The sequence below is a fragment of the Geotrypetes seraphini genome, chromosome 11, assembly GCF_902459505.1.
Source record: "Geotrypetes seraphini chromosome 11, aGeoSer1.1, whole genome shotgun sequence".
NCBI classification, from domain to species: domain Eukaryota; kingdom Metazoa; phylum Chordata; class Amphibia; order Gymnophiona; family Dermophiidae; genus Geotrypetes; species Geotrypetes seraphini.
In genome coordinates, this window is record NC_047094.1 from 97,148,974 (window position 1) to 97,270,869 (window position 121,896).

At 43.0% G+C, this 121,896-nt stretch overlaps 1 protein-coding gene across 1 annotated transcript; it reads right to left on the reverse strand.

Moving 5' to 3' along the window:
• Nucleotides 1-30,527: 30,527 nt before the first annotated feature.
• CDH26 (cadherin 26) lies at nt 30,528-115,901 on the reverse strand. The gene is made up of 16 exons (XM_033962608.1): nt 115,807-115,901; nt 93,258-93,380; nt 84,158-84,316; nt 81,280-81,427; nt 71,302-71,468; nt 69,697-69,825; nt 58,708-58,893; nt 55,085-55,353; nt 53,781-53,923; nt 53,471-53,692; nt 48,567-48,788; nt 45,799-45,929; nt 45,224-45,289; nt 39,542-39,595; nt 37,201-37,284; nt 30,528-30,719 (listed from the first exon to the last, which is right to left on the reverse strand). Exons 1-16 carry the CDS (start codon nt 115,852-115,854, stop codon nt 30,528-30,530), a joined length of 2,343 nt encoding a protein of 780 aa, XP_033818499.1. The 5' UTR covers nt 115,855-115,901.
• Between the last annotated feature and the right edge of the window lie 5,995 nt (nt 115,902-121,896).

Below are 121,896 nucleotides of genomic sequence, written 5' to 3' on the forward strand. Positions count from 1 at the left end.
TATTTGGTCAACCCGATGGTTAAGCCTCCGCCAGTGAGCTACTAAAGGCGCTTGAACTACATTGTTAACAATGCGCGATTTATGTTCAGTGAGTCTGGTTCTGATCTTACGGTTAGTTCTGCCTATATATACCAGTTCACATGGGCATATAATCGCATAAATCACATCCTGAGAAGCACAGTCTGTGATCGCATTTGAATCCAGACTCACTGATCTTGCCGGAACCTTCCATGATTCACCACTAATGGTGGAGGGACACCACTGGCATCTACCACATGGACTATGGCAACCTTTCCCCCTCACCTCCCTCTTACCATATTTTAAAGGGTCGCATCTCTGTCCCACCGTCTTACCCCTAGAGTATGCTATCCGGGGGAAATCCTCAAAAATAGAGTGAAGTTGTACTATGTGCCAGTTGTCTCTTAAAAAACCTACCATTAGCTTAGTTGCCATTGAATACGGAAGCACACATGTCAGTATATCAGTACCATCCTTTTTAGAATTTCCTGGTGATTCTAAGAGTAGATCCCTCTGAGCGAACTTGGCTCTCAAATATGCCTGACGAATAGGTTTTTCCGGATACCCTCTCTTCCGGAATCTGTCGGCCAATAGGCCTGACTGTTTCTTATATTCGCTCAACGTAGAACAGAGCCTGCGAATTCGCAGAAACTGAGCCACCGGTAGATTAAATTTAAGTTTAAACGGATGAAAACTATCAAAATGTAAAATAGTATTACGTGTGACCGGTTTACGATATACCGAAGTGTGCAGTTCGCCTTCCTGAACCTGAATGTTTATGTCCAAGAACACCATTTGGGTACGGTGACATGCCATGGTGAAACTGATATTTGTATCCACCGTATTCAAATGGTGTACAAATCTATCAAGCTGTTCATTTGTGCCTTGCCAAATAAAAAAGACATCATCGAGGAACCGGCACCAGAATATCACCTGCGGAGACCATTGGGACGTGTATACATGATCCTCTTCAAACTTGGCCATGAAAAGGGCCGCCACCGAAGGGGCCAGAGTGGCCCCCATGGCAACCCCTTGGATCTGCTGATAAAAAATCCCTTTATACTGGAAATAGTTGTTCTGAATAACCCATTTAGCAAGTTGGAAAAGAAAATCAGTTTCTATACGCTGGGGGGAATCACGGTGGTTCAAGGACTCCAATATGATGTTAAGTGCCTCGGTCTGGGGGATCTGAGTATAGAGAGAAGTGACATCCAGGGTCACCATCAGCTTGCCCTCCATAGAAATACCCTGTGTAGTAAGTTTTTGGAGAAAATCAGAAGAGTCACGGATGTATGAACGTATCTTAGGGACCTCATTTCTTAAAAAATGGTCAGTAAACTTAGAAAGGGGTTCTAGGATGGAGCCACGAGTGTTCACTATAGGTCGACCTGGTGGATTGTGTAAAGATTTATGTATCTTGGGTACAAAAGATATTCTAGGAATTGATGGAAATTTCTCATAAAGAAATCTATATTCCCTATGTGTAATCATACCCTTCTCCAAGTGTACATTAAGAAAATCTAATATATCCCTTCCCAAACCCTCTGTGGGGTCGGTATCCAATTTCATGTATGCTTGGGTGTTAGCCAGATGGCGATAAGCCTTTACCTCATAATCATCTCTATTCAATACCACTGTGGCCCCCCCCCCTTATCAGCCTTAATTATTATAATTTCATCCTCATTAAGCAACTCTTGTAATCCTTGTCGCTGAAGATAAGTGATGTTATAAGGGCCTTTATCAACCCACTCTTGTTGTACTAGATATAACGCTTTACTGATCAGATCTCGAAATGTCTGGATTGGAGGGTCCATAGGCCCCGGAGGGGTCCAATTAGATTTTATTTTACAAATCTCAATTGTATCCTCATTGTTAATAACACTCTGATCCAAATTATGTGTACTCGATTGAATATCTATCTCCCCTTGGTTATCAGGATCCACAGTTAACTTATGGAAAAACAACTTTAACTGCATTTTTCGAATAAATGTATGTAAGGCCACATGGAGCCGGAAAAAATCCGGGGAATGTGTGGGGACAAATCCCAATCCCAACTCCAGTACTTGCTGTTGGCTTCGAGACAACGGAAGAGTAGATAAATTTATCACTGACGACTCGTAACATGGATCTTGGGAACCGGCTGCGTGACATTGCCCCTGCCCCGTGGTTGACGAGTTCTTCCTCTCCCACGTGTTTCTTTTTTGGTCATCTCCCCTGGTTTCTCACTGTTCGCATCCACAGACCCTTCACTTGTCTTCTCCGAGTCACCAGACGAACTGTCAAAAGACACCTTCTGACGTACAGGAATAACAGGGTTCCTGCGCTGCCAGGAATATACGCGATCATTAGTATAGTCCCTCTCGTCCCTCTTCCATTTTTTAATCTTTGTCATTTTTATTTCATCCCGGAATTGTTGGATAGATGACTTCAATTCAGCAAGTTTTTTGTCAAATTCATCCTTATTAATCCCTTGTTGTAGCTCATTCTCCAATGTGGTAGCTTTCATACATAATTCTTTTTCAGTGCCCTCCGTCGTCTCAACAAGTAGGATCATAAGATCCCTGGAGCATCTATTTAGAATTGCAGTCCATTTATCAGTAAAAGTCTTATCCGAAGAGACCATTTTTGGCTCTTTTAGGATCCTGAGGCCCCTCGGGATCATCGCTCTCTTCAAGTATTGTACGAGAGTGCTACTATGTAGCTCAGCTCTCACCGCTCTCCTCATAAGATTCTCCAGTTCCGACCATGTGGTCTCCGTCGGGTCTGGCTCCCAGGTCCAGCTGTGTGGGTTAAAAGCTAAGTATACCCATTACTATGGTATAACTTTTTATATAAAAAAGATAGATATATATGAAAAAAATATCAAAAGGATAAAAAATGATAAGAATTGTCTAAAACTGTCACAGCATTTAGTTAGGTAAAATACCGATGATGAGTTACCACGCAAATCTCCCGCTGTTTTGAATCAAACATAGCGGTGGAGTGGTGGGGCTGAGGTATTTTAGAGGAATTATTTACTCTCTGGATATCCAACCATGTTTATTTCTACCATTTTCTAGATATTCAGCACTAGCCACTGTTTGGATAGTAGCATTGAATATTTGGGTGATTGTTGATCACTTCAGCCAGCAGTTTAAAAAATACTGACTGTGATTGTTGAATAGATTTCCGTACACAGCCCAGCGTCAATTCTGTCTTGCTCCTCCACCCATGTTGCAAGATTTAAATCAGATTAGCAGAATTATGAGATACATGGTACAATTCCAGTCATTAACCTAGAAACATGATGGCCCATCTCTAAAGGCTATGCAGGAGATGTATTTGCAGGCCCTGAATTCATTGTATGCAATACTGTATGTCTCATGCATATTCATTGTGGAAATCCTGCAAAACCCAATCCTGCTCTATGAGTACTCTTTACAGTACAGGTTAGTGGGGAAATCCAGCATTGATTGCACTGTACCAGACTAGCATGGGTCAGCTTGTTTAAAATCCACACACAATTAGCAAGAGGATGCCAGATATTTAGGAAAATGGTTTCCCAAGTTTTGGTTGCTATGTGGATTAGTTGGAAATTTGGTAATTAGACATGAAAGAGGATAGAGTGTTGGATTAAGGGTGAAGTAATCAACTTGCTACCATTAAGACAGGGGTCTCAAAATCCCTCCTCGAGGGCCGCAATCCAGTCAAGTTTTCAGGATTTCCCCAATGAATATGCATGAGATCTATGGAGAAATTCTGAGAACCCGACTGGATTGCGGCCCTCAAGGAGGGACTTTGAGATCCCTGCGTTAAGACATGATTTTTTTTTTTTAACTTTTAACTCCAGTTCTTAGTAACTGGGTTTCATTGTGTAAAATGGGACCTCTGCTGAAATAGCATGACATGTGAAAAATAGCACAGTACCCCAAATTGATAACTATGCCTTTTAATGTTGATCTTGTAAGAATTATAGAGGAAGACCCCCCAAGGACTGAAATGGTCTATTGGTTGAGTCACTGGACGTGAGTACTTTAACATATTTTGGGCATGCTGGGGACTGGCATGATTGGTAGTAGTAGTTGAAGACATAGGATAGAGAATGACACGGGGACCGTTTACCATGGTAAACCGTGGTCACTGCAGTAAATCTGCAGTAATGGGGACATGTGCAACTGGTTTACCACAGGAATGCAGACAAGACCTTTCACCGCCCCGTGGAAGCAGTGAAAAGTCTTGCTCTTGTGGTAAAAGAAATTATGCCCGTGTCAGACTCGGCATCTCCTCCCCAGCTCCTCTTGGGCCTAGTTTACCTTCAGGAGCAAGCCATGCCATGATGAAGACAGAAGGAACCCAAAATCAAAGCCTGAGACCAATGTGATTTGAAGAATAAATTCCCAGACAAGGTAGAAAAAAAAAATTATTTTATATTTTGTGATTAGAATATTTCAGATTTGTTTTTTTAATTCTTTATTTGGTTATTTGTTACAATACATTAATAACAAATATTCATGAATGACCACAACAAACTCAATAGAGAACATAAAAAACTTATTGAGTTTGTTGTGGTCATTCATGAATATTTGTTATTAATGTATTGTAACAAATAACCAAATAAAGAATTAAAAAAACAAAAGAATATTTCAGATTTGAAATATGTATCCTGCTAGAGCTGGTATTAGACATAACTGAGGACCGTAAAGCCCAGACTGTGCTTCTTTAGCTTCCAGCTAACTTAGGGCTCTTGCTCTCTCTGACCAGGGGACAGTTGCCCCAGTTGAACTCCCCTAACACTATTCCTGCCATGTGTGACTGAAGTATTCTGTTAGCTTGATTTTTCTATGTAGCATTCTGTAGTAATTTGGTTTGTTCAGTTTTCATAATAGTGGAGGGATATTTGTGAAAGGGAGGGGGAGACAGGGGTTTTGTTGATCCTTGCTCTGTATTATTTGTGTTTATAAAATGATAATTGTACAGAATAGTCTCTTTTTATACTTTAATAAAATAAATTCAGTATAAAATCATAACTATTCGAGGCTTGTGCGGATGGGATCTGACAACTTGCGGGGCGGGGACAGGGACTGAGCTCATGGGGACGGGGACTAAGCTCATGGGGAAGGGGACGGTGATAAATTTTTTTCCCCGTGTTATTCTCTAACATGGGGGAAAGTGAGCTGGTATCAGGAATTTATATTCTCAGCCTAGGCAGACTGGATGGGCCAACATGGTCCAAGTTTCCAAGTTTATTTATTTGATATACTGTCTATCAAGTATTAGCTAAATGGTTTACAATAGTAAAAGACAAATAAGGTAAATCCAAGGGAAAATGCAAAGTAAAACCAATATCATGTATGATAAACTAAAATAAGAGTAAAATACAGACAGAATCGGGATGGAAAAAACATTAGAGTATATAAGTACATCAAGATTCAAATAAAACAAAAGAAAGAAGGGGGAGGGTTGCTAGAATTTACGTCCATGTTTGGAGAGGAAGTGAGATCGCAGGTTCTGTAGGCATCACTGAAGAGAAATGTTTTAACTTTGGAGAGAGGGTTCCAGTTTAATATCTAGTGGGAGCGCGTTCCAAAACCATTTTCTGCCAATGTGTAGAAAGCAACGGCAATGCCAAGAAATCATCATGTGAGTGGCAGCCACGTGTCCATTTACAACTTGGTACTTGCATGCAGGAGACAGCCTTCATCTACCAACTGTTTCAGAGATATCCTTTTGCCAGAAACAACATTTTTAAAATTGTGACACAATTTCCTGTTTTGTTTCCTTGTAAGCAGCTGGTTTGGGAATGTTCGGGAGAGGCACTTGGGTGAAGCATGGAGTGTCGTGATTTAAGTTGGTCCTGATTCTATCGATGGCGCCTAAATAGGTAAATGCCGTCGGAAGCAGCGCCTACTGCATGTCAATCAAACCCTGTCTTTTACGAACGCATAGCGCCGGTTTTAGCGCCGGCAGCAGCGGTAACTGCTCCAACGCTGATAGGAATTCTGTGAGCATCGCGGCAGTTGCCACCACTGCCGGCAGTAAAACCCACGCTATGTGTTCGTAAAAGAGGGGGAAGGGTAGGCACCGTTTATAGGATGGCACTTAGCATCACCTAACTTGACTTAGGCTTTGTTAGGCATCATGATGGTAGGCACTGCTTTGTTAGGCCAAGGTGTTCCAGGCCTAATTTACTAGTGCCTAACACAGATGGCTAACGATGCTTAAATCATACCACGCCTAGTCTCCACCCCTAACCATGCCTACTTTGTGGGTAGGTGTGGGTAGGCACTGGCAAGCACCTCAACTTCCAGGGGTGTCCAACCTGCGGCCCCGTGAAGTATTTTGTGCGGCCCCGGTCGAGGGCGATGCAGTGTTTTCCTCTGCTGCGCCCGGATGTTTACCATCTTGCCGGCTCCCTCCTCTGTCTTGCTGCAGCGTTTGCGCATTTGTGCGGCCCCAGAAACATTTTTTTCAGCCAATGCGGCCCAGGGAAGCCAAAAGGTTGGACACCCCTGACTTAGGCGTTGGTAGGTGCCGAGCTGAAATCCATGCACAACTATGTTTTTAAATCATTTTTAATTAGCTTTTAATTGCATTTTCAATTAAAACGCCAATTAAGCTAATAAAATTTTTTTTTAATTGTGTGTGAAATTTGGCTGAGCGCCACTGAGCGCTGCTGATCTAGATGCCATTTATAGAATCAGGACCTCTAGGTGCTAACATTTATGCCCACTCTCAAGCAGGCATAATGTTCACAGTTTCAACAGAGGCACCATTTTGCTGAACTTGTGTTAGCATTTTATAAAGGCATTTTTTTGCCCTTACATAACACCCCCTCCTCCTCTCCGCATCCCCGGCTCCTCTCCTTGCTGCACGTGCATGCTGCTTGCCTTCCCCCATACCTTTTATACTTCCCCAGCGTGAGGTTGCTGCCCGCGTTGGCATTGGCGCTCTCTCTGATGTCAGTTCTGGGACCTGCGCCTAGAAAGTAACACCGACATGGGCATGCTGCTCACGCTGAAGAACTTAAAAAGGTACGGGGAAAGGGAACGGGGCCTGCACCCGGCAGAGGACAGGGAAGAGAGGGGAGGGACACCACCACCACCCCGGACTCTTACTATGCCACTGGATTAACAGTCATAAAGGATATGCATCCCTACCAGTCTCTATGTCTCCCTAGGCTGCATCAGGCTTGACAAATTCAGTCCTTACAGGCTGCAAACTGGTCAACTTTCAGAATATCCTTAGTACATATGCATGAGAGAGGTTTACATGCAATAGAGGTAGTGGGCATGCTAATTTCTCTCATGCATTTTCATTCAGGATATCCTGAAAATCTGGCAGGTTTGTGGCTCTTGAAGACTGAACTTGGACAACCCTGGTCTATCATATACAATACGCTTCTCCCTCTATATTCGCGGTTTCAGCAATCGTGGTTTCGATTATTCATGGTTTTTAGCATGCTGGCTCCCCCCCCCCCCCCCATATTACATCAGCTTGCATAGAGAAATCGCGGATTCCAAGCGTTTACAGAGAAAGTTGCCGATTCCCAGCACTTTCTTCACCATGTTTTGCCTCTCCTTCAGGAACAGGCCAGGTCTCCCACCATGTTATTTGCGGTTTCACCATATTCACGATGGTTTGTAATAGAAAACAGTGAATAACATATGAAAAAGTTTATTTGCGGTTTTTCTGTATTCGCGGGTCTGTTAATCCCCTATCACAGCAAATACGGAAGGAGAAGTGTACATAGGGGTCAGCTTACATCACGCTCACTCACGTATGAGGGGTTGCTGAACAGTTCTGAGAATGATGTGGATATGGTTCAATGATCTCTAACAATGTCAAAACATTAAATTTCGTTTCTGCAAATTGGCACTAAACTAAACTAAACTAAATCTTAGGTTTGTATACTGCATCTTCTCCGCAATCGTAGATCTCGGCACGGTTTACAGGGCTAAGATAGAAAGGAACTCCAAAGGAGGTTTATAGGATTAAGTGTAAAGAAGATATAGAGGGTTTTAGGTATAGAGGGGGGAAGTGTTACATTTTTGAGAAAAATAAGATAAAATAAGATAACACTCTTTTCAGCTACAGTGCCAAAATAATGCTCAGAATTTAAGAAGTTGGTTGGTTGGGCTGAGCACTTTTCAGCACCCCCTCATAAAAGTACATTTATCAATCTAGCTGGTAAATCCATCACTTAATTTGACTGAAGAAGCCTTTTCAGCTGTGTTAAACATCTCTGTCAAAAATGATGCATTCCAATCCTGACAGTTTGAGTTTTGTCAGTAGACATGGGAATTTACCTACTCATCATTTTGGGGTCTTCCAAAATGATTCTTGAATGATACTACTAGAGGTCTGCACGAGAACGGGGATCGCGGGAATCCCGCGGGTCCCACAGAAATCCCCCCCCCCAACCCACAGGACTCCCACGGGGACCCCCCTCTGGCCCACGGGACTCCCATGGAGATGGAAGGCTTTGGAAGCAGGGTTCATCCATATAATATAATGGACATGTCAGCCTTAGTAAAAGAGGGGGTTTATAAGTTAATTACCTGAACAGAAAACAAAAAAGGGTTCCACCAAAGAGATTCCACAAGGAAAACAGCAGCGGAAACACAAAAGAAACTGTGGAATTGATGATCCTGTCAGAAGTAATTGCTGCTTTTTATGGGGACGGGCAGGGATGGAGGTAATTCCTTGCGGGGATGAGTGGGGACGGAGAGGATCCTGACGGGGACGGGTGGGGATGGAGAGGATCCTGGCGGGAACGGGTGGGGATGGAGAGGATCTTGACGGGGGCGGGTGGGGATGGAGAGGATCCTGGCAGAGACTGGTGGGGACGGAGAGGATACGGGCGGGGATGGGTAGGATTTCTGTCCTCGCGCAACTCTCTAGATACTACAAGGCTTATATATAGTACTAGTTGTTTAGCCCATTACATTAACGGGTGCTAGCAGCCCTTCTCCCTTACTTTTACCTCCTCCCTGTCCAGCAGTAGCTCTTCTCCTTTACCTCCTGCTCCCCCCTGTCCAGCAGTAGCCCTTCTCCCTTACTTGTATGTTCCCCACTGTCCATTAGGAACCCTACTTCCTTATCTGTAAACCATGCAGCCTTACATTTTAGAAGTCCCCCACCCCATTCTGGCCAGCTCCCTTGCCAAATTTCAAAGCCGCAGGCAGCGGCAGCTCCTCATCCGATCCCCGCTTTCAGCGACCCCGTACATAGAAACATAGAAAGATGACGGCAGAAAAGGGCTATAGCCCAACAAGTCTGCCCACTCTACTGACCCACCCCATTAAGTCTGAGTACTAATGACCTAGTTCCTTAACTCGACCCTCGTAAGGATCCTACTAGGGCATCCCATTTATTCTTAAAGTCAATAACGCTGGTGGCCTTGATCACCTGCTCTGGAAGCTTGTTCCAGTGATCTACAACCCTTTCTGTGAAGAAATACTTCCTTATGTCAGTATCGAATTTCCCTCCTCTGAGTTTGAATGGATGCCCCCTTGTGACCGAGGGTCCCCTGAGAAAGAAGATGTCTTCTTCCACCTCGACATGTCCCGTGATGTATTTAAATGTCTCAATCATGTCCCCCCTCTCCCTGCGCTCCTCTAGAGTGTAGAGCTGCAATTTGTTTAGTCTGGTTGGCGCGGTCTGGTTGGCGCGGTCTGGTTGGCTCCCTTGCTGGAGCTTTTTGCGGTGTTGTCTCCTCTTGGGCTTCTCTGAGGGCTGGCTCCCGTGAAAATGTGTTGCTGTTTGGGGCCGCGGCGGCGGCTTCTCTCCAGAGGTGCACCGGCGTCAGAAGCCTTGTCTCTGACGTGACGTCGGAGGGGTTTCCGACGCTGGTGCAGCTCTTGGGGGGGCTGCCGCCGCGGCTTTGAACAGAAGGGTAGCATTTTCATGGGAGCCAGCCTTCGGGGAGGCTTTGGATGCAGGGCCGGATGCGGGAGGAGCAGCCACCGTGGGGGGGCTTTTGTGGGAGAGCCAGCCGGATGCATGGACCGAGCAGCCCGGGCCCCGACCACCCTCAGAGGCGTCCTCCGAGCCCCGGGAAGAGACGCAGCGGGGCGACTTGCCGGTCGGTAAAAGGGGTGGATTTTAACCCTCCATTTGCCGCTCCCCCTTCCTCGCTCGCTCCACCATTTGCAAGGAAGGACTAAAGATCCTTGTAAGCACGCATGCGCACTCTTGTGGCCACATCCCGATAGATCAGGACTCAGGGAACACGGGATAAGAGTACGCATGCGCGCTTAGCATTATATTATTATAGATTCTCTCAATTACCTCATCCATCCACTTTCTCTTTCCCGCAGCTGCTGAAGTGCTAATTGATAACACAGTCACATTTTAGAGCAAGGAATCCTGTCTAAGGGAAGCTGACCTTTAGACCCAAAATTCAGGGTACCTTAGCTCTTGGGCTGTCAGACACTAGTGAAGTTGGGTCTCTGTAATCGCAGGTCAGACTCAAATTGCTTGTTTGATCTACAGGAGAATGTATCTGCATTTCTTCACCAATGATCTGGGCCAACAAAACCTATTAGGATTATTTCAAAACAATATATTTCTCAAGACCATTCTACAAATGGCTAATAACAGTTCTTTGTGAAAGAAAACCAAAGACACTTGCTGTCTAAAGGGTTAAAGAGTTCTACTTAGAAAAAAAGCTTGGAATTTGAACAGAACTGCTTAGCATTTCTGCCTGAAGCTCTAAACAAAAGGTTATATTTTTCCGGCTGCAGTAATATTTCGTTTACCCCCCTGAAGCTGGTTAAGAGTTAAGAAACTGAAACAGAGGCTGGACTTCCCTTCTTATCTCACAGTAAATTGCCAGCTTTTGTGACACAGTGTTGAGGATTTGTTAGCGCGTGGCAGAAGTTCAAATACTGGAGGGGAGATGTTGGATTTCATCGTACTATCTTTAATTGGAAATATTCTGCTTGGCACAATGAATACTATTTTGGGCATTGAGGCTCTTTACGTAGTTGTATCTCATGTCATCTTAGCAAATCTGACCTGATAGACTTTTGGGCCACTGACAAGCGAAAACTTGTATAAATCTTGCGTGAACAGCAATGATTATATTTCCAAAGTTCCAAATGTTATTGAACACTTCTGAAAATCCTAAGAAAGGTCTGCTGGATATAAAAGAAGTTGTTCAAGTCTTTAATGTAGCTGGGTTTAAAAAAGGTTTGGTCAAGTTCCTGGAGGAAAATTCCATAGTCTGCTATTGAGACAGACATGGGGGAAGCCAGTGCTTGCACTGGGATCAGTAGCAATGAATGTTGCTATTTGTGTTTTTGCCAGATACTTGTGGCCTGGATTGGCTACTGTTGAAACAGGTTAATGGGCTAGAAGTCAGGGGTCTCAAAGTCCCTCCTTGAGGGCCACAATCCAGTCAGGTTTTCAGGATTTCCTCAATGAATATGCATGATATCTATGTGCATGCACTGCTTTCAATGCATATTCATTGGGGAAATCCTGAAAACCCGACTGGATTGCGGCCCTCAAGGAGGGACTTTGAGATCCCTAGGCTAGATGGACCATTGGTCCGACCCAGTATGGCTATTTTTATTTACTTAGAAACATAGAAACATGATGGCAGATAAAAGCCAAATGCCATTGTCGCCGTCCCTGCCCCATTCGTGTAAGCTGTGCCTTAACCGCACAAGCCTCAAACACTTATGACATCACAATCTGAGCTCTAGAATGTTGCTACTTATGATTTTAAAGTGTTTGAGGCTTGTACAGATGAGGACGGAGCTTGCAGCAATGAGGCAGGGACAGGAAAAGAACTTGCAGGGACGGGACAGAAAAATGAGTTCCTGCGGGGATGGAGAAAAATTTGTCCCTGCGTCGTTCTCTTGGGGGGTTTTTTTTGTTGGTTTGTTTGTTTTATTGCTATACACAGAAAATGCATTGCTAACCCTGGGATCAAAAATTGTTGGTTTTTAGAAAAATGTTCACGCGCCTGGCCACTCCTTAGAGAGAGTATTGGTGGTTGCTGAGTCTCTTCTAAGGGGTACAGAGGCATCTCTCTGCCAACCAGACATCATGTCCCATGACGTATACTTGCTGACGTCAGACGTATTACAAAGAGTTTGCTAAGATTCTTAAAGCTTACTGACCGTTAATGATGCTGGTTATCAATGTTGACACAAAGGTTATTGCTAGGTATCACTGGGATTTCATGGCTGTGAGAGGGTGAAGCAAATAATATTAATAATAATAATAATTTTTCTTCTTATATACCGCCAGACCAAGATGGTTCTAGGTGGTTCACAACAAATGAATAAAATAATAATAATAACTTTATTTTTGTATACCGCCATACCCAGAAGAGTTCTAGGCGGTTCACATCAATTAAACAGAGTTACAAGCGGTTCAATACCAAATTGTTCAAAGTTGCGAACTACGAAGTAGAAGTAGGAGAGAGTAGGTCGGGGGGGGTAGTTCGGTAGGGGGGGGAGAGGTGTTGGTAGATGAAGAAGGGGCAATTAAGGGTCCTGGTCTTGGAAGAGGTGGGCTTTGAGTGATTTTCTAAAGCCGAGGTAGTTGGGGGCCTTGAGGACCATTTAGGCTAGCCATGGGTTTAGCTTGGCGGCCTGGAAAGCGAAGGTTTTGTCAAGGAATTTTTTTGAGTGACATAGTTTTAGGGAGGGGAAGGCAAAAAGTTGAATTCTGCGGACGTTCTTGATGCTGTGATTCGGGGTGATGTAGCTTGGGGATAAACCAAATACTGTTTTGTATCAAAAGCAGGCGAATTTGAATAGGATTCTGGATTCGAATGGTAGCCAGTGGAGTTTGTGGTAGAAAGGGGTGATGTGTTCCCATTTTTTCAGGCTGACTATAAGGCGGACAGCGGTGTTCTGGATCATTCTGAGTCTCCTGATGGTTTTCTTTGTGGAGCTCAAGTAAATGATATTGCAGTAGTCCAGTATGCTGCGGATGGAGGATTGTACTAGCAGGCGGAATGAAGTGTCGTCAAAATATTTTTTTATAGTGCAGAGTTTCCAGAGCACCAAGATACTTTTTCTGACTGTGCATACAATACAGATAAAATACATCAAATTAAGGTTATAAAAGAACTCATTAAAGAATTGAAATGCGGTGCATTAGGCTACAAACCTTTCAAATAGTTGTGTCTTTAATAATTTTCTAAAATCAAGGTAAGAAGAAACCTCTAACATAATTTGTCCAAACCATACATTCAATTTAGCGGCCTGCAACGAGAGGGTGTAGACAAGGGGCCTGTTTTACAAAGCTGCGCTAGCGGCTGCAGCGCGGTAACAGCCCCGAAGCCCATAGAGATTTAAAGCCCAAGGTGTTCTTGTCAATCCTTCCTGTTGAGAGCAATGACCAATGCCCAAATATTTAGCTCTAGTCCATATCCAGAAGCCTTCACTAAATATCCATATATAAGGCGCCAAGATAACTAACTGGATCAATTAAAACAGCTATTTGTTTTGTCTTCCCACTATCCAGAAACAGCCAGAGTGATCAGTACAGATTTCCAGATAATGACACTGAAAATCAGTAGCTGGCCCTGATGAGCTGCACTCATCCAGCAAGACGCAACTCCTGCCCAATAACTATCCACTGAAGATCAACTCCGGAGTCTTCTCGACACTGTATCCCGCCCTCTCTGTCATAACTACCTTCTTCCTCAGGGGTGGGACGCAGTGCTGAGAAGACTCCGGGGCCGGCGGCAGGGCAGGGTTTGTATACCGCTGCTGTCACCGGCCACACTTAGAAGACTCCATTATTCCCTGTCTGTCCCTGTGGGAAAATGCTCGAGTACCTGAATAAAAATTCATGCAAACTGTTTTGAGCTCCCTGGGGAGAACAGTGTAGAAAATTGAATGAATCCTAACTTCGTGATCCCTGCCGCTGTGATTTCTGATCTATGGCCGCGTTCCATTTTAGAACGCGGAGGCAGGGATCACTCTAGCCACTCCCCTCCTCCTGCCCTCACTCACCAACCGCTGGAGGAAGCGCAGGCAAGCTCTCTCCCTGCTTGCGTCCTCGCCACCCCGATTGGTGCTGGCGGCGGCTACCGGGAGGAGGGCTTCATGGAGCGCCACCACATGCCAACACCTTCACAGTCTCCTGAACCGCGTTCTCGCCACCCCAATTGCCGGCGTTCAGTCTTCACGCTTCCGCGACACAGGCAGGGATCGGAAAAGGTAAGGGAGTCGAGTCAGCGGGGTTGGGCTGGGAAGGAAGAGAAGCGGTCTGCCTCGGGTTTTTCAAGGCCTGGCTTCTTCAGGCAGCAACAGCGTTTACAATTCGCTGCTGTTGCCGGCTTCAGGCCTTTCTCTCTGGCCAGTCCTGCCTACTTTCTGTTTCAGGAAGATGACCCGACAGAGAGGAAGACCTGAAGCCGGCAACAGCAATGAATTGTGAATGCTGCTGCTGCCCGATGAAGTTCAAGGAGGAAATGGAGCAGAGGGGGAGAGAATGGCTTGGAGGGAAGAAGAGATGGCAGGGCATGGAGGGAAGGAGGAATGTATGCCAGACCAAGGGAAAAGGAAGGGGGAAAGGAAGGAGGAGATACCATATGGAACAGAAAGAGAGAGGGCGGACACTGGATGGAAAGAGAAGAGAGGGCAGTGAATGGAAGGGGCAAGACAGAGGGTGAATAGTAGATAGAAGGGGTAGAGAGAGGGAGACAGACACTGAATGGAAGTGTGGGAGAGAGGAGGGACAGCCACTGAATGGAAGTCTGAGGGACAGGGGGAGCAGACGTTGGAAGGAAGTGGGGAGGAGAAAGAAAAAAGGGCACATGCAGTATTGAGGGAAGAGGATAGAGTTAGAAATAAAGATAGACAGACAGGGGGTCAGGGAGAGACAGACAGAAAGAATGACAGACAGACAGCATCCAAGGACAGAGAGAGAGACAAATAAAAAAAAAACCAGACAGACATGTACTCTAGCACCCATTAATGTTAACAGGCTTAAACACTAGTGAATAAATAAATAACTTGGACAGACAGACATGGCATACAGCAGGGGTGTTAAACTCAGGCCCAGTGTAATTATACTTGTCCTATGAGAAAATACCAAATGTCTACTAGAGCTGGCCCGCCGGTAGACAGTTTTTTGACCCAATCGGCTCATGTCCCCATTAGATACGTCATCACGTTTGATGTTTTTATAAGTTCTGGCAGCATTCTCAGGCTCTTTTCACAGTCTCACACTGCGTCGCAGTAGCACTGGACTCTTCTGCAATTGCTTTTATGGTTATTGATTTTTTTTCATCATTTTTTAATTCTTTTTAATCCTTTGTTGTATATAGTCTTTTGATCACATTCTAATTTTGGCGTTTTGTTTACTGGTACTCATTCTTTTCCGGTGCTACTGTTTTTCCATATTTCTATTCGTTTTCTCTGCTTCACGTAATAGTTTTTATTATGATTATATTTTTACGCTTTTTCAAACATATGTTGCAAATTCACATGGCATTTTATTTTGTCCCTTTTTGGTTTTAATGCCTTTATAGTTTATCCGTTTTAACTTTGACTCAGCTTTTTTTGTCCCTTACCTCTTTTTCCTTCTCACCGTGTTGAGCATGGCCTACATTCATCGCCTGTGCCCTATTCATCATTATATCTGATAAGAAGGAAAAACTTCCTCAATTGTAGACATTTTTCCAATAAATATCAAGGTTGGCCTGCAACTTTGTCCAAGTTTTTAAATTTGGCCCACTGTGTATTTGAGTTTGACACCCCTGGCATAGAGGGTTGGGGATGCAGAACCCAAAGAGGAGAGTTAGGAGTTAGATTATAAGCTCTTCCGAGCAGGGTCTGTCTATTTAATGTCAAAATGTACGGTGCTGGGTAAACCCTTCTGTGCTATAGAAGTGTTAGATAGTAGCAATAGGGTGCTTAAGCGCTATTCTGCAAATAACTGCTTAACTTTCATAGCACATATTTCCAAGGGCAGAGCATGGGTGGGATTTAAGCAGCGCTTCCACTTATGCATGCAATTTCTTAATACTGTAAATTATGTGTGTCGCTGTTGCATTTAGAACATAAGAATTGCCGCTGCTGGGTCAGACCAGTGGTCCATGGCGCCCAACAGTCCGCTCAAGTGGCGGCCCCCAGGTCAAAAACCTGTGCCCTAACCGAGACCAGCCCTACCTGCGTTCGTTGTGGTTCAGCAGGAACTTGTCCAACCTTGTCTTGAATCCCTGGAGGGTGTTTTCCCTTATAACAGACTCCAGAAGAGCATTCCAGTTCTCTACCACTCTCTGGGTGAAGAAGACCTTCCTTACGTTTGTACGGAATCTATCCCCTTTTAACTTCAGAGAGTGCCCTCTCATTCTCTCTACCTTGGAGAGAGTGAATAACCTGTCTTTATCTACTAATGTTTTCATCATGTCTCCTCTCAGTCTCCTCTTTTCAAGGGAGAAGAGGCCCAGTTTCTCTAATCTCTCACTGTACGGCAACTCCTCCAGCCCCTTAACCATTTTAGTCGCTCTTCTCTGGACTCTGTAGAGTAGTACCATGTCCTTCTTCATGTACGGCAACCAGTACTGAACGCAATATTCCAGGTGAAGGCGTACCATGGCCCGGTACAGCGGCATGATAACCTTCTCCGGTCTGTTCGTGATCCCCTTCTTAATCATTCCTAGCATTCTGTTCACCCTTTTTGCCGCCACCACACATTGCGCAAGCGGCTTCACTGATGAAGATGAAGTGCAAGGCTCAGATAAAGAATATGAACAAGACTGATTAGAAGAAAATTTGAGGTAGGTCAAGTGACCTCAAGCAGGTTATTAAGGGGATAAATTTATAAGAAGCCATCAAAATGCTGATATTTTAGTCATTTATTTATGTAAGTAGTCACTTTTGCAGATAAATTGCCTTTTTATAGAATACCAGCTAGCATTAGAGTAATTGTATAAGTTTCATGGCGCATACATGTACTTTCCCTGCAAACACGCTTAGGGGGTGGAATTTGAGCAGAGCACAGGATAAGCATGCATTTACACACATGAGATCTATAAACCGAGACGAGAGCTTAGAGATGTAAATGGGATGAAATTAAATTTGGAGGGTAGAATGTCAATTATGCGCGCAAGGATTGGAGCATCAATGATATCTGTGGCTGGCGTAGAATTATGAAATGCTTTGCCTGGTATCTCGCAGTTCTGTATGGGGAGGATGAATTTTAAGAAAATGCTGAAAACTCAGTTATTTGCCAATGCCTTCCTATGCTAAGGCTTATTCCTGCTGATAATCTCCTTTTTAGATTTTTTTTTTACAGTAATCTATGGTTTAAAGCCTGCTTGTATTTCTGAATTGAATGAATTTGCATTTTATCCCTGTTCATAACAGGGAGGATTATGATGTTTGTTTAGATAGGTCTATGTTATATGTGGTAATCGTAGGGAAACAAGATTTTATGTATGTGATACGGAAAACTCATAGTTTTACGCGGTATATAAATTTTTTAACTGAGCTAGGGCACAGTTGCAATATGCTTACAATATTCTATAATTTGGCACCTAAATTTAGGTGAAAATAGCGTGTCTAGTTTACGAAGGGTCGCTGAAAAGTTCTCAGCCCAGCCAACAAAGTTGGGGCAGTCTCCACTGAGGGCTTTACACTCAGGGCTCCTTTTAAGAAGGTGCGCTTTGTTTTTTAGCGCGTGCTAAATATTAGCACGCGCTAAACACTAATGCATGCATGCTAGTCTATGAATGCATTTAGCATCACGAAGATTTAGCACGCACTAAACACGCTAAAATGCTTAGCGCATCTTAGTAAAACAGGGGGCTAGTCTGGTGATTTTCCGCTTTTTTCTTTCCTTCGGAAAAACATGGAATGAAAAAAGTGGAAAACCGCTGAACTAAGTGGCTCTTGATAGAAACCGCACCAACTTTGTTGGTTGGGCTGAGAATTTTCCCGTGGCCGCCTTGTACAGAATAATAGTGCTGAAGAGCGTGAATAGCACCAATGATTGGCAGTTACGTGCGTAAGAAACATAGAAACATGATGGCCTGATTTGTATAGCGTTGCATATGCAAATCTGTGCACCTTACCAATGTGCATGCACAACTTAATTAAAGATGAAAATGTTATAATGCCTTTGTATCGCTTTACAGTATGTTACGGCTGCACCTCAAATACTGTCTCCATATCTCAAAAAAGATATATTCTGGTCTCCATATATATTGGAATTAGAAAAGGTACAGAGAAGGGTGATGAAAATGATTAAAAGGATCAGAAGACTTCCCTATGAGGAACGACTAAAATGGCTAGGACTCTTCAGCTTGGAGAAGAGATGGTTCAGAGAGATATGACTGAGGTCTATAAAATACATTATATTACTGATTTCTATTCCGCCATTACCTTGCAGTTCAAGACAGATTACATTATTACAATTTACAGTATTACATATTACATATGCGGTATTAGGTCAATTGGAGATACTAAGAAGTAGTCTGGAAATTTACTAAGATGGAAGGATCAGGGAGTGTTGCAGGTGGTGCGCATTTGGTTGTGTTAGTTTAGTTTAATGTATTTAATAGTAGGGTTTTTGTTTCTTTTTTGAAGTTTGTGGTTATGATTAGTAGGTTGGAGAGTTGGTGGTCCAGTTTTGCAGCTCTAGTAGCTAGGAGGTTGTCATATAGTTTCTTTCGTTTGACGTTTTTTGTCGGCGGGTACGTGAATGGTGTGTGGGTTCTCCTGTGTCTGGTTGAGGAGGATTGATTTAGTCGATTATTCCAGTATTCTGGGCTGTCTCCATTTATGGCTTTAAATAGTAGGCAATAGAATTTGAAGAGAGTACTCTCGCTTGAACTGGGAGCCAGTGTGTTTCAAGGTAAGCCTCTGTGATATGGTCGTATTTCTTCAGCGAGTAGATAAGTCTTAGGGCTGTGTTTTGTATTGTTTGAAGTTGTTTTATCATGTTTGCTGGGCATGGGAGATACAGTATGTTGCAGTAGTCTATTAGTCCTAGGACTAGGGATTGTACCACGAGTGGAGTGGAATGAGTAGATGTGAATCGCTTGTTTACTTTCTCCAAAAATACTAGGACTAGGGAGAATGTGATGAAGCTACTAAGTAATAGATTTAAAACAAAGTGGAGAAAATATTTCTTCACTCAATCTGTAATTAAACTCTGGAATTCATTGCCATAGAATATGGTGAAAAGCATCTAGCTTAGCTCATTTTGGGGTTCTTTTACTATGGCACGCTGATCGATTTAGGGCTCCTTTTACTAAGGTGAGCTAGCGTTTTTAGCATGCACTGCATTGCCGCGCACGCTAACCCCACGCTATGCACCAAGAACTAAAGCCAGCTCAATGCAGTGCACGCTAAGCGTGCGCTAAAAACGCTAGCGCAGCTTAGTAAAAGGAGCCCTTAGTGTGCACTAAAGATTAGCGCATGCTAAATGCTAAGGCATCCATTTGCTTTCTATGAGCGCCTTAGCATTCAGTGCGTACTAAATCGATTAGCACACCTTAGTAAAAGGACCCCTATATTTTTCTAATCTGGTTGGTCTTGATCTCTTTTCTCAACTTTCCCCTTTTCAAATGTGTTTTCCAATTTGTTTTTCTTCTCTCTCCCTATCTTCTTCCGTTCCTTTTTTATTATCTGTCTTTGATTATGATCTTTCTCTTTCATCTCTTTTTCCCATTTCTCCTCTGCATCTTTATCCACCCATAATTACACTTTACTTCTCCTCCTCTGCCTCTCTCACCTTCCAGTCTTCAATCTCCTTCTTTTCACTTCCTACGTATCATCTTTTCATTTGCCACTTTGAATTCCCCCATTCTCCCATACATCATCCTTCACCCTTTCCTTCATCCTTCTACACCCCTTGTTTTAACAATTCTCGATCTCCATTTCCAGCCATTATACTTTTTCCCTCCCTCATACTCATCTATCTTCCTCTGCCTCTTATCTCTTCACTGGCTCCAGCTCCAGCCCATCCTTGTTAGTTATCTCTTCCCCTATTTCTTTCTTCTACTGTTTACCCCTTTCCTAGTCTCCCATGCTCTCTTTTTACCTCCTCTATTCTTATCCTCTTGTTCAAAAACCCATTCCCTTCTCCAATATCTAACACTTGCCTTCTATCTTAATGAACTGCCTCATCTTCTCTGCTTTCTTCCTTATTATCATGCCATAGGTCCAGGCCAAAAACGAGGCTTTCTGAGTCCAAAACTACAGAATACATAGCTGACTAAAACACTGCCTTACAGAATTTCAGCTGCACCACTCCACGTTCAAACTTTATCACCATGTTAAGCTTTTAGTGCACATCAAGCTTAACGTGGTGATAAAGTTTGAACGTGGAGTGGTGCATCTGAGGATCATCATAGTATTCTTATAAGGTGGATTCGTAGATTGGAACCTATCATTGTTATATTGGATTTGAATATTATAATAATATAGAGTGCCTTTCACTGATTACAGAATTTTAGAACAGATGGCAGTTATCTACACAGCTGCCACAACCTATGGTCATAATTTATGGCTTTGCACTTACTCTGTCTCACGGCTTGTTGAGCATGCTATATGCTGTCTTTATGTCAGAAAATGCAAACAGACCTCTCTTCCTGACAAGCTGATATGTCCCCCTGCTGATACTTAAGGCTATCACACAGTCATTTTTCATAGTATGGGAAGTTTATTTTAAAATGGGAATTGTCTTAGTTTAATTCCAAACAACATGAAACTGTAAGGATGAATATTTAAGAGCGGTGGTGCACAATGTAAGATATCCAGTGGGCCCAGTGAAGCGCCAGTGGTATTCATGGACTCACATTAGTAATAAGGCAGATACTGAGGTTCTTTTGCATTATGATGTAAGTTTTGGCTATTGTTTTTACCTCTCAAGGCTCATCATTCACCAAAATAATTACATTACATTAATGTATTCTATCCTGCCAATGCCAGAGGCAAAAAAAAAAAAAAAATGCAAACACTGGAGTGCAGTGCCATGCGAGAGTACTATGTATGTTGTTTTCATTTTTACCTTAACTTAAGCTGGCCAATAAGGCTAAATGCATAAGTTGTTTTATTCAGGGAGGTTATAAAACCATCAAGGCCCAGCTAACTGCTACATTTTGGACAGACACTTAAGACCAGATTCTGAATAGGACGCCCTGTCTCAGCAGCCGCCTAAAGCGGCTTTTGAGAATCGCACATGGGGGGTGGGGGTCCTATATAGAATTGTGTCTTTCCTGATGGTCAGATGCCTAATCCCGCCTAACTACCCCAATTCTCTAACCGTCATCCATGCCACAGGTGCCGGTTAGAGAATTGCGTTGCCGCTGAGCTGATCGCGGCAAGGGAATCTCCCTGCCGCAATGAGTTCTGATATTCCTCTGAGACTTCCTCTGAGTTCTAAGAGAGCAAATCTGATCTAGGCTCATCAGATGATGTCCAGGTGTGGCTGACTTATCCTGCTGTCAATGGAGAACCCCTGTTACAGGTCAGTAATTTCACTTTTCCATTGTATAACTCATTCTGCTGCTGCTTCATTTTACTCTAGAGTATTTAAAAAAACATTATTTTGACAGGCATAACTATTTCTGCTTCATCTTATATTGAGCCTGCTCTAATTAATCCAGACCTACAGGGAATCTTTAGTAGGATGTCTTTTTTTAACAATTTGAAAAGACTCATGTGTAATAAATGAGAAAGGAGGACCTGCTCACAGTTTCCTGTTCTTCTAGGTCAACCTTTTACTTTCAGCATCACTTGAGACAAAATCCTTTTGAATAAATCATGGAACCCATCAGAATAGCAAGTTATGGAGACCCCTGGTGGCAGAACTCAGAGTACACTTCAAAATTCCCTAAACAGTTCACAGAAAGACAATCAAACAATGATGAGAGAAGAGTAAAAACAGGGAAGTTATGATAATTGGAGATTATACTAAAACAGGAAGCCAGCATGAAGCATTGGAAATCCTGTCAAATTCCCAGCTCCTAGAAAGTTAATGCTGAACTCCATGTTTGGAATCTACCGCTGGAGGATTTTTATGAACCCCAACAGTAGATTAGGCAGCCATATACACTGGTCCACTCTGTATCAGGAAATAGGAAGCTTGGAAGTGGACATAGAAGATAGATTGTTTGCACTATCCCCCAATCAAAAAATGTTCCATTACCCATAGGTGCACCAATAGTGAAAAGGAAAGAGATCTTAAAGCAACTTTTATTACATTACATTAGTGATTTCTATTCCGCCAATGCCTTGCGGTTCAAGGCATATTACATCAAAGTTATCAAGAATTACATAAAAGTTTACATAACTCTGTATGATCTGATCTCTCCCTAGACATATTTCAAATGCTCAGCATAGAAGTTGAGAATGGCTGCAACTCATTGTTTCCCATAGAAAAGCAAGATATCTAGCTATTGGGCATGTCAGTAAAGTCAGACTAATTTTGGAACCACCATTCCTACGTTGTCCAAACTTATTGAAAATCAAGAAACAAAAGGCATCAGTGAACAATGCAGCAAGATGGCCATGTTTCTTTCTTATATATCTTCATCACCTGTGTTGTCAACAATGCAGTCAGATTGTTGAGCTGTGGTCTCCTAACTATTATGAGTAAGTGTGGAAAACCAGATTTCATTGCAGCCATGGCTGCGGGCATTAATCAAGCAAAATCCATCTCTTCCTTATCTTGTAAATCATCTAAACCTAAAGATGACAAATTCTTCCCACGGTCATTAATGCAGAAGCTGCTGCAAGTTAAAGATCTATTCAAGAATACAGTAGCAAGACTGATTTCTGGGTGATCTAAATTTCAACATTACACCTTTGTCGAAGAGCTTACATTGGCTCCCCATTATATCGTGTTCAGTTTAAAATGGCATATTTAGTTCATAAATCTCTGTATGGCCTAAATTCAGAAGACCTTTCAAATGTTTTGGTAATACCATCCTAACGTTTCAAATTCTAGATTTTCTGAAAAATTAAATTTTGGCTTTCTATCAGTTAAAACTCTAAAATTCTATTTCATATCTAGGAGCCAAGATTTAGAATAATCTCCCAGTTGAGATTAGAGTAGCTCAGCATAATTTTAAGTTTAGGAAACTATTTGTTTTCTCTAAATGAGAACATAAGAATTGCCGCTACTGGGTCAGACCAGTGGTCCATCGTGCCCAGCAGTCCGCTCCCGTGGCGGCCCTTAGGTCAAAGACCAGAGCCCTAACTGAGTCTAGCCTTACCTGTGTATGTTCTGGTTCAGCAGGAACTTGTCTAACTTTATCTTGAATCCCTGGAGGGTGTTTTCCCCTATAACAGCCTCCGGAAGAGCGATCCAGATTTCTACCACTCTCTGTGCGAAGAAGAACTTCCTTACATTTGTACGGAATCTATCCCCTTTCAACTTTAGAGAGTGCCCTCTCGTTCTCTCTACCTTGGAGAGGGTGAACAACCTGAAACTTCATTAGTACTTATATTAGGGGGAAAAGGAAAGATTGGGACTTGTATACTGTCTTTTTGTAGTTTTACAACCGCATTCAAAGTGGTTTACATTGTGACCGGGCCAGTTCCTAAGTAGGTGGGAAACCAGGCTCGGACCACAGGCAGATTTATTGTAGCGCCTTTTATATGGCTGGATGAATAAAAAACCCGGATAACGGATTTTCTAGGAACTGGAGGCAGTTTTATTAAAGTTTTCAAAAGCAAAGCATGTTGGAACATATAATTAGTTCTTCACATTTTCTCCCAAAGCATAACAGGTGCTCCAGTCCTTGTGCCCGCCTGGAGCTTCCAGGTCCAGTAAACAGAGCAAGTTAATACACAAACCCCAAAACAAAAACAAAAAAAAGGTTTGTAGTCCAAATTCCCCTATACAGGATGTGTCCTTAGTAGCTGGCCGTAGCCAGGCACCACCTGGGCTAACTTCCAGGGGTTTCTTACACCAGTTCTCCAGAGATAAGGCAATGTAAAACCTCAGGCAATGACTTTTCTCAATTGGGCAGGCCGGCCCCGGCCTTGCTCACAGCTCTGCTTGTGTCCAGGGTTTCAATTAACCTGGACTGGATTTCTGGGAGGATTGGCAAGACCTCTCATACCTCACTCTCCCCTATCTCCATGTCTTCCCCGGGCTCACTCTCCCCAGGAAGGCTGTGCTTCTCCCAGTCATTGGACTCATAGCCAAGGCTGCTTCTCCACCCGGTGACCTCCGGTGGCTCTTCCCAGCCCCCTCCTTGCCTGCGGGTAAGCTCCTTGCTAACCTGTCTTCTCCATGGCCCGTCTTCTGTTTCACCCTCCCAGGGTTTGTCTCCCAGGGCACGGTATCGACCAGGGATTTCAATTTCCCTCCGGCTGGACTGCCTCCTCAGTAGCGTACGGGGCTGGGGCACAGGAGCTCTTTGGAAGCTGCATTCCCTGCTGGTGGCTGGCTGATTGTGATTAGCACCAGCTGAGCTCCCCTGCTGACTATCCCTGTTTCGTATTTGAGGCTGTGGGAGCTGCACACCCTGAGGGCTAACTCCACCCCCTCCTAGGTGGGTTTTAGATTTTGGAGCTTGAGGAAAGGAGTAATAGGGTGAAGAATTAGGTACTAGAGCCCTCCCCTCTGGCTCTTGGGCTGGGCTATGACCTGCTTTTTCCCTTCCCTTCCTGGCTGTGCCGGCTGCCAGGCCTCCTTGCCAGGTTTTCCAGGGACCTGGGCTGGGTGCATGCAGGGTTTCGTAGTTCTCTTGGCTGGGACAGGGACTTCCCTGTCACAACATATAGGTACTACTACTATGCATAACGTGACCATTTATTTTTTTCATCAAAAGGGGACATCTATTAATTGTCAGTCCCGCTCCCAATCCCGCCCTAGCCCCACCCCAACCCTGCCCTAGCCCCGCCCCCAATTTTTTCCATTCATTTTTCATGTACACATAATATCTTCATATTAATTCATAATGGTAACCTTAAAATTAAAAAAAACTACAAAGCACACTATATGCAGAGAAAATGTTAATTATCATTTATATTTGGGGGGTTTTCAAAGATGTCAAGGCAAATGACTTTAAAATATACAATGCCACCTCAGTAACTATAGAAAAATAGACAAATATAGTGCAAAATATAGACAGCAGATATAAATTCTTAAAACTGACACGTTTTGATCACTAAATTGAAAATAAAATCATTTTTCCTACCTTTGCTGTCTGGTGATTTCATGAGTGTCTGGTTGTGTTTCCTTCTGACTTTGTATCCTTCCTTTCATTTCTTTCTTTCTGCACTCATGCCCAACAATTGTCCCTTTCTATTCCCTCCCTCCTTCCTTCCTATGTCCTTAGTGCCCCAGTGCCTCCTTCCCATAGTGCCTCCCCCAGTGCCTCTGTCCTGTGTCCCTAGTGCCCACAGTGCTTCCTTCCCATGTCCCTAGTGCCCCCAGTGCCTGTCCTGTGTCCTTAGTGCCCCCAGTGCCTCCTTCCCGTGTCCCTAGTGCCCCCAGTGCATCTGTCCTGTGTCCTTAGTGCCCCCAATGCCTCCTTCCCATGTCCCTAGTGCCCCCAGTGCCTGTCCTGTGTCCTTAGTGCCCACAGTGCCTCCTTCCCATGCCCCTAGTGCCCCCAGTTCCTGTCCTGTGTCCTTAATGCCCCCAGTGCCTCCTTCCCTTGTCCATAGTGCCCCAGTGCCTCTGTCCTTTGTCCTTAATGTCTCCTTCCCATGTCCTTAGTGCCCCCAATGCCTCCTTCCCATGTCCATAGTAGGCTCAAAATCTATCTAATGTACCTGGAGCAATGGAGGATTAAGTGACTTGTCCAGGGTCACAAGAAGCAGCATAGGGTTTGAACCCACAGCTCTAACCACTACCCCACACTCTCCTCTCTATTACTCCTCCTCTCTTACTGGATTTCTTGTTACTATAGAGCTGGAGGTTTCCTTTTGTTGTAATTTGCTTTGAATCATTATAGTAGACAAAGCAGAAAATAAATACCAGAACAGAATAGAATAAATAGAAACATGACGGCAGATAAAGGCCAAATGGCCCATCTAGTTGGCCCATCCACAGTAACCATTATCTCTTTCTCTCTCTGAGAGATCCCACTGCCCATATTTAGAAGTTTCCACATACATGTTTATATTATATTATGAAATAGCAACATGAAGAGATTCACCCAAAGCAGTTGGTGCGCTGAATGCGAAGAAGCCCATTCTATTCCCATGGGCTTCACATTCTGCGCACGCTAACTGGCAATGCAGCTTTGCAAAAGGAGCCTTAAATGTTTGTCAGCCACGTTAGAAACAAAGACATTTGTTTTTCCCAAAGCTGTCACAGAGCCCCAGTACCCTTTGTCAGTTTCACTTTTCAGATATCAACCTCTGGGGGATTAAGGGGGGAGGGGGACATCTCTCCCAATCCTTCTAGTAGAAGTACTTTTACCTACAGTATATTTATTTATTTAAGCATTTATATACCACGTATAGTCTAAGTGGTTTACATTCAGGTACGCAAGCATTTTTCCCTGTCTGTCCCAGCGGGCTCACACTCTATGTAATGTACCTGGGGCAGTGGGGGATTAAGTGACTTGCCCAGGGTCACAAGGAGCAGTGTGGGATTTGAACCCACAACCTCAGGGTGCTGTGGCTCTAACCACTGCACCACACACTTTGGTAGCAAGTATAAATCTCAAAATCGATCTTTTTGGACACAGATATGCTTTCCTTTTCGGAAATAGGAAATATATGTTTATTTTTTAAGCCTGCGTTGGTCCCACCCAGAACATGTCCCCTTGCCACATGCATGCATGTTTTAGACTTGTATATCCCAGCTTTGTAATGTTGGGATTTAGATTTTTTTTTTCTATTAAAAAAAACACTACAAATTGTTCTTACAAATTTGGGTGTGTTCCCAATTTGCACACACAACTTTTCTTTAAGTTCAATAAGTTGTATTTATTTTTTTCAAACAGTTACAATATAAAACAATAATATAACTAGAGTAATATAATGATCAAAAATAAGCACAAACAGTAAGTTGCTAATATAACATCAGTATACAAAGTACAATGGAAAAGTATATATAAATGTATATAAACGCATCAGTCATGAAATAAACCAGTATAATAATAATAATAACTTTATTTTTCTATACCGCCACAATCTTGCAACTTCTAGGCGGTTTACATTCAAGAGAGCTGGATATTTCAGCGAGTTACAATATGCAGATAGTCAGAGGAAATATAGAGTACAGAAACTTTGAGAAAGCGGAAATGTAAGCTGTACAGTTAACAAAAATCAAAGACGGAGACTGCAACTCACCCCCTGTTTTACTAAGGTTTTACTAACCGCTAACGCGTCCATAGACTGACATGCACGTGGTAGTGTTTAGCACCTGGTTAGTGAACATAAGAACATAAGAAGTTGCCTCTGCTGAGGCAGACCAGAGGTCCATCTCGCCCAGCGGTCCGCTCCCGCGGCGGCCCATCAGGCCCATTGCCTGAGCAATGGTCCCAGACTATCCCTATAACCTACCGCTACTTCTATCTGTACCCCTCAATTCCTTTATCCTCTAGGAACCTATCCAAACCTTCTTTGAAGCCTTGCAACGTGCTCCGGCCTATCACAGCCTCCGGAAGCGCGTTCCATGTGTCCACCACCCTTTGGGTGAAAAAGAACTTTCTGGCATTTGTTTTAAACCTGTCCCCTTTTAATTTCTCTGAGTGCCCTCTTGTATTTGTGGTTCCCCATAATCTGAAAAATCTGTCCCTGTCTACATTTTCTATACCCTTCAGGATCTTGAAGGTTTCTATCATGTCTCCTCTAAGTCTCCGCTTTTCCAGGGAGAACAGCCCCAGCTTTTTCAGTCTGTCAGTATATGAGAGGTTTTCCATACCCCTTATCAGTTTAGTTGTTCTTCTCTGGACTCCCTCAAGTACCGCCATGTCTTTCTTGAGGTACGGCGACCAGTACTGGACACAGTACTCCAGATGCGGTCGCACCATTGCATGATACAGTGGCAGGATGACCTCCTTTGTCCTGGTCGTGATACCCTTCTTAATGATACCCAACATTTTGTTTGCTTTTCTTGAGGCTGTGGCGCACTGTGCCGACGCCTTCAAAGATGTGTCTACCATCACTCCCAGGTCTCTTTCAAGGTTACTTACCCCTAGCAGTGATCCTCCCATTTTGTAGCTGAACATTGGGTTCTTTTTCCCTACATGCATGACCTTGCATTTCCCTACGTTAAAGTTCATTTGCCATTTTTTGGCCCATTCTTCTAGCGTCGTTAGGTCCCTTTGGAGATCTTCGCAGTCTTCCATGTTTTCAACCCTGCGGTAGAGTTTGGTGTCATCCGCAAATTTAATAACTTCGCAATTTGTTCCCGCCTCCAGGTCATTAATAAATATATTGAACAGGAGCGGTCCCAGCACCGACCCCTGCGAAACTCCGCTCGTGACCCAATGCCAGTCTGAGTAATGGCCCTTTACTCCAACCCTCTGTTTCCTGTCTGTCAGCCAGTTTTTGATCCATCGGTGGACCTCCCCTTGCACCCCGTGTTTCCACAGCACGCTAAAATGCTTAGCGCACCTTACTAAAAGGAGCCCTTGGTCTTTTATTTTTATTATACTGATTTATTTTATGGGATTTAGATTTTTATGTCATAATGCCAATTTATGGGCATATAAAACTCAAATAACACTTTTAAAATAAAGCACCATTAGGATATTTAAAAGATCTGGGGCCTAAGATATTGCAAATAAAACCCCAAACTCTACAAATATTTTCTGAAAAATAATCTCTCCCTAACGTACTCATATTTAATTAAAGAAAACATAAAGCAAAAAACAAACTCCAGGTTTTGTGCAAAAATGCATGCAGTGCTGTTTATCAAAATTATTTTGGCATAGACAAAGCAAGAACAGAAGGCCTTGAAAAATAAGAGATTGAAAACCTGCAGAAAGAACTGTTGCCCTTCTATCCCTTCAAGTTAAAATGAGGTGCCTTCTTCTATGGTGGGTAGCACTAACATATAATGCAAAAATATTTTCTAGAGGAGTAACTGGCCTTCATGCCTTTGACAAATCTCTAGAAAAGAAGGCTCTAGCAATCCACTAAAGAGCCTCACTAAAGTAGGGTTACCAGACATCTGGGAAAACTCAGACATGTCCTCTTTTTCGAGGACTGCCCGGGTTCCTGGACGGACTTTCCCAAAAGCCAACAGTTTGTCTGGGTTTTGGAAAGCCTCGACAAGCTCCAGCCACATCTGGAGGGCCTCTGAACATGCGCGGATGGCATCGCACACATCCGCACATGCTCGAAGATCTTCAGACGGGGCCAGGGCTCTTTGGGGAAGAAGGCGAGGCTTTGAGGAGGCAGGGCTGGGGCGGGACTTAAGGCAGAACTGGAGGAGGCTGGAGGCAGAACAAGACAGGGATGGATTAGTCCGGGTTTGTGAGTCTCCAAATGTGGTAACCCTACACTAAAGGCACAATGGACACTGAGGCCCTAATTCTATAAAGCCCGCCAAAAGTTAAGAGCTATTATAGGCAGTGATAGCCATATTCTGTAAATGATGCCGTAAGTTAGGTGCCTAGATCATGCCTACCAGTGCCTAACTTAATTGCTTTAATTGGCTTTAATCAGCACAGTAATTGACCGAGCCATTTAAAACTGATTAAAGATCCAATTTATAAAAGTAGGCACCACTATGTACCTACTGGGATAGGCACTGGAATCGAACCTACAACATGGTGGCCAGTGGAGCCTAAGGTAGGTGTGGTTAGGGACAGAGAAGACCTTAGGTGTCAGTAGGCACCACTATGTGTGATTCTCCAAAAACATAGGCACCGGAAAGTAGGCTTTTATAATCCCGGCCTACATTACTTGCGCCTAAGTTTTTTTTCTTAGGTGCCAATAGCTGTAATTCTGTTAATGGTGCCTAAATGTGATTGACATGCAGCTGGTGCCATCTTTCTAGATGCTGCCCAATTTAGGCGCTGTTTACAAAACGCAGGCCCAATTCTATAAAACTTAGGCACCCATTATAGAATCATGCTTAGCATCACCTAAGCGTGTTTAGGCGACATTCAGTATCCTAATGTAAGCATCCTCAATTTATGCTAGGGTTTTCTATACCTAAAGTTGGGCACCGATATCAGAGCCTAAGGGTACCTGATTCACAGAGAGGTGCCTAACTCCAGAACATGCCCATGATCTGCTCCTAACCGCGTCTACTTTTAGGGTAGGTGCTTTTGGGCTAGGCATCTACTTTTTATAGAATTGCGTTTTCAAGTTAGGCACTTAACTTTCAATTAAGTCCAATTAAAGTTGACTGTGAGGTGTTGAGTGCCAATATAGATACTGATTAAGCCTAGGTGGTCTTTATAGAATCATGTTCTGAATTTATTACAGTAATCTGTACCATGTCCATCACATGGTGAATAGAAGTGCTTTGCATGTTCATAACACAGTTATGAAGCTTTTCTCTTCTTTTCTGAATGTGCTACAAGTACTGTATTGTTTACTTGTATAAGGGATTCCTTCGGCTGCAACTTCTTTGCACTGAAAGGAGGTGAGCACAAAAACCACCAAGGAATCAATTCATTTCTGACAGATCTCTTCAAGATTGAAAAACTTTGAGTCCAATTCAGCAACAAAATCCAAGTCAGTGTCACTGTTGGTAAAGGACAGGGTGTCCAAGGACCCCACCTTTTTAAGATTCCCCTCATAGCAGTAGATCTGTATTGTATCAGTGTCTACGTTGTGTTCCAGCATATTGAAGCTGTGGACTTTCTGGAAGAAATGAGAATCATTAGCTCAGAGTTCAGGTATCAATATGAAATTTCATGAGCTCAGCTCTAGTCTGGTGGACTCAAAGGTTCATCACATACAACAAGAAAGCAAGGAGAAATACATTGATCAATGGAATAGCCTGAATCATAACATTTAATTGATGGGGTCAGACTTTGCCAGAAAATACATTCTCAAGTCTGAGCTGGAGCCTAGTTGGTTTGGCAGTTTTTAGTGTTCACGGTTCTAGTTTGTGATTTTTTATAAAATGTAATGCTAATCTACTGTGAATTCATGAAGAATCCATGGGAAGCAATTTATGATTTATGAATTTACATGTCACCAAACTTTTTATTTAAAAATATTTTCTTCACATTTCCATCACTTACCTATATATTGTGTTGAATAATGATTGCTTCCGGGTTGGCAGCCATTTTGTCAGGGTGGCTGAGATTTGAAACCTTTTATAATAATAACAGTCACAAACTAACTTCTAATACCAATGTTAGTAAGTGTAGAAGGGAGTGTAACAGTTCTGTGGAAGAGTAGCCTTAAAGCTGTAGCCTCAGAGTCTGGGACTCTGGGTTTAATTCCCAGCACGGTTTACCTAACCCACTATTACCCCAGGTATAAAATAGGTACCCATATATAATATGCAAGCCACTTTGATTGTAGCCACAGAAAGGTGGTATATAAAATCCTCCCCCCACCACCCTTTCTACTGTAATTAAATATGAATCACAGTAATTATGCTGGTCTTTTTCCATTGAATCATTTTAGTTTGTATTTTTGTAATTTTTGACAGAGTGAAAAATTGATCCACCTGTACCCGTTCTACTCCACTCAGGATTATGTAGACTTCAATCATATCTCCCCTCGGGTGTCTCTTTTCCAAGCTGAAGAGCCCTAATCGTTTTATTCTTTCCTCATCCGAGAGGAATTCCATCCCCTTTACCATCTTGGTTGCTCTTCCTTGAACCTTTTCTAACACCACTGAATGGAGAATGGGAGTTTATTCTACCAGTATTAAATGTATTTGTCATTAAAATCAGCTAAGGGAACGAAGCTTCTTTTGCTCACTGCACTATTTTTAAATTTTCTGAAATTCCCAGAGGCTAATTTATTTAGTAAATGGGATTTTACTCAAAATCCACACGGGTTTTCACATATTTCGACGTATAAAACATGTCCAAAAGTCATTCTAAGTTTGCCACATCGCAATAAAAACATTATCTCTGTAATCTGCTACACTTGGAAATTGTATTTACATTTGAAAATGAAGGAGTTACAATGCAAATGCAAAGCAACTTGTTAATTCTGAAGTTTTCAATACCTGATATATAAAAAAGACCCTCATCTCAAGGACCCCCCAATCAAGGCACCCCTGAACAGTGAATGAGTTATAATAATGCTATCATAAATTTGAAGGAATTTAAAAGGAGAAACACAGGTTTGTGGAATGTATGAGGACTAGACCGACCAGATTTATGAATGGTACACAGATCTTAGCAGATTTGACTAAAGGTTAAGAGAGGGGACAAAGCTGGAATACCATGGTAACAGGGTAACAAATAGCCAGGGTTGACACCCTAAAAGTAAACAGATAAGTTCATTGAATGGAAGCAATGTGAAGAAAAAGGGCTATTTAAGGGGAAGAAATTTTTTTTTCCTTTGGCCAGAGTAAAGAGAGCATGATAGGCTGCATTAAGCCTACATGTTCTATGCTGTTCCATGTAGTCTTGCTGTCTGGATCTCAGGAGTAATTTTTTCTCTCATATCACTATTGTTCTAAGAAGCTCACGTGCATGCTTATATTAGTTTGTATTCACTCTAAATTTTTGATTTACTAAAGAAAAAGTAAAAAGTATATATTATTCATAAATACAGTAGCGTACCAAGGGGGGAGCGGGGGGGCAGTCCATCCTGGATGCAAGCCTGAGGGGGTGTTCCCGGCCTGGGCGTTCAGTCCCCCCCCCAAAGGACCGCTCACCCCCCTGGCCTCTCCGCACCACCTATGAAGCAGCCTGCAGCGGGATCGCGATGCCAGCGATCCCTGCGCTGCTTCGGCACTGCTTCCTCCGCTGCGGTCCCGCCCCTCCTCTGACGTCAGAGCTGGTGTTAGACCGCAAACGTGAGCTAGGATTTAACAGAGAGAGGAAAAGTCCTTTTTGTTTCTTTATTTTACTTACAACACAGCGCCAGTGTGGTTAGGAGAAGCCAAAGGGGGGTGAAAAAGCTATAAAATAAACCCACCAGGATGTTTGAAAAAAAAAAAAACAACAAAATACCCAATTGGGCAGGAAAGTTGAATCAAAAAACCAATTCAATAGGCTGAATCGAATCAAAATTTTTTTTTTTCTCTTGAATCGGGCAGCACTAGTTTGCGCTACTGTCTTAGACTTTAGAACCTGGGATTGGGGAGAGATGGCATCCTCAGTACTTTATAATGCAAGTGAAACAAGGATTTGGTCAGACTTTTGAAGGGTCTGCAGAAGAAAAATATTGTATAGGCCGGGGACATGAGACAGCAGGAAACGGGAACTTTTCTTCCTTCTATTTTTGTGAATGGCAAGGCTGAGGATGTCAGAGAGTTCAGTTAAAATATGTGCTTTATAAGAAAATATAATAATGTGTTTTATAAAGTTTATAAGCATTGCTGGCCTACCCGGTTAGGTGTTCCTAATGGTGGTGGTGGTGGCAGCGTGTCAATGTGTTGAGAGGAAGAGGTGATTTGGAAAATTCTGCTGAGCAAACTCCAGGCCCATTTCCACCCCCCAGTTAGTCCACTCCACTCAACTGGTTCACACACTGAGTGGGTCTTTGGGTGTTGTGCCTGGGTAGTTGTTTTGGGATCTCTTCCAGTGGTTTGTCAGTATCTCCTTCTGGTCCAAGGAAGGAAACTTTGTTAACCTTACCATTGACCTTCAGAATATGTTTGTAACAGCGCTGCTTGTGTGGCATTAGGCTATGTAGTGATCGAAAGAAAAAACCAGACCTTTGCACATTTTTGCACTATATGGTGGGTGTATGAGGAGATTCACATTTCCTGCACAGCTAAGTCCTTGTGAAGTTACCTTGTTCTTTCTGTATTTGACATCTAGCAAGTCTCTGTTTGGAAGGAAAGATCTAAGCTTAAAAATGAAGTGACCAGAAGTTATGGTAAAAGCAGATAGCGTTGCTGATTTTAAGAAAGGTTTGGACAAATTCCTGGAGGAAAAGTCCATAGTCTGTTATTAAGACATGGGGGAAGTGTCTGCTTGCCCTGGATCGGTAGCATGGAATGTTGCTACTCTTTGGGTTTTGACCAGGTTCTAGTGACCTGGATTGGTTACCATGAGAATAGGCTACTGGGCATGATGGACCATTGGTCTGACCCAGTTAGGCTATTCTTATATTATGTTCTCATCTGTAGGGGCCTTTGTTTTCACTTCTTATTTTAATGTATTTTTTTTCTGGGAACTTATCAGTGTTTTTTAGAATGGGAACAAAAATGGAAGAGAATTTATGTGTGTGGAATGGGGGGTGTAACTAATTTCTTCAGCTAAATAATTAAATCCACCTCAACTAGACATAGGAGAACTCACGCACCATTTACACACCCTCCAACCAAAATCGTCAAAAGAAAAAAACTGTTTGACAACCTCCTAACACTTGACCCCCCAACTCTACAACCTATTGACCTCGACCACAAACTACAAAACCTTCAAAAAAGAAATAAAAACCCTTCTATTCAAAAAACACATAAAACTGAACTAACACAATCAGAACTGTCCCAAGCATCACTTGCAACTACTCCATATGTACTTCTGATGTCATGACAATTCAGACATAATTTATGTTATGCTTGGAATAATGGTTACATATATGAGGTTCAATAAAAGAAAATTTTCAGTGCCTGTTTCTATTATGACCATTTATTTTTCATAGTTATTACAAAAAATATTTTTTTACATGGGGGGTGTTAAAAAATGATGGGCCCCGGGTGCCACATACCCTAGGTACGCCACTGCATAAATAGACTATGAGTTTTAATAATTCTATATAATAAAACCCTAGCTGCGCATGTGCACTCCTACCTGCGTGTTCTATTTTCCCTGTTCTGTGAGATGTAGGTCCGTGGTAGCAGGAGTGCACATGCGTGGGTCCCCAACCTTACAGCACCTAACTACACTCGCCGGCAGAACTGGCCGCCAGCGCTGGACTCCCTGCTCTGGTAAAAGTAAGTTCTTCGCCTTGCCCCCCCCCCCTTCCCTTCCCGCGGTCCCGACTCCAAACCTGCCGACTCCAGCAGCATCTGCATCACTCTGTACATGCTGCTTCGGGGCCGTAGAAAGCCCCGAAGCAGCATGTGTACAGTGCTGCAGATGCAGCTCGAGTCAGCAGGTTTGGAGTCGGGACCGCGGAAAGGGAAGGGGGGGGCGCCGGCAAGGAACTACGAGAGCTGACCAGACTTCTAGCACCAATTAATGTAACGGGCTAAAATACTAGTAATAATAATAATCCGTTTATATACTGCAAGGCCTTAAAGTTTTATGCGGTTTACAATAGTTAAAAAAAACAATAAAAGAAGTTGAATAGAACTGAAAAAGTTAAAAGCCAATAATTAGAGACACTAAAATGATCAAAATAGTGCATAATAAAATTTTTAAGAATTAGCTGCCTAAATACTTTGAACCGATATAAGAACAAGAAAAACTAACCCTCAGGACTTGACAGTTGCCAATAAGTCCAAAATATATATAAGTCAATAATTGGCTTAACTGAATAGATTCCCTAGGGAGAGTGTTAGAACTTGAAAAAATAAAACAATAATACAATCTATAAAGAACGTGGAATTAATAAATTTATTTGTGTAGGCCTCAGTATGAGCTCTTGAAATGCCAACAGAGAATGTTGAGCTCAGGCCGTGACTCATGGATGACCAGCATCAGGCCCTTAATGTGAAAACCACGCTAGAAATAAAGTGCAAGACAAAAATCAACTTAGACAGTCATCCCTGGGGAATAAACTTTAACTTAAACTATGTAAAGACTCCCAAGTTAAAGTTTATTCCCCAGGGATGACTGTCTAACTTGATTTTTGTCTTGCACTTTATTTCTAGCGTGGTTTTCACATTAAGGGCCTGATGCTGGTCATCCATGAGTCACGGCCTGAGCTCAACATTCTCTGTTGGCATTTCAAGAGCTCATACTGAGGCCTACATAAATAAATTTATTAATTCCACGTTCTTTATAGATTGTATTATTGTTTTATTTTTTCAAGTTCTAACACTCTCCCTAGGGAATCTATTCAGTTAAGCCAATTATTGACTTATATAAATACTTTGAAAACAGATATGTTTTTAGATGTCTCCTAAATTCCCCATAAGTGTCAGTAAGCAAAAGCAATTGTTCTAAATCTTTACCCCATAACGCTGCTTGATATGAAAAAAGATTTTGAGGATGTTTATTAAGTTTACATCCTCTAATAGGCGGAAAAACAAAATTCAGATGTGAGTTTCTCTTATGTCTGTTGGTTGCAAAAGAGAAAAGCTCAATTATATATGTGGGAGCTAAAACAAACAAGGGTTTTTTTTGGGGTGGGGGGGATAAGCACTTTGTAGGAAATTTTGTAAATAGTGTCTAAAAAGACACACTTAGGTGCCTATTACAGAATCATGCCTGAATCTTTTAAAGCAGTGGTTCCCAACCCTGCCCTGGAGGACTACCAGCCAGTAAGGTTTTCAGGTAAGCCCTAATAAATATGCATGGAGCAGATTTGCATGCCTGTCACCTCCATTATATGCAAATCTCTTTCATGCATATTCATTAGGGTTATCCCTAAAACCCGACTGGCTGATTGTCCTCCAGGACAGGTTTGGGAAACACTGCTTTAGAGAATCAGGTCTAGTGGCATCTAAGTCCTTCTCCACCCCTAAAAATGCCTACTTTGGAGTTAGGCGCCTACATTTTGTAGAATGGCGCTTAAGAGAGGCGCCTATCACCCAATTTTACTTTATTTTTTCAATTATGAACTTGTTAAAGCTCATAATTGAAGCCAATTTGTAAATTAACCCCCCCCTTTTTTTTTTTTTTTTAACAAAAGTACGGTAGCAGCTGCCACACCCACTGAATCCCTATGGGCGTTGGAGTGATTACTACGGCCCACTGTGATAATTGCTTGTGTTAAAAGAGGGCCTAAGTTAGGCACCTAATTTTAGGCATCTATTTAGCTACCTATCTTTAAGCACCTTTTATAGAATTTTCTCCTTTGTGACCATCCCCCTTAATCAGGCTCCCCCAAAGAACTCCCACCAATGGGACCTTCAGCATTTCAATTGTATTTGCATTTAAATTCCTCATTAGTTTAGGAAAAAACATCAAATCAGTGCAACGAGAAATTGGTCGAGTCTCCTGGCCCACCAGAAACACTTAGGCAATGTTTAGAATCTGCATAAAAAATACTTAATAAACAGATTTATTTATTTTATGTTTTTTTAACTTACTTGATCTATCGACTCTCCAACTCTTTCTAGAAATATATCTAATGATTTTTTTCTGAATTGGCTATTTCGGGAATATATTGAAATCTGATAAGTTAGAAAAAAGACATATTTAGGGCAAATGACCTGAACTGCATGGTCATTAAAGGCATGCAGAGGCATTTCTTAAAATGTCACCATATTTTGTCTTTCTTTTATTTCTTACATCCATTAAAAAATAAGAAATAATAAAACAAATGCCATTCGTAAAAAAAGAAACACAAAATCCAAATTTTAGAACTGTCAGGTCCATCTCACCACAGTAAATGAAAATAAAAGGCACCTGAGCCCTCACCAGAACACCAAAGTCAACAGTACAGCTAATTTCTTCCATCAGAGTAGAGCAGTGGTCTCAAACTCACAGCCTGAGATTGTCTTCTGCACTCCACCTCACAATCGTGTGCAGACGCAGGAAATCGCTTGCGTGAGGTTACAGCAGTGAGGCGGGCAACGTTCCAGAATGTAAGGTGACCCTTGGAGGCAGTGCAGCTTATGCGTGTGTACGTCATCTCATGCTGGAGGTGAGAGCTGAAGGCAGTTGTGGACATGACTACCAGACACTTAAGGCATAAGTTTTCCATAAATAATCATTCTTTATAGTACCTTGTGTCTTGCAGTTGATAGTTTTTCACTTTCTGCATGTTGCACTGCTTTCAGTTTTACCTCATGCAAAGTTGTCATTTCTTTAATAAGACATTAACTATTTTTTCTGCGGCCCTCCAAGTACCTACAAATCCAAAATGTGGCCCTGCAAAAGGTTTGAGTTTGAGACTGCTGGAGTAGAGGAATAGTCTAGTGATTAAAATAGTGGGCTGAGAGCCTGGGGAACTGGGTTCAATTTCCACTGGAACTCCTTAACCCTTCATTGCTCCAGGAACAAAGCTTAGACAGTGAACCCACTAGGGTTACAGAAAAAGTACCTGCATATGTAAACCCCAGAAAGGCAGCACATCAAGAATATAATAAACATGCATGAAGATAGCATTGATTTGGGCCACAGTGACAGTTGGAAGAGGCACAAAATTTGCTCCCAGCCCACTATCTCCTCTCCTTAATGGAGCATGAGGGCCAGGGGCACCAATGGGTGAGTTGTACAGGGTGCAACCATAGCTCAGAAGAGCTCTGGGACCTGGAGCATCAGTCCAGTTCCTTGAAGACTATGCAATAGATTAAGAAAAGCCAGGGAAGCAAAGGAAAAGATGACATTTGGAGTGCTTTTGTGGTGTGATGGCAACCTAGTATTTCTTAAAAAATGAAATCAATGGAAACAAAATGTTGTTTGGCTTTCTTTCATTTCATTAAAACAATACATTGGAAAAAAACTGTAAATTTCATTGAGATTTCATTTCATTACAACTGAAAGCACGCCCTTAATGGTTATTACCAGGCAATAATTGTAGGTCTTTATTATAAATTCTGCGAAAACTTAACTGTAGAATTATTTTTAAAATGTCAAAAATCAGAGATAAGACAGTAAAAGTATCCTGTTCAGCCGTGCGTGTATTTAACATTATTAAAAAGCTTTTTGATTGCTATACACACAGAACATTGTATGAAGGCATCTGAAACTGGAACTTCTAGAAAAGAAGTGTCTTTTGAAACTTTGGTTTATTATTCAATGCTCAAAATCACAGCAAAGAAAAAGCAAAGGCTTCTGCATTCAAAACATAACTTCAGATAATTCTAGGCTCTAACATCTAGGTCATAGCTAATGGCAAAGTATAGATATTGCATTAAATATAGAACTAAGGAGTCAAACAGTCAAGCTTCTGTATCTTCCACTTGGGATTTATCCTTAGAAGGTAGGCTAGACTAGTGGCTTCCAACCCTGTCCTGGTGGACCACCAGCTAGTCAGGTTTTCAGGATACGCACGGGGCAGATTTGCATGCCTGTCACTTCCATTATATGCAAATCTCTCTCATGCATATTCATTAGGGTTATCCCAAAAACCCGACTAGCTGGTGGTCCTCCAGGACAGGGTCGGGAACCACTGGGCTAGACTAACTTGGCAGAATGGAGAGTTTAACAATTAAGTAACTTGGCAGCGTGGAGAAACCAAATGGTATTTATCTGCCATCTATTATATTGCTAAATAACTTCTTTAGCTGCGTCAATATTTCAACTTCTTACTATACCTTGATATTTTTCTGTTGCACTATCAGATCTGTTCTACAGTTTGCATAAGATTAACAAGCTTAGCTTTCTCCTTTCTACAAAAAAAGGTTGATTTCATCTACAACATAATTGCTAACCCTTAGCCCTCCTTTAACAGAGAAAGACTTTTGGGAGCAAAAAGAGACTTACAGGATGACCATTCTCTTTAACATAATATCCAGGAGGGGGTGCTCTAACTCCACCCTGTAAAATAAACCACAGTTTACATAAGCAGTAACTCTTAGCTAATAACTTCTTAGCAGTAACTCTTCTTAGCTAATATCTGACTAAGAAAAGCACCATATGGGTACACTAAGATACCAAACACTTGCTAATCCCACTGGGCATATATTTAGAATAAATATTATGATACTATTTGCTAATGAGAGAAAGAGGGTGATATCATATTTATGTGCTGTAGGACATGAAATGACAGTGTAGAAAATCAGAACCAGTTGGTACATCCATGGAGAATTCAATATTTTATCACATGCAGGCAAAAAGCCATTTCTTCTTATCTCAGTTATGTTCATGGGATATTTAGCCTAGAGAATGATATGGTGACAGAATTTATCACCGTCCCATGTCATTCCATAGTGTCTCTCTCATCCTCAGTCCTTCTACACCAGCTTTCTTCAATGCAAAGCTTGAGGGGCAGTGGTTGTGCCCATTCATGCTCTGATTCTTATTTAAGCCAAGTGAAGGATAATGAAGCCATTTTGACATCATTGATAAGGCTGGCTCTTAGGCATTGGTGGAATGAGGCATTATGACATCACAATCTAGGCTCTGGAATGTTGCTACTCTTTGAGTTTCTGCCAAGTACTTGTGACCTTGGTTAGCCACTGCTGGAAACAGGATACTGGGCTTGGTGTACCTTTAGTCTGTCCCAGTATGGCAACGCTTATGGTCTTATATTCTAACCATCCGGTGCCATTCTTTAGTGTCTATCTCATCCTCAGTCCTTCTACACCAGCATTCTTCAATGCAAAGCTTGAGGGTCAGTGGTTATGCCCAGTCATATTCTGATTCTTCCCTCTCTCCTTAAAGAATGACATGGGGATGGTTTCCCACGGTTATCTGCAGAGATGGGAACGATGATGATTTCCGTCACCATGTCATTCTCTAATGTAGCCAAAGGGCCTGATTCTATAAAAGACACCTACAGTTAGGCACCTAAATTGGTGTGCCTAGTCGATCTAGGTGTCTAATTTTTTTAATTGGTCCAATCGGTGCTGTTAATTGAACAATAAAGAAAAATGGGGAGACCCAATGATCCACAGTGAAAACAATCCACTGATAAAAACAAAAACAAAAAACTGTGGATACAGATGTTCTGGAGATAATTTATTATACACCGACATATAAAAATTCAATTAAAAAAAGTACAATGATAAAAAATACAGTGGGTCTGGTTGGATTTTTACCACTGTATTTTTTATCATTGTACTTTTTTAATTGAATTTTCATGTTTTTATATGTCAGTGCATAATAAATTATCTCCAGAACATCTGTATCCAGTTTCTTGTTTTTGTTAATTGAACGATACCATAAAAACCCCCAATAATAAAACAATTAAAATGTTAATTATCGGGTAGACGCCTATCTCAGTAAATGTGATGTAGGCACCGAGGGACCTACCTGTGCCTACCCAAATATTGTGCATTGCTTAGGGTGGAGATTGGGCATGGAATGAGTTAAGCATCAGTATTATAGGCCAAGAAAACCCTGGCCTAATATACCGTCACCTAAGTTGCAGGCACCTAGGGATGCCTAACGATTTAGGAACCACCAGGTGTGATTCTATAAATGGCGCCAGCTATGAATGACAGGCAGTAGGTGACGTTTTCCTAGGCACCTACCAATTTAGGCGCCATTTATAGAATCAGGCCCTAAATGTGCAACTTGTCTCCCCGTTACAAAGTTAGTATCTGAAAATGTTCATGCTGTTCAGAATGAGCAAGAGAAACCAAAAAACACTGTGGAGTGACGATGTTCCTGAAATGGACTTTAGTGAGAATTTCCAAAGTTCCAAAAGTACAATTAAGTAATCGAGCGACTAGGTCCTTTATGTTTTTATGTAGATGGCTTCATTTTTATGTGGATTACTTAGGGCTCTTTTTACAAAGCCGCACTAGCGGGTTTAACGCACGTGACTTTTCATCGTGCGCTAACCCCCACGCTGGCCGAAAAACTACCTCCTTCTCAAGAGGAGGTGGTAGCGGCTAGTGCGTCCGGCGGTTTAGCGCGCGCTATTACGTGCATTAAACTGCTAACGCGCCTTCGTAAAAGGAACCCTTAATTGTACTTTTGGAACTTTGAAATTCTCACTAAAGACCATTTCAGGAACATCGTCACTCCACAGTGTTTTTTGGTTTCTCTGTGGATTTCCTTTTTTTTTTTTTTTTCTTTTTTTTAATTTATTTGTCTTTATTGAACATCAAAGAAAATACCTTTAATAAGGAAAATAACAATATCCCATTAGGAAATAACACCCATAATATAACATAAATTTGTACTACGATAATAGTCCACAATTGAGGAGAGAGAATCAAGCACAATCAAGGGTAATTGAATTACAAGGAAAGAGGAAACATATCAATATACTCATTAATACAGAGCAAATTAGTTGTATTATACTAAACAGTCAGGGCGGAGGTATCAGTTGGCATCTGTGAGGTCTGTGGATTTCCTAGGGTCAATTTTTTTTGCTTTTGTTATGCTGTTCAGAATACCATTCAAGTATGGAGCATGGAACCCTCCCACCTCAGTGTGTGCATGGTACTTACGTAAGCCCATGTTTCACCCTGTATGAGACATGCTGTAGTACATGTGGACACTCCAAGAAGACCCTTAAAATGTCAACATATTCAGCATGGTTAACATTTACTTATTCAGAGAGCCAATCATTAAAATGCAATAATCCCCGCTAATGATAAAACGCCTTTCACCAAGAGTTGCCACATGTGAATCAGGTAGAGTGTGAGCCCACCAGGACAGATAAGGAAAAATGCTTGAGTACCTGAATGTAAACCACTTAGGTTATAAGTGGTTTATAAATACTTAAAATACATAAATAAATGAGCTCAAGGAGACATGATAGAAACCTTCAAGATCATGAAGGGCATAGAAAAAGTAGACAGGGACAGATTTTTCAAATTAAGGGGAACAATAAGTACAAGGGGGCACTCAAAGAAATTGAAAGGGGAGAGGTTTAGAACAAACGCCAGGAAGTTCTTTTTCACACAGAGGGTGGTGGATACATGGAATGTGCTACCAGAGGATGTGATAAACAGGAGCACGCTACAGGGGTTCAAAGAAGCTTTGGATAGGTACTTGGAAGACAAAGGGATTGAGGGGTACAGATAAGAGTAAAGGTAGATTATAGGGATGGGATTAGAGGTAAGTTACAAAATTAATCAGGGACCACTGTTCAGGCACTAGGCCTGATGGGCCGCCGCGGGAGCGGACGCTGAGCAGGATGGACCTCTGGTCTGACTCAGCGGGGGCAACTTATTACTTCTTAAATATAAGCCCTACGTACTAAGGGGTCCTTTTACAAAGGCACAGTAGCGGTTTAACATGCGGAATACCGCGCGTTAAACCGCCTGACACGCTAGTACCTAACGCCTCAAGGCATTAGGATTTTAGGCTGCCGTGGGGGTTAGCGCGTGCCTTGATAAAAGGAGTCCTAAGTGTGGTAAGGTTTCATATTAATTGCACATTTAGAACATAAGAACATAAAAAGTGCCTCCGCTGGGTCAGACCAGAGGTCCATCGTGCCCAGTAGTCCGCCCGCGTGGCGGCCCAACAGGTCCAGGACCTGTGTAGTAGTCCTCTATCTATACCCCTCTATCCCCTTTTCCTTCAGAAAATTATCCAATCCCTTCTTGATCCCTAATACCGTACTCTGTCCTATCACGCCCTCTGGTAGTGCATTCCAGGTGTCCACCACCCATTGGGTGAAGAAAAACTTCCTAGCATTGGTTTTGAATCTGTCCCCTTTCAACTTTTCCGAATGCCCTCTCATTCTTGTAGTTTTCAAAAGTTTGAAGAATCTGTCCCTCTCTACTCTCTCTATGCCCGTCATGATCTTGTAAGTCTCTATCATATCCCCTCTAATTATCCTCTTCTCCAGGGAAAAGAGCCCAAGTTTCTCCAGTCTCTCAGTGTATGAAAGGTTTTCCATACCTTTTATCAAACGTGTCGCTCTCCTCTGAACCCTTTCGAGTATCGCCATATCCTTCTTAAGCTACGGCGATCAATATTGGACGCAGTATTCCAGATGCGGACACACCATCGCCCGATACAACGGCAGGATAACTTCTTTCGTTCTGGTTGTAATACCCTTTTTGATTATACCTAGCATTCTATTCACTCTCTAGGCGGCCACTGCGCACTGTGCCGACGGCTTCATTGTCTTGTTCACTATTACCCCCAAGTCCCTTTCTTGTGTACTCTCACTCAATAACATCCCTCCCATCATACCTCGGGTTTTTGCTTCCTACCTGCAATACTTTACATTTCTCTACATTGAACTTCATCTGCCATCTTGTTGCCCACTCCCCTAGCTCGTTCAGGTCCCTTTGTAATTCTTTGCAGTCCTCTTTAGTCCGAGCACCACTAAATAGTTTGGCGTTGTCTGCAAATTTTATTATTTCACACTTTGTCCCTGTTTCTATATAATTTATAAATATTTACCCCCTTAATTCTATAATCTTGCACACTCATTTTCACACTTAGGGCCATATTCTATTTATGACTAGGATTGCTAGATTTTACATTCATAAAATCCGGACCCCCTAGACCCACCTTACCAGAAAGTAGACATGGTTAGGAGTGGATTTGGGGCAGATTTTGGATGTGGTTTGACTTAGGCACCTACCTTAGACATACTCATTTAGGCCATGAAAACTCTGGTCTCAACGGCAGTGCACTTAAGGATTCAACGCCTACAGACATCTAAGAACGCTTAGGCACCACTAGGTGTGATTCTATAAATGGTACCTAGTGGATGATTGACAACGCTCCAAATATAAATGGTATATAAATGCTAAAAATAAATAAATAAATAGGTTTATTTTTGTATTTATATACCTAAGTGGTTGACATTCAGGTACTCAAGTATTTTTCCCTGGCTGTCCCGGTGGGACCTGGGGCAATGGAGGATTAGGTGACTTGCCCAGGGTCACAAGGAGCAGCATGGGATTTGAACACACAACCTCAGGGTGCTGAGGCTGTAGTTCTAACTACTGTCCCACACGCTCTCTACTAACCTGGGAGTTAGACACCATTTATAGAATCAGGTCCACAGTGTTTGTTTTGCAAAATTCTTGTAACGGTGGTCAGCCTAAGTATTTAAAAAACAAGATTATGGTATGTTTCCCTTGGGTTTGTTTTTTTTTAAGTAATATGAGACAAAGCATGAAGTTTCATTGTAATCTCCTTTTGCATTTCAGATGTAAACCGGTCTCTATTGGGTTATATCAGAGCTCCCAATGTGGCTTACATAAACATCTCCTCTTATAGCTATAAGGAAAGAAAAGTGTTTATATTATAGTGCAGTGGTTCTCAATTCTATCCTGGGGACCCTCAACTAGTCGGGTTTTCAGAATATTCCTAATGAATATGCATGAGAGAGATTTACATAGAATGGAGGAGACAGACATGCAAATATGTCTTATGCGTATTCATTAGAAATATCCTGAAAACCTGACTGGTTGGGGGGTCCCCCAGGATAGGGTTGAGAACCACTACGCTAATGCATGAGCAAAAAAGACAAAGACAAGATCAGTTGAAAGATGACAAGAAACATAAACGTATTTTTATTACCTGGTTATTGAGCTTTGTTATTCCATTTCTTGTTTGAGCAGAAGGAGAAATAAAAGATGAACTAGCCTAAAGATGAAAATATGTATACCACTGTGAGCTTTTGGATGATAACTTACAATTTATGTACTACGCTGGCCAACTCTAGCACTTTTCTGAACCAGCATTCCATAGGAAATGGGAGCAGCAGATCACACTCCCTGCCCTTCAGGACTCAACACATCCTAAAGGTGACATGTTGAAGCTTGAAGGAAGGGAATAAAAAAAATGGCTCTCTGAGCTCCAGAGGCCGTATTTTGAAATGGCTCAGGAGGTAGTCTGAGTGGAAGCTTGCCTTCCAACTCACGGCTGATGATGTATTAACCTACTATATCGTTCCAGAAAGGAAGACTCAGGGCTCCTTTTACGAAGGTGCGCTAGGGGCTTAACACAAGGAGTAGCACGCACTAAATTGTCGCGTGCGCTAGCCGCTACCGCCTCCTTTTGAGCAGGCGGTAGATTTTCGGCTAGCACACGCCAATCCAGTGCGTGCACTAAAACCACTAGCCCTCAATGTTGTCAAATTCTTCATTGCTTACCTGAACCAGAGAGATGCCTCCTTCTTCATTGTATCTGATTAATGTCTGGTTTCCTTCACCAAAGGGGATAAATCCATTGTGTTTGGGGCTAGTTGACCCACATGCACAGTGCATGAGAAAACACAAACACACTGTAACAGAGAGAAAGAGGAATGTGCTGAGGCTTTCCTTAACGTTTCTTGACTGTTCTCATTCCACCAGGTTTATAACTATTTTCTTAATTAACTAGTCTTATAGCCCGTTACATTAACGGGTGCTAGAATATATGTGTATGTGTCTGTCTTTATTTCTTTCTCTCTCTCTCCTTAGCCGCTTTCTGTATTTCTGTCTTTCTTTCTGTCTTTCTTTTTCCTTGGCTGTCCACTACCATCCCGCACCCCTCCTGACGCGACTCCCGCTGTCTTTCTTTCTGTCTGTCTCTGTCCCTGACCCCCTTTGTCTGTTTGTCTTTCTGTATATATCCCTGGCCCTGTGTCTTTCTTCTTTTCTTTCTGTCTCCCTTCCTCCCTCTGTTTGTCTGTCAAAAGCAGCATTCCCTCCCCCTCTATTTCCCTCCCCCCAAACCAGTTCCCTGTGCACCTGCCCCTGTGTCTTTCTTCTTGTCTTTCTGTCTCCCTTCCTCCCTCTGTTTGTCTGTGCAAAGCAGCATTCCCTCTCCCTTCCATTTCCCTCCCCCCACACCAGTTCCCTGTACAGCAGCATTAGCGTTTCCTCTACCCTCTTTCCCTTCCCACAGTGGCGACTACAAACGCGGGTCCGAGTCATTTGCCGCAGCCCCCCCCCTTCCATTCCCGCGGGCCCAACTGGCGATTTAAGCAGCGTGTGCATCAGTGTTCACACGCTGCTTCGGGTCCTTCTACTGCCCTGATTTACTCAGGCACGTCCGGAGCAAATCAGGGCAGTAGAAGGGCCCGTAGCAGCGTGTGAAGACTGATGCATACGCTGCTTAAATCGCCAGTCGGGCCCGCGGGAACGGAAGGGGGGGGCGGCGGCAAATGACTCGGGTCCCGGGCAGCGGAAAGTTGCTGGGCTCCGCAGGCCTCCCCACGCCACCATCCTAACATCAAACTGATACCTGAGGCTGGCCACCACCACCACCACTTCCGCAGCTCGCTCGCGCTTCGGCCGGTAGGTGGAGAGCAGGGAAGCTTTTGTGATGCGCGAACACGCAGCAGCAGGACGGACCAGAAGCCGCGCATGCGCACTTCCTATGTGTCGCTACAGCTCACGGAAAAGCGGCACACACTTAGGAACTGCGCATGCGCGGCCTAGCATTTTATTATATTAGATGATTTCACTGGTGGGATGTCCTTTTGAATAATAGTTGATCTTCCTGGGCTCTACCTCACTTAGTCTGCAAACTTTTTCCCTGCTTCCATTTTCCTTTTCTAGTTCCCCCACCCCCATTGCCTGTAGGACTATTATGTAAAATATTACATTACATTACATTAGTGATTTCTATTCTGTCATTACCTTGCGGTTCAAGGCGGATTACATACGATTATCAAGATGATACAGAATACATAAAGTGGATTCCATGAGAATTATCAAGATATTAGGAGATACATAAGGAGTGGTTTGAACATTTTTGATTTGCTAAGAAGTAGATTGTAACGTAGGTGATGCTTGGGAGGATCTGTTTTTGTTATATAGGTTTTATGTGTTTTTTGAAGAGTAGGGTTTTTGTTTCTTTTTTGAAGGTTTTGTAGTCTGTGTTCATGAATAGCAGATCGGTGAACAGTCTGTCCAGTTTTGCTGCTCTGGTGGCCAGTAGGTTGTCATACATTTTTCTTCATTTGACATTTTTGGTTGGGGGGTGTATGAATGGTGTGTGGGTTCTCCTGTGTCTGGTTGAGGTGGATTGAGTTAGTCGGTTGTTCCAGTAGGTTGGGCTGTCTCCGTTTATGGCTTTAAATAGTAGGCAGAGGAATTTGAAGTGTACTCTTGATTGTATAGGGAGCCAATGAGAATCGTGGTATTCCTAATTCTGTAATTATGTGCATAATTTAAAGGAATGCCCCTTTTCCACCCATTTCCACACAATGTTTTTTGATTTGTGTGTAAAATTTAGGCACAAATCCTGTACCTATATTTACACACATGACATGTTAAAATACCAATTATCAATGTTAATTAGCTTGTAATTCAATTAAATTGTGTACGCAATTTTTGGAGCTTTTTTCTAGAATTAGGGGTTAACTATTTCCCTCCCCCCCCCAATCCTCCCAGCATTGTACATACTGTCAGCAAAGTATCTCCAGTGCAGACTGGTTCAGGGTGCAGAAGCTTGGCCTGGGAATAAAACCCTTGTTTTCAGCTTGGTGATGTGCCAGCATTTGTCATTTAGGCCACGGAATCCAGTGGCATAGCGAGGGACGGTGGCGCCCGGCAATGTAGCACCAGCTCCCCTCCCTGCTCTTGCTCCCTGTGTACCTCTTGAAATTTTCACCAGTGCAAGCGGTATCTTCCACCTGCTGCTCGCGCCGGCCTCGGCTCTCTTCTGATGTCACATCCTGGTCTAATGACCAGGAAATGGCATCAAAAGGGAGACAAGGTTGGCGTAAGCAGCAGGTAAATGCTGCTTGAGCCAGCGAACATTTAAAGAGACATGAAGGGGGAGCAGAGAGGAGGAAAGATGCTGGCGTCCCTGCAAGGATGGTGCCCAAGGACAGTCCCCCCCCCCCCTTACTAAGAACTGGATCTAACCCAATATAACTTTCAACAAAGCAGCAGAGATAGGTTAAGCCTAAAGTCTAATAGATACTCACAGACCAACAGCAGAAGAGAGCCGAATATTGCTGCCATCGCTCCACTACCAAGAGCATGAGATGGGGGCGCCAGAGTTTCACATGTTATCCCATCTGGACATAAGCAAACCCTTACATGCAAGTTCTGGTTCTGGGAAGCACCTTGGCGGTCCATGATGTTCAAAGGCACAATATAAGTGCCCTGTGGGAGCTTTTCCAACATTAAAAGTTCAGCAGAATCATCTAAAAATCAAGAGAGAGAGGCCGTCTCTGATTAGAGAGAGATCCCACACTCACCATTAAAATGTCCCTCTCTCTTTGCTTGGGTCTCTCTCTGCTATTCTAATAAATACCTAAAAGGCAAATGAGCACCTATGTAAAACTGAGCTGGGTTAATTTTTTAAGGAAAAAAAGGGGGGTGAGGTGTTAAATTTCATGTAACTATGCACAGTTTGTCTACTCCAAGCTTTTGGTTTATTTACAGAAAAGGTGCAATTGCTGGGGCCAAGATCAGCTCTGTGATATTAAAGGGGGCTTCCCACCAGCACAGTGACTATAATAGTCAGAAAGAAGATAGACAACTTCACTGAGGGCCATATTCTACTGTGTTTCCCCAAAAATAAGACAGTGCCTTATATTAAATTTGGGCCCAAAAAACGCACTAGGTCTTATTTTCAGGGTATGTGTATGATCATCTCTCTCTTCCTCTCCTTCACCCCAATTGTTCCTCTTTCCTTTCTCTCCCCCAGCTTCTATCCTTCCCTCCCTCCCATCCCTCCCAGCAGAACCCTTGAGCACTCTAAACAGGCTGCTTCGGCCCTATCTGCTGAGGAATTCCCTGTGCCGCGTTACTGATGACATCTTCAGTAATGCGGCAGAGTGAATTCCCCAGTGGAGAAGGCCGAAGCAGCCTGTTTGGAGTGCTGACGGCATGACACTGCATTGGATGAAGGTACATAGGGCTTGCTCTCAGTCGGTGGGGTTCGTATGGCAGGGAAGGATGGAGGGTGAGGGGGGTTCAGCTGCACGGTGGGGGCGAGGGGGGGTGGGTCAAAGAGTTGCTGCCGGCAAATCCTGGGACTAGGGCTTATATTAAGACCTACCTCGAAAATCTTGCTAGGGCTTATTTTCGGGGTAGGTCTTATTTTGGGGGAAACACGGTATATATGATGCCTAAAAAATGCCAAACAGGATGGTGCTTAGTGTGATTCTATAAAACGCCTCTGAAGTTATACGCAGTTTGTAGAATCACACTAGCACCCATACGAATGACTAACATTTAAAAAAAAAAAATAAGATTTACAAGAATTAACTCTTGTACAGAAAAAAAAGGATAATTGTCTATAACAAATTAAAAGAAGCATACATACATTTACATAAGAAATGAAAAAGATTAATTATCCTTCTAAAGTCCACAAAAACAAAAGCAAGATTCAAGAATAAAATAAAGCAGATTGTTCCTCTATCAGGTAACTATTAAAAGCAAATAAAGTTGACTAGAGTGCTGGAAGAATGACCAAATTATAAACTATGTTCTAGTTATTACTCCCCTCAAGACATCTAGAAGATATAAAAGCTGTCAATTGTGCTGGTTCAAAAACTACATATTTAACAGAACCAAAATTAACTAAGCATTTACATGGGTACGTAAGAAAATATGTTCCACCAATCAAAGTAACTCCTGGTTTTAAAAGTAAAAATTGCTTTCTACGTTTCTAGGTTTCACGAGAAACATCTGGAAATATTTGTATGAGGAGACCCAGGAAATCTTTCGTTCTATTTTTGAAAAATAACTTCAAGATCCATATCTTATCTGACAGTAATGCTATTGATACCAATAAAGTAGAAGGTTGAACTAATTCACTGTCAGATTTCTCTAAAATGTCCGTAACATTTAATTTTCTGGCTGTTGGGTTTTAGATGGTAAGTAATATACTTGTGTACAGGGCGGTACTAATTCTTCTGCTATCCCCAGTATTTCCAAGAAATATCTCTTTAATATCTCCCTAGGTGATGAGGTGTAGTTACATTACATTACATTACAGATTTCTATTCCGCCATTACCTTTCGGTTCAAAGCGGATTACAAAAAGAGTTATGGAAGAAGGGTTACAATGTTAGATCAGAGAAGGTTTCCAAGAGAGGGAAAAGTAGGATCTGGGGTTAGGGAGGGGATGGTAAGAGGGGGGGTTAAGCATTATCATGGGGTTAAGCTTTATTAAGGGATTCCTTGAGGAGTATAGTTTTTATTTCCTTTCTGAACATCTTGTAGTCTGGGGTTGTTGTCAATAGGTTGGAGACTTGGTTGTCTATCTTCGCTGCCTGAGTGGCCAGTAGTTAAGGAAAATTATAAATTGTTGTTACGGGAGTTATTCTCTAGTGTCTCAGATTTTCTTCTTAGGTAGATGTGCATGACTAACATTTAAGCATACCCATTTAAGCCAATGAAAACCAGTCCTGTGTCTATAACAGTATGACTAACTTCTAGGAATGCTCATAACCCATCTATGCTCCTTCCATGGCCATGCCCCCTTTTGAGATTCACGCACTAGAATTTACGCTCACCACTTTATATGAGTAGAATACGCTTAGAATACTGTGCGCATAACTTCTAATTAGTGTCAATTACTTGTTAATTGCCAGTTATCAGTGCTGATTAACTTGTTAAACAATTAAGTTGCATGCATAAATTGGCAATGCGCACAGATTTGTGTGCACAACTTTGGTTGCATTCTACAGAATCAGGCCCTGAGGCCCTGATTCTAGTAATGGCGCTTTAAGTTAGGCAACTCGACAGAAAATAAGAGGAGTCTTTCTTTGTCCAGCACAGCGAGAAGCAAAACAAAAGAAAGGCAAAGCCGATGTCACAATACAACACAAGGGATTTTATTGAAAGTTCCTATGGGAACTCCCAACTAGGATCTTGGTTTCGGCAGAACACTGCCTTCCTCAGGGGACATACCAAACTACAATAAACATATTAAATAAAACAATTATTAAAATAATAAAACATACAGAATACAACAAACAAATCATATAAAATATTAAATTGAACAAAATATGTTAAAAAAACCATCTAAAATACAGAACCATAATTAGTATACATAAGGAAATTATTAGTATACATGAAAAATATAAGATATGGTAAATATCATAAATCATGATCAAAGGAAGTCTTGAAAAATGTTAAAAACAAGGATAACATACCTGATAACATGATATTACAGTGGTATCTCTATTTCAGGTAGTCTTGAAAAAGACCTCGATATAGACCAGTGGTCTCAAACTCAAACCCTTTGCGGGGCCACATTTTGGATTTGTAGGTACTTGGAGGGCCGCAGAAAAAATAGTTAATGTCTTATTAAAGAAATGACAATTTTACATGAGGTAAAACTCTTTAGAGTTTATAAAACTTTCCTTTAACAGTTAAAAGGAAAAATATATAAACTATAAAGAGTTTTACCTCATGCAAAATTGTCATTTCTTTAATAAGACATTAACTATTTTTTCTGCGGCCCTCCAAGTACTCTACTTTTTCTGCAGCCCTCACATTTAAAGCTTAATATCTTTTCTTTCTCAAAACTGGCACATTTCAATCACTATATTGAAAATAAAATCATTTTCCCTACCTTTGTTGTCTGGTGACTTTATTTTTCTGTGCTTTCAACTATATTTTCCAGGGCCTTCTTGTCCTTTGACTGTTTTTCTCTCCGTCTTCACTTTTTGCCTTGCATCCATCTTTGGCATTAACTTAATGTTCAATTTTTCTGCTTTCTTTTCAAAATCTACATTTCCATGTCTTCCCTTCCCTTCCTATCTCTCTTTTCTTCCGTCCTATTTCCATGGTCTGGCATCTCTTTCCTTCCTTTCTCTCCCTCCCTCCTTCCTTCCTTTCCCCTGGTCTGGCATCTGTCTCCTTCCCTTCCCCCATGCCCTGGCATCTCTCCCTCCCCCTCCATGGTCTGATATCTCCTTTCCTTCCCTCCCTCCCATGAACTTGGCTTCTTCTCTTGTTTCTCTCCACTCCCTTCTCCTTCCTTCCCTCTCTTTCCCCAATTGGGTGCAGCAGCAACAGAAGCAACATTTCCCTTCCCCCTTTCCTGTGCAGGAGAGGCATTTCTCTTCCCCTCCCTCTCCCTTTCCCTGTAGAGCAGCAGCAGCATTTCCCTAGGGTCCCCCTTTCCTATGTAGCAAAAGCATTTCTCTTTCCCCTCCCCTTCCGTTCTCTTCCTTGTGGAGCAGCAGCGTGTCTGGCCGGCTCGTTCTGTTCAAAGCCGCGGGTAGCAGCTCCTTGCGAGATCCGCGCCTGTTTCTGAAGCCTCTCTGATGTTGTGACATCAGAGAGGCTTCCGATGCAGGAGAGCATAGCGTGAGGAGCCGCCAACCCGCGGCTTTGAACGGAACGAGCCGGCCAGACACGCTGCTGCTCCAAAAGGAAGGGAAAGGGGAAGAGAAATGCTGTTGATCGCATCCAGACCGCGGGCCGCAAATAACACCTGGAGAGCCACATGTGACCCATGGGCCGCGTGTTTTGAGACCGCTGATATAGACAATATTGTCTAAATATAGACAATATTTAGGTCTTTTTTCACTCAAAGAATAGTTAAATTCTAGAACTCATTGTCAAAGGATGTGGTAACAGCAGTTAACATTGCTAGATTTGAACAAGTCTATAGTCTTCTATTGAGACAGTCATGGGAAAACCACTGCTTGCCCTGGATCGGTAGCAAGAAATGTTGCTACTTTTTGGGTTTCCACCAGGTACTTATGACCTGGATTGGCCACTGTGGAGGCAGGATACTGGGCTAGATGGATCTTGATCTGACCCAGTATGGCTATTCTCGTGTTCTTTTGTCAGCCCTGTTGGTATAGCATATACTGTCAACACATCTGTTAGTCTTAGTACATGGAGGTGGCCACACTTGCCTGTTTTTTTCCTTATTTCCCATGTGCTAGATTTCTGTATCAATTCAAAGACAAATGGTCCGGAGAATGGATCCAAGTCTTTATCTGCAGCTTTTAAAGTCAAGAATGGATTCTCCTCATGCTCACACATTTCCATGTGAGGTAGCAGCAGGTATGGTGTATTGTCATTGATGTCTGTGATATACAAGAGCACAGTGCCTGTCCCTGTTTGCGGAGGGTCACCTTGGAAACAAACAGGAGAAAGAGAATCTGAGAAGAAACCATGAACTCAGAGCTAGGCTTTTCCATACGCCTATGGGTTGTTACGTACCATCATCCATGGCACAAACAATGATAGGATAAAAACCGTTGTTAACGTAAGAAGATTCTCGGTCCAGTTCTTTCACAGATGTAATGACTCCTGTCTTCTCATCAATGGTAACCCACCCCTCCGGATCCTGAAGTACCTTGTACCTGATGGGACAAGGGAAAATCACCTGGTTGGTTACTTCAAGAAGCACAAGTAACTGTACACTGAAAGTTCTCTAATGAAAACTATATCTAAATAATCAAGGTAATGATAAATTTGTTTGTTTGGGGTTGTTTTTGTGTGGGGGGGGGGGCGGGGTTTAGAAAAAAGTAATCCATGCAAGTCATTCTTTTAATGGGATAGGTTGGCATTAAGTCACATTTCATATGAACCATTAAAGAGATGTTAAATTAGCTTATGTCACCCCTCTCCTTAAGTCATTTTATTGGCTCCCTATCTGCCATCGCATACAGTTTAAGCTCATATTGCTGACCTACAAGTGTGTTCATTCTGCTGCCCCTCAATATCTCTCTTCGCTTCTCTCTCCTTATACACCTCCCAGAGAACTCCGTTCCTCAGAAAAGTCACACTAAGCGTTACCCTTCTCCTCCACTGCCAGTTCCAGACTTCATTCTTTTCATCTAGCTGCCCCCTATGCCTGGAATAAATTGCCCGAGATTGTCCATCAATCCCCTTCCCGTGTTTAAAAGTAGACTGAAAACCCACCTTTTTGATATAGCCAATCCTTAAACCTACTCCTCTGCTCTCCAACCCAGCCCACTGATTAATTGTTCCCCTTAACTACATCCATAACATCCTGTTTGTCTTTGGGAAGCAGAGCTGAGATTGTGATATCATAATGCCTCATTCCACCAATAAGAGCCAACCTCATCAGTGGTGTCACAATGGCTTGATTGTCCTGTACTCCCCTCTACCCTCCAACCCAGCCCACTGATTAACCATTCCCCTTAACTGCATCCATAACATCCTGTTTGTCTTTGGGAAGCAGAGCTGAGATTGTGATGTCATAATGCCTCATTCCATCAGTGATGTCACAATGGCTTGATTGTCCTGTAATCCCCTCTGCCCTCCAACCCAGCCAGCAGATTAACTATTCCCCTTAACTGTATCCATGACATCCTGCTTGTCTGTCTTGGCTGTTTAGATTGTAAGCTCTTTAGAGCAGGGACCGTTTTCTTCTTCTTTGTGACTCTATGCAGTGCTGCTTGCAACTGATAGTGCTATAGAAATAATTAATAGTAATAGTAGCAGTTGCTCCAATTTACAACCTTTGTTTTCTCTGTCCTACCTTATTTTACAAATACCTTATTTTAACAGGAGCGTGGTCAGGATCTGTAGCATTACAGATGGCCAGGACGGCCCCTGGCTGGAGCCCCTCCTGTCTGATAACTTGAATCCCAGGTTTAAATATGGGAGGTTCATTGGTGTCTATCACATTGACTTTAACAGGCACATTTCTGAAAACAGTAGCAGGATCGTTCACCATCCTGCCTTTTTCACATGAAGAGAAAGGCTCTTCATTTTCAACAGAAATAATAAGGTTCTGGACAAAGACGCTTTCGTAGTCAAATGGCTGAAAACACACACACACACAAGAAAAAAAAATAAAGTTAATATCAATATTTTGTGGTGCAGATAAATGACAGAGGTTTTTTATGCAAAGCACAAGAACTGTAGCCCATTTTTTTTAGACCACATGATGGTTCCCAAGATAATAGTCTGCAAAAACTGACTTCTCGAAACCAAATGAGCTAGAACTACCTCTGTATATTAAAGACTTCGGTTTAAGAAAGATGTGACTGCTGTGATAGCAGTAAAAGCAAGGGAGTGGTGATGACTAATGGGAGGGATGATAAACAACTCAAGACTTCAGCAGCTTTGAAGATTTATTAAGAATTCCGATAGGATAGGGAATAATTAATGGAATTCACAGACACCTTATCAAGGTCTATATTAGAGGACTGGACACTTTACTATCTGTATATCTATGTTGCAAACTTGTGTCCAATTAATTTTTGTGTGCAGTGGAAGTGTACTTCCATAACAGCCTAATTGGGCCTCAAAACCCTAACCGGGTATATGCAGGTGTTGATGCCCCTGTACAGGTCATTGGTGAGGCCCCACTTGGAGTATTGTGTTCAGTTTTGGAGACCGTATCTGGCGAAGGATGTAAGAAGACTTGAAATGGTCCAGAGGAGGGCAACGAAAATGATAGGAGGCTTGTGCCAGAAGACTTATGAGGAGAGACTGGAAGCCCTGAATATGTATACCCTAGAGGAAAGGAGGGACAGGGGAGATATGATTCAGACATTCAAATACTTGAAGGGTATTAACATACAGCAAAATCTTTTCCAGAGAAAGGAAAATGGTAAAACTAGAGGACATAATTTGAGGTTGAGGGGTGGTAGATTCAAGAGCAATGTTAGGAAATTCTACTTTATGGAGAGGGTGATGGATGCTTGGAATGCGCTCCCAAGAGAGGTGGTGGAGAGTTAAACGGTGACTGAGTTCAAAGAAGCGTGAGATGAACACAGAGGATCTAGAATCAGAAAATAATATTAAATATTGAACTAAGGCCAGTACTGGGCAGACTGGCCCAGACTGCATGGTCTGTGTGTCTGTATATGGCCGTTTGGGGAAGAATGGGCTGGAGAGGGTTTCAATGGCTAGGAGGGTGTAGATGGGCTGTGGTCAATTTTGACGGAGATTTCGGCAGTTGGAACCCAAGCACAGTATCGGGTAGAGCTTTGGATCCTTGCCCAGAAATAGATAAGAAGAAAAAAATTAAATTGAATCAGGTTGGGCAGACTGGATGGACTTTTTCTTCATAGCGTTTCACTCCGGTCAAACAGTGATTATGATCCAAACGGATTGAAGTCACAATCTTGAATTTCTGTTTTCTAAATTCACAATTCAATCTGTTTGGATCATAACCACCATTTGACCGGAGTGAAACGCTATGAAGAGAAAGTGCAGCTAAGTAACTCTGCACTTTCTCTTCATAGCGTTTCACTCCGGTCAAATGGTGGTTATGATCCAAACAGATTGAATTGTGAATTTAGAAAACAGAAATTCAAGATTGTGACTTCAATCCGTTTGGATCATAATCACTGTTTGACCGGAGTGAAACGCTATGAAGAAAAAGTCCATCCAGTCTGCCCAACCTGATTCAATTTAATTTTTTTCTTCTTATCTATTTTTGAATGAAAGCTCCTTGTGCTGTTTCACACAGGTTTCACATTTTTTGAGTGCAGTGGAGATTATCTTACATTATTTGTGCCCTTAGGAGTTTTTTTCTCTCTTTGGGAGTTTTTTCTCCTTCAGAATTTTTCGTAATGGGCCAATGAGAATATTATGGACTCACTAGAGAGACGATAGTCTCACTGCTGGAGTCCATAATATTTTCATTGGCCCATTATCAAAACCCTAAAAGGCCCAATTTGATATTAGTAGTTAGGCTGCTATAAAAGTACACTTCCACTGCACACAAAATTAATTGGACATAAGTTTGCAACATAGATTCACAGAAGCTTGACAATGACTGTTTCAGTGTGGTATGCCTGCATCAGAGGCCCACAAACTATAATATGTCAATTTTCTAATTGTAAATAGTAAGAACCCTTTCAAGTCCTTAAGCTATAATTTTGTGTGTGCTTGTACTGTCAAAGTGGTGACTCCCAGCAAACGCTGGCAAGCAAGGTCGCACCATGAATTATTTATTATTTTATTGGTTCCCTTACTAAATCTTCAAAGCTGGTCAAGCCTAGAATCTTTAATCATCCCTCCAGTAGTCATCACCGTTCCTTCCCTTACATGTTTTCTGCCGGGAGCATTCCTTTAGTCTTTTCATCATTCACTTGTACTTTGATAGCAGCACTTTCAGACATATTGACTGTAGGAACTTGGGCGGTTCATGGTGATTGTTTGCAGGTAGTTCCTGAAGACTAATTGAAGGTGGTTGATGTTGGCCTCTTCCTGAGCAACACCCTCCTTCCGCTTCTCCATTCCAATGTAATAGTCATATGGATGATAGAAGACAAAGGACAGTATTATGTAACATCTTTCTTCTCTTATGTATTCTTTCCCCATGTTCTCCAATTTATTATGTAACATCTTTCTTCATGCATTCTGTAATTCGCTGATTGTCCAGCCTTCTTTCTATGTGAACCGCCTAGAAGTCATTTTGACTATGGCGGTATAGAAAAAAAAAAGTTATTATTATTATTATTACCACAAATAACATTTCTTTAGAAGATGTGATCCTTTATTAGAAACCCAACATGGCATATTTCACATTCAGGCTGCATCAGGGATACAACAATACAGCAAATCCTGGTATCAAACATAAGGTTATTTGAGTTATAGAATACAACAGTAATGTAAAACGGTTACAACTTATGCTGTAATGCTATGCAAGGAATATTATGAGTGCAGTTCTACATTTCTGTCATATTCTATAACTCAAATAACCTTGTGTTTAATACTGGGATTTGCTGCATCATTGTATCTCTAACGCAGCCTAAGGATGAAAGGCGGCCATGTTGGATTTCTAACAAAGGATCAAATTTCCAAAGAAATTTTATTTGTGGTAATACGGTCCTTTGTCTTCTGGATTTTCATATTACTAAGCCTCTGTGGTTTTCACCAGTAGTCATAAAGATTAAAGTGTTCAAATTAGAACCTGGACAAATTGGTCAATAAAACAGAAACCATGTAAAGTGCTGAAAGATCAAAGTGCCAGATCTGGATGAACCTTGTGGTTTTGGAATGAGCTTCTGTAAGAGTATAAAATCTAACCAGCGCTAACCAGCACTGTGAGATCTTTCTCTCATGTAAAGAGAGTGTGTTGGCTCAATCTCCAAACCAACTCAATCCCAATTGGTCTTTCTCTGAATAAAATGGGAGTCAATAAAGGAACTTGCATTACCTTAATGACACTCAAAATTCCATCATTGGTTTTGGGATCTGTTGTGATCTTTAATTTTCCTTCTTTGTTGCCTTTCAGGATCTTATATTTGGCTCGCCAGGCTGGTGTTTGTGGCGTGTCTTTGTCCTCCACATTTATCCGGAGTATGTTTGAGCTAACCTCTCCCTCATGGATCTGAGCTATGTACTGAAAGAAAAATAATCTCATCAGTGCACGTTTAGCTATTCTGCTTTCAAGATTTCAGATACTTATATCTGACTTCAACAACAGTTAGAGATGCTTAAGTACCTGAATGAACTCATGTAAACTGTTCTGAGCTCTCCTGGGAGAAAATTGAATAAATAAATAAATAATATGGTATAGCAAGGAGGCTTTATAACACAGTCATAAAACACCCACACAAAAAATATTCAATTTAAATGAGGAAGAGAATGTGGTGCAGTGGTTAACGTTACAGCCTCAGCACCCTGAGGTTGTGGGTTCAAATCCACACTGCTCCTTGTGACCCTGGGCAAGTCACTTAATCCCCCCATTGCATCAAGTACATTAGAGAGATTGTGAGTCCACCAGGACAGACAGGGAAAAATGCTCAAGTACCTGAATAAATAATGTAAACCTTTCTGAGCTCCCCTGGAAGAACAGTATAGAAAATTGAATAAATAAATGTAATTTAATAATAATAACAGTTTATATACCACAGGACCGTGAAGTTCTATACGGTTTACAAAGATTAAAAGATGGTACAAATTTATTGAACTTAACAGGGTGGAAGCTAGTGATTAACAGCTCAAGGGATCAGTTATTGAGGAGAAAGAGTTGTACGGGTCAGCTGCCTAGATACTTCAGAAACAGATATGTTTTAGGCGTTTCCTGAATTCCCCATAAGTAGTAGGCGTAAGCAATTGTTCTAGATCTTTAACCAATAATGCTGCCTGATGTGAGAAAAGGTGTTGATGGTGTCTTTTGAGTTTACATCCTCTAACTCAGTGGTCTCAAACTCGCGGCCCGGGGGCCACATGCGGCCCGCCAGGTACTATTTTGAGGCCCTCAGTATGTTTATCATAATCACAAAAATAAAAGTTTCTTGATCATATGTCTCTTTAGCTATAAATTACAATATTATTATTAAGACTTAGCCAAAAGGTAAGATTTATAAACTATAAAGAGTTTTACCTCATGCAAAATTGTCATTTCTTTAATAAGATACTAGCTGATGCCCCGGCGTTGCACGGGTATTTAATTATAGCAGTAACACTGTAAATGGATTCAAATAAAGATACTTTATAGTGGTGAATGAAATTATTTTTTTACAGCTTAATAAAAAGTACAATATTCAAATTATAATGTGAAATATTTGACAAAATGAATACAATACAACTAACGCAAAACGTAATTATAAACAACATTTTTAGTTTCACCTCCTGGAGCAAGAACATATAAATTCTTGGGTGAACCCAGCCTTGAGCAAGCAACATAGAGTTGTGGGCCGCGAGACCCCCAGAACATATCACCTCAGGTAGTGAGGGATGTGCATACCAAGTTTCGTTCAAATCGGTCAAGCCGTTTTTGAATTACTGTGAGAATGGCAGCTTTTTACATTTTTTCCATTGACATGAATGAGTGAAATCTGATTTTATGTTTGTAACTCCGCCCACGTGTGCAGGTGGGCCGTGAGACCCCCAGAACATATCACCCCAGGTAGTGAGGGATCTGCATACCAAGTTTCGTTCAAATCGGTCAAGCCGTTTTTGAATTGCTGGGAGAATGGCAGCTTTTTACATTTTTTCCATTGACATGAATGGGTGAAATCTGATTTTCTGTTTGTAGCTCCGCCCATGTGTGCAGGTGGGCCGCTCAAATCGGTCAAGCCGTTTTTGAATTACTGTGAGAATGGCAGCTTTTTACATTTTTTCCATTGACATGAATGGGTGAAATCAGATTTTCTGTTTGTAGCTCCACCCACGTGTGCAGGTGGGCCGCGAGACCCCCAGAACATATCACCCCAGGTAGTGAGGGATCTGCATACCAAGTTTCGTTCAAATCGGTCAAGCCGTTTTTGAATTACAGTGAGAATGGCAGCTTTTTACATTTTTTTCCATTGACATTAATGGGTGAAATCTGATTTTATGTTTGTAGCTCCACCCACGTGTGCAGGTGGGCCGCAAGACCCCCAGAACATATCACCCCAGGTAGTGAGGGATGTGCATACCAAGTTTTGTTCAAATCGGTCAAGCTGTTTTTGAATTACTGTGAGAATGGCAGCTTTTTACATTTTTTCCATTGACATGAATGGGTGAAATCAGATTTTCTGTTTGTAGCTCCGCCCACGTGCAGGTGGGCCGCGAGACCCCCAGAACATATCACCCCAGGTAGTGAGGGATCTGCATACCAAGTTTCGTTCAAATCGGTCAAGCCGTTTTTGAATTACAGTGAGAATGGCAGCTTTTTACATTTTTTCCATTGACATGAATGGGTGAAATCTGATTTTATGTTTGTAGCTCCGCCCACGTGTGCAGGTGGGCCGCGAGACCCCCAGAACATATCACCCCAGGTAGTGAGGGATGTGCATACCAAGTTTTGTTCAAATCGGTCAAGCCGTTTTTGAATTACTGTGAGAATGGCAGCTTTTTACATTTTTTCCATTGACATAAGTACATAAGTACATAAGTAATCGCCTCCGCCGGGGCAGACCAGAGGTCCATCCAGCCCAGCGGTCCGCTCACGCGGCGGCCCATCAGGCATATTGCCTGATCAGCGGTCCCTGACTAATTTTATGCCTACCTCTACACTTATCTCTAAACCTTCCACTGCTCTTATCTGTACCCCTCAATCCCTTTGTCTGGGTGAAATCTGATTTTATGTTTGTAGCTCCGCCCACGTGTGCAGGTGGGCCGCGAGACCCCCAGAACATATCACCCCAGGTAGTGAGAGATGTGCATACCAAGTTTCGTTCAAATCGGTCAAGCCGTTTTTGAATTACAGTGAGAATGGCAGCTTTTTACATTTTTTCCATTGACATGAATGGGTGAAATCTGATTTTGTTTGTAGCTCCGCCCACGTGTGCAGGTGGGCCGCTAGACCCCCAGAACATATCACCCCAGGTAGTGAGGGATCTGCATACCAAGTTTCGTTCAAATCGGTCAAGCCGTTTTTGAATTACTGTGAGAATGGCAGCTTTTTACATTTTTTTCCATTGACATGAATGGGTGAAATCAGATTTTCTGTTTGTAGCTCCGCCCACGTGTGCAGGTGGGCCGCGAGACCCCAGAACATATCACCCCAGGTAGTGAGGGATATGCATACCAAGTTTCGTTCAAATCGGTCAAGCCGTTTTTGAATTACAGTGAGAATGGCTGCTTTTTACATTTTTTTCCATTGACATGAATGGGTGAAATCTGATTTTATGTTTGTAGCTCCGCCCACGTGTGCAGGTGGGCTGCGAGACCCCCAGAACATATCACCCCAGGTAGTGAGGGATGTGCATACCAAGTTTCGTTCAAATCGGTCAAGCCGTTTTTGAATTACTGTGAGAATGGCAGCTTTTTACATTTTTTCCATTGACATGAATGGGTGAAATCTGATTTTATGTTTGTAGCTCCGCCCACGTGTGCAGGTGGGCCGCGAGACCCCCAGAACATATCACCCCAGGTAGTGAGAGATGTGCATACCAAGTTTCGTTCAAATCGGTCAAGCCGTTTTTGAATTACAGTGAGAATGGCAGCTTTTTACATTTTTTCCATTGACATGAATGGGTGAAATCTGATTTTCTGTTTGTAGCTCCGCCCACGTGTGCAGGTGGGCCGCGAGACCCCCAGAACATATCACCCCAGGTAGTGAGGGATCTGCATACCAAGTTTCGTTCAAATCGGTCAAGCCGTTTTTGAATTACTGTGAGAATGGCAGCTTTTTACATTTTTTCCATTGACATGAATGGGTGAAATCTGATTTTATGTTTGTAGCTCCGCCCACGTGTGCAGGTGGGCCGCGAGACCCCCAGAACATATCATCCCAGGTAGTGAGGGATCTGCATACCAAGTTTCGTTCAAATCAGTCAAGCCGTTTTTGAATTACAGTGAGAATGGCTGCTTTTTACATTTTTTCCATTGACATGAATGGGTGAAATCTGATTTTATGTTTGTAGCTCCGCCCACGTGTGCAGGTGGGCCGCGAGACCCCCAGAACATATCACCCCAGGTAGTGAGAGATGTGCATACCAAGTTTCGTTCAAATCGGTCAAGCCGTTTTTGAATTACAGTGAGAATGGCAGCTTTTTACATTTTTTCCATTGACATGAATGGGTGAAATCTGATTTTCTGTTTGTAGCTCCGCCCACATGTGCAGGTGGGCCGCGAGACCCCCAGAACATATCACCCCAGGTAGTGAGGGATCTGCATACCAAGTTTCGTTCAAATCGGTCAAGCCGTTTTTGAATTACTGTGAGAATGGCAGCTTTTTACATTTTTTCCATTGACATGAATGGGTGAAATCTGATTTTATGTTTGTAGCTCCGCCCACGTGTGCAGGTGGGCCGCGAGACCCCCAGAACATATCATCCCAGGTAGTGAGGGATCTGCATACCAAGTTTCGTTCAAATCGGTCAAGCCGTTTTTGAATTACAGTGAGAATGGCTGCTTTTTACATTTTTTCCATTGACATGAATGGGTGAAATCTGATTTTATGTTTGTAGCTCCGCCCACGTGTGCAGGTGGGCTGCGAGACCCCCAGAACATATCACCCCAGGTAGTGAGGGATGTGCATACCAAGTTTCGTTCAAATCGGTCAAGCCGTTTTTGAATTACAGTGAGAATGGCAGCTTTTTAAATTTTTTCCATTGACATGAATGGGTGAAATCTGATTTTCTGTTTGTAGCTCCGCCCATGTGTGCAGGTGGGCCGCGAGACCCCCAGAACATATCACCCCAGGTAGTGAGGGATCTGCATACCAAGTTTCGTTCAAATCGGTCAAGCCGTTTTTGAATTACAGTGAGAATGGCTGCTTTTTACATTTTTTCCATTGACATGAATGGGTGAAATCTGATTTTATGTTTGTAGCTCCACCCACGTGTGCAGGTGGGCTGCGAGACCCCCAGAACATATCACCCCAGGTAGTGAGGGATGTGCATACCAAGTTTCGTTCAAATCGGTCAAGCCGTTTTTGAATTACTGTGAGAATGGCAGCTTTTTACATTTTTTCCATTGACATGAATGGGTGAAATCAGATTTTCTGTTTGTAGCTCCACACACGTGTGCAGGTGGGCCGCGAGACCCCCAGAACATATCACCCCAGGTAGTGAGGGATCTGCATACCAAGTTTCGTTCAAATTGGTCAAGCTGTTTTTGAATTACAGTGAGAATGGCATCTTTTTACATTTTTTCCATTGACATGAATGGGTGAAATCTGATTTTGTTTGTAGCTCCGCCCACGTGTGCAGGTGGGCCGCGAGACCCCCAGAACATATCACCCCAGGTAGTGAGGGATCTGCATACCAAGTTTCGTTCAAATCGGTCAAGCCGTTTTTGAATTACTGTGAGAATGGCAGCTTTTTACATTTTTTCCATTGACATGAATGGGTGAAATCAGATTTTCTGTTTGTAGCTCCGCCCACGTGTGCAGGTGGGCCGCGAGACCCCAGAACATATCACCCCAGGTAGTGAGGGATATGCATACCAAGTTTCGTTCAAATCGGTCAAGCCGTTTTTGAATTACAGTGAGAATGGCTGCTTTTTACATTTTTTCCATTGACATGAATGGGTGAAATCTGATTTTATGTTTGTAGCTCCGCCCACGTGTGCAGGTTGGCTGCGAGACCCCCAGAACATATCACCCCAGGTAGTGAGGGATGTGCATACCAAGTTTCGTTCAAATCGGTCAAGCCGTTTTTGAATTACTGTGAGAATGGCAGCTTTTTACATTTTTTCCATTGACATGAATGGGTGAAATCTGATTTTATGTTTGTAGCTCCGCCCACGTGTGCAGGTGGGCCGCGAGACCCCCAGAACATATCACCCCAGGTAGTGAGAGATGTGCATACCAAGTTTCGTTCAAATCGGTCAAGCCGTTTTTGAATTACAGTGAGAATGGCAGCTTTTTACATTTTTTCCATTGACATGAATGGGTGAAATCTGATTTTCTGTTTGTAGCTCCGCCCACGTGTGCAGGTGGGCCGCGAGACCCCCAGAACATATCACCCCAGGTAGTGAGGGATCTGCATACCAAGTTTCGTTCAAATCGGTCAAGCCGTTTTTGAATTACTGTGAGAATGGCAGCTTTTTACATTTTTTCCATTGACATGAATGGGTGAAATCTGATTTTATGTTTGTAGCTCCGCCCACGTGTGCAGGTGGGCCGCGAGACCCCCAGAACATATCATCCTAGGTAGTGAGGGATCTGCATACCAAGTTTCGTTCAAATCAGTCAAGCCGTTTTTGAATTACAGTGAGAATGGCTGCTTTTTACATTTTTTCCATTGACATGAATGGGTGAAATCTGATTTTATGTTTGTAGCTCCGCCCACGTGTGCAGGTGGGCCGCGAGACCCCCAGAACATATCACCCCAGGTAGTGAGAGATGTGCATACCAAGTTTCGTTCAAATCGGTCAAGCCGTTTTTGAATTACAGTGAGAATGGCAGCTTTTTACATTTTTTCCATTGACATGAATGGGTGAAATCTGATTTTCTGTTTGTAGCTCCGCCCACATGTGCAGGTGGGCCGCGAGACCCCCAGAACATATCACCCCAGGTAGTGAGGGATCTGCATACCAAGTTTCGTTCAAATCGGTCAAGCCGTTTTTGAATTACTGTGAGAATGGCAGCTTTTTACATTTTTTCCATTGACATGAATGGGTGAAATCTGATTTTATGTTTGTAGCTCCGCCCACGTGTGCAGGTGGGCCGCGAGACCCCCAGAACATATCATCCCAGGTAGTGAGGGATCTGCATACCAAGTTTCGTTCAAATCGGTCAAGCCGTTTTTGAATTACAGTGAGAATGGCTGCTTTTTACATTTTTTCCATTGACATGAATGGGTGAAATCTGATTTTATGTTTGTAGCTCCGCCCACGTGTGCAGGTGGGCTGCGAGACCCCCAGAACATATCACCCCAGGTAGTGAGGGATGTGCATACCAAGTTTCGTTCAAATCGGTCAAGCCGTTTTTGAATTACAGTGAGAATGGCAGCTTTTTAAATTTTTTCCATTGACATGAATGGGTGAAATCTGATTTTCTGTTTGTAGCTCCGCCCACGTGTGCAGGTGGGCCGCGAGACCCCCAGAACATATCACCCCAGGTAGTGAGGGATCTGCATACCAAGTTTCGTTCAAATCGGTCAAGCCGTTTTTGAATTACTGTGAGAATATCAGCTTTTTACATTTTTTCCATTGACATGAATGGGTGAAATCTGATTTTATGTTTGTAGCTCCGCCCACGTGTGCAGGTGGGCCGCGAGACCCCCAGAACATATCATCCCAGGTAGTGAGGGATCTGCATACCAAGTTTCGTTCAAATCGGTCAAGCCGTTTTTGAATTACAGTGAGAATGGCTGCTTTTTACATTTTTTCCATTGACATGAATGGGTGAAATCTGATTTTATGTTTGTAGCTCCACCCACGTGTGCAGGTGGGCTGCGAGACCCCCAGAACATATCACCCCAGGTAGTGAGGGATGTGCATACCAAGTTTCGTTCAAATCGGTCAAGCCGTTTTTGAATTACTGTGAGAATGGCAGCTTTTTACATTTTTTCCATTGACATGAATGGGTGAAATCAGATTTTCTGTTTGTAGCTCCACACACGTGTGCAGGTGGGCCGCGAGACCCCCAGAACATATCACCCCAGGTAGTGAGGGATCTGCATACCAAGTTTCGTTCAAATTGGTCAAGCTGTTTTTGAATTACAGTGAGAATGGCAGCTTTTTACATTTTTTCCATTGACATGAATGGGTGAAATCTGATTTTATGTTTGTAGCTCCGCCCACGTGTGCAGGTGGGCCGCGAGACCCCCAGAACATATCACCCCAGGTAGTGAGAGATGTGCATACCAAGTTTCGTTCAAATCGGTCAAGCCGTTTTTGAATTACAGTGAGAATGGCAGCTTTTTACATTTTTTCCATTGACATGAATGGGTGAAATCTGATTTTCTGTTTGTAGCTCCGCCCACGTGTGCAGGTGGGCCGCGAGACCCCCAGAACATATCACCCCAGGTAGTGAGGGATCTGCATACCAAGTTTCGTTCAAATCGGTCAAGCCGTTTTTGAATTACTGTGAGAATGGCAGCTTTTTACATTTTTTCCATTGACATGAATGGGTGAAATCTGATTTTATGTTTGTAGCTCCGCCCACGTGTGCAGGTGGGCCGCGAGACCCCCAGAACATATCATCCCAGGTAGTGAGGGATCTGCATACCACGTTTCGTTCAAATTGGTCAAGCCGTTTTTGCGTGATCGCGGCACATACACACACACATACATACATACACACATACATACCTCCGATTTTATATATATATAGATTGACTATTTTTTCAGAGGCCCTCCAAATATCTACTAATCCAAAATGTGGCCCCGCAAAAGGTTTGAGTTTGAGACCACTGCTCTAACTGGAGGGGAAACGAAGTTCAAATGTGAGCTTCTCTTATGTCTGTTGGCTGAGAAGGAGAAAAGGTCAGTTATGTATTTAGGGGCTAGACCGGGGGTCGGCAACCTGCGGCTCCAGAGCCGCATGCGGCTCTTTTCCACCTTTGCTGCGGCTCCGGTAGTGTGTCACGCAGGCATGCAGCTTAAGTCCGGCGTCGCGGCGGGAAATAGCCATGCTGAGCAGTGAGCTCAGCACATACACAGATGAAAGCCTTGCTTGCTGATTGGTCCGGCGGCCCCGCCCCGCCGGACCAATCAGCAGCAAGGCTTTCATCTGTGTAGTGCTGAGCTCACTGCTCAGCATGGCTATTTCCCGCCGCGACGCTGGACTTGTAAGGTGCCTGAAAAAGAAGTCATCCTGGCCGGGGTCGGTGTCATGCTCCGGAGATCTACAGCCTTCCTATATCCCTCTCCCTTCTACCTGCTTCCGGCCACATCCCCTGCTCCGCGGCTCTCTTCGGCAACTCAGCAGCAGCTTCTGACGTCGGGGCCTACCCTCTGCGAGTCCCGCTTGTTTCAACTTCCTTTTTCCACAAAGGCGGGACTCGTAGAGGGAAGGCCTCGATGTCGGTAGCTTGTCTTGATCACTGCTGCTGACGAGTTGCTGAAGAGAGCCGCGGAGCAGGGGGGTGTTGCCAGGTGCAGGTAGAAGGGAGAGGGCCAGATGCAGGACTCGTGGGTGAGGGAGGAGAAGAGAGAGAAAGAGAGAGGGGAGGGAAACAAAAGGAAATATTTCATACTGGGCTGGGCCGGAGTGGAGGGAGGGTGGAAAGATTCTAGCTACAGGGTGCAGTAACAAAGGAAAAGGGGGGGGGGGAAAGCTGAAAATGGAGATAGTGACACAAAGAAGAGAAAGGGTAAGCAGGACCTACTGAATAAGGATAGAGATACAGAGGGGACATGAAGAGGAGGTGAAATAGAGACATAGAAGTAATGCTGAAAAAGTGGGGGGGGGGAGATAAAGACATTGAAAGGGCAAATTGTGAACATGGGGTAAAGACAAGGACAGAGACAAATGAAGATTCTGAAAAAGTGGTGAGATAGGGATATAGGTGAGATGGACACAAAGAAGGGTGATGCTGGAAAATAGGTGGAATGGTAATTCTGACAGACACAGAAGGGAAATGCTGGATCAAGGAGAGATGGGGCTCAGGCTGGATGGAATGAGGAGAAATGCCTTGTTGGCCCGGAACTTCCTCTCCTACGTCAGAATTGACGTCGGGGAGCGGAATGCTGGTCAGCGCAACACTTCTGCAGGGAAAGCTTGGGACGGCGGTGGCTTGGGGGCTGTTCCCCGATTGCGGTGGCAGCAAACCGAGTGGCTTGGGGGACGGCACGGAGACAGAAAGAAGGGGGAACAGGGAGACAGAAAGAAAAAGTTGGGGGAGAGAATGAGGTCTGGAGGAGAGGAAACATACAGGAGGCTGAAAGAAAGGAAGAAAGATTGGATGCACAGTCAGAAGAAGAAAGTGCAACCAGAGATTCATGAAATCACCAAATAGCAAAGGTAGGAAAAATGATTTTATTTTCAATTTAGTGATCCTGTATATAGCATTAAGATAAGAAACAATATATGCAGTGTTAGATTTGTTTTATAATGGTTTTGCGGCTCCAAGTTTTTTTTTCTTTTCGAAAACGGGTCCAAGTGGCTCTTTATGTCTTAAAGGTTGCAGACCCCTGGGCTAGACCGTATAGTACTTTAAAGCAGAATTTACAGAGATATATGTTAAAACTGGTGAACCAATGTTGAGCATAGGGAAACATTTGCATTCACCATTTGAGGATTATTTTGCAGAATACTTCTGAATCATACCACATGTCCAAACCGAAAATGTAAATAATTAAAGACCTGTTCTTTAAAAATAGGTTAAATTAGTCTTCACTGATCAGAATCCCCTTCAAGACCTGATTCTTAAACTATATCAACAATGAACCCAAAGCTGTGAACTATTAGCCATGAATTAAGTCATGTCTCAAACCATGAATGATTCACAAGCTCTAAATCACCACCACATTGCAAATGAAATTCAGTGCATTGTAGGACTATCTCAATGTGTAAGTTAAGATCTTATTGTGTGACAAAGTATTTTTAGCACACACAACAGGCAGTATCAGCTGCATAGTCCTCACAGTATGATGATGGATAAATGACAAAGAACAGAGCTGAAGACTTCAGAGGAAAATTCAAAGGAATGGAAAATGAAAGATTCCTAAGTTCTAATTCATAAGAATGGAAAGAGAAATCCGAAAATTCAGAATATGAGACTAGGTTTTGATTTGGAAATACTAGCAGAGCACAGTCCTCCAATGGGAGTGAAGTACATTCCACATGAGCTGAATGGGGGGAGAAGTTTATGCTTACTGTTTCATTGATGAAGACAGGCAGGTGATTGTTTCCGTCTTCTACAGCTATATTTACAACTGCTATGGACGACATTTGTGGAGTTCCGTTGTCTCTTGCTTTGATATGAAGTGTGATCAATTTGCTTGTCTATAGATAAAAGATCCAATCCATAGCAGTCAGCCTACTCAGACATAGCAAAAGAATGGCATTTCTCTCTCTGCTGTCCTGTGTATCTTTCCATCTCTGTAGCTATCAGCATCGACAGAAGTTTCAAATATCTATGAGTCCCTTCCAGCCAATGATTAGTAAATAAGTCTCAGTGTTGGTCATGAGTCGACAGGATTCAGCCCCTGTAATGATCAAAGATCCTAGGAGCTTAGGGCATTTCCTTCTCAATATATACAACTAAGGGCGCCTTTCACTAAAGTGTGTTAGATTTTGCAGTTACTGTGGCTTAATACAGGAAATTAACATGTAGTCAATACATAAGTAATGCATAGGGTTACCAGACACTTGGAAAAACCCAGATATGTCCTCTTTTTAGAAGACTGTCCAGATAGTTTTGTTGTTTGTTTTTATTAAAGAGGAAATCTGTCCGGGTTTTGCCGGTTCTCCCGGCTCCCCCATATACCTCCTCCACAGCCGCTGCATTGAATCTTTGGGCATGCCAGCAGCAACAACAAGGTTGGAGGCAACAGCAACAAGGTTGGAGGTAGATAAGGAAGCCGGGAGCTAGAGATAGAGGTCTGCGGATCCTGCAGGAGGGTAGGGTTTGAATCGGTGCAGGCCCTGGTGTTAGGGTGTGGTTGGGTGAAGAAAGAGAGAGTGGCAGATGCTAGAATGGGAGGAGAGTTGCAGTACCATGGAGAGGGGCAGGGGAGAGAAGAGAGAGAGATTGGTCCTGGGATGGGGTACAGGACAAAGGGTACAGAAGGAAGAGAAGCTGGGTGGGGGTGTAATATGAGGACAGGAATAGAACAATGGTCTTGGAGGCAAGGGAAGAAAGGACAATAGGGATGGAGCTGGGGCTGAAAGGGTAATGAGATGCAGTGGAGGGTAGATGAGGGTCAAAAGAGTACAGAGGATGGGAAGGGGGGCTAAAGACGTGGGTGAAAGGTGGGGCAGGGTGGGACTGGGACCAGTGGGAGGCAGGGACAGGACATGGTGGAGGGGAGGATGGGTGGGGCCAGGGACTGGATATGGGTGGGGTCATGTATCTTCTTTTTTGTCTTCACAAATATGGTAACCCTAGTAATGCAGCAACTACTTTTCAATGCAGGTCCCTGTTTCAAGAAGAAAAAGGTCATGGGACAGTATTTTCCAAGGGAGGGGGCAGTCCCAAGAGTGTTGAACCTCAGAATGCTTTGACTGCTCTATATAATGTTTGATTTTTTTTCATATATTAATTGTATATAAAAGACATGGAATATTTGTCTGCAGTGTGATTTGCACTATTGGTACTTGTGGAGAGTGAGATCACTTTTGGACTCTCCAGCCGTAAAGAAAGCACTTTTATCTCTCTCCTTAAGTCTATCTGGCCATAATTCTTCAAATGTGCTAAAGCGATAACACAATGAATAGTTTTATTATACAATGTATTCTGTTAAAAGAGATCACACCTACCTCATAATCCAAGCACCCTTTCCCGTGAATCCATCCATGTGTAGCATCAATGTTAAATGTGGCACTATACAAAGAAGGAAACTGTGAAATGATAGAGTAGACCACTTCAGAATTAGGAGTGTCTTCTTTATCCTTGTCAATTGCTGAGATCTGGAAAATTGGATTAACTGAAGGGTGGATACGAAGAGAGGAGAAAAAGGACAAGTCAATAAATACCTATCCAGATCTCAGCATGCTGGACACAAGCTTCTAGTTTCTTCCCTATCTGACTTCTAAAAATAAGAGTGTAAATATTCCTGTCTTTCCCCAGGGAGATGCAGCCACACTTGATAGTCTAGGACTTCACCGTTAAGTGTGGCTGCATTCTCCTGCTGTCTAAAGAGAACTCCCATTACAGGTAAGCAACTTCACCTTCTGAACTTGTATTAGTATAGTATTGATTTCCACTGCAGCTCCTTGTGACTCTGGGCAAGTCATTTAACCCTTCATTGCCTCTGGTACAAAATAGGTACCTGTTTATAATATGTACTTAAATCATTTTGATCATAACCACAGAAAGGTGGCATACCAAGTCCCATCCCCTTTCCCGTTTGGTACACCAACAAACACGCAGGACAATTGCGCCCTGTCAATCACGCCCTATCAAATGTGTGCACCAACAAGTGCGTGCAGGACAATGGTGCCCCGTCATCTAAACCTTACCCTAACGCTAGACATCAAGTGAATATTTTAAGTGTAGTGTGGGGGGAGGGTTTCCCCCAACCCCACCCCACTTTGTAACCCTCAAAAAGACAAAAAGTCTGCTGTATCGAGCGCAATGGTTGGGGCGCCATTGTCCTGCGTGCACTTGTCGGTGCACGCATTTGATGGGGCGCGATTGACGGCACAATTGTCATGCCCACATTTGATGGTTCACGTTCCTGTTCCCGTTCTTTGCTGTTATAAAATAGGGGCAATAAGAGGATGAGGATTGGAATATTCTTTCTACAGAATTAGTTGGAAGTTAAGCGATCATGGACACCATTGAAGGGCTCTCTTCTGATAAATGCTAACTTACAATGTAAGGGGTGATGCTGGACCAGCTACTTACAAACACAACATTTATAAGGTAGAGCACCTGTGATCATCAGTTGGCATGCTCTCAATCAATACCCAAGCCAGAGTCCTGAAATTTAAAACTATTATAAACTCTGGGGATCCTGGTAAGGTGGAAGGATGTAAATGAAATGGATGAACGGTGGGTTAATGTTAAAGTTGTGAAGAGTTGCATAGTATTGTCCAAAACTAAATAAAGGCAGTCGAAAATGTTATGGGGCTCATAATCGAAAGAGAAAAATGTCCAAAAACCGGCCTAAGTTGGCACTCGGATGAACATTTCCCAAATACGTCTAAGTGCTGATACTAAAAACAGATTTTGGACGTATTTCTAAACGATCTAGGCCTTCATAGTGCTGCTAAATGGGGCGTTTCGGGAGGAGTGTCGAGGGCGGGATTTGGGCAGGATGTGGACCGGCTTAGATTTAGTCGTACAGCATGTATAACCGAAAGTTATACAGCCGACGATCGACGGAACTTGGACGTTGTGACTTAGACCATCTAAAACATGGTCTAAGTCACAAAAACCCACCTAAAGTCACCAGATAAGCACTGCAAACACATAAAACAGACCCCCACACACTACCCCAGTGATCCCCAACTCCCCCCCACTCCCATAAAAATATTAATCACACCTTTAAAATTCAGCCTCCAGACCATCATCATCTGGCCGCCTGGCATAGGAAAGCTTAGTTGTCCATCACAGAGGTTGCTTAAGTCATCTTGGGGATGGGTTAGGGACTCATGGAAAGGAGGACCCACGCGCATAAGCCCCTGTAATCACTGCATTGATAATGTGCACTCCCCTATACACCCCCAAAACCCTTTTGTATTGGCATATAAGTGGCTCCTGCAGCCATAAGGGCTATTGGGGTGGTAGATAAGTGGGTCTAGGGGATTCTGGAGGTGGTTTGGGGGGCTTACCGTGACCTATAAGAGAGCTGTAGTGAGAAGAAGCCATGGCATCCTTTTTGTGAAGTTCACAGCAGTGCCCTATAAGGTACCCCACTATTTAGGTGCCATGTCTGGGTGTTCAGTCCATCACTTTGCAGACCCCTCCCACGTCCAACAGGGCTTCTTCTATGCATTTTGGACTTGGATGAAAAGTTAGACGAAAATGTGGTATAAAGATGGACGATTTAGCGACTTGGATGATCAGATCTGCAGGACGTATAATTAGATGGTTTTTGAAAGTAAAAATATTTTGGACGTATTTTTCGAAAATGTGTTCTAGGCTGTTTTTTTTACTTTGGACGACTTGCGAGTTGGACGTAAACAGACTTAGACTTCCCTTTCGATTATGCCCCTCCACGTATTTTTAGTCCCTACAGATTTCCAGGTTCACTTTTTGGTTTCCAGTTTATTTTGAAGGTTCTGCATTGTGTTCTAGGGAGAATATCACAAGATTTTCATTGACGAGTAGGTTGGAGCAGCCATGATTCTTGAAAGAGTTCCTTGCATTTTCACTGCAAATCTAAGTCAGGAAAATTATTATAATAGGCATGTTTCTTTCTAACAGTGTCATTTCAACATATGACAGATGACCCTACATACACCATGCTGAACTATTTCCTAAAAGCAGGCAGGAAGCACCACGATAGACCACCAGGCACATAGGTCAGCATAGAGTTCCATGGGAAAGACACATTCAAAGCCACTATTGAACTAAGCTTAGCAGATATGAAAATGTAGGGTCTCCTAGCTAGGTGGATGCCTACACCTACTGCTAAATGACATACTCAGCTCAAGCCCTACCTCGCCCCCTTCCATAATGATGGTAAATTTCAAAATATGTCTCTGCCAGTCAGGTGTTCAGGATATCCCCAATGTACAGTATATGCATGGAGATTGATGTATATACACTGCTTCCAAAACACCTGACTGGTAAGAGGGCACTCTAGGACAGACCTGACAAACACAGGGTTAGACATGCCAACAGAGCAGTGGGTAGGGTTACCATATGGTGCCAGAAAAAGGAGGATGGATTGAGACAACCGGGTCTTACTTCCATTGAAAAAAATGGAAGTAAAACCCATGTCTGAAAGCTATCAAAAAAATAACAGTGTACCAAAATATAATTTCACTTCCACAATATATTGTTTCCGTCCATTTTTACTTATGTATTATCAAATACTACAACCAAGTAGACTTTGACATACTAAATTGTTAAAAAAAATTCTAAATTTTGACATTGTTTCAGATCATTGATTGAACCATATCCACGTCATTCTCTTCTTGGTTGGGCTGAGAACTTTTCAGCACCCCCTCGTACAGCTCCATGTGAGGTGGATTGTCCTAGTGGTTTGAGCAAAGGGCTGAGAACTAGGCAAACCAGGATTCAAATCCTGCTTCTCCTGCCAACTAACACTTATTTTGACATTACACATAAAGCACAGTTACTTACCGTAACAGGTGTTATCCAGGGACAGCAGGCAGATATTCTTAACACATGGGTGACGTCACCGACGGAGCCCTCGGTACGGACCTTTTTAACTAGAAGTTTCTAGTTGGCCGCACCGCGCGTGCGCGAGTGCCTTCCCGCCCGACGGAGGAGTGCGTGGTCCCCAGTTAGGATAAGCCAGCTAAGAAGCCAACCCGGGGAGGTGGGTGGGACTTAAGAATATCTGCCTGCTGTCCCTGGATAACACCTGTTACGGTAAGTAACTGTGCTTTATCCCAGGACAAGCAGGCAGCATATTCTTAACACATGGGTGACCTCCAAGCTAACAAAGAGGGAGGTGGGATGGTTGGCCATTAGGAAAACAAATTTTGTAACACAGATTGGCCGAAGTGTCCATCCCGTCTGGAGAATGCATCCAGACAGTAGTGAGTAGTGAACGTGTGAACTGAGGACCAAGTGGCCGCCTTGCAGATTTCCTCGATGGGCGTGGAGCGGAGGAAAGCCACGGAAGCAGCCATAGCTCGGACTCTGTGGGCCATGACAGTTCCTTCCAGTGAGAGACCGGCCCGAGCGTAGCAGAAAGCAATACAGGCAGCAAGCCAATTTGAAAGTGTCCGTTTGGAGACAGGACGACCCAAACGGTTGGGGTCGAAAGACAAAAAGAGCTGAGGGGCTGTTCGGTGAGCTCTGGTACGATCAAGATAGTAAGCAAGGGCACGCTTACAATCCAGCGTGTGCAACGCCTGTTCCCCAGGATGCGAGTGAGGCTTAGGGAAGAAGACGGGCAGCACAATGGACTGGTTGAGGTGAAAAGCTGAGACCACCTTGGGAAGGAATTTAGGGTGGGTGCGCAAAACAACCTTGTCATGGTGAAAAATAGTGAAAGGTGGGTCGGCAACCAGTGCATGGAGTTCGCTAATCCTCCTGGCAGAGGTGATGGCAATTAGGAAAAGCACCTTCCAGGTTAGAAGCCTGAGAGAAGTTGTGGCAAGAGGCTCAAACGGAGGTTTCATAAGAGCTGAGAGAACCACATTCAGGTCCCAGACGACAGGAGGAGGCTTGAGAGGCGGTTTGATGTTGAAGAGGCCTCTCATGAATCTGGAAACCAGAGGATGAGCCGTGAGAGGTTTTCCGAAAATAGGCTCATGAAACGCAGTGATGGCACTGAGGTGGACTCTGATGGAGGTAGTTTTGAGGCCAGCGTTGGACAGAGAGAGCAAATATTCCAAGACAGTTTCCACCGCTAAGGAGGTGGGTTCCTGATGATGCCGGAGACACCAGGAGGAAAATCTGGTCCACTTCTGATGGTAACATTGGAGAGTGGCCGGTTTCCTGGACGCGTCCAAAATGAGGCGGACCGGTTGAGATAGGTTCTCCGGAGAGGTCAGCCCGAGAGAAACCAAGCTGTCAGGTGGAGCGAAGACAGATTGGGATGTAGCAGAGACTGATGCTGTTGCGTAAGTAGAGTAGGAAACACAGGAAGAGGAATGGGCTCCCTGGAGCTGAGCTGGAGCAGGAGGGAGAACCAGTGTTGGCGAGGCCACCGAGGTGCGATGAGAATCATGGTGGCGTTGTCCTTGCGGAGTTTGGACAAGGTCCGCAACATCAGAGGAAGTGGAGGGAAGGCATACAGGAACCGATCCCTCCAATCGAGCAGGAATGCATCCGGGGCCAGACGGTGAGGAGAGAAGAGTCTGGAGCAGAATAGGGGCAGCTGATGATTGTGAGGAGCTGCAAAGAGGTCCACCTGCGGAGTGCCCCATCGAGCAAAGACGGAGAGCAGAGTCGGGGGGTCCAACGTCCACTCGTGGGGTTGAAGGATGCGACTGAGATTGTCGGCCAGAGAGTTCTGTTCGCCCTGGATATAGACCGCCCTGAGAAAGAGATTGCGGTCCGTGGCCCAGGTCCAGATGCGCAGAGCCTCCAAACAAAGGGGGCGAGATCCGGTACCGCCTTGCTTGTTTATGTAGTACATGGCGACTTGATTGTCCGTGCAGAGGAGGAGGACTTGAGGGCAGAGGAGATGTTGGAAAGCCTTGAGGGCGTAGAACATGGCTCTGAGTTCCAGGAAATTGATGTGATGACGACGTTCCTGTGGGGTCCAAAGACCCTGGGTGCGTAGATCTCCTAGGTGAGCTCCCCATGCGTAGGGGGACGCATCTGTGGTGATGATCATAGAGTGGGGGGGCAGATGAAAAAGCAGACCCCTGGAAAGATTTGAGGAGTTCAACCACCATTGGAGAGATTGCTGAAGAGATGATGTCACAGATATGGGATGAGAAAGAAGGTCCGTAGTCTGTGACCATTGGTTGGCGAGAGTCCACTGAGGCGTACGAAGGTGGAGGCGTGCCAGAGGAAGGACATGCACCGTCGAGGCCATGTGGCCCAGTAGGACCATCATCTGTCGGGCAGGGATGGAGGGGTGCCTGAGTACCTGACGGCAGAGATGGAGCAGAGTTCGCTGGCGATCGGAGGGGAGAAAGGCCCTCATTAGCGTGGTGTCCAGAACTGCTCCAATGAATTGAAGTCGCTGGGTGGGAAGCAAGTGCGACTTGGGGTAGTTGATCTCGAACCCCAGGAGGTGGAGGAGAGAGATGGTGTGATGAGTGGCTTGTAGCACGAGTTGAGATGAAGGTGCTTTCACCAACCAATCGTCCAAGTAGGGGAACACTTGGAGGTTGTGAGACCTGAGGAAGGCCGCTACCACTATAAGGCACTTGGTGAAGACCCTGGGTGAGGAAGCGAGGCCGAACGGTAGCACCTTGTACTGATAGTGATGGTGCAGTACCTGGAACCGCAGGTAGCGGCGAGAATGTTGATTGATGGAGATGTGAGTGTAGGCCTCTTTGAGGTCCAGGGAACATAGCCAGTCGTGTTGAGAAAGAAGAGGGTAGAGCGTGGCAAGGGAGAGCATTCTGAACTTTTCCTTGACCAGACACTTGTTGAGATCCCTGAGATCGAGAATGGGACGGAGGTCTCCCGTCTTTTTGGGTACCAGAAAGTAGCGGGAGTAGAATCCCTGCCCCCTTTGATCTGGAGGTACTTCTTCGATGGCATTGAGAAGGAGGAGGGATTGAACCTCCCTCAGGAGGAGGGGGGTTTGAGATGAGTTTGAAGCAGACTCTACGGGAAGGTTGTCCGGAGGTGGAGTCTGGAAGTTGAGAGAGTAGCCGTGGCGGATGATGTTGAGGACCCACTGGTCCGATGTTATGAGTTCCCAACGGCTGGAGAAAATGGTGAGACGACCCCCGATGGGCTGTGGAAGAGGTAGCAAGGGTGGATGACTGGCTATGCCCTGGAGAGAAGAGTCAAAAGGGCTGAGATTGTTTAGCAGGCTGAGGAGGCTTAGAGGGTTGAGAGGCCTGAGATCGAGCCTGAGCGTGATGTTGCTGTTGACGGGGCCGCCTAGATTGCTGGGGAGGCGGATTGAGTGGCCTTGCTGAGAACCTCCGTTGATAAGATGTTTGTGGCCGATAAGGTCGGGTAGGCGGTGCCTTCTTTTTCGGCTTGATCAGGGTGTCCCACCTGGTCTCATGGGCAGAGAGTTTCTGGGTGGTGGAATCCAGTGACTCTCCAAAAAGCTCATCCCCGAGACAGGGGGCGTTGGCCAGACGGTCCTGGTGGTTGATGTCCAGGTCGGAGACTCTGAGCCAGGCCAAGCGACGCATGGCTACGGCCATGGCCGAGGCCCGAGAGGTGAGCTCGAAGGAGTCGTATATCGAGCGGACCATATACTTGCGCATTTGGAGAAGGCCAGAGATGTGCTGTTGGAATAGCGGGACCTTGCGCTCAGGTAGGTACTTCTGGAGGGCAGACAGCTGTTGGACCAAGTGTTTGAGATAGAAGGAAAAATGGAAGGAATAGTTGTTTGCCCTGTTGGCAAGCATGGCATTTTGGTAAAGCCTCTTGCCAAACTTGTCCATTGTCTTACCTTCTCTGCCAGGAGGGGTAGAGGCATAGACACTGGAGCCCTGAGTCTTTTTTAAGGTGGATTCCACCAGAAGGGACTCATGGGGCAATTGAGATTTGTCGAATCCAGGAATAGGGATGACACGGTAAAGGTTGTCCAGTTTACGGGGAGCTCCCGGTACCGTGAGGGGATTTTCCAAGTTTTTGTAGAATGTCTCCCGTAGGATGTCATGCACGGGAAGCTTGAGGAACTCCTTAGGAGGTTGCTCAAAGTCTAAGGCTTCTAAAAAGGCTTGGGACTTTTTGGAGTCAGATTCCAGGGGAAGGGACAGAGCAGCAGACATTTCCCTCAGAAATTTAGAAAAAGAGGACTGTTCAGGTTTAGAGGTGGCATCAGGTGCCGATGGTTCCTCATCAGATGAGGAGGGATCCTCCTCGGTACCGAGGGGAGTCTCCTCCCATAAATCAGGGTCCCTGACCTCTGGTGCATGTCGGGACACCGGGGTGGAGGGTGCGGTGTGGCGAGTCTTGGACAAAGATTTACCAGAGCGCACCGAAACGGTACCGGGGGAGGACGATCGGCGTCGTTCTCGGTCCCGAGAAGAGTGCCGTACCGCCTGGTGCCGAGGAGGATCCACTGTGGGTTGAGAATGAACCACTGGATCATCATGAAGGTGTTGGGCCGAAAGGATCGGCATAGAGGTGTTTACCGGTACCGAAGGAGTGGACACCGGGGGCTCGGTGCGGGGCTCGGGCCGGTCTGGTACCGGAAGGAGCGGTGCCAGGATAGAGGGTAGCAGTTGTTCAAGTTGTTTCTTCAACTGCTCCTGAAGCTGAGTTTGCAGGATGGCCGAGATACGGTCATCTAAGGGTGGCATCGGAACCGCTTTCTTTTTCTTCGGTTCCTTGGATGCCGCTCCACGCCCCGGCGATGAGGAGGCCGATGACGAGGCACTCACCGATATCGGGGCGGAGCGTTTACGGGACCGGTGCGATGCCGGTAGGGACGGTGTCGCCACCGTAGCAGGAGGGCGCTCGAGGGAAGAGGAAGGCTTCTTAGCCGGCTTACCTGGCGCCAGTGGCGCCGCTGCGGGGTCGGTCGGTGTCGAGCTTGACGGTGCCGATTTTTGCGGTACCGCCGTTGAAGGTGAGGAGTCCATCGCCGACTCGGTGCCGAAGAGGAGAGTTTGCTGGATTCTTCGGTTTTTAAGAGTTCGTTTTTGCAAAGTGGCACAGCGGGTGCAGGAGTCCGCCCGATGCTCCGGACCCAGGCACTGCAAACACCAATTGTGTGGGTCAGATACGGAGATCGGGCGTGCACACCGCTGGCACTTCTTAAAACCGACCTGCGGGGGCATGAAGGGGAAGATAGCCTCCGCAAAATCGAAGTCCGAGGCCTGTATAATGGCAACAGGCCCCGCCGGGGCAAAAACGAAAGAAAAAGGAAAAAATCCAAGTTTTTTTTTTTTTTTTTTTGCAATTCAAATAAAAGGTAAACCCGAAGGTAGAAGGAGAAAAATTTAGAAAAAAAGCGCGAGCGGGAAGGCAAAAAGTGATTTCAACGGCCGTTGAAAAAATACACGCGTCTTCTTCGCTCCGCGGAAACGAAGAAACTGGGGACCACGCACTCCTCCGTCGGGCGGGAAGGCACTCGCGCACGCGCGGTGCGGCCAACTAGAAACTTCTAGTTAAAAAGGTCCGTACCGAGGGCTCCGTCGGTGACGTCACCCATGTGTTAAGAATATGCTGCCTGCTTGTCCTGGGATAAGTTACTTTATCATCAGATTCCTCAGCTGTCCACATAGATTATAAGCCCTTTGGGGCAGGATCTTGATGTACTTGAATTTGAATAATGCTCTAAACTGTTTTTAAACATCGCATGTAAAGGTTATGATGCTCACGCATTCAGTGGGAAAATAAAGCACAAGGCTGCCATTTTTGACTTGGACCTCTATGATCACTCTCCCTTTCAAAGGATAATAATAGTCAAAAATACGTTGCTGTCATAATTTATCTTCCTCCAGTCAACGCCTTCTGCTGGACCACAGAAAACCTGTGCCCCTGGAGCTGCTGGCACTGTTGTGAGAGGCAGAAACTGCTCATGGGTAAACTCATGAATTAGAATTGATAGTAAACAGCTGGAAGGTTCCAATTACTTCCTTCAATAAAGAAAGTAAATTCCTCTCTCCTTTAGCATCACGTATCCCTGGAAACAAGCTTCAGCACAACTGACATTCTAGTGTTGGGTAAGTTATTTGGCTCAACTGTAACAATAGGTTTTTGCAGATCTGGAGACAAATCAATATTTCCTTAATGCAAACATCTTCTTAGTAGCTTAGGGCTAAAACATGGCAAAACAGTGATGATTTTTTTTTTATTTCAATCACTTTATTTAGCAAATCACACTGAAGCAAGGCACAGGATTTTCACGCCACATTCATTCCAGCACAGCTGGTTCTCTCATCTCACCATTGGCTAGATCGCTTACTTCATGTATTACCTATCACCGGGAACATTGCCCATCTGCACCTCACACACCCCAAAAGCACCTACAGCAGCCCCATGGCACTCACTCAGGCTGAGTGTCTCCTTCACACTGATGTTATATTCAGCACTTGAGAATTGAGGTGCATTGTCATTCACATCTTTTACTTCTATATTGAAGATTAAGGATCTGTCCACTATTTTTCCTGAGGCTCTCTCTACAGCATCAAAATGGATCTGCAATAAATAACATATACATGTTTACCAGAGGTTGTGGTAAAAGCGGTTATTAGTTTGTTGTAAGAAAGGTTTGGACAATTTCCTGGAGGAAAAGTCCATAGTCTATTATTGAGAAAGACATGGGGGAAGCCACTGCTTGCCCTGGATTGGTAGCATGGAATGTTGCTACTCTTTGGGATTCTAGAATCTTGTTACTCTTTGGGGATTCTGCATGGAATGTTACTACTCTTTGGGGTTTTGCCAGTTACTAGTGACCTGGATTGGCCACTGTGTAGACAGGCTATTGGCTAGATGGACCATTGGTCTGACCCAGTAAGGCTATTCTTATCCTTTATAATAAAACCCTAAGTGCGCATACGCACTTACAATGCCGTGATCCCTGCCGTGATGTGTGCTTCCATGTCAGACATGCGCAGTAGAAGGAGCCAGTGGTGGTATGCTGGCTCCTTCTAATGCGCATGTGGAGGTACCTTAACCACGGCGGCAGCAACCAAGGCAGCAACTCCCCCCTCCCTCCATACAGGTCCCCCAGGTCTGGCCGCGGCCCACGGTTTGGCAGGCTCCCTTACTGAAGTTATTCTTCAGTCTGTTGCCACCGCCGCGGCTCCTCTCATGAGCTGCACCTGCATTGGAAGCCTCCCTGACTTCACATCAGAAAGAAGCCTTCCGATGCAGGCGCAGATTGTGAGAGGAGCCGCGGTGGCGACTTTGAAGAAGAGAAATGCTGCTACCCTGCTGCACAGGTAAGGGGGGGATGCTGCTGCTGCAGCACAGGGAAAGGGAGAAATGCTGCTGCTGCTGCACAGGGAAGAACGGGGAATGCTGCTGCTGCATAGGGAAGGGGGGAATGCTGCTGCTGCACAGGGAAAGGGGGAAATGCTGTTGCACAGGAAGGGGGGAATGCTGCAGCACAGGCAAGGGGGAATGCTACTGCTGCACAGGGAAGTGGGGGGGGGGGGAGAGGGAAAGGGGACTAGGGAGCAATCTTGGTTTGCGTTTGGGGGGAGACAGAAGGGGGCCATGGAGAGAGACAGAAGGACAGGCAGGCAGCTCATGAGAACGAAAGACAGCGGGCAGGGAGAGAGAAAGAAAGCCAGACACACAGACGACCAGAGAGAGACACACAGACAGAAAGATAGGCGGACAAAGAGGGCCAGGGGGAGAGACAGACAGAATGAAAGACAGTGGGAGGGAGAGAGAGACAGAAAGAAAGAAAGAAAGATAGACAGCGGGAGGGAGAGAGACAGAAAGAAAGGAAGAAATAGACAGGGGCAGGGAGAGACACAGAAAGAAAAAAAGAAAGGTATACAGACATATATTCTAGCACCCATTAATGTAACGGGCTTAAACACTAGTGTTCTTATATATTCTCATCTTGCTCCTAAATTAGGGGGTCATTTTAAAAGCTGTTTTCATGCATAAAACCTGGAAGACTGTACTAACAGGGCCACCACAGCATTTCACTCATGCATGAAACAGAAGTTTATCTGCAGAAATGTCTTGTTATAAAACTGTCCTGAGTCTATGCACACTGTATTCATGACAAGAAGAGGTGGAGCTGGGGTGAAACTGGACTTTGTGATTTTCAAAACCATGTAGGAGGGGCCAGCATTTTTAGCTGACTGGTCACACAGACATCCCAACAGAGCAGTGGTGCACCCTAGGGGCCACTACAGTGAGCTTCATATAAAAAGGCCTAGGTACACATCTCACCTTAACCCCCTTATAGTAAGCCCTCCAGAACCTACTGGACCAAACTGTACACTGCATCAATAGCCTTTATGCCTATATGTAGGGTGGGTTTTGGAAGGCTCACAGATTCTAACACAAGTGTAGTAGTTAGAATACACTATGGACCTCAGTCTCCATCTCTATGGTTCAGTACACCGCCCACTAGGTTACTCTAGGAACCTGCTTGCTTATTCGCTTGGACTGGCCATAACGTCTGAAGCTACTATAAAGGCAGGTGGGTACTGTTTTGTTTACATCTAGGGGGGGGAGGGTGGAAGGGGGTCATGCCTTCATCTCTCCAAGTTTATTAGGTTTTTATATACCGCCTATCAAGATTATCTAAGCGGTTTTACAATCAGGTACTCAAGTATTTTTCCCTACCTGTCCCGATGGGCTCACAATCTATCTAGCATACCTGAGGCTATGGAGGACTGAGTGACTTGCCCAGGGTCACAAGGAGCAGCGCGGAGTTTGAACCCACAACCCCAGGGTGCCGAGGCTGTAGCTTCAACCACTGTGCCACACACTCCTCCAGTGGTCATATAGCAGTTTGGGCACATTTTTGGCACTTATTCACTGTTAAAACAGGTCTATCCCCAAACATCTAAAATGTGCCCTGGACATTTTCTAAAATGTTTGATTATTGCAAATCATAAGCCCAAATCATCAAGCTCATTAATCCAAATCATAAGCCCGCCTTAGACATGTCCAAAACATGCCCCCTTCAGATTTCGATGCACTCCAGACAACCACCATAGAAATTCATCTGGAAAATATGTTTTGAAAATAGCAAATCTGAAGGGTTTGGTGAGAAAAACATCCATCTGCCCCTTTATGCCACTTTTTGGACATTTTTCTTTTTTTGAAAATGAGCCCCATGGTCACTTTTCAGAACAAAAAAAAAAAGATTCTGTTCTTTTGTTAATTGCTTTAATACATTTCATACAGTCGTGTCTTTGCTGTTCATAATAGGGGATCATGTTTCCCATTACCTACCACAAACATGGGGGTTTTCTCTCGATCAATACTGCGGTGAACAAACACATGACCTTTAGCATCATCAATGGAGAAGAGCCCAGGCTCTGGAAACTCATCTACCCCTTGGCCATTGATGCGGTATTTGATAACTTTGTTTTGTGAATGATTATTGAAGAGCTGAAAGGGAAGAAGTGACGATATTATTAAACTGTTTTAGAGCAGCATTCAGTCAATGCAGAAATCATGATTATGTAGCAATACAATCTGCACACAATAACCTTGCAAAGAGATATATGTTTTGTCTTCTCTTGGGTTTTCTTTCTGGGTAAGATGTCAATTACTCATGTTAGGATTGGGGCAACCATTTTTTTAGTTTTTATTTATTTATAATTTTTATTGATTTTATATAATAACTTATACAAAGTGCAAGAAAATATCATCTTAAAATAACCCAAACTTCCTCCCACCCAACATCCCTTACCCCTCCTGGATTAATTTAATTTAATTTAATTTAATTCTTATATACCGCTAATAACCGTGAGGTTTCTAAGCGGTTTACAAAAATGATGCATTAAAGATACAATAAATACAAACTAAATAAATAAGATAGGTACTTGGAAATTCCCTAACTGTCCCAAAGGCTCACAATCTAACTAAAGTACCTGAAGAAACAGTATGAAAAATAAAAAGACAGAGATAGAGATAGAAATGAAATATTCCAACAAGTAATGAATAAATAATTTAAAGATAGAATTAAAATAATAATTAAAGTAAACAAAATAGAGATAAAAATAAGCATAGAGAGAAACAGAAACACACTCCAAGAATATGAATAATACAATAAATAATCTGAATAAAATACAAGAAACCATCATATACTGCCATGGTCTTTAACAAACGTATCCAATGGGCTCCAGATGTCATTAAATGCCCAGAACTGACCATTTTGCTCCGCTAACATTCATTCATACCGATAATACAAACACAGTAACTCCCACCAGAATGTGAAGTTTAGACAATCCCAGTTTTTCCAGTTTCTTGTGATTAACTGCAACCCAATTCCAGACATTACCAAGAGAAGCTTATTGGAACAACCATGATGTCTGTGCCAGGTGCTAAACTCTGGAATGCCCTGCCTGGTATTCTGCAATTTTGTGCTGGGAGGATTAATTTCAAGAAAATGCCATAAACACAGCTGTTTGTTAATGCCTTACTATGTTAATGCCTTTCTCTGGTAATACTGCCTTGCGATTATTAATGCTTTTCAGGAATTTTATGATATAATTTTCAAGAACATTTAGAAAATGCATCTGACTACTAATGTCTTCCTGTTTTAATCTTGTCGAAACTTGACCTGCTATCGTCTGTTCATACTTCGAAGTCCAAGAACTTGTTAAAAATGCATCTGACTATTTCTGCCTTCCTGTGTTACATGTGTTGTTATTTGTTTGTATTGTTTGTATATGGAGTTTAAGAAGATTTGTCTGCAATTTGTAAACCGCATAATCAATATGCGGTGTATACATTTTAAAATAAATTCTTCCACCTGACATTTAAGAGGGTAAGTTTAGAAACGCATGCATTATTCTAGTAGGTGGATTAGTGGGATTTTCAAAGAAAAAGTTCCCTGTTTCCCCGAAAATAAGACCTATCCCAACAATAAGCCCTAGTATGATTTTTAAAGATGCTCCTAATATAAGCCCCACCCCAAAAATAAGCCCTAGTTAAGATCGATGCAGAGGGAAGGCCCCAGCAGGGAAGGCCACGAAGCAGCCAATTCAGAGCACTGCCGCCGCTGCTGTTTTTGGAGGCCTCGGAGTGGAGGTATTTCAGTTTCACGGTGGGAGGGTCGGTGGGGTTCTGCTGCACAGGGGGATGGGAGGGAGGGATAGAAATATGCTGCACATGGGCGGCGGGAGAAATGAAAGGGGAAGAATTGGGGTGGAGGAGAGGAAGGGAGAGATGATTGTTGTACATGAAGAAAAAAAAAAAGACATCCCTGAAAATAAGCCCTAATGCATTTTTTGGACCCCAAATTACTATAAGACGCTGTCTTATTTTGGGGGAAACACGGTATGTGTACAAATTCACATTTAAAATTATTCCAAGATAAAGGACCTGCACATATTTGTACCTGCTGACTTGTGGGATACATTTCTGAATAAAAATACAAATGTTTGAGAATGATAATCTCAAACCCAACTTCCTCCCATAGTGGGTAAAAATATCCTGAAGTGGTATTGTATGGGTATTTTTTTATCAGCATCTAGACGGGATGATTTTTTTTTTTACAAATCTTTATTAAATTTCCAAACTACCATAGTGCAAACAAATAATTTCAATATACATAAGTTTACACGAAATGAACATTAACTTACAGCCCAAATCCAGGAGTAAGACAGAATAATTTTTGCTGTTGTATAAGATTGCTTCCCTGACAGCCTTGAGGAAACCTCTATTCATATGCTCTGCCATGCCTGTCACTTTGATCATATAACTCCATTTTTTTCTAAGGCTACATTGGCTTCTGGTTTATTTCCATATCATTTTCAAAATCCTTTCCCTAACTCATAAGGCACTTCACTCATGCAAACCGCCTTACCTTTCTTCATTGATTATTCCCTACTCGTGTACTCCTACCAGAGCCTAATTCTCCCAGGCCCTAAGCAGGCCTGAGTCCACCAGAAACTCAGCATTTTACTTCGTCGCTCCAAAACTCTGGAACGACCTTCCCCCCTTCTCTTCATCTTGAACCGACCTTTTCTACATTCAAGACACTCCTGAAATCCCACCTCTTCCACATAGCCTTTCACTTAGATACCATCCTCTATAATAAAACCCTAAGCGCGCATGTGCACTTACGATGCCGTGATCCCTGCCACCATGATGTGTGCTTTCGTGCCGCACATGCGCACTGCCTGCCTTCTGCCCTGATCTACGATGCTAGCTGACTTCCTGTGCTGCCGGGATGCCTCTTCTCTCACACCCCCCCCCCCCCAGACCAGCAAATGCAGCAGCTGTGGTTTCATCTTGCAGACGCGGGGCATTTGCTAGGCCGGCCCACTTCAATAATGCGAGGTGGGCCGGCCTAACAAAAGCCTCGAGGATGCCCAGGCTAGCGGATGCTGGACGGGGGGAGCAGGGACAGGAGAAGGTGTACTACTGGATAGGGGGAGCAGGGAAGGGGTGCTGCTGGAAAGGGGAGCAGGGAAGGGGTGCTGCTGGATACGGGAGAGGTAAAAGGAAGGGAGAAGGGCTACTGCTGGACAGGGGGAGCAGGCAAGGGGTGGTGGTGGACAGCCGAGGAAAGAGAGAGACAGAAAGAAAGAAAAACAGACAGGCAGCGGCCAAGGAGAGAGAGAAAAAAAGAAAGACAGACACACACATCTATTCTAGCACCCGTTAATGTAACGGGCTTAAAGACTAGTCTGATATATCCCTATTACAGTTCCCAGGCTTGTGTAGACACGGGTGTCTTAAGAACTGCTTTTACTCTCTAGTTTGAATGAATGTGGTCTACTCTGTCCTATCTTTTAGTGGCATTCCTTTCTTTATGTTAAATTTTATAATGTAAACTGCATTGACCCACTCGTGAAAAAGGCAGAATATCAAGGCTCAATAAACATAATAATAAGAAACAACACAATAACACTTACAATTGACTGAGAACCCAAAGTAGATTGAGAGTTTCAGACTAAATATTTACAGCTGATATTCAAAAGAATGTATCCATTTAGCTGTACATGCAAACCAGATACATCCCAGTGATCCCAATATTCAGCGGTACTGTCTGACACTATCTACTGACTGCTGTGGCACTATCCGGACAGTCAAACTCAAAGGGATAACAATGTATCAAAATAACAATCAAAACAAAAACTTATTGCTATATCGTGTCAAACGGAAGGCAACTCATTTGAGACTTAGCACGCTATACTAACCATAGTGGAGAAAAAAGCCTCAAAATCAACACGACACCACTAGAAACACAATATTCCAAGGCTGTCTTGTATTCTCATAGGCATTAAAAAAAAAACTCCACAGCAATAGTTTTAAGTCTCAAAATGGAGGGGGGGGGAGGAAAAAAGCCATCCATGTGCACAACCAGTGTAACTTATTTGATGACGAACAAAACTTTAAGCTTTCAATCCATTGAGGCTCCAATCCACTCAATATTCAGTTCAACTTATAAGCCACCACGCGTCATCACAAATCACAAGGGTCCTTGTTTTGCCAAAATTACGGCTGCTTCAGTGGTATCGATAAAACATACAATAACTTTGTCTGTCCACATACAAATCATGGGGGCTTGAAACAACGAGCGGCCAAACTCAGCGTTCATTTCAAAGGGAACCCAGAATTCAACTTCCACTTTCTGATTGCACAGTTTCCAAAACATCTATTTAAAAAAATGCATGTCATTCAATTCTGTGGTTAAGCCCCTGCAGCCAAAGTGTTCAGCCAATATATCCTCTGTTCAAGTTCAAGTTCAAGTTCACTTTATTTTTGATGAATCGCCTATTTAAAACATTCTAAGCGATCTTCACTTGATATTACCCCGACGCTGAGAGGACATCATCGAATCAATAAGAGCACATTTAAGTTAATCTAAGGAGTGACCCTTTTCAGCACAATGCAGTCCTAAACGATCCTCTCCCCTCCTATGTTCAATATTATAGCAATGTTCAAACATCCTTGTTTTTAAATAATGTGAAGTTTGGCCAATATGGCACAACTGGCAGGGACATATTAATGCGTATATAAGAACATAAGAAGTTGCCTCCACTGGGTCAGACCAGAGGTCCATCGCGCCCAGCGGTCCGCTCCCGCAGCGGCCCATCAGGTCCATGACCTGTGAAGTGGTTTCTGACTAATCCTATAATCTACCTCTGCTTCTATCTGTACCCCTCAATCCCCTTTTCTTTTAGGAACCTATCTAGACCCTCCTTGAACCCCTGTAGCGTGCTCTGGCCTATCACAGCCTCCGGGAGCGCGTTCCATGTGTCCACCACCCTCTGAGTGAAAAAGAACTTCCTAGCATTTGTTCTAAACCTGTCCTTTTTCAATTTCTCCGAGTGCCCCCTTGTACTTGTGGCTCCCCACAGCCTGAAGAATTTGTCCCTATCTACCTTCTCTATGCCCTTCATGATTTTGAAGGTTTCTATCATGTCTCCTCTAAGTCTCCGCTTTTCCAGGGAGAATAGCCCCAGCATTTCCAATCTGTCAGCGTATGATAAGTTTTCCATACCTTTTATCAGCTTTGTCGCTCTTCTCTGGACTCCCTCAAGTACCGCCATGTCCTTTTTGAGGTACGGCGACCAGTACTGGACACAGTACTCCAGATGTGGGTGCACCATCGCCCGATATAGCGGCAAAATGACTTCCTTCGTTCTGGTCGTGATACCCTTTTTGATGATACCCAACATTCTGTTCGCTTTCTTTGAGGCTGTCGCACACTGTGCTGACGCTTTAAATGTTGTGTCCACCATCACCCCAGGTCTCTTTCAAGTTTGCTCACCCCCAGCAACGATCCCCCCATTTTATAGTTGAACATAGGGTTCTTTTTCCCTACATGCATGACTTTGCATTTCTCAGTGTTAAAACTCATTTGCCATTTTCTTGCCCAGTCTTCCAATCTCGTTAAGTCCCTTTGCAGGTCTTCACAGTCTTCCTTGGTTCTAACCCTGCTGTAGAGTTTGGTGTCGTCCGCAAATTTAATGACCTCACAGTTCGTCCCTGTCTCCAAGTCGTTAATAAATATATTGAATAGGAGCGGTCCCAGCACTGACCCCTGTGGGACTCCACTCGTGACCCATTGCCATTCTGAGTAATGGCCCTTTACTCCAACCCTTTGTTTCCTGCCTGCCAGCCAGTGTTTGATCCATCGGTGGATATCCCCTTGCACCCCGTGGTTCCACAGCTTTTTGAGCAGCCGCTCGTGGGGTACCTTGTCGAAGGCTTTTTGGAAGTCAAGGTAAATGATATCAATGGATTCCCCTTTATCCATCTGGCTGTTTATTCCCTCAAAGAAGTACAGCAAGTTTGTGAGGCATGACCTCCCCTTGCAGAAGCCATGCTGGCTTGCCTTCAGCTGCCCATTGTTTTCTATGTGGCCGCAGATGGTGTCCTTAATCAGTGCTTCCATCATCTTTCCCGGAACCGAGGTCAAACTCACCGGCCTGTAGTTTCCCGGGTCACCCCTTGATCCTTTCTTGAAGATGGGCGTGACATTTGCTATTTTCCAGTCCTCTGGGATCTCCCCTGTTTTTAAGGAAAGGTTACATATTTTGCGAAAAGTTTCTGCTATTTCATTTCTCAACTCTTTTAGTACCCTTGGGTGGATGCCGTCCGGACCTGGTGATTTGTCGCTCTTTAGTCTGTCTATCTGACGGAGGACTTCCTCCCGGCTTATCTCTAGTTTGACCAGCTTCCCATCCCGGTCTCCATTCCAGATCTCCTCGGGTTCTGGAATATTGGATGTGTCCTCTCTCGTGAAGACTGACGAGAAGAACTTGTTTAACCTTTCAGCTATCTCTGTTTCCTCCTTTACCACTCGCTTCCTTTCTCCATCATCCAAGGGTCCCACTTCCTCCCTGGCCGGTTGTCTCCCCTTCACATACTTGAAGAATGGTTTGAAGTTTCCTGCTTCCTCTGCTAGTCTCTCCTCATATTCTCTTTTTGCTTTCTTTACCACTCGGTGACATTCCTTTTGGTGCCTTTTGTGCTCATCTTGTTTGTCCTTGGTTTGGTCCTTTTTCCATTCTCTGAACGATGCTTTCTTGTCACTTATCGCCTTTCTTACTGCATTTGTTATCCACACTGGGTTTTTTGTTCGATTCTTCTTGCACCCTTTCCTAAACCTGGGGACGTACAGGTTCTGTGCTTCATGTACCGTGCCCTTGAGCAGGGACCAGGCTTTTTCTACGGTCTCCATCTTCCCTGAGCTGTTGCTGAGTTTCTTTCCTACCATTTTCCTCATGGCCTCGTAGTTCCCTTTTCTGTAATTGAGTGCTGTCGCTGTGGTTTTCTTCACTTTTGGCGTTCCTATTTCTAGCTTGCAATGGATCATGTTGTGATCGCTGTTTCCTAGTGGTGCTAGTACTACCACCTCCTTTACGGGTCCCCCTAGCCTGTTAAGGATTAGGTCAAGAGTGGCTTCTCCTCTTGTTGGTTCCATGACCAGCTGTTCCAAGAAGCAGTCCCTTATAGCTTCCAGGAATAAATTACATATGCCGAAACACATGTGATATAAAACTTCAACTCAATAGAAAATCTTTATGACATCTGATTCGAATGTCCCTCTAACATAATACCACAGGTGGCACATGCACACACTTACAATGTCCAATTTTGTCTTGCCTAAAGTGAGTCCAAATATCCAATCAGCACTATTGCTCTTTCAAATTTTGACTCCTATAGAACATAAGAATAGCCTTACTAGGTCAGACCAATGGTCCATCAAGCCCAGTAGCCCGTTCTCACGGTGGCCAATCCAGATCACTAGTACCTGGCAAAAACCCAAGGAGTAGCAATATTCCATACTACCAATACAGTGGCTTCCCCCATGACTTTTCCTCCAGGAACTTGTCCAAACCTTTCTCAAAACCAGCTACGTTATCCGCTCTTACCACACAACCTCTGGCAATGCATTCCAGAGTTTAACTATTCTCTGAGTGAAAAAATATTTCCTCCTATTAGTTTTAAAAGTATTTCCCTGTAACTTCATCAAGTGTCCTCCAGTCTTTGTAATTTTTGATGGAGTGAAAAATCGATCCACTTGTACCCGCTCTACTCCACTCAGGATTTTGTAGACTTCAAATCATATCTCCCCTCAGCCGTCTCTTTTCCAAGCTGAAGAGCCCTCTCCGTTTTAGTCTTTCCTCATATGAGAGGAGTTCCATCACACATTCCATCTCCCTGAAACATGCATGAGTCTGTAACATTGCACCCTCTGGACAGCACCGCTAAATGTTTCCTCTGACTATCCGATAATGCCGAGGAGGTCAGTGAGCAAAGCTGAGGAGGAGCTGGCACATATCCAGATAGCGAACATTTTTATCACCGTTATCCACATAATTTGCTGTAGCACATTAAAAAAAAAAGGCTGTCCTATGTGTATACAAATTGTCTAACCGGATAGCAGCTTAGTACTTAACACAATGCTAACTGCAAACTCTGTCACTATTTGGATACTGTCGCTGAATTTCTGGATTTATTTTACCCAAGGCTGCAGGTTAATTTCCTACTTATTTCCTTGTGTGAATTAGAGAAGCTGCAGGCGCCTTTGTCCACTGAGGGATGTGCCATAGGAGTCCCTGGTCTGCTCAGATTTTTCAAGCATAGACTGCTCTGGTTCATGGCCTTAACAACTTCAGAATTCTCAAGAGGTCATCGGCCAGGCAACAACAGCATAAGCAGGGAGAGTAGATGGCATGGATCGACAGTCTGGATCAGTAGCATAGCCAGACCTGTTATTATGGGTGGGCTCCCAGTTATGTTGGGTGGGTCTTCCCAAACCAGAACCACCACCACCACACCTACTTTATCCTGCATCTTACCTTCTCTTCTTCTGCCACCCTGGATTTGGCATTTCCTGCCACCTTCTCTTGTCCACAGCACGGCAACTCCCACTCCCCGTGTACCTCAGTTCCTGGGCAGCTGTCGTGATGAGCATCCGCTCCCTGCGCCGGCCTCCACAGGCTTTCCTCTGTCATGTCCCACCAGAAAGAAAACAGGAAGTGACATCACAAGGGTGGGGCACAGCAGAGGGTAGTCTGCAGAGCCGGCTCACGCAGCTGATGCACGTCGCTGCCCCTGCCTGCAAGGATGTTAAGGTACACTGGGAAGGGGGAAGTTTAGAGAGGGGGGGAGATGCTAGGCTGTGGGCCAGTGTGCTGGACAAATGGTAGATCCAGATGTGGGAGAGAGTGGAGAAAGGAAGCCACTGCTGACTTATCATGGGTGGGCCTGAGCCACGAATGGGTGGGCCAAGGCCCACCGGTAGCTATGCCACTAAGCTAGATAGTCATAGGGTCTTTATTTGCCTTCATTTTTATATATTTCAGTGTAGGAAGTTGTCCACAGATCATTCAGTAGAAACACAGACAAATTTCCTTACGTCTCCAGCGAGCTTTGGGAAGGGTCCAGAGTCCTCTTCTTCAATCACAATAGTAGTGAGAATCCATCGCCTTTTGAATCTCTGCAAAGGCCAGAGGCCGCTGGACTGGCTATAGTACTGGATCTATTGGGATAAAGCAACAGCAATAGTCTTAAATATCATTCCAAGCAAAGTTTATTTTGCAACTCTTGTAGAATTTTAGGAGCCCTTTTCTGAACCATATTTGTGCTCTCAGTACCCCTTTGAAAGCAGTAGGGAAGTGGTAAAGAAAAGGATTACTAAAGAGTTAACAAACTTAGAGGCCCTTTTACAACTGCAGGAAGCTCTAACACGTGTTCACCACAGCAAACAATGCCTTACTGCAGGGGGCACTGAGGTGTCCCACAGTAATTTGTTACCCAAACACTGAGAAATAAAATTTAGTTTTTAGCACTGGGGGCAAGTCTGGGCAAGAGTGGGCGTGTTCTATTCTAATTCTTTATAATTCCGGGAGCAGGGAAATTTGCACAATTTTAAGAAATTACTGAAAAAGTATTTGTTTTGTAAGATGAAATATGGGAACTGAAGTTTCATGATAATTGTAAGTGCTGGCCGCTGATATGCAGTGGCGTACCTAGGGTATGTGGCACCCGGGGCCCATCATTTTTTGACACCCCCCCCCATGTAAAAAAATATTTTTTGTAATGACCATGAAACGGAATAAATGGTCAGAATAGAAACAGGCAGTGAAAATTTTCTTATATTCCAAACATAACATAACATAAATTATGTCTGAATTGTTATGACATCAGAAGTACATATGGAGTAGTTGCAGGTGATGCTTGGGACAGTTCTGATTGTGTTAGTTCGGTTTTATGTGTTTTTTGAATAGAAGGGTTTTTATTTCTTTTTGAAGGTTTTGCAGTATGTGGTCGATGTCAATTGGTTGTAGAGTTGGGGGTCGAGTGTTGCAGCTCGAATGGTTAGGAGGTTGTCGAACAGTTTTTTTCTTTTGACGTTTTTGGTTGGAGGGTGTTTGAATGGTGCGTGAGTTCTCCTATGTCTGGTTGAGGTGGATTGAATTATTTAGCTGAAGAAATTAGTTACCCCCTCATCCCACACACATTAATTCTCTTCCATTTTTGTTCCCATTATAAAAAACACTGATAAGTTCCCAGAAAAAAAATACATTAAAATAAGAAGTGAAAACAAAGGCCCCTACAGATGAGAACATAACATAAGAATAGCCTAACTGGGTCAGACCAATGGTCCATCATGCCCAGTAGCCCATTCTCATGGTAGCCAATCCAGGACACTAATACCTGGTCAAAACCCAAAGAGTAGCAACATTCCATGCTACTGATCCAGGGCAAGCAGACACTTCCCCCATGTCTTAATAACAGATTATGGACTTTTCCTCCAGGAATTTGTCCAAATCTTTCTTAAAACCAGCTACACTATCTGCTTTTACCATAACTTCTGGCCACTTCATTTTTAAGTTTAGATCTTTCCTTTCAAACAGAGAACTTGCTAGATGTCAAATACAGCACAAGGTAACTTCACATGGACTTAGCTGTGCAGGAAATGTGAATCTCCTCATACACCCACCATATAGTGCAAAAATGTGCAAAGGTCTGTTTTTTTCTTTCGATCACTACATAGCCTAATGCCACACAAGCAGCGCTGTTACAAACATATTCTGTAGGTCAATGCTAAGGATAACAAAGTTTCCTTCCTTGGACCAGAAGGAGATACTGCTAAACCACTGGAAGAGATCCCAAAACAACACCCAAAGACCCACTCAGTGTGTGAACCAGTTGAGTGGAGTGGACTAACTGGGGGGTGGAAATGGGCCCGGAGTTTGCTCAGCAGAATTTCCCAGACCACCTCTTCCTCTCAACACATTGACACGCTGCCACCACCACCACTAGGAACACCTCACTATAAACTTTATAAAACACATTATTATATTTTCTTATAAAGCACATATTTTAACTGAACTCTCTGACATCCTCAGCCTTTCCATTCACAAAAATAGAAGGAAGAAAAGTTCCCATTTCCTGCTGTCTCATGTCCCCGGCCTATACAATATTTTTTTTCTGCAGACCCTTCAAAAGTCTGACCAAATCCTCGTTTCACTTGCATTATAAAGTACTGAGGATGCCATCTCTCCCCAATCCCAGGTCCTAAAGTCTAAGACAGTAGCGCAAACTAATGCTGCCAGATTCAGGAAAAAAAATTTTGATTCGATTCAGCCTATTGAATTGGTTTTTCAATTCGATTTTCCTGCCCAGTTGGGTGATTTTTTCAAAACTCCTGGTGGATTTTTCACCCCCTTTGGCTTCTCCTAACCACACTGGCGCTGTGGTGTAAATAAAATAAAGAAACAAAAAGGACTTTTCCTCTTTCTGTTAAATCCTAGCTCACGTTTTCAGTCCAACACCAGCTCTGTCAGGATACACATTTCAAATCTGACATATTATAATCACAAAACAGAAAATAAAATTAATTTTTCTACCTTTTGTTGTCTGGTTATATTTCAAATCTTGTTGGTCCAAGGCTCTGGTTTTCTTCTGATAACTTGGGGTCTCCTTCTTTCTTCTTTCTGCATGCTAACCATCCATCTGCCAACTCTGTCCTCCCTTTCCATTTCCCTTCCCTCCCCAGGAAGTCTGGTATCTTTCCTTTTTTTCATCTCCCTCCACAGATCCACCTTTTCTTAACTACCCTTTCATCCGGCATCTCTCCCTCCTTCCCCACCACCCAAGTCCACCATCTCTCCCTTTCTTTTCCCAATTACCCTCCTATCCAGTATCTCTATCCCTACTCCACACCATCCCTTGTGTCCAATTTCTCTCCCTTTCTGTTCCTTCCCTCCCTAAATCCCATGGTCCATCATCTCTCTCCCTCTCCTCTATTTTCAGACCCATTATTTCTTCCTCCCCCCCCAAAGTTTGGCATATGCACGTCTCTTTGAACACCCTCTTCCCTCCATGTACTTCTAAACCAGGGTCCCCCCCCCCCAAAGGCCTGTCCCCCCTTAAAGGTCTGCCTGTCTCCCCTTGAAGGCCTGCACCCCCCTTGAAGGCCTGTCCCCCCCTTGAAGGCCTGCCTGCCTGTCCCCCCCCTTGAAGGTCTGCACCCCCCCGAAGGCCTGCACCCCCCGAAGGCCTGTCCTCCCCCCCTTGTAGGCCTGTCCCCCCCTTGTAGGCCTGCCTTCCTGTCACCCCCTTGAAGGCCTGTCCACCCCCTCTTGAAGGTCTGCACCCCCCCAAAGGCCTGCACCCCCCTGAAGGCCTGTCCCCCTTTGAAGGCCTGCACCCCCCGAAGGCCTGAACCCCCCGAAGGCCTGCACCCCCTGAAGGCCTGCACCCCCCTTGAAGGCCTGTCCCACCCCCTTGTAGGCCTGTCCCCCCCTTGTAGGCCTGTCCCCCCCTTGAAGGCCTGCACCCCCCCCCAGGCCTGTTCCCCCCTTGAAGGCCTGTCCCACCCCCTTGTAGATCTGTCCCACCCCCTTGTAGGCCTGTCCCCCCCTTGAAGGCCTGTCTGCCCCCCCTTGAAGGCCTGTCCCTCCCCCTTGAAGGTCTGCACACACCCCCAAAGGCCTGTCCCCCCCCTTGAAGGCCTGCCTGTCCCCCCCCTTGAAGGCCTTCCTGCCTGTCTGTCACCCCCCTCCTCCTTGGAAGCCTGCCTGCCTGCCCGCCCGCCCCACCCCGAAGGACCGCTCGCCCCCCTGGCCTCCCCGCACCACTATGAAGCAGCACTACCTATGCTCCCGGCCTTGCCGTTCAGTCCCCCCCCCCACCACCCCCGAAGGACCGCTCGCCCCACTGACCTTCCTGCACCACCTATGAAGCAGCCGCAGCAGGATCCCGACGTCAGCGATCTCTGCGCTGCTTAGGCGCTGCTTCCTGCGCCGTGTTCCCGCCCCTCCTCTGACGTCAGAGGAGGGGCGGGACCGCGGCACAAGAAGCAGCGCCCAAGCAGCTCAGGTATCGCTGAAGTCGCGATCCTGCTGCGGGCTGCTTCACAGGTGGTGCAGGAAGGTCAGTGGGGCGAGCGGTCCTTTGGGGGTGGTGGTGGGGGGAATGAACGGCAAGGCCGGGAACACACCCTCATGGCTGGCACCCGGGGCGGACCGCCCCCCCCTTAGTACGCCACTGCTGATATGTATTATTTGTGTGTATTGCATGGGATGTAATAATATTATATAAGTACTTTCTGGAGCCTGCTTTGTATAAAGCTAGATATAAGCCAATAAACTATAAACTATCAGTTTGTGGTTATTGCCATGTGCTAACCAATTAGCTTATGCAAGTCCCTACTGCCTACAAAATAGTTGGAAGTGGGGGCCTGTGCTAATGGCCATGCACTAATGGAAAAATTAGCACAAGGCCATTAATATGAAAAATAGGAAAACTGACCATTTTACCTAGGATTACCAGACGTTCGGATTTCCGCGGACATGTCCTCCTTTTGAGGACATGTCCAGGAGTCCATCTGGGTTTTGAAAAGCCTCCTCAGGTCAGCCATGTGCAGCGTGCTAATGCCGCTGCCCGGAATGCGGCCCTGTGTGGCTGAAGGCTGGAAGGATCAGCCCTGAAGGAGGTAACTAGGATCTCCCACTGATCCAGAAGGCTTCTCTCTGACATCAGCTCTGACATCAGCGGGAAGCCTTTTTGGGCCGGCTTCTGCGGATGGGGGAATACAGGAAGGAAGGCATGGGATCCCAGGGGGCAGGCGGCGCTTCAGCAGAGGGGGGCAGGCAGGAAGAAGGGCATGGGATCCCCAGTGGTGGTGGTGATTAAGGAGAAAGGGGGGGCGGGAGACCCGCACAGTGCCACATACCCTCAACAAGCAGCTCATGTACCCCTAAGGGTACGCATACCGCATGTTGAGAAACTCTGTTCTACAAGGTCTAGGATTGATTCTTGTTCACTATCCATAGTGAAAGTTTCAAGTTTATTAAAAAAAAATTTTAAACCGCTTAATCAGGTTTCTAAGTGGTGTACAATATAAAATTTACATAAAATCAGTTTAAAAAGTCAGGGATACTAGACAAAACCAAAGTGGCTTAATAAGACACATAATAAGACACATGGACTTACTTCAGACATTAGGAAAGAAAGGGAAGAACTACAATTGACAATGTTATTGCAAAATAAATCATTGGAATAACAATCGTGAAAGAAAAAGCAAAACAAAAAAAGGAAAATACAATAGGTTAAGGTAAAAGGTGATAAAATGTGTTTGTTTTTGTCCTTAAGAGGACAGTTATTGTCCAAAGGCATCCTGGAACAAAAATGTTTTTAATTTTGATTTGGAAATTTAGATATGGAAATGGGCCCATCTCTAACTATGATTGTTAATTGTTCCAGAGCTTAACTATTCTCTGAGTGAAAAAATATTTCCGCCTATTGGTTTTAAAAGTATTTCCCTGCAGTTTCATCGAATGTCCCCTATTCTTTGTAATTTTTGACGAAGTGAAAAATCGATCCACTTGTACCCATTCTACTCTGCTCAGGATTTTGTAGACTTTAATAGGAGAAAATATTTCATTCAATATTTAATTATGTTGTGGAATTTGTTTCCAGTGGATGTGAAAAAAGCAATGGATTTTAAAAAGGTTGAGAAAAATTCATGAAGGCATGAACCATAAACCATTATTAAGGTAGGTATGGGGAAAGTCAGTGCTTATCCACAGGAGTGGGTAGCATGGAATCTTGCTACTTTTTGGGATTCAGCGAGATATTGGTGACCTGGTTTGCTGCTGTAAGAAACAAGAAACCTGGCTAGTTGGACCTTTGCTTTGACTCAGGATGGCAGTTATGTCATGTCAAAATTCAGTGCAGGTAGGCTCTAAACTAAAACTAACTAAACTAAAAACTTAGCTTTATATACCCGGTCATCAACCAAAGGAAGCTCGATTCGGTTAACAATAATTAAAAAATGCTACAAAGATAAACAATCAAGAATTTCAATGGGACTAATTTCCGAAGTGTTTAGCAAATAGGAAAGTTTTTAAAGATTTAGGGAAAAATTGAAAAGGACTAGGACCAGGAAAAGAATTCTAAATGGTGGTAGCATAAGTATTGAAACAAGGCATAGTGGATCTGGCTGGGATTTGTCTTTGGGTACTGTTCTGTTGATCACACTGATATCTGATCACATCAACAATTTCTATGCTGGCTCTTTCTTCCCCTCATTTAACCTATAGAAAATATTTGAGTTCTTGTTTCTGAGGAACACAACTGGTTGATTCTTGCACTGCCAACAAGCTCCACCAAATAAATCACACACCTAGTATATCAATCAATATGTGTTTCTTTTACATTAATTCCTCTTATCCCTTCTTTTCTTCCAAGCCATAGGGCAGGAGAGAGCGAGATTTAGAAAGGGTCAGATGTAGGGCAAGCAAACAGGACTGGTTTCCTATGAAGGAACCTGTTCTCATTTATTGTTATGGGATATTGCAAGGACATTAGTTTTGTGTGATTACCCATCTAAAGCAACAGAGAAAAAAATGATTTTATTTGCCCGCTAAATCAATTTATATTTAGGACTAAATTCTTTTTTTTTTTTTTTCCAATTCTTTATTCATTTTCAAAATTACATAAAGTGTAAGTATATATCCAATCACATTAACAATACATATATCACTTACATTCTATCTTTTGTTTATTACATAAATTCTTAACCCTCCCCCTTCCCACCCCTCCCTACAACATAATCCATAATAATATAAATACACATCAATACCATAATCCCCACCCTATCCATTTGAACTGATATATTTAAGGGAAACATTTTCAATTACTCCGTACAATGAGATCTAAGCGCTATTCTATTTTTTTTTTTTAATTCTTTATTCATTTTTAAATCTTACAACAAGTGTACAAATAATAAAACATTTAAAATTAAATACATCACTTGAATTTCTTTCTAGTATAACATCAAATAAATACATTTATTCCCTTCCCACCCACCCTTTCCTTTAGCATTCAATCAAAAATATACAAATATAAATATTCTTTACTAATTTAGGCGTTGAAAAATAATGAGATCTAAGCGCTATTCTATGAAAGTACACCAAGTTGGGTGCCATTTAAAGACTTGGGCTTAGCGCTGGGATCTGCGCCCAACTGGAACCTGGATCTGCCACATTCTATAACCCTGCGCGCAAATTCTAGAAATGCCCCTGACCCATCTGCGCCCCTTCCATGGCCACACCCACACTTAAAAATTTGCACACTCATCCTTACAGAATGCCGACTAGGAAGAAGTGTGCTTAAATGCAAATTGTTGCTAATTAGTACCAATAATTGATAGTGGCTAATGGAGGAGTGGCCTAGTGGTTAGAGCAGCTGCCTCAGCCCCCTAAGGTTGTGAGTTTGATTCCCACTGCAGCTCCTTGTGCCTCTGGGCAAGTCACTTAGCACTTCATTGCTCCAATTACAAAATATGTGCCTTTCTAAAATATGTAAACCACTTTGATTGTGTACACCACATAGGAAAAGCAGTATATTAAGTCCCATCCCCTTACCAATTATTGACACTATTAGCTCATTATTCAATTAAATTACATGCACAAATTAAACATATGCCCCTCCACGTACAGCAACAGCAGACATGTAACTATACTGTATAGGCAGGTGAATGTGTGCCGCTTTGTCTGTCTGCAGACCTACATTTATCAAGTGTTAAAGACCTTAGGTATCTGGCCAATTGGAGTCTTAGGCCACTCCTACTACATCCCAGGATGCACTGCGAAGGGGAAGGCCTGCCATTTTGGAAGAGGCAGGCCTGCCAGCAGGAGGGAGTGGGCATCCCTCTGTAATGATAACACTGTATCAGCACCAGCAAAATGCGGTCTGTTTTTGCCACCAAGCCAGCAGCTGTTGGGGAAGTAGTTTCTTCATGAAATGTTGCCAAGTCTCAGGAATTCCTGCACTAAAACGTTTTCATTTTAGCCATTTCAGGAATCTTTTCTTAGTCTGGAGAGAACACCATTCCACTTTCAGTCATTTTGTGGAGAGATGCAAAAAGCAAGAGGCAGAGACTCATTTTGTGTTATACTGAGGGTCTTCTAGTTCTACCTTTAGATAACCAATAATAATCTGACTTTCTCTTTGGTTCTGGTTTTTAAATGTTTTTTTGTCTGAGCAGACTTCTTCTATTCCTTTCTGCTTGTAGGTCAGTTAGAGTCAAGTGCCAGAAGCCTTAATTTGCAAATACTTAGGGTCATCCTCCTTATTTTTCTCAACTGCCAACATATCTAATCTGGTCATTACTTAAATCCAAATCATCTTTCAAGCCACAATTGAGAAAAATACTAAAACATTTTTTTCCAAATTGCAAATATTATCAAGGTTGAAAAGGCTATTAAATATGAATTATTTTTATACAGTAGTTAAAAGTCTTGTGACACTATCCCCCTCTTCTACAAAGCTGCGCTAGCAATAATGGCCTCAAAGCCTATAGAGATTTAAAGGGCTTCGGGGCTGTTGCTGTGCAACTTTGTAGAAGAGGGGGTATATTTTTCCAACTTATGTATATAGTTTCAAGTTTTCAAACTTTATTAAAATTTTGATGCATCGCAAAACAGTACTCCCCCGATATTCGCAGGGGTTCCATTCTAGGAACCCCCGCGAATCTTAAAAAACCGCAAATACGGTTTTTCGGGGGGGGGGGGGGGGGGGAGACTGGAGAGGGCAGCTGGAGAGGCAGGAGAGAGCAGCCGGAGCACCGGCGAGTGAAGGAAATCATTTGCTATATGCTCCGACTGCCTCTTCCTGTACTAAAGTCGGGCCTTACCAATCAGGAGCTGTGTGTCAAAGCAGCTCCTGATTCATGAGGCCTATCTTTAGTACAGGAAGAGACGGTCGGAGCATACAGCGAGTGATTTCCTTCACTCGCTGGCACTCCAGCTGCCCTCTCCTGCCTCTCTAGCTGCCCTCTCCTGGTCGGCGGTTTGCAGTCGGAAAATACCGCGACTGACTGGGACCATGAACTGCCGACCACAAATTCACAGGGGAGCAATGTATCTTAATTTCAAAGTATTTTATAATTAAAAACAGGGATCCAAGTTATTAAAATATCACAAAAGCATAGATATTACAAACCTGCACATAAGGTAAATGGGAAGAACCACAATAAGCATTGAAAAGAGAACATAAAAGGTCAGAACAATAGGAGGGTAGGAGCTTACTAAAAGTATGCATGATGGAGTCTCATCACAGTCTAAGTCAGTGGTCTCAAACTCAAACCCTTTGCAGGGCCACATTTTGGATTTGTAGGTACTTGGAGGGCCGCAGAAAAAAATAGTTAATGTCTTATTAAAGAAATGATAATTTTGCATGAAGTAAAACTCTTTATAGTTTATAAATCTTAACTTTTGGCTAAGTCTTAATAATAATATTGTAATTTATAGCTAAAGAGATATGATCAAGAAACTGTTTTATTTTACTTTTGTGATTATGATAAACATACCGAGGGCCTCAAAATAGTACCTGGCGGGCCGCATGTGGCCCCCGGGCAGCAAGTTTGAGACCACTGGTCTAAGTAAAGAGAGAACTCAAGGTATTTTGATTTCTCGAGGCCTAAAAAAAGGAAATAGTAAGTTCTGCAAAACGAAGGCGCGAGGAAATACTATGCATGAATTATGTCTCAAAGGCATCCTTATACAGCCAGCACTTTAACAATCCTTTAAATTTAATGAGTGATTTTTCTTCTGTAATATATGCTGGTAGTGAGTTCCATATGTTGGGCGCAGCCACTGTAAAGATAGTTTCTTGTCTAGTGTTTATTATGCTTAGCGATAGGATCGCTAGTAATCTCAATCATCTTTTTTTTTTATTATTTATTGAAAAGTTTTCACAAAAGAGAAAATCCAACAGACAATTAAACATCAAGAAAAAATGAGATAATATAATGAAATGATTGATGGTAGACAATAATAATTACCAGTGGAATAACCAGAGCAACAGTAAAAGTGTAAAATACAATAACAAAGCTTAGTAAGAATCAATCAAACATAAGCAGTGCATATCATGGATTCAAGCAAAAATAAAAGGGGGAAAAGAGAAATAAAGAAACGAGCAAATATCTTTAAGGGCCTTACACATTGCTCAGAATATAATGGCCCATGTCTTATCTGATGTTTCTCAATATGACTTGATTACTGCAGTATCAGAAGGTCTGCATTATATCAGTTATTTCACACATTCAATTTAAGATTTTAAGTCACTGTGTAATGAAGCCCCTCTAAGCATTGCTGCATCATTGGGGGTAGGACTGCAAAAAATTAATGATGTGTAGTGGACCAGGAAAGATTCTCAGAAGACTGTGTTTGTGAGGAACTAGCTAAATTAAAAGTAGACATAGCGATGGGACCTGACAGCATTCATCCGAGGGTACTCAAGGTTCTGGTGGCTCCGTTGTCTCATCTTTTTAATGCATCCAAAGAGTCCGGTGTGGTCTCAGAGGAGTGGAGAAGAGCGGATGTGGTCCCTCTGCACAAGAGCAGAAGTATGTAGGAGGTTGGGAATTGCAGGCTGGGTAGTCTGACCTCGGTAGTGAGTAAACTAATGGAAACGGTTCTTAAGCGGAGGATAGTGAGATTTCTAGAATCGAATGGATTTGCGGGACCCGAGGCAGCATGGTTTTACAAGAGGCAGGTCATGTTAGACAAATCTGATTAATTTCTTTCACCGGGTGACCAAACAGTTGGATATGGGAGGGGCGCTCGATGTAACAAAGCTCTTGACATAGGCGAATGATAAATAAACTGAATGTATGTGATATGGACCCATTTTTGAGCCTGTAAGAATAATCAAAAGAATTAATATGTATATGGGATCATACCATGACCGATGATGAACACATCACCCCTGTAAGGGCACGAACAATGAATAAGTAATGCCTCGGGTGTTTGAGGTCTGGTAGCAAAATCAATTTTATATGAGGAGTGTGTGGCGCAGTGGTTGGATCTACAGCCTCAGCACCCTGGAGTTGTGGGTTCAAACCCCGCGCTGCTCCTTGTGACCCTGGGCAAGTCACTTAATCCTCCATAGCCCCAGGTACATTAGATAGATTGTGAGCCCACCGGGACAGAGAGGGAAAATGCTTGAGTACCTGATTGTAAAAACCGTTTAGATAACCTTGATAGGTGGTATATAAAATCCTAATAAACTTGATGAGTTTGTTCTCCATCCTACTCAAGACAGCTTATTGAACAGCTCATTATTTTTTCCTTATTTAGTAGACCTAACTTTGATCGACATGCAGTAGGTGTCATTTTCAATGGCATCTACCGATTTAGGTGCCGTTTATAGAGTCAGGCCCATAATGCAATGAAATTCAGAGGGGTATTTTTTTCCCATTATATTTTGGTTTTATGCATATGCGAAATACAAAAAGAGAGAGAGAGAGAGAGAGAGAGAAGAGAGACACACACTTAACAGCCTGATTTTATTTGATTCGCTTGATATACTGCTTAGCACCAAATTGTTTGAAAACTGTCAAACACCTTCCCCCTTCTCAACACGCAGCTGATATACTGTCATTTGAATATTTACACTGTTGTAATTGCCTATTACTCATGATCAACTTGATTTCGCTGCACAGTACGTTGGGTGAATTTCTTCAAAAGGGCAGTAAGCAAATCCAAATAAATAAAAAGGGATTTAAATAAAGAGGCATAGACTGATAACACTGGTTGTACTTTAATTTAATTTTTTTATATTTATTGATTTATTTGTTACATTTGCATAACAAAAACACAAGTACTGTATATCCAGTTCAAACATACATATTAATGCTCATCAAATAATGTCAAAGGCAATAGTTTATCAATGATCAAGTCCACATTAAATGGCCCAGACTGCCAAAGCTTAAAAAAAGATAAAGTAACAAAATTTAACATCTTGGCAGGCAAAGAGATGTGGCACATTCTTTAAATCATCAATTATGCTCTCCAGCAAACAAATAATAGTTTAAGAAACTATCTGCAAAGGTTTATCTCTAAGAAAATCTTCTAACTGGATTGGGTCCAGAAACACATATTTGTCACTTGCAAATGTATTTTAAGAAGAATTAAAAAAAAATTTTAAGAAGAAGGTTGCACCCACTGCTAAGGCCTTGGGCCTAAGCAATAGAAACTGTTTCCTCTTTATCTGAGTCTGCTTAGAAACAGCAGGAAATATTAACACTCGGCCACAGAACAGAGCTTGTTTCTTAGTAAAGTACAACTTCAGAATAACCTGTTTCTCTAGTTCTGTTTTGAAAGCTACCAAGAGTGTAGTACGTTTTGTAATTGTGTCCTTAGAGGGACACTGGTTAGACTTTATTGTAAACCACAAGTCCCAATTCCTTTCCCTTTATTATGCTGCAAAATTCATGACTATCATTTTGGGCTCTTTCACCAACCGTGAGCTTGTTATCTGCCACAAGGCCCTCCTGCAGATAACAGGCAATGTTACTAAAAGACCCTCTTTGTTACGTAATGTCACATTGGCCTTGACAGTACTGAAAACAGCACGACGGCAATGGAAGGGCTGAAAGAAATACGGCAAGTTTTATAAACAGATAAGAACAGTTACTGTATCTAAAACTCCTAGTTATCTAAGACCTTTTGGGCCCAATGCATCAAGGTTTTTTTTTCCCCAAACAAAGAAGAGAAGAAGAACCGAAAAGAATCAGCCCTATGTTTGGAGTAAAAAAAAGTGATTAACAGTGGTAACAGAATAGAAAAACTTTGGGGACAATAATCATAGTAAGATAGCAATATGGGGGTCCTTTTACTAAGGCTCCCTAACAGATTTAGAGGCTAAAGATTAGCGTGTGCTAAATGCTAAGGTGCCCGCCATTCAGCTGTTTTGAGGCAGGACATTTTTTCTTTCTTTTTATGTACACAGATGCTATGCATGTTACCCATGCACAATATCTGTTCCTATTAAAAAAAACCAAAAAAGGTGTGTCAGCCCCCTCTCCTAACCAGAGCCATTGCACTCCAACCCAATGATAACCATGGGTCCCCAAGCCCCCCATTGATGACAGCTACCCCATGACAGCGACACACCCAGAGACAGGTGGGATGCCCACTTCCTCCTGCCTCAGCAACCCGGTTGTGCATCTGGACTACCTGGACCACCTGGATTTCCCCCCCCCCCCCCCCCGACTCTCCCCCGGCACTCCTCCTGACTTCCACCCCACCCTACACAAAGATCCCCTCTTCCACCACCCCACTATGTTATGCTGTGTTCACTCTGCAGTGTTACCAAGTGTCATCTGATTTTACCCTGTTTTATGTTTACGAGCTTTGTTTCTAAGAAAGGGTTTAAAGCAAAACTAACTCAGATTGAGAACCTTTGCAATAAAGCCTCAAAATAGTCCAAGTGAGATTGAATGGAGAAAATTTTGTTAGGGGCCTGCAAAAAGGCAGGCGGTAAGGGATTTTCAAATGTGCTGTTTCTGCAGCACTTGTGGGTGGACACCTGCCTCTCGGCAGACATGCCTAGAAGCCACGCTTTTTCAAACTGTGATAATTTCTGAATTGCTGTGGGCCAAAATCAGCAGTAGGTACCCAATTCACTAATTTGGACCTTAGGCCGTAGTTAAAGGTCCCCTTAGAATAACTTCTTTCTAGAACTTCCGATCAATATAAATAGTACAGTATAACTATAGAGATCTTAAGCCCACCAGCTCAGTTCAGTTCCGACTGCCTAAGAGGTAACATTTCTGCATTGTTTTAGATGGAATCCAGAGGCTGCAAATATCCAATAGATGCATTTTGGTATGTATGCAGCCAAGTTATCACAACAAGAGGGAAAAGGTACTCCACAGAAGCATCTGCTAATGTATATGCGATCATTTGCCCCTGTAATTTAATCTATATAGGGAGGACGAGTCAGCAGATTAAAACCCGACTAAATGAGCATAAATCCAGAATTAATAGGGGTCTTATGCAAGCCCCGATGGTTTCCCATATGATTCAATTCAAACATACAGTTGCTGAATTAAGATGGCGAGTAATTGACAGCTTACAACAGAATGGGAGGGTGGGCGGTGATATTGAAAAAGTACTCAATCTGAAGGAACAAAGGTGGATTTACAGGCTCACGGGATGAATATGGAGATTGAGTGGACTTCTTTGTTCTAGACCAGGTTACCCGTGAGGTATTGATCAAGTTAAACAGCATGTTAAATCCTGTTCGGGAGTTCCCATTGCTCGTGGGGCAGGGGGATGGGTTCTTCCTGGACCAATCGTATGTAGGAGGGGGCGGGCTTATAGCAGGAAATGAATATAAAAGGAGTCCCCAAAGAGCGGCTGCCATCTTACAAACACAGAAGGATAGAGGTGGATAGCTGCGGTGGTGGTAAGCAAAAAGGTTTCTAAATCGGGTTTTTTATTAGGTTGGGAGAGCAATGGTACATGTGAGGGTATTAATTTGTATAACATTTTGTTTTAGGGTAGACCCCTGATGAAACTCTTGTGAAACATGTCGGGTCTCACTGCTAGCCTATATAGAGAACTGAAAGTTCACCATTACTGAGATAAGTGAATACTAAAAATCTTTTTTTAAAAAATATAATAAGAATTGCACATTATTTAAATTGAACAGACCGGTGAGGAGTTCACCACTTGAACCGTTGGGACACTTTGTGGGACGGAGGAGTGGTGGTTCTGAGATCTGTTGAGATGTTTAGAGAACCATTTAAAGTACTCATTAAAGTGGGACAAGGTATTTGAAGAGCACCTTAGAAATATATTTAGAAAGGGTATAAAGCATATTTCGGCATGCCTCTTGGGGATCAAGACAAACCTTGAGCGCCTCACTTCATATGCTAGCACTACAAAAAAAAAACAACAACTCTGGAAGGTAAGATAATTTTGTTTCTCACTAGGATGGTGGAATTTTCTGCTATAAAATTAATTAGAATGTTTAATTTTAAAAAATATTTAAATTTTAAAATATTCAATGTTATTTGAAAATATATCATATATGAAATATGTTGTGAGAATCCCATACATATTAACCATAGGTGAAATAAATTTATTGTTTTCATTACCACAAATTCATTTTGTTCTTCTACAGAATAGTACAGAGGAGAAAAGACAGCCATGAAGTTTGTTATCCCAAGAATTTGGTGGGAACCCACTGACCACTCATGCAACTGCTATTTCTGCATGGAGGACTCTTCCAAATGTAAAGCTGGCAAGCATGCATCTGCAATCACATGTCCAGACATTCTTTCATTCATCGCCCTAATGCCAAATTGCCCTGAGCTCCCCAAACTTCCTCCCCACAGAGAGAGAGCAGCAAGTCAGAGAATGAGGGAGACATTGTAGATCCAGTTTACAATATCAGTGATGCAGCTGATGAGAGAAATCCATATTGTCGAAACCAAAAAACCCTCAATGACTTGATCAGAAATCTTGGTCTCACCAAGTCCAATGCCGAGCTTTTGACATCTAGGCTCAAGAAGTGGAACTTATTGGATGAAAGTAAGCAAGTCACAGATCAGAGAAAGCACCACCAACCTTTTTCCACCTTCTTCATTCATCAAGGTGGGTTCTGCTTCTGCCACAATGTGACCAGTCTGTTTGAGGCAATTGGAATTGCCTGTAATCCTAACGTGTGGCATCTCATTGACAGCTCATCCAGAAGCATCACAGTTGTGCTGCTCCATAATGGAAACAAGTACCCATTTCTTCCACTGGCTTACTCAGTGTGCATCAAAGAGGATTACAACAGCATCAAAACTGTGAAGTATGTGCCTTGAAGCATGATGAGTACAGCTAGGAGGTCATCAGAAGGTGGCATTCCTAATGGGTCTCTCCAAGGTAGTTTTACCAAGTTTCTTTGCTATCTCTGCCTTTGGGACAGCAGAGACACAAAGGCACACTACCAAAGGCAGGACTGGCCACAGCGGACTGAGTTCTCTGTGGGGAGAAACAAAGTCAAATAGGAATTACTGATGGACCCTGAAAGATGTTGATGTCACTAAGGCACATCAAATTGAGCCTAATGAAATAATTTATCAGAGCTCTAAATAAGGAATCAGCAGCCTTCAAGCACCTTCAAGACATCTTCCCAAATGTGTCTGAGGCAAAGGTCAAAGCTGGGGTCTTTGTCAGACCACAGATAAAAAAGATCCTGGAATGCATGGAATTTCACAAGAAGCTAACTAGGAAGGAGAAAGTGGCTTGGAACAGCTTTGTTGCAGTGGTGTGGAGCTTCTTGGGCAATCACAAGGCCAAAATCTATGTGGAGTTGGTTGAGAATCTTCTGAAGAATTACACTACAATAGGCTGAAGGATGTCTCTCAAAGTCCATGTCCTTGATGTTCATCTTGAGACATTCAAGGAGAACTCGGGAGCAAGTTGAGTGCTTCCACCAGAATATAGTGGACTTTGAATGTCGCTACCGAGGACAATATAATGAGAACTTGATGGGAGACTACATCTGGGGGCTGATTCATGAAAGTGACTTACAATATAATCACAAATCTCAAAAAACTACTCACTTCTCAATCTTCTGTGATCATCTTTGTCTACCTTCAATATAAATACGTTTGCCGTGCTAAGCTGCCATCCTATGGTTGTCGTGCAATGCTCAAAAATAAAAAAGAAACTGAAGAGAGGAATGTACAAGGTGCAGGAAATCAAACAAATATGCAAGACAGGCAATGTAGTTATATTGGGAGACTTCAATCTCCCAGGAATAGACTGGAAACTAGGAGCCTCCAACTGCGGCAAGGAGGCAAAGTTCCTGGAGGTGCTAGGGGATTGCTTCCTGGAGCAAATGGTAAAAGAGCCGACAAGAGGCGACGCCACCTTGGACTTGGTCCTAAATGGTCTCACGGGACCGATAACAGAAGTAGAAGTCATGGCTCCACTGGGAACGAGTGATCACAATGTAATCAACTTTAAACTGGACATCGGGAAAGGGAAACATGCCAAAACCTTAACCACCACCTTAAACTTTAAAAAGGGTAAATACGATTGCATGAGAGCCATGGTAACAAAACGACTCGAGAAGATGGTGGACAAACTTGAAACAGTAGATCAGGCATGGTGCCTATTGAAAAATACTATTGCAGAAGCGCAAGATCTCTACATTCCGAGGATTTCTAAAGATCGGAGAACTAAAGGCAAAGGAAAACCGGCATGGCTTACCATACAGGTGAAGGAAGCCATAAAAGAAAAGAAGGACTCTTTCAAAAAATGGAAATGCATAAAGACAACCGAAGCCTGGAACAAACATAAAGATGAACAGAAGAAATGTCACAAGGCGGTGAGGGATGCCAAACAGGATTATGAGGAAAAAATAGCCCAGGAGGCCAAAAACTTCAAGCCCTTCTTTAGATACGTGAAAGGGAAAAAACCTGCAAGAGAGGCAGTGGGACCCCTGGATGACCAGGGAAGAAAAGGGTACATCAAGGAAGATAAACAAATCGCAGACAAACTAAATTCCTTCTTTGCGTCCGTCTTTACGAAGGAGGACACCTCAACAATACCTGAAGCGGAGAAACTGTTTACAGGAGAAATAGAGGACAGCCTCACCACAGTTGAAGTGAACTTAGATCAGATATACTACCAGATCGACAAACTTAAAAGTGACAAATCCCCTGGACCGGATGAAATTCACCCGAGAGTCTTGAAGGAATTGAAGGTTGAAATCGGAGAGTTATTGCAAAAACTTGCAAACCTGTCAATCAGAACTGGTCAGATACCAGACGACTGGAAGAAAGCGAACGTCACGCCAATTTTCAAAAAAGGATCGAGAGGAGAACCGGGCAATTATAGACCTGTGAGTCTTACGTCTGTCCCAGGCAAGATGATTGAATCACTGATCAAGGATAGCATAGTTCAGCACTTGGACACACACGACTTGATGAAACCCAGTCAACATGGATTCAGGAAAGGGAAATCGTGTTTGATGAATTTACTCCAATTCTTTGAGACCGTGAACGAGCAAATTGATAGTGGAAAGCCGGTGGACATAATATACTTGGACTTCCAGAAAGCGTTCGACAAAGTTCCACACGAAAGACTTCTCAGGAAACTACAAAGCCATGGCATAGAGGGAGATATACAAAGATGGATAGGCAAATGGCTGGATAACAGGAAGCAGAGAGTGGGCATAAATGGGAAGTTCTCCGACTGGGAGATAGTGACTAGTGGTGTACCCCAGGGCTCAGTACTTGGACCGATCCTTTTTAATATTTATAGCAATGACTTGGAAAACGGAACATCCAGTGAGATCATCAAGTTTGCAGATGACACAAAACTCTGCCGGGCAATCAGATCGCAGGAGGATAGTGAGGAACTCCAGAGCGATTTGTGTCGGTTAGAAAAATGGGCGGAGAAATGGCAGATGAAGTTCAACGTGGAGAAATGCAAGGTAATGCATTTAGGCAGTAAGAATAAGGAATACGAGTACAGAATGTCAGGTGCAAGTCTGGGAAAAAGTGTACAAGAAAGGGATCTGGGTGTACTGATAGATAGGACCCTGAAGCCGTCAGCACAATGCGCGGCAGCGGCAAAGAAGGCAAATAGAATGTTGGGCATGATAAAGAAAGGAATCTCGAGTAGATCGGAGAAAGTTATAATGCCGCTTTATAGGGCAATGGTCAGACCCCACTTGGAATACTGTGTCCAACATTGGTCTCCCTACCTAAAGAAGGATATAAAACTGCTGGAGAGGGTGCAGAGACGAGCAACCAAACTAGTGAAGGGTATGGAGAAACTGGTATATGAGGATCGACTTAAAACACTGGGATTGTTCTCCCTTGAGAAAAGGAGACTGCGTGGGGATATGATCGAAACCTTCAAAATACTGAAAGGAATCGACAAAATAGAGCAGAGAAGATTATTTACATTGTCCAATTTGACACGGACAAGAGGACATGAAATGAAGCTAAGGGGGGACAAGTTCAGGACTAATGTCAGAAAGTTCTGCTTCACACAGAGAGTGGTTGGCATCTGGAATACTCTCCCAGGGGAGATTATTGCAGAATCGACAGTCCTAGGCTTCAAAAGCAAACTAGATGCATATCTCCTTGAGAGAGGCATATAAAGTATGGTTGGCTATAAAATAAACCAGGTGTATACCTGGCAGGGCCTCCGCGTGTGCGGATCGCCGGACTTGATGGACCGAAGGTCTGATCCGGAGATGGCGCTTCTTATGTTCTTATGTTCTATAATTAAAAAGTCAAGAAATGTCAATCAAATATTGAAATCCAGAAAATGGCTCTCATTAACATGGAGAACGGACCCAACACAGACCGTGTTTCAGAGAAATACTCCTTCTTCAGGGGTCCAAATTGTCCTATGCTTCGCTAATAGAGAACCATATGGAGTACAACAATGTTGTATAAAGACCTTAAAATTTGTGAATAGAAGGCAAAACTACAGACGTGCTGATTTTCAGTGTCTGTAGTTTTGCCATTCTATTCATTTTCTGGATTACAATATTTTATTTACATTTATTGACTTATCATTAAAATTCCTGCTTATCACTTCAGATGTCTTAAAACACCATTCTTTTTACTTGTTTTCTTCTTTTCTAAATATCTTAATACTTAATAATAATGATATAAGTGAATGTGAAAGCTCAGACCCTACAACCACACTCTAGTGAAAGATCACGGAGCCAGTTGTAAATGAGACCATCACTGGTCTCATTCCACCGATTACCGAGAGCTGTTCACTGTCTCATTCCACCGATTACAAACTTCACTTTCAAATGCTAATTATACAGCCTGTACTTATCTGAAACGGTGGAGTTGCTAGAATGTGTCCCACTACTGCTCCAGTCTGGTAACCAAAAGAAAATCAAAGATGTTACTGTCACATACTTCCCTCGACCCCCCAATTTGAGTTTCACGAATTGGAGCTTATTCAGGAGGGGACACTAGAACAAACAAATACCACAATGAAACACACCTTCTAATTCTCAGGCCCAATAGTGAACTATCCACCCACGCTAATAAAACCCATTGTTAATAATCTTATCTTCTTTCAAACCATTAATTTAAAACTATAATATAAATTTTATTTAATCAGCTCACCCATAAGCGGGACTTCCACCCGAGCTAACTGGCAGCAACAGGAGAAAGCAACTTAAACCAGCTGTAGGATGACCTTGCTTAAATCCTAAAAACACACATCTGAAGTGATAAGTATATTTTATGAGAAGTCAGAGATCACTCATTCACAAAAGGGTTTCTCATTAGTTATTTAAATTACAATTCCTGCACTTTATACATTCCTCTCTGCGGTTTTGTTTTTTTTGTTTTGCTGTCGTACAATACTCGTCAGGCTGTGTCACACTGTGCCATGTTTGTCATGTTATATTTTACCAGGATTTATTATGCATGCAAACTTGTAATCCGTTCTGAGCTGTCCTGGGAGGACAGGATATAAAAACCAAATCAATAAATGTTAATTGTGATTCATATGTTGCTTTGTGTGACTTTATAAAAATGAAAAGACAAAAAATTCGGCATTTTCTCATTCTACTTGTAAATAGGTAAATTGCAAAATTTAACTATACTGGTCACAAAAGCAAAGTTTTATGGAAATAAGAAACATTTTCTATACTTCTTAAGCATGAGCAATTAGGAAATTATACTTACCTCCCAGGAAGAAAAACTGTGTACATAGTGTTATCAAGGGCACTCAGAGTAAAGCTGTCCCAGTGTTCTTACTCATTTCACTTCTTACAACCTCACATAACAGAATGCCACAAATCAGAGACTTATATGAGAATCATACTCTCTGCTACATTAACAGACTGTCTCTATATCAAACTTTTGTTACATATAAAAAAGATTTCCAATCAGGAACTTTTCCCCTCCCCCATGCAAAAAAAACAAACAAACCCAAAACCAAACAGACTTGTGAATACACACATATTACATTACATTACATTACAGATTTCTATTCCGCCATTACCTTTTGGTTCAAAGCGGATTACAAAAAGAGTTATGGAAGAAGGGTTACAACGTTAGATCAGAGAAGGTTTCCAAGAGAGAGAAAAGTAGGATCTGGGTTTAGGGAGGGGATGGTAAGAGGGGGGTTAAGCTTTATCATGGTATTAAGCTTTATTAAGGGATTTCTTGAAGAGTATAGTTTTTATTTCCTATCTGAACATCTTGTAGTCTGGGGTTGTTGTCAATAGGTTGGAGACTTGGTTGTCTATCTTCGCTGCCTGAGTGGCCAGTAGTCCGTTGTATAGTTTTTTCCATTTTACTTCTTTGATTGGGGGGTAAGTGAATGGGGTGTGTGTTTTTCTATGCCTGGTAGAGGTGGTTTGGAAGAGGCGGTCGTTTAGGTAGGTTGGGCTGTCTCCATTTATACATAAAAACATACAATGACATTTTTCCATCTGGGTGGATGTTCTGTATTTATCTGAACTTTGAACCACAATCTGATAAATAGAATTTGCAAAGCAGGGAGCAATGGGTATTTAAAATAAACTGAATCATGGATTCTTTAGTTCAAGGGCCACCGTCACTTCTGTTCACAATATTACCACAAGGAATCACAATGCGTTCACCTTGTAAGGCCACTAAAGGTCTGCTAAGGTAAATTAATTACACAGAAATGTCCAAAAGTCATTGATGTATCATGTCCCAGCAAGCATGAACAATGAATAGGGAGCTGTGAAAATACATGTCATTGATGTGTAGACTTGCTAAAATCTAAATGAGCGATCAATAGTAGGATGTCTGTAGATTAATCCATACATCATCAGTTTGAATATCCCCTTCTCCACTGCAAAGTGAAAATGCAGACACTAATTTAATCTAATCTAATCCTTAGATTTGTATATCGCGTCATCTTCTGATTTAGAAGCTTGATTTGGTCTACACAAAAAAAGTTAAAGGAGAAAAAGACAAAATCCAAACTAGCGAAAACCTGACACAATAAGAATAGTTATTTAAGAATGTAGAAAGTTAAATTTAATGAGTTTCTGAATGTAGAAAAAGTTGTGATTTGAATGATTTTCTGAAGATTTGAAGGGATGGAAATGTTCTAATCTCAACAGAAAGCTTGTTCCAAATGGATGTAAATAAGTACACAAAAGATCGAGAAATGTAATCTGTAACTTTTGATCTTCTAAAAGACGGGAAAGACAATTTATAAATCTGAGAAGTCCTAGATTTTAAGGACTGCAAGGAATTCAAAATAACGCCTACCAGTGGTGTAAACATTCCTTGTTAAGATTTTAAATGTTATAATTGTTCTCCCAAAATCATGCTTCTTAATGCTCTCACTATCAAAAATTTTCCAACAAAGGACACCACAACCATCATTTTTTTTTAACGATTTGTCTTTACAAATGTGCATCATTTAAAAAAAAAAAAAATCACTACTTTAATTTAATACATCACATTCAGTTCAAAAAATGTCACCACAAGATCTCACATCTCTGAGCCACCAGTCTATCTAATGCTTTTTCACTGCCCACAAGCTGTTTTTCTGGAGCTTTAGAGTGACTTTCAGCTTTGTTTGATCAATCATTTGTTTCAGACCTTGTACAGTACTCTCAGTACTCACCGGAAGCAGGAGAAGCAGCAGCAACAGCAAGCCTGTGGGACCTGTCATTTCTGAGAAATTCAAGGAGAGCAGGTGTTTTATGTCCCTGCAGAGTTGCTCCTGCACAGAGAAAGGAACTCTGGGGACTGCAATCCTACACCAGCACTGACTGACTGCTGGCTGTGTGTATACTTGTGCCAAGAAGGAGTCCTTGTAGATTCAGCAATCTAGATAGCTTCAGTAGACCAGTCATACTGGATTCTTCAACCGTAATTAGAACCACCCACCAACCACCAAGACCTCCCCCTTACTCTCCACTGCCTCTGAGCAGTGAATCAAATAGGAAAAGGATCTAGATGTCATTGTAGACATTAACACCTTGGAATCTGTTCAGTGTGCAACGGCAGCCAAAAAGCAAAGAGAAATTATTATGAAAAGAACAGAGAATAAAACACAAAATATCATAATAGCTCCATGGTGCAACTGCATATGGAGTACAGTTAGACTGTAAGCTCTTCCCAGCAGGGACAGTCTATTAAATGTCAAAATGTACAGCACTGCATATGCCTTTCAGCGCTATATAAGTGATAAATAGTAGGTGTAAGTGTAGTTCTAGTCACCTTACCTCAAAGATATAGCAGAATTAGAAAAGGTACAAAGAAAGACGACTGCAGTGATTAAGGGGATGGAATGAGGATGGAACTCCAGTTTGGAAAATACGACTTGACTGTTTACTTTTCAATAAGTACCAGCACTAGGGGACAGACCATGAAGTTAATAAATAGTGCATTTAGGCAGAAAGAACAAGGAACACAAGTATAGAATGTCAGGTGCAACTCTGGGTAAGAGCGAACAGGAAAAGGACCTGGGCGTACTGATAGATAGGACCCTGAAGCCATTGGCAGCAAAGAAAGCAAATAGAATGTTAGGCATGATAAAGAAAGGAATCACGAGTAGATCGGAGAAAGTTATAATGCTACTTTATAGAGCAATGGTCAGACCACACTTGGAATACTGTGTCCAACATTGGTCTCCCAACCTAAAGAAGGATATAAAACTGCTGGAGAGGGTGAAGAGACGAGCAACATAAGAACATAAGAACTGCCATCTCCGGATCAGACCCATGGTCCATCGAGTCCGGCGATCCGCACACGCGGAGGCCCAGTCAGGTATACACCTGATGTAGTTTTACTCATTTTGGTCTGCCATCCTATTATTTTTGGGTTCTTTATGGGGTAATTCGATAGTGGGTTGTCCTAGGGGAATAATTTTTGGTAAAGCATCAGCTTGTGGGGTTTTTGGCCAACTAAAATGTCTTTTATTTCAGAAAGCCTGTATGATTGGGCATAAATGTATTATGCAATTTTGGTTGCAGAAAGAATCTCCAAGTTTTTGCCATTGGAGGAATCAAGTCCATTGCTTATTTTTATTTGAGAGTTGGGAGGTTCGAGGTTCGCCTAAAAAAAACTCATCTTTTTATGGACGTTTGGGATCCTTATATTCAGAATCTTTCACCAAAAATACGAAGTTTGGTTATCAATGATTTATTATGAAAATTAGGTTTAATAATTACATTCCAGTTATTTAATTCTTTATTTTTGTCAACTTTCATCCAGGGTGAGGGATTTCATTTAGGGGAAGATAGTGGGTAGGGGATGGAATTAAGGGGGGTGTAGATAAGATTAAATTAATTCATATGGAATTTAAATTTGAAAGAATGATTTAAATTTGTATGAAATATTATTGTAATTCTTATTGTATTGAATGTATTTTTGTATTATCCTATTGTACTGATTATTTGATTCTTTCAATAAAAATTGTTATACATAAAAAGTAAAAAAAAAAAAAAAAGCATTCTGAACTCCCTTGGGAGAATGGTATACTTTTAAAATGGAACGTTTGATGGCTGTACAACAGGGACGGTATAAGAAATTTATGGATGTTTGGGAACCATTGACTAAGTTCTGTAAGGAATGATAACTGATTTCATTTTATTGACCCTTAAACATACACATCCAGGGTGGGTGGGAGAGGGAAGGCTTTTGCACTGGCATTTCATTTGGGGAATATATGGAAGGTTTCCTGTAGGCATGTACTTTTTCTGATTATTTGGGGGGGAATAGTTGTGCATTAATGTCTATAAGTTTAATGTGCATTTTGTGTAATATTATGTATATTGAAATTGTTTGCACAATGGTAGTTTGGAAATTTAATAAAGATTTTTTTAAAATCTTCGTCGGAGACGCGATGGTGGAAACACAATAGTTGAGAACGGGAGAGGGTGCCTTGACAAAGCCCTTAAGTAATATGGGCGAAACATGTTGGTGACGGATGTTTTTACCCTCCCGGCTAGCGTCAAAACTCTAAGCTAAGTACCTTTAGCATTCACATATTTAAACTGTAATTTCTACATAATTAAGATTAAATAAGTGGTCCAATGACGAATAGGAGCATAAAGCCTCGCACAATGAAAAAACATTGAGTGTGTGGTGGCCCGCTGAGGACCTAAAAATTGAATAAATAATTCCTTGGAATGAGGTGTGGTAAAGACAGTGGAATAATTTTTCACTGTTGCAAGATTTAGTTGTTGAAGACCCTCCATTCTAGAATTTCTACTAAAGTGCCTGGTGCTTCATTATATTCTATGGGCACATCAGCATTTAATGTGCGCTAATATTTAGCACGCCTTAGTAAAAGGACCCCTAAGCTTTGGAACTTAGTGCCACAGGATGTGGAAAAAGCAATTATTGTGGCCGAGATTTTTTTTAAAACCCAGTTTGGACAAATTCCTAGAAGAAGCTGGGGGATTGGTAGCTTGGACTATTGCTATGTTTTGGGATCCTTCTGGATACTTTTTACTTGGATTAGTCACCTTTGGAAAGCAGAATACTGAGCTAGATGGACCTTTGTTCAGAACAAGAAAGAAAAAAAATATATGGATTTTGCTAAACATGTTTATTGATACAAGAAAGTTGACCCTAATCCCTCCACAAAAGGGGACTAAACCAAAAGCAAAAGAACTTGTGGAGACTTGATGTCCAAGATGTGGATTAAATAATAAAATGATAACTTTTTTATTATTTAATCCACAGGCCTGCATATAGGATCTATAGGGACCCCTGATGAAGACCTTAGTGTCGAAACACAGACCATGTTGGGTCCAATGTTTGCAGCGATTCAGGCCCTAGACATTTTTATGTGGATTATCTATTCTGTTTCAATAAAAGTCTTCATCTTGGACATTAACTCTCCACAAGTTCTTTTGTTTCTGATAAACATGTTTATGCATGAAAATGGGCAAAATCATCACACAGGTGGAATCTTTAGAGTTGGCAAAAGAAAGCACCCTGGCCCCCATCTTTTTCTCAAGTTAGCAGGGAGTTTACTTAAGAAAGCATGCAAGTTCCTTATAATATCTCCAGCTGCTACACAAATCAAAGGTTGCATACTCTAAGCCAGTGTCTCACAAACTTTCCAGCCACTGGCACATTAATCCAGTGCCCCAGCCAGAAGGCACCTGGAAGTGCACGGATATCGATACGATGACGTCCGCTCATGTGCGGAGGCCCATCTGGCTGTGACCCGCTTTGGTGGAGGGATCCGGGAGAGGCACTGCAAGAGGCACGTCCTGTAGGCAGGCAGCCAGCGTGGACGACTCTCCTCCTCACCAGTGTGTCGTGGTGAAATCTCAGGAAACACAGTTTGCGATACACTGCTCTAAGCCATGTCGAAACTGGCCTGGTAATGTGAGCTACTTGCTGGTTTTAATCCAGATGTATTAATGTTGCTATGGTTTGATCCATGATGATTATTATTATACTCACATGCTACGTAGATACCATAGCCATTATGGAGCTGCCATATAATATTCCCCCTAAACTGTGTAGAAGTAATTGCATTTTAAACCATGGCTCTCACACAGTTTGGACCATATTGTACAGAGAGAGAAACTGCCAGTCCCGCTCATTCAAACCACAAGAACACTGTATATCACATTCTGCAGATCAGGTTCCTTTGTGCTAATGGGCTCAAAGGAAAATAATCTAATTTCAGACAATAGTAAGCATCGGATCCCCATCCCTTTTTCTTCTTGGCATCAGACAGGACCTCTAGACACAAAGAGGGCCAAATTCGAAAAAGATGTCTAAGTCTGATTTGGACATTTCTTCATAAATGTCCAAAGTTGGAAGCATAGAAACATCTGTTTTCAAAAACCGAACCATTAGATGTTCATAAAAATTGTGATTTTTTTTTTTTTTAAATCATCTACGTGGATGACTAGGTTGACAGGACATCCAATCCTTAGGATGCCTCCCATTTTCGACCAAAGAAACGTCCAATTTGAAGATATCCAAATCCAGTACATTTGGATGTGGAGGTGGCCATCATTGTGATGGACTGGTCACATAGACATGCCCAAAAAGTAGTAGTACACCTTAGATGGCACTGCTGTGAACTTCATATAAAGAGTGCCAAAAGTACATTTCACCATATACCCCTTCTAATTTATACTGAGCCCCCCAAAACCTACTAGACCCACCTGTTTACCATCCCAGTAGCTCTCATGGCTACAGGTGGCACCTATATGGCATTATAGTAGGATTTTGATGCATTTTGGTAGGATCACACTTTCCACCATAAATGCAGTAGTTAGAGTGGCTTATGGGTCTGGGTCCTCCTCTCTAAGGTTCACTAGCCCATCCACCAGGTTACTTAAGAACATAAGAACAGCCTTACTGGATCAGAGCAATGGTGCATCTAGCCCAGTAGCCCGTCCTCACGGTAGCCAATCCAGGTCACTAGTATCTGCCCAAAACTCAAAGAGTCGCAACATTTCTTGCTACCGAACCAGAGCAAACAGTGGCTTCCCCTATGTCTGTCTCAATAACAGACTATGGACATTTCCTCCAAATTGTCCAAACATTTCTTAAAATCAGCTATGCTATCTGCTCTCACCACAACCTTTGGCAATGCATTCCAGAGCTTAACTATTCTCTGAGTGAAAAAATATTTCCTACTATTGGTTTTAAAAATATTTCCCTGTAATTTCATCGAGTGTCCCCTAGTCTTTGTAATTTTTGACAGAGTGAAAAATCGATCCACTTGTAACCGTTCTATTCCACTCAGGATTTTGTAGACTTAAATCACATCTCCTCTCAGCAGTCTCTTTTCCAAGCTGAAGAACCCTAACCTTTTTAGTCTTTCCTCATACAAGAGGAGTTCCATCCCCTTTATCATCTTGGCTGATCTTCTTCGAACCTTTTCCAGTGCCGCTATATCTTTCTTGAGATTAGGAGACCGGAACTGAACGCAATACTTTAGGTGAGGTCACACCATGGAGTGATATAGAGGCATTATAACATTCTTAGTCTTGTTAACAATCCCTTCTTAAATAATTCCTAGTATCTTGTTTGTTTTTTTTGGCTGCCGTCACACATTGAATAAAAGGTTTCATAGAAATGGTGCCATTATGCAAACATTTCTATAGGAAGACATGGGCTAAGTGAGCCTTTGAGATGCAGCTCCACTGTCATATGTACTTGATGTTTGCTCAGATTCTCTGAAGAAGATATTGCGATACGAGCTCGTCAGAATCAGAATTAGTTTCTAAAATGCTTTGCCTGATACCACTAAGATAAGTGGACTTTTATATTTTCAATTACTTATACATTATAAGTGTGATTTTGCACATTAATTGGAGGTGGTGGAGGAAGGCCAGTGATCGAAACTTCTGTCCATACTGGCTGAATGGCCATTAGGCTGGCATATGAAACAGACATATGGTCTGAGGCCTTTTCTCCTGGCCACAGATTGTCTAACCTTTTATAGAACAATTTGTTATAGTTCGTACCTTTTTGAATATGTTAGATAACTGAGGGTATATTTATTTAGTTTCATATTTTGAGTTCCATTTTTGTTTCGATTTTTGCCATGTCTGGGTGGCCAGTCCATTACAGGAATGGTCCCTCCCACATCCAATTGATCTTGTTCTGGGCGTTTGGGACTTGGATGAAATTTTGTTTGAAAATGTGATATAAAGATAGGCATCCCAATGGCCTGAACATCCAGATAAAGGATTTTTTTAAAAAACTTCTAGACATATGGTGGTTT

Bases quoted from the DNA above. Each gene is read 5' to 3' on its own strand.
- CDH26 (XM_033962608.1), bottom strand. From the start codon at position 115,854: ATGACAGGTCCCACAGGCTTGCTGTTGCTGCTGCTTCTCCTGCTTCCG. The intron at 55,354-58,707 runs GTAATGCAAGTT...GTGTGTTTTCAG, and splicing joins GAATTTTGAGTGTCATTAAG to CCATTTGACTACGAAAGCGT. The intron at 39,596-45,223 runs GTAATAAAAATA...TTTATTTTACAG, and splicing joins TAACAAAGCTCAATAACCAG to GGTGGAGTTAGAGCACCCCC.